This window comes from Dipteris shenzhenensis, chromosome 3 (genome assembly GCF_047967505.1).
Source record: "Dipteris shenzhenensis isolate YYH24624 ecotype China chromosome 3, Dip_SZ_1.0, whole genome shotgun sequence".
Classification (NCBI taxonomy): Eukaryota; Viridiplantae; Streptophyta; class Polypodiopsida; order Gleicheniales; family Dipteridaceae; genus Dipteris; species Dipteris shenzhenensis.
Genome location: NC_141598.1, coordinates 54,130,152 through 54,259,849, shown reverse-complemented (window position 1 = coordinate 54,259,849; position 129,698 = coordinate 54,130,152). Strand labels below are relative to the sequence as shown.

Sequence of the window (129,698 nt, the reverse complement as noted above, 5' to 3'; positions counted from 1 at the left end):
GATTAGGCTTGCGAACTAGATATGCTAATACATACTGAGAGGTAAGGAAAAAAAATGGCCGAGGTGATAAATAGGAGCGAAATTTTCTGACTGAAAACACCAAAGAGAGAGCTTGCTGCTCCATTTCTTCATACCTTGTTTCCACCTCTATAAGCTGTTGGCTGGCATAATAGATGGGTTGTATTCTACCTACCTCTCCTTTTTGTAGCAATATAGCACCAACTGAATGCAAAGATACACTTGGATTTACATAAAAGTCTTGAGACCAATCAAGGGGCTTCAATATTGGGCCCTTACTCATGGCCTCCTTAAGTTGTTGAGAAGAGTCCTGTTGCTCCACACCCCATTGGAAAGAAACTCCTTTTCTTGTTAACAAATTCATGGGATGCACTATCTCTGTGAAATCATCACAAAAGCATTGATAATACTTGCTTTTTCCTAGAATTCTGTGAACACCAGTGACACTCTCAGGACTTGGCAATGCCATGATTGCTTGAACCTTGTAGGATCCATTCGCAAGCCTTCTTTAGATACAATATGCCCCAACAAGACTACTTTTGTTTGAGTCAAATGACACTTGCTAGGATTTAGACACCCTTTCGCTTCATCAGTCCTAGCTAAGCCCATTTTAACTTCTCCATGTGATCTATACGTCGAGAATAAATGCAAAAATCATCCAAAAACACTCTTATGAAGTTTCCCAAGTAAGGCTCAAGCACTTGACTCATGAACCTTTGAAATATAACTGGTGCATTGGTCAACACAAAAGGCATCACTCTGTAAGCAAAACTCCCCAAGGTGTGACAAATGATCTTTTCTTTTGATCTTCCTCCCGAATACGAATTTGAAAGTACCTAGAATACCCATCACATACAAAATACATCTCATGCCATGCTACTTGGTCTAGTATTTCATCTTGGAATGGCAAAGGAAAATGATCCCTCAGTGCATGCATTCAAAGGACGAAAGTGACACAAACCCGTCACTTATTTCCTTTCTTTGGTGTGACAACTATAGGAGATATCCATTCTGAATCATCAACAGGAAAGATGAATCCTGCCTCAAGTAGTTGTGTTACCTCTTTCTTTAGTGCCTCTGCTTAGATCACTCCCAATCGCCTTAAGCATTGCACAACTAGCTTGCTTTCTGGCTTCAACTCAATCTTGTGCTCCACAAGAGAGATTGGTCAAACCTGTGAATAGCTTGTTGCAAAGAGACATGGAAAGTCATCTAACATATCCAAATACTATAGCTTCTCACTACTTGATATAGAATCACCAAGAAGCTCTTCATTGCATTGGCATCGTTTAGTGTGCTCCACATCCTCCACATGAAGTGTCTCTACAGGATCTTATTGTACCACCACCTTGTTCCCTTCTGACTCATTCCGATCAGCACAAGGACAAAGACCAAAGACCACTCCTTCCACCTCACCCTCTGAGCTGGACTCCTCGGAGCTACACCCTGTCTCTTCTTCTTCATCAGTTAAGTCAGAGCTCAAACTCTCTGATGTTGAAGACTCCTCCTTGACAACTTCCTTTTTGCGACTTTTGATGTTGTAGCACACCTTTTGATCATTTCCCTGCAAAATCAATTCTCCCGTATCCCACTTTTGAACAACCTTCACTTTGCATAGCCAAGGCCGTCGTAGCCAAAGCCTTCCCAAAATCAATGGATAGGCATGTGCATCTAGCTTGGTAGGGATCACCTAAAAAGTAGTCGGCATAGAAATTCCACATACATCCACATCTAGATTCTTCACAACTCCCAAGGTCTTTACACTAGTGTTGTCAGCCAATTTGATGCGATAAGGAGAGGTAGTACTAGAGTATTTTAAATCAGCATCTATCATGGTCTTCTCACTCATGACATTAATCGATGCACCTCCATCAATGTACACATTAGAAATCACTTGACCATCAATGATCACATCAACCATAGGTACATCATCCCCAACATCTATATCTACCTTTTGAGCAACAGGAATGGCACTTTTCTTCTTTGACACTCTTGTGCTTGCCAGCTTTTTCCATTCCTTCCGTCGTTTTGGAGACAAAGCAAGTAATTGACCAAAGGTGATATGAGCTTCCTTTTCTTTAAGGTCAGACAACAAGTCATAGCTTCCAATGCCTTGTCCTAAAGGAAAATTTGACTAGCTAATTCTCCTTCTAGATGCCTTCTTTTTCTTACTACAACGTTCCTCATCTACTTCTTCCTTGCTTTCTTCTTCTTCTTTTGCTTTACCATGTCCCTGTTTAGCCATCATTACCTCTCTTTCCTCATCCCTTGAAGAAGCTTTTAACAAGGATACTTGTTTTTCTTCTTTCTTTCTCAATCTAGGACACTCGGGGCAATACTGACCTTTTTCATTACATTCATAACAAGTGACCCCACTCTTATCTCGAGGCCTATCTTCACTCTTTGGTGCTCTAGGTTGTCGTGCATTAACCAAATGCAATTTCAAATCAGCAAACTCTGCCATCGATTGGGAGATATTATGATGTAACTCAGAGGACTTTGGTACCTGAGGAGTGCCCATTACCTCCACCTTAGAAGTTGAAGCTATTGAAGACACAAAAGAGGATTCAATCTTTAGAGAAGCTTCTTTCTTGGTCGCAATACGAAGTGCCTCCACGTATGTTGTTGGATCGTTACTCATTACTTTTAAGTGAAGACGAGGCTCCAAAGCCATAACAAATTTGCTCATCTTTAAGTGCTCCATTGCTACGAGACTTTGAGGGGCTAATGATGTAGATGCCATAGCTCACAAAGCTACCCTTTCATACTTTGTCCATAAAGTTTCATATCTGATTGCCAATCTCACCTTCTATTTGATAGAACCGATCCAACTGCTACATCAAAGCATTTGGTGACTCCACTACCCTAAATCTCTACTTCGTTTCAGCCACCACTTGGTCCTAGTCCTCCTTGGTAGAGTTCGGCAAGGCCTCATGCCAACTCAAGGCTACACTTTCAAGAAAATCAAGCAAAATCTCCACCCGATCCTTCATGGACCCTCCAGAAAGCTGGCATCCTCAAACAAAATCTCAAAGATAAGACTTTGGTTCCTCCCCTTAGGTCCCTTGGAACACTGGAATCTTCATCATGATGAAACACAAAAGGGAAACACCAAGATCCAAATAATATCCCAAACAAGATCCCACAGAGCCTTAGTATACCAAGACCAACTTATTATGCATAACCACTTGTTGAAAACCCTCCACAATATGATCCTTAATAAAATCTTCAAAAATAAGTGACCAACCAGCACCATGAAAACATTGTGTATAGATGCATTCAAGAATCACCCTTTCACAATTGGAAGTGCACATAACAGTTTCAAGATATTGTACTCTTCATCATTTTCATAGCAAAAGAAGTTGAAAGCATTGAGAATCACCACTCCACTGCTTTAGTCAAAAACTACCCAAAGACTCAACTCTTCTTCACACCAAGTTGCTAGTGCATGAAACAATCCCCAATCTATCATTGTGCATGTTGCCAGCATTGTCGATTCACCAACATATTCAAGAGTGCAAACATAAAGGATATGATCATGATGACCGTGCAAATAGCTTGAGCATCACCTTCACAATCTTCTAGTTCTCTTAAATGGGCTACAATCTCTTCTAACAGAGTTCTTCCAGGCATCTTCTTTATCACATCAAAAAACACATGCCTATACTAGGCATAATGTGCAATCAAGTACACCTGAGACCATTTAGTAAGGTGGGATGAATCCAATACCAAACATATCCGGCGTCTCCACCAAAATATGTGACATGAAGTTGGGGGTAATAAACCTCACGCACCTCTTCACTTCTTGCTGCTTTTGAACTGAGTGATAGAGATATTTATCATTGGGAAAGGGACATTAAAAAGAAGCTTTTATACTAAGAGACCACACCATACTATCCTCCCTTATATGAGAATGAAGATGGTAACATCCCAAGTGATGTTGTACTCAAGCAAGGGAGAAGGAAAGTACTCAAGCATAAGGAGAAGGAAAGGATCAGTGAAGGCCATAATCTCAGCAAGCCGATCTCCACCAAAGGGAAGAGCGATACATTGTTAAAAGAAGACCTTGTAGCTCAACATGACATGAAGTGATATATATTGAGGAGTTTGAAGGGCCCGATTGGGTCGGATGGGTAGGTTCCAAGGAAACATTGCACCTCCTTCATAGACACCTTTATACTTAGCTCAAAACACTCTCCAAACTATCATAAGACACAAAGACCCATAACTTTTAGTAGACACGATATAAAATATTCAAACACATATCTAGATGCACCTTAAAATGGGCTCCGCTTTGACATAAGTTTCATAAGAAACAGAGAAGTGGTCGGCAAGATATGGGCAGTTTACTGGACGGGGGTGAAATCTATCTGAAAAAGAAACAGTCACACACAGAGAGTCATAGATTTTTGGTCCAAAATCTAATACAATAACTGAAGATATATAATGATGCTTCTTGAAGAGAGCTTTGCTCTGATATAAGTTGGTTTAAATCGGACCATCGAGCAAAAAGTTATGAGCAAAATACTTACATGGGGTCAAACTATCATGAAAAACACCTACTCCTACTGGTGCCGACTTGGGAGAATACTACCTCCATGATTAGACTTCATCAATGATCCAAGTCCCATAGAGGTCACCTAGGAGGAAATGAAGAGCTCCCTTTGTGACATGGGAAATAGATAAACCATGTATGCGCAATGAGCAGCCGAATAGACAACACTTTCGAGCACTTTGGAAGAGAAAACAATGGAAAAAGGGAAGAGACACTCAAGAGAGAGAACCTGAAGTGACCTTCATTACCAATAGAGTGAGACTCCACTCTAATGCAACTCAAAATACTACAAACACAAGGGAGAAGAAGAGGTTTCATACGTACAAGAGGGAGCGGAAGCTCCAAGACTACTCATAGAGAGAGATGACTCAAGAGTCTACATAAATGAATCTCTCTACAAGAGGGAGAGAAGGCTCATGGAAGAGGCTTGAGGAGACTAGAGCTATAGCAACATGAGGCTTAATGGTGGAAGAGATGATGAACAAGGGAGAGGAGGGCTCCTTTTATAGAGATTTTGTCACCCTCCTTCACCCATTTACAATTGCTACCTGTAGATTGCTTTCCCCATCAATCACATAAGCCCGTATGTCACCATCCATGTCCTTTTTGGCTACTCTTACCATGCGTCCCATCAAAAGATGCTCAAGACCCATTGCTTTGTTTGAGCACAAATGGTTAGGAGACACCTCAAGGCAGGAGGAGATTATTTAAATATATTCCCACAAGCTCTCATAGGAGAACCATTTGATTGGTACCTCAAAATGGATGTGGAAATACAAAGCTCATGGCCCATGCTATGACAATATTATATACTATAATTTGCAATCATTGATGGAGCAATGATGGATCTCAAGCAGATGTGGAATCCGTAGATTTTGGTAATCATGAAAGATCAGACAAAGGGATTAAGAAAGTAGCATTGGCAAGGGTAGTTCAAAATAATCAAGATACTATGATAGGATTATTTCAACGAGTTACAAAGAATTATCATAGAGGAAAATATGTTACTAACAGAGAATCGGCTAATCAAATGGTTTGTCAAAATATTGCATGAAGAAATTCATGAGCTAATGTGTCATTATAGCTACAAAACTATAACAAAGGTATATGATGTTGCACTAGTGATTGAAGAATCAATCTAGGGATATTGAGCAATGATTGAAGCAAAATGTGAATGATAGGCTGTAAGAAAACAATACAACATCTGTGCTTAATAGATAATAGGATCTCGTACGCAAGAGAGAAAAGCAAATAGTATGGAGAATCAAAAATTTGATTACTATATAACGGATACAATAGATGGTGTTGCCTCCTAGCCGCACGCTCCTATGAGAGAAGCTTTGATGGCATGCTGAAAACAGTAGAGGACGGAGGCTGGATGCTAAGGAACCAGGGTTGTTGTAGCCAGTGATGAAATGGGCTTCACGGGCTTGCTCTTATATAGCCACCACTAGTAGTCAGTTAGACCTAATTGGGTGACTGTCGACCCAATCTACCCAAAACGGCTAACTGTGGGTCGTAGGCCACCAACCACACGATAGAACTGGTGCACAAAATAGAGCAACTAACCTACAGTCTCCGTTTGGCCCACAGCCATCCAGGATCATCTGGGGCTCCAAACGGGCCCCGCAACCTGAGAGTGGGCTGCCCCGAGAAATGCTCTGTCTACCCTCAGTGCGGTCAATCATGGGATGCCTTCCCACACTTGCATGTAGCCTAGTTGGCAGTGTGCCAACTCTATCTCAAGCCGTCCATGTTGGAGGTGCAAATCTCTCATGGACAAAGGGGATAAGAAGAAGGAGAAAGGGTTGAATTATCCCACATACAAAGGTGTGTGGAAGATGAAGGGACATAAATAGTCCAAGTTGCCCCTCCTATCTTCAATTCCCCCAAGCTTGCCTTTTGTGGAGGTTGGAGGGCTGGCTAGGCAAGGGTGCCTTATGGCAGGGGTGGGGACCTGCCATACACACATGCCAGAGCCTCCGTAGTGGCCATGAAGGTTGTGCACTTCCGTGAGGTGCTAGCGGTCTTGGCGGGGGGGCACGCTAGGCACATGCTCTTGGATTCTAACATGGTATCAGAGCCCGGGTCTGATCCCCGGCCACCTCTCTCCATGATCGATTGGAGGGGGGTGTTGGAGGTGCAAATCTCTCATGGACAAAGGGGATAAGAAGAAGGAGAAAGGGTTGAATTATCCCACATACAAAGGTGTGTGGAAGATGAAGGGACATAAATAGTCCAAGTTGTCCCTCCTATCTTCAATTCCCCCAAGCTTGCCTTTTGTGGAGGTTGGAGGGCTGGCTAGGCAAGGGTGCCTTATGGCAGGGGTGGGGACCTGCCATACACACATGCCAGAGCCTCCGTAGTGGCCATGAAGGTTGTGCACTTCCGTGAGGTGCTAGCGGTCTTGGCGGGGGGGCACGCTAGGCACATGCTCTTGGATTCTAACAGTCCAGCCATCAGGTCACACATGGCCCCCATCTGGTGTCCAAACCAAGACCTACTAGATAAACGAGCTACTCAAATGCCTTCTCCTCATATGGGGGGCTTACAAGTAGAGTTAGCTGGTTCCCACATAGTTACACGAGAGTGGAGCATTGATATCTAACACCCCCCCTCAATGTCCACCCGCAAGTGAACTTACTTTTCGGCCCAATGCCAAGTCGATCGATGAAGATGCCTCTCCAGCAATTCTCTTCCAAGAGCCTTTGTGAAGATGTCCGTAGCATTCTCTGTAGTCGAATAGTACACCAATTCGACCTCTCCATCCATGATGAGCTCGCGTACAAAGTGCTATTAAATCTCAATGTGTTTTGTGCGAGCGTGGAACATAGGGTTCTTTGCAATCGCCATGCAACTCTGATTGTCACATGATAACTGCATAGGCTTGTTATGCACTGCACCCATGTCCCCTAAAATCCTCCTCAACCACACTGTCTCACAAGAAGCAAAACATGCTGATTTGTACTCAACCTCAGTAGAAGAAAGAGCAACTGTGGGTTAATTCTTGCTGACCCATGACACAGCTCTAGATCCAAGTGAGAAACAGTAACCTATCACTGATCTCCTGCTGTCCATGTCTCCTGCCCAATCTGAGTCATGTTGCCTTTGGTATAGGTGATGCCATAATCAAGTGTGCCTTTGATGTATTTCAGCACCCACATCCTTGCCCTCCAATGGTTCTCCCAAGGCTTATTGGAAAACCTACTTAGTACACCAGTTGCAAAATTGATGTTCGGCCCCGTGTTGCACAAGTAAATCAAACTTCCCACAAGCCTTCTGTACTTCGCTTTGTCCACCAGTGGTGATGAATCCTTGTTTGAGATCTTCACATCAACCTCCATAGGGGTGCTAACTGTCTTGCACTCAACCATGCCAAATGCCTTCAGTACCTCTCTAGCATACCTCAGCTATGAGATGAAGATCTATTTTGGCTCTTGCCAAACTTCAATCCCCAAACAGAAATGCATCAGTTCGAGGTCTATCATTTCAAACTCTCTTCCTAGCAAATGCTTTGTCTGCGAGATCTTCTCTTCATTTCTGGGCTGAAGCATGTAACACTGCAGTTTACATCCTCAATCGTAGCTACACGAAGGCTGTGAACGGGATGACTCCACTGCAAGCCTTTTCTGGTAAGAAACCTTCAGCTGCACATTTCAGAGTTTTTGGATGTGACTTTTTTGTGCATGTCCCTGATGCTACCAGGACCAAATGGGAACCGAAGAGCTAGAAGTGTATGTTCTTGGGCTACAATGAAGAGGCGAAGGGTTACTGTCTCTATAACCCTATTACCAAGAAGGTAATTGTAAGTCGCGATGTGGTCTTCTCAGAACAACCGCATCAATTGGAGGAGGATGCTTCCTTCCCAGACAACCAAGACCAAGATATCCGTCCAGTACCGCCACCAACAGACCAAACTCCCCCAATGGTGCTTGGGAGGATTCAAGACAGAGAAGATGAAGAAGAGCTTGCAAAAACAAAGGCAACGGCCATTCCCGAAGTGGGTAAAGTAGGTTTTGGATGGCAAAGAACCTCCAGCAATTGAGGAGGAACCATCTGAACACCGCCGGTCCAAGAGATTAGAGGAGCAAAGAAGGGCGCAGGAACACTTGGTCAACTATGCTTTGATGACAAAAGTGATCTGTGCTGATGAACCCAAGTGTCTTGAAGAGGCATAAGGCGATGATAGGTGGATGGTGGAGGCTATGCAGTCAGAGTATGGCTCCATAATGAAGAACAACACTTGGGACCTTGTGGATCGACCACCAAAACGCAAGGTAATCGGAACCAAGTGGGTGTACAAGATCAAGTACAAGTCCGACGGCACGTTGGATAAGTACAAGGCTCGACTTGTGGCAAAAGGATTTGCATAGGTACATGGTTTTGATTATTAAGATACTTTTGCTCCCACAGCTCGACTAACCACAATTCGCAGTGTTTTGTCTTTAGTTGCCTAGGGAAGTTGGCCCGTGTTTCAGATGGATGTGAAATCCGCCTTTTTGAATGGAGATCTCAAGGAGGAGGTATACGTGGAACAACCACCAGGTTTTGAGATCCCCGGTTCAGAAGGTAAAGTCTGCAAACTAAAGAAGGCACTTTCCGGGCTGAAACAGGCCCCACGAGCGTGGTACCAGTGAATTGATGACTACTTTCTGCAAAATGGGTTCAAGAGGAGCCCATCTAATGCAAATTTGTATATCTTCAGAGAAGGAGGCAGGTGTATGATCGTGGTCCTTTATGTGGACGACCTTGTCATAACAGGGAACCATGAAGAGAAGATCTCGCAGACGAAGCATTTGCTAGGAAGAGAGTTTGAAATGACAGACCTCGGATTGATGCATTTTTGTTTGGGGATTGAAGTTTGGCAGGAGCCAAAACAGATCTTCATTTCACAGCTGAAATATGTTGGAGAGATACTGAAAGCATTTGGCATGGCTGAGTGCAAAATAGTTGGTATCCCTATGGAGGTTGACACGAAGCTCTCAAATGAGGATTCATCATCACTGGTGGACGAAGCGAAGTACAGAAGGCTTGTGGGCAGCTTGATCTACCTGTGCAACATACGGTCGGACATCAGCTTTGCGACTGGTGTACTAAGCAGGTTTTCCAATAAGCCCCGGGAGAACCATTGGAGGGCAGGGATGTGGGTGCTGAAATACATCAAAGGCACACTTGATTATGGCATCACCTATACCAAGGGCAACATCTTGACCGGATTCCGTGACTCGGATTGGGCAGGAGACGTGGATAGCAGGAGATCAGTGATAGGGTACTGTTTCTCACTTGGATCTGGAGTTGTGTCATGGGCCAGCAAGAAGCAACCCACAGTTGCTCTTTTTTCTACCGAGGCCGAGTACAAATCTGCATGCTTTGCTTCTTGCGAGGCAGTGTGGTTGAGGAGGATTTTAGGGAACATGGGTGCAGTGCAGAACAAGCCTACGCAGTTATCATGTGACAATCAGAGTTGCATGGCGATTGCAAAGAACCCGGTGTTCCATGCTCGCACAAAACACATTGAGATTCAATATCACTTTGTACGCGAGTTGATCATGGATGGAGAGGTCGACTTGGTGTACTATCTGACTACAGAGAATGCTGCGGACATCTTCACGAAGGCTCTTGGAAGACTTGCTGGAGAGGCATCTTCATCGACTTGGCATTGGGCAAAAAAAGTAAGTTCACTTGTGGGTGGACATTGAGGGGGGGTGTTAGATATCAATGCTCCACTCTCGTGTAACTACGCGAGAATCAGCTAACTCTACTTGTAAGCCCCCCCATATGAGGAGAAGGCATTTGAGTAGCTCGGTTATCCGGTAGGTCCTGGTTTGGACACGAGATGGGGGCCATGTGTGGCCTGATGGATGGACGGCTTCAGATAGAGTTGGCACACCGCCAACTAGGCTACATGCAAGTGCGGGAAGGCATCCCTTGACTGACCGCACTGAGGGTAGACGGAGCATTTCCTGGGGCAGCCCACTCTCGAGTTGCGGGGCCCGTTTGGAGCCTCAGATGATCCTGGATGGCTGTGGGCCGAATGGTGACTGTAGGTCAGTTGCTTTGTTTTGCGCACCGTCTCTATCGTATGGTCGATGGCCTATTTCGGGACCGACCCACAATCAACCGTTTTGGGTGGACTGGGTTGGCCACCCAATTGAGCCTAACCGACTACGACTGGTGGCTATATAAGAGCAAGCCCGTGAAGCCCATTTCATCACTGGCTATAGCAACCTTGATTCTTTAGCATTCAGCCTCCAAGTTCTACTGTTTCCAGCATGCCATCGAAGCTTCTTTCACAGGAGCGCACGGCTAGGAGGCAGCGCCATCTATTGTATCAATTCTACAGTAATCAAATTTTTGATTCTCCATACTATCTTGTTTTCTCTCTTGCGTACGAGATCCTATTATTTGTTGAGCACAGACGTTGTATTATTTTCTTACAGCGATGACCTTATGCTCTAATCTCACAAGTGTAAAAGATCGACTTACTACAATGATCAAACTCCCATTTTCCCGAGGTTGGAGAGGCATGTAACGCTGGCTAAGTGGAGAGTGATGAGAATATTGCGTGCTCTACTTTGGACTTCCTCTAATGATATTTTCTTTTTGTGCTGTCCAGAGTCTATTGAACGATTTGAAAATGTTGGAATCATCCCGCTCAAGGACACACACAGATCCTCTTAGGGTCACATTGGCAAGTTTTTCGAATATTGTTCTCGGCGTTCGACTATGATTATGACTATTGACATTCATGTAATATGCCAGTTCTTATCTATTCACACGAGACTTATCCTCGACGCTAATATTCTTGGCATTATCTCGGCGCCCAAGAAAGGGCTTGTTCCCTTGGATTATAACTCTTTGGGGAAGGAAGTGCGCCGCCTCCCCACCACACACTATGTGATTATAATAATTATATATTATATATTATAATATAAATATTTTCAATTACTAGTCCATTCAAAATTTCATGTTTTTTTAATGAATTCTTACAACATTCCTCTCGTTTAATACATGTTGTCAATGTCCATGTGACAAAATTGTAAAAACTACAACGAGGATCAATTATTGTATCGTCTTATTCATGTATTTGTTGGACTTCAGCTTCCAAAATATATACATCACAAAATCAATAATAAATCACCACCCCCGACATTTGCAAGGAGGATTAGGTCCTAAAGGACCTTGTGTCGCATGTCATGTTCCATATTGTACTCAACAATTGATAAAATAGAAGGATTGAGCTTCAATTTCAAGTCAATAGTTACTTGCTCATGGAAAGACTACTTGCTGCAAATCTAGTTTCATATATCATTTACTTGCTCCACGACGGAAAGACTACTTGCTGCAAATCTAGTTTCATATATCTCGTACATCACGGGAACGATGATGGGAATGAAGGATTGATATATCTTGTCCCCACTACTGCTTTAAACTTTGCTTTGATACTATCCTCGATTCAGACAAGGGACCATCCTCATCGGAAACAAATTGCACAATATGTCCAGATTGCTGGCTTTCAAAGCACGATTGCAACTTTGCTTCTTTGTGAGAGGTAGCCATTTGTTATCTCTTATACTGTTATTTGAAGTCTTGCCAAATCATTTCCATAGGTAGAACTTTGTCTCCCTATCATTTCTCTCTAAAGGGTTGCACGCTAGTGATCCCAATGCCATCGTTTTGGACTGTCCATTTTGTCTCTGTTGATCTTTACAGGTTTCACAAGTAAGACACACAGTGCTTTGCAAGGAACGTCCTCAAATGGATCTCAGAGAGTTTCTAGAGTTTTGAGCTTTGGTGACGGTAGCCACGGAGCTCTAGGTCAAAAGCAAGATTATCCTGGAGATGCTTACGAGCCCGTTCCAGTGGAAGGGCTTCCCGGGGATGTTGTCAGAGTAGCAGCAGGGCATTACCACTCTTTGGCAGTCACCGGAACTGGGGAGCTTTGGGCATGGGGAAGAAATGTTGAAGGCCAGCTTGGTATTGGCGCTGGACAGCCTAGGTGAGCGTGTGCGCTTGGTCAGAGATATATTAGCCTATGGTATGAGCGACTGCAAATTTGGGGTCTTTGCTATTATTGGGAAAAGAGACGAGCATGCCACAAATTAGTCTTCAAGTCTTGATTTGTGAGATTTGTTTTTGCTTTTTTAAAACTCTTTTTTTCCATTGTTTCATATAGCTGTCTGTATGCAAGCCAAGATGAAAAAGCCCCTTACAGCTTCCACAAGCAGTTTCTCCAAGCAATAAGCCATTTGATGAATCCACCCAAAGATGGCATGCCACATTGGGACACTACCAGAATAAATGTCTTGCTGACACATGAGAGCACACAATTCGTAGTTTCCTCTACGGCCGCTCCTCCTCCCTTTTCCAAAAAGAAAGGTACCTTCTACATTATGCTTTGAAAGTGAATAAAAGATAAGCTATCTTGTGAAGATGCTCACAAGAAAAGAGAGAGGAGCTGCTTTGCAGCCTGCTTCTCAGGCTTTTAGCTCATTGGCCAAGCTAACCATGGAGCAGGTGTCAACAGCTAGTGTGGTGGACTATACAATGAGCGGATTTTGCAATCTTGGAGAATGTAGAAAGTATCTGCAGACCAAGCCTTGCAGAAACTGTGACTACGCTATGGGGTCTTCCTAGAGCTCTTGTTACCTTGCTAATGGATCTAGTGCACGGTACAGATAATATAAAAAAATTTGATGAGGGTGGCTTCAGGTTGATTTTGTTGTGCCTGCCCCCTCTCTCCCCACCCTCCAATCACAAGGCTGCATCATGCAACCGAGATATACGCCATGCTGTGATTTTGGCTGCTGTCACCAAGATGTGGTCCTCCAGAAGACGAGAAACTTTGCCTGGGGACAATGTGCGACTTTGTTGATCCCTTGGCGCTAGCTTGCCTCCCTACTTACCAAGTAAGCATGGGATATTGCCTCAATATGGAAGTTGTGCCATTACTATCCCCCAAGCGAACACTCGTTTGAGTGTGTTGTAAACATGAGATGATCTCGGGACCTGAGTGAAAATTGCTAGTATCGGGAGGTGACAAAATATGAAGAGGGGAGAGGAGAAGAGTGGAGATGAGGAGAGAGGGCACAGCTAGAGAGCACACCACAAATGACTAACTGTACACTAGAATTAGTTGAAAAAATAGAATATATACAAACCCTTTTAGGGTTAGGGTTAGGGGATCTAACCCTTTCCTTTATAGCACTCTATAAGGTTAGTGCTATGCACATATGATCACATGATGGTGCTATGCACACATGATCACATGATGTTGAGCGTGAACTCTCAATGACTAACTGTACACTAGAATTAGTTGAAAAAATAGAATATATACAAACCCTTTTAGGGTTAGGGTTAGGGGATCTAACCCTTTCCTTTATAGCACTCTATAAGGTTAGTGCTATGCACATATGATCACATGATGGTGCTATGCACACATGATCACATGATGTTGAGCGTGAACTCTCAACACCTTCCCTCAAGATCAACATCATGAAGTAGGCCTTCCCTCAAGATGATGATTCTGGGGAATCGAAGAAGGACTGAGCATTACATTCCATCACACCCCTTTAATGGGAATGTCCTTCCTCTGCATCAAACCAAGAGCTAGTCGGTGTTTCTCGAATAGCTCTTTACCGAGTGGTTTGGTAAAGATGTCTGCAACATTTTCTTTGCTATCACAATGCTGCAATGTGATGTCACCAAGTAACACTCTTTCTCTGATGAAGTGCTCTCTGACATCAATGTGCTTTGTTCTGGAGTGATATACTGGATTTTTGGCCAATGCTTGAGCCGATTGATTATCACAGTATATTGTTGTTGGCTTTGACTCATCAAAGTAATCTGTTTCTGACAATAGTCTTCTGAGCCATATAGCTTCACATGCACCTGTAGTGAGTGCTCTATATTCTGCTTCAGTCGAAGACAAAGAAACAGTTGGCTGTTTGTTTGACAACCATGATATAGCACCTTGACCAAGGAAAAATGCATATCCCTGTGTCGATCTCCTGGTCTCATGATCTCCAGCATAGTCACTATCACAGTATCCATGCAACCGTGGATGACTTCCTCTGTATTCTATCCCAAATTGTCTTGTACCTCTGATGTATCTCAAGACTCTTTTGGCTGCAATCCAGTGAGACTGTTTTGGATTTGCCATAAACTGTGCTAGTGAGCTTACTGCATAACAAATATCTGGCCGTGTGATTGTCAGATATATAAGAGATCCAATGAGTTGCCTGTAGTATCTGTCATTGACTGTAGGCTTTTCTGAATCTTTAGTAAGTTTCAAACTCTGTTCCATGGGAGTGGCTGCAATCTTGCAATCTGCCATATGAAACTTCTTCAGGAGACTGTCAACATATTTGAGCTGACTCATGAATGTGCTATCTGAATCTCTCCAGAACTCAATTCCAAGACAATAGTGCATAAGTCCAAGATCTTTCATGTCGAACTCTGCAGATAAGTCTTGTTTTAGCTTTCTGATGAAGCTATCCTTGCTTCCTGTCACAATCAGATCATCTACGTACAAAAGTGCAATAGTAATATCTTCCCCTTGAACTTTGTAGTAGAGAGTATGATCTGCATTGGACTTCATGTATCCCAGATCAGCAAAATACTTGTCAATTCTGCTGTACCAACTTCTGGGTTCTTGCTTTAAGCCATAGAGACTTTTCTTGAGATGGCAAACCTTGTTCTCTTTTCCTGGTTCAACATAACCGGCTGGTTGTTGCATGTAGACATCCTCGTCTAGATAACCATTGAGAAATGCATTCTTGACATCGAGCTGATACACATTCCATTTACTGAGTGTCGCTAGTGATATCAAGAACCGTATGGAATCCATCTTTGCTACTGGAGCATAAGTCTCATCATAATCTTGGCCATATTGTTGTGCAAATCCTTTTGCAACTAATCTGGCTTTGTATCTCTGAATACTGCCATCTGGATTGTACTTCACTTTGTATACCCATTTGTTGGCTATGGCCTTCTTTCCTGGTGGAAGGTCGCATAATTCCCAAGTGTTGTTTTTATACAAAGCATCCATTTCTTCATTCATTGCAGTTTGCCATTCTGGCTTATCTACTGCGTCTTCGAAGTACACTGGCTCTTCTGTAGCCATGATGGTAGTCATAAGAGCATAGTTGGTGGTTTCTACCTGAATTGCTTTGCCTTTCTGAGCATATGTCAATCTGGCTGGTGGTCTGCTTTCCCTAGTAGACCGTCTGAGCTGCTGTGACGCTGATTGGGGTGTTGCTGGCAATTCTTGCTCTTCTTCATCAACCTGTTCTGTAGATGACTGGGAAGTCGATGTTTCTATCTCCTGTGTAGGTGAGGTTTTCCATTCTGATTCCTCATCGAAGATTACATCTCTGGAGATAATGACTTTGCGGTTGATGGGATCATACAATTTGTATGCTTTACTTTCTTCACTGTAGCCAACCATGATGCATTTGCGTGACTTCGCATCCAATTTCCTGCGATGATCATCATGTATGTGAGCATATGCTATGCAACCGAATATGCGGAGATGCCCAATGCGTGGCTTGTGTCCAGTGAATGCTTCATAAGGAGTCATACCTTGTATCGGTTCGGTAGGAAGCCGATTAAGCAAGTAGTTAGCTGTAGCTATTGCTTCTGCCCAATACTGATTCGGAAGATGCTTTTCACTAAGCATTGCTCTAGCACTGTCTGCTAAAGTCCCATTCTTCCTTTCAGCTATTGCATTTTGCTGAGGAGTATCTGCACATGTGAATTGTCTTCGAATACCGTGATTTTTGCAAAAGTTCATGAAGGCTGAAGACATGTATTCACCTCCTCTGTCTGATCTCATGACCTTGATCTTTCTGCCTGTTTGGTTTTCTACCATGGCTTTAAATTCTTGAAATCTGGCAAACACTTCAGATTTCTCTTTCAAAAAGTAGACCCAACAATATCTGCTGTAGTCGTCGATGAAGGTCAAGTAATAAAGTGAACCATTGATGCTGCGGGTCTGGGCATAACCCCATACATCTGTATGAATTAAATCAAGAATACCTCGTGCACGAGAGGTACTTCTGACAAAGTTGGTTCGCTTTTGTTTGCCGAAGCAGCATGCTTCACAAACCTTTCCAAGAAACTGTAGCTTCGGAATCCCAATTGCCATATTTTGATTCCTGAGATCTAACAAGTACTTGAAGTTGACATGACCATATCTTTTGTGCCATTTTGCAGATAGTGGCATCTGTTGCATTTGAGCTGACATGGCATGCTTATCTGGTACTGTAGCTAGCATCCTGTATAAGCGTCCTTCTTTGACACCTTTTGCTACTAGCTGACCTCTTTTGGATTTGTCTCTGATAGTGCATTCATCACCGTCGAAGATGACTTTGTAGTTGTGTTCCGTCATTTGACCTACTGACAAAAGGTTCTTGCTGAGCTTCGGAACATAGAGCACATCTTTGACTAATCCTTTTGTACCAGTGAAATTGTTCATAGGGATAACACCTGTCCCTTGAACCGGAGTCGGTGTATTGTCTGCTGTGTAGATGACATTCTTTTGACCTTCTAATGGCTTCATTTCTGTGAACCATTCCTGATGATTTGTCATATGAGATGATGCACCGCTGTCGATGTACCAAGGATCCTGTTCCACTTGGTCGACTTGATAACTGAAATCTTCTTTGGGATTGAAATCAGTGTCTAGGTGCATTGTATCAGTCTGATGCAATTCCTCACTTGCAAGAAACATATTTCCATGTTCATTTGCAAAATGACTGTGACTAGAATGTCCACCACGATGATTTCCTCTTCCTCGGGAATTCCCTCTATTACTGTTGGATTGACCGCCTTGGTCATACTGCTTCTTGCGGCAATCTCTTTCATAGTGTCCAAACTTGTGACAATAGTTGCATTGAATGTTTGACACATTGGTGGATGCATTTCCTCGTCCTTGGAATCTTCCTCGGTTGGAATGATTTCCTCTTTGCTGATTTTGATGTTGCTGAGGATGCTGCTGATGCTGATGCTGATGCTGATTTTGACTTTGATTTTGACCACTTTTCTGATATGATCTACCTCTGTTTCTGCCTTTGCCTCTGCTTCTGTCTGAAGCGGTGAATGCCTGATCATTAGAATGACCTTTACGTGCTTGAATGGCTTGAGTCCTGAGTTCTTCACCAAGTAGAACTGACTGAAGTTCTTCCAGTGTTGGAATTTGCCGTTGGATGGCAATACTCTGGACCAGATTCTCATATCCTTCTCCTAGTCCATTCAGGATTACTTGAACCATTTCTGCGGGATTCATAGTCTCTCCTGCTGCTGCAAGTTGATTGTTGTAGTCTTTGATGCGGAGTACATAAGCATGACCGGTTTCACTGCTGTTGCGGAAACTCTGGTTGATCTGGTTTCTCAAGGTGAGAATCCTGGATGTGTTCTTGGACTCGTAGAGAGCTGCGAACATATCCCATGCTTCTTTTGATGTCTTGACTGTGTTGAGCTGTCCTAGCATGACATCTTGCACATTCTGCTTGATCAGGTGATAGGCATACTTGTCTTTCTTATCCCATTCTGCTTGAGCTCGGGCAATGGCAGGATCTGCTACTGATGCGGAAACTGTTTGTGTAGATGTAGATCCTGATGTAGATCCCGTTGCTGGTGCTGTGACAACAGATGGAGTAGAGCTACTGGTGGCTGGATCGGCCAATGGTCTAGGTATGGATCCATCAACATACTCCCATTTGTCCTGAAGCACAAGAATGGTCTCCATTCGGTATTTCCATGTACCGTAATTGGAGTTGTCTAACTTAGCAGATGCCTCCAGATTGAGGTTGCTAGTCGACATGGTGCAAACAATGTACTCAAAAAGTGTCCTGGAAAACTCTGTATGAATCAACTGCAAATACACTGAAGATGCCAAGTGAAATCTCTGTACCGTCGGTGAAGATAGAACTACAGTAAATAAGATCTGACCTGTGTTACAAGGCTTGTGGCAATGATGCCGGGAATAGCCAAGAGGCTTTACAAGGCTGAAAATGATGTGCACGATGCCGTGAGATAGCCAAATAGGCTTTACAATGGTGGCATGTGTGTGTGAAATCAAGTGCTATCTGCCCACTGAATCAATCTGCAATGCCTCTGAACTCTGAAGTCTGCTCACTGAACTGATGAACGTAAGGTTTCAGGTAATGTAATGATGTGAAATCGGATGTGAGCGTATGGACTGACTCCGAGTAGATACTAGTCGGGAATTTCGGGCATGGCTTAGATTGGCAACTTGGGGAATTCAAAGCGTCCCCTCTATGGCGATCTAGTCTACTCTGATCTAGATCTAAACCAACCGTCGATCGATGAAAGAGCAGCAAATAATTCCTTTTCCTTTGTTCTTTTTAAGTGCTGGGTCAGATGCGTCGATGTAGAGGCAAATGTGCGTGAAGGAAGTGGTTTTGTCGGCGAGGCTCAAATGTGAGTGTAACTTGCGCCGAAATGTGCACGTGATGTAACGAGCGCGTAGAGCACGAAAAATCGAGCGACTTTCCTTTTTGGAGCACCCTCAAATTCTTCCTGGATCAAGAGATATGACTTGATCTAGGTGGAGGGGCAAAAGGAGTGCAAATGGTGCTCAATGATGATGTGTCACTGTGAGTCACATGCAGTGATGATGTGGCACTGTGCTTAGCAAGAGGTGTGCCAGTGAAGCTCTGTGCTGAGGTGGCAGGAGTGTGCACATGCAGTGTGTGCACAGTGTGCCTGGCAAGGGACTGTGCCTGCAGAGGGTCAGTGCTGACTGGACTGCTGAGGTGGCAGTGCTGAGGTGTCACTGATGACGTGGCCAGATAACGTGGCAGATGACGTGGCACAGATGACGTGGCCTGATGACGTGGCAGATGACGTGGCACAAGTGACGTGGCAGATGACGTGGCACAGATGACGTGGCCAGATGACGTGGCAGATGACGTGGCCAGATGACGTGGCAGGTGACGTGGCTGATGACGTGGCAGATGATAAGACACGTGGCAGATAAGATGACGTGGCAGATAGGATTAGCTGACGTGGCGCACGGGCCACGTGTCACGCTGTGGGAAGCCGGAATCTAGAAAGATTCGGACGGAATCTTCTAGATTCCGTCGTCTTCTCCGTCGATGGAGCTTTGCTGTCGGTTGTTCGGTGGAGGTCGTCCGGGTGCGAGCTATGGCGGCCGATCGTCGAAGATGGCGCAGGAGCCTGGAAGGAGCTGAGCGTGTGGATCGCTGGAGCGCGGCTTTGAGAAGCCAGGAGGTAGGAGCTTGGAGTCGGCTTTGGAGGTTCGTCTCGTTGGAGAGGCCGGTCGTCTGGAGCTGGCTGGAATAGCAGTCGTTGGCGCTGGAGCTAGTCTCGAGAGGCCGTCGGGAATACGCTGGTGGCTAGAAGAGGCCTTGGTTACAGGAACGACTGAAGGTTGGAGGCGGTGAAGCTTATGCGGTAGAAGGCCCGTAGCCTTCGTTGTAGGAGATGGAGCAACCGCGTTACGTGCTTGGCCATCGGCTGGTTGGAAGGCTACGGTTAACACCACAGACCTCTCAACATGGCCGATCTTGCCAAGCTCAACAATGGAGCTATCGGATCCGGTGGCACGACTGAATGGAGGCTGCACTGAATAGAGCCTCTCTGTGGAGGTCCGATTGGAGGCTGTTGGGAGCTTTGCAAGGCTCGTTGTCGGCCGTTTCTTAGCTACAGATCTTACTCCTCTCTCTTACACTCCCTAAAAACTCTTAAAGATAGATTTCCTCTCGGAAATCTCAGGAGCTCTCCCTCTCTCGCAAGAAGCTCTCAAAGAACTCACTAAGTCTCTCAACAAATCTATTGCAAAACAAAGAAGAATCTCAATGAACGGAAATTTCTATCATCAACGGAATGAAAGAATGCTCACTCAACGGAAGTTTCTCTCAAATGGACGGAAATTTCTCTCAACGGAAGTGAAGGGAAGGATCTCACAATCACTCAAGAGAACTCTCAATCTCACAATCTCTCTCACACTCTCAAGAAACTCAATGTCTCAACGGAAGACAAGGGAGCTCTGATACCATGACAAAATATGAAGAGGGGAGAGGAGAAGAGTGGAGATGAGGAGAGAGGGCACAGCTAGAGAGCACACCACAAATGACTAACTGTACACTAGAATTAGTTGAAAAAATAGAATATATACAAACCCTTTTAGGGTTAGGGTTAGGGGATCTAACCCTTTCCTTTATAGCACTCTATAAGGTTAGTGCTATGCACATATGATCACATGATGGTGCTATGCACACATGATCACATGATGTTGAGGGTGAACTCTCAACAGGAGGCCCTAGCTAGCTTCTGGAATCTGAATGTAGAGTCAACGTAGAGTCTCAACGTAGAGTCCACAGTCAATGCTTCAGCCTTCTCCTCAATGCCAAGAAGCCTCAACGCCAAGTTCTAATTGGTCGTTGAGCACAACAGTCTATTGCCAACAGTTCGTAGAAGCTAGTGTAGCTGCCAAGGCCCAGCCTCTAGCGACAAGCTAGAACTCTTCTTTTGTGTAGCCTTCACGTGTGTATGCAGTCGGAAGATGGGCGTTAGGGTGGCTGTCTGTCTTGTGCCATCGCCTGTGTGTGTTGGAACGCTTGCATGCAGTAGGCTAGCTATGCGTAGGCTAGCTTTGCGTAGGCTAGCTGTAGCATAGGCTGCGCGATGGTAGCGTAGGCTAGACTAGCTTGATAGGCTATAGCGTTAGCAAGCTGCTAGGCATAGGCTAGGCGTTGCATGCAGCCTTGCAGGTCGAAGCAAGGTTGCAAGCGGCCAACACGCAAAGCATGGAGGTCGACTGCAAGCGGGGAACACACAGAGCAGCGAATTGCGTCGATTAGATTAGGATTAGATAATTTGCCCCAAATCTTTACCTGCATGAAGGGAACGGCTTAGGGAACGTTCCCTAGACGTTCCACAAGGGATATGGAACGTTCCATAGCCGTTCCAGAGGCCAGACGTTCCACAGACGTTCTCTTCAAGCTGAGTGAAGAGAATGGCATTCCAATGTCTCATAGCTATAGAACGGCGTTCCCTGGCAACTATGGCTGATGTGGCAGCAGGTGCAGCTGATGATGTGGTGGCAGTTGGATGCTGATGTGGCAGTCTGCATACCATGGGGCAGCTGGGCCAGGTTGGCTGAGGGTAAAACGCTTTGCCCATTGCATTGGCTATATAAGTGGAGGTTGGACCTCCACTCCATCACATTCACAAGTGTTCTCCTCACCCCTGACTTGGTAACTTGTGTAAGAGTTTTCAAGCGATGACTTGGTAACTTGTGTAAGAGTTTTCAAGCGATGGTGCATTCCAGCACATTGTCCCTTCACCTCGCGTCTTAGGAGTTGTGCAAAGAAGGCTACTGACATCTAGTAGAGAGACCGTGGTTTCCCCCTATTGTACTTGTGGTAGAGCTTCATTTCAGCCTGATTGGGCTGTGTTTACAGATCTACATTGTCTCTTCTATCTCGTGTGTGAATTATTCTTGTATAAAGATTGCTTCCACTGTTGTGCATTATATGCATGGTGACTTCTCTCACAGGGCAAGCTTGGGATGAATCTAATATTCACAGCTTGAGATATGTGTTTAGAAGCTGTCAAAATGTACTAGGACCCGTAATGTTATCTAAATTAAATATTGTGCATGGTTCGAGGGGTCATGGCAGAGTTTTAAAGTCAATTAATTGCTTTGTTCGACACACGAGCCATGTATACCCGACATTGAAGAATTGAACCCTAAAATCTTACCATATTTTTGAAATGTTGCTTTTGCTCTATCAATTGCCTACCAGTTCTCCACTGTGCTGTGCAGATCGTAAATGACATAGTCATATCTTGCTCGCGAGTTCTAGAGCTGTTTATTTTTAATCCTTTTGCTCTTGCATGCTTTTTGTGTCTAGATCTACCTCTCGCTAGAAAAATTGCTACATGCCTGCACCCTTTACTGAAATTTTTGACCTGGAACAACCCCTAGCTTGCTATGCTCCTCTGAGCTGTGCACATCTAGCTTGAGGACTTGCCCTGCATACACACTCCTTTAGATCCCAGTTGCTGCCCATTTTCTACAGCCTTCTTGGACTCCAGATCTGAAATCTTGATTCCTATTCAGCACTTGTTACAAATAGCAATTTTTATGAGTGGGCATCTGGGCGGAGCAGGTTGGAACTGTAGTAGACGATTAGTTCTCATGAGATTCTGATCTTAAAGTCGCTTTTGGCAGAAAGCTTGTGGATGGAGGACTTTACATGAGAAGATTATAGATTAGAGATACATTGATGTTCTGTCTTGGAGATTTGATCACACGTTTTTCTTAAAGCATTAGTTTAGTGAGAATATAGTATTATATATTCTCTATTGGAACGTGCCTTGAGAACCTAAGGTCTTAGTCTGTTCCATTCTAAAGCCTACACACTAAATAATGAAGGATGTACACTAGATATCCAGCCCTAGTGGGGGATGTGGCCTCATTCGCACCCATGCGGTATGTCCACTCTCAACCCTATGTCCTATGTTTTATGTTTTTATGTAATTGAATTTGCCTTGGATATTTAGAATTTCCAAATCTCAGTTTTAATTGATGTAGTTAAGTGTGTGATAATGTGGGTCCTAAGCTTCTTCTCAAACGCTTGGACTATGGAAAAGGACATAAGGATGTGGTATATTTGTGTCAAAACTTAAGAAACACATGTGTGCTTTTGTGTGAGAAAATAATGTTGGAGCTTGTTGCTTGAAAAGAGGAAATCATTACTGTAGATCATCAGTGTGCTTTTGTGTGAGAAAATAATGTTCGAGCTTGTGGTTTGAAAAGAGGAATCAGATGCAAAGTTCATGTCAAAGAGCTGTCAAAATCCCCCAAGAAATGGCCATTAGCAATGAGACAAACTCCAAATAAGATTTCATTTTTCCTCAGCTTGTGTTGGCTCAAGTGTAAGCACATGATTGAATAGGTTGTGCCATTTGAATTGTGACTTCGTTTGTCAATCATTCTGGCTTGGTTTTCCCTCAGACGAGAATGGAGTCATCCAAAGAAGGTGCAAGGTCTAGAAAGTGTAAAGGTGAGAGAAGCAGCAGGTTCTGGTGTTGTCTCCCTGGCAATTGATACATATGGGTCTTTGTGGGCGTGGGGCAAATCCAAAAGAGGGCAGCTTGGTCTTGGGGAACAAGTAACAGAAGCTCCGTTTCCACAGAGGATACAAGCGTTGGTTGGGGAACAGGTTGTACAGGTGCTGATATAGAATATCTTCCTTTAGCATTTTTTTGGTCTGTAGAGTATGGTCAATTCTTTTATCAAGGCTTCATTTGAGATTGCATGTTTTTGTTAAGATAAAATGTAACCGGTTAAATAGTGCATCTTTTTGAAAGCAGCATTTAAGATTGATAGTTTTATGCTTTTTTGGCATTTTGCACATTAGGAAGTTATCCCATTCCTTTCAAGAAGATATGGATGGTTTAGCTTTTCATAGCAGTCATAGATGGATGTTTTTGTCTTTTTGTATAATTATATGCAGTATGCTTTATGGAAAACCTTTCTGTGTTGCATGTTATGAACATGATTATTTGGTTTTTAAAACCTTATGTTTATTAATGTCTAATCTAATCTCCTGATGTTAGAGTCCAAATAGATCATCTACAAATGACAGTATTAGTCAGTAAAATGTATCATTATTATGCAATATGCTCTATGGAAAACCTTTCTTTGTTGCATGTTATGAACATGATTATTTGGCTTTTAAAACCTTATGTTTATTAATGTATAATCTATTTTCCTGATGTTAGAGCCCAATAAGATCCTTTACAACTGACAGTATTAGTGAGTAAAATATGCTGCAGTGCGTTTGCTTGAACAGGGTCAAACGAAAGCTCTCAATTGCTACAGATATAAGAGCATGTTCAATGCAATGCTGAAGTTAAGGCTCTCAAGATGGGGGGTTACAATTTTTTTCTTGCTATTTGAGTTCAGTGGGTTGCATCCAAGAAGATAGTGCATGTGTTTAGCTTTTTGTATCTGCCATATAGGGATGTTGTCACCTTTTGTAGCATTAGTATGCAATATGCGTCATGGAAACCATTCCTTGTTGCATTCACGTTGCAAACACGATCATTTGATTTTGTAAATCTCATGTTTATTACTGTTTACTGTAAGCCACTGATGTCAGAATCCAATAATATCATGTACAACTGATAGTCTTACGAGTTAAAGACATTGTGGTGTCTTTTGCTGAAGCTGAATTGAATGAAAGCTCTCTCAATTGCTACAGATGTAAGATAGCGGAGGGGGAGCGAGGGCAGTGCGCAGAGAGGGGAAAGAAGGCGGAGGGAGAGGGAGGGCATCATGTAGGGAGATGGAAAGGCAAGGAAGGGGGAGTGAGAGAATCGCTGGTGGGGGGAAACTTGTTGGGAAAAGAAGGGGGTGGGAGGAGGGAGAATGGAAGAAAGAAAGAAAGAAAGAAAGGGACTCTATTAATGTCCATGGGAGACCAACAACTCTATGGGACAGCAAAAAAACCATCTAGTACATCTGCTTTAGGGAGGGTCCTTCCTAGCAGCCCTGACTTTAGCTAATTCCATTGCCTTATTCTTCAATTGAGCTCGTGTAAGTTCCTCAGCTATCCATATCTTGGTCCCTTTCATCTGTTAATTTCGCGACTTAAGTGTTGTGAAGAATCAGCCCTCTCAAGTATGCAAATGTGTGCAATGCATGCAAAATTTGAATGCCGATTGGCCCTCCAATGGGGAAGAGCGCCCTCGTGAGAGTACTTGTTTCTATTTTCGACCTACATGCAAGGTGTGTGTGAGATGGCGGATGAATGCAATGTGAATGAAGAATGGTACGTGAGATTCACAATGAAAGGGTGATACCCTTTCATTAATGTCCCTTGAGATCACTCAAGTTCCATCTTTCCATTTACACCTACCCTTAGCCTATGACCCATGCATCTACCATGCAATGCATCTTAATGCACCCTTCCCTTCCTATTGCCCCTAGGACCTAGACATGTGTGTGCACATTTTTATTAATAGAGTAAGTATCACATGTCCAAATTCAATGCCGTTTGAAGCAGTGGCTCCAGCTCGACTAGTCCTATCTACTGAGGTGATCCACCGCCATAACAAATCGGTCGGTATCATAAATACAAATACATGTTACACCATTGGCGTATAATATATAATAATGTCTTAATGTCTACTAATCACAGATTAGTGATTTCTCTTGTCATGACACTCCCTCCTGCTTGAATGGGCAAAAGTCCTCTTCTGCGTACGCTTTTCTTTTACTTCTGCATTTGCATCTCCTCTTCATAATCTGCAAACAATCTTCTCTTGGTAGTACACGATCTCTTCTGAATCAAAACTTAAATCTCATCTTCAAGTTCTGGTTCCTCTTGATGCTGAATATTCAAAATGCAGAAGTACCATTGCAGTTCCTCTTCAGTATCTGTTCATGCTCATAATTCTCTTCTGAATACCAAGCTGCTGAAATCTCTTTACAGTAACTTGCTCAATAAGCTGAAACACATATTCTCAACAAACTGGTCAGTATTCAAAAGATGTTCTCTCACCCAAATGTGTTATTGAACTAGATAGACCTTGGCTATAGATGATTTTGCGATGGAGAGCTACTTAGTCTATAGAAACTATAGACCTTCAATCTCTTTTTCCAACTCTTCTATTTCAGCCCTATTTCTCCTATCAAACGCTCTACAATTTGGACCATTGAAGAATAGGCTCTTTTCCCGTTTATGATAAGGACCACCACATTAAAGCATCCTTTTGTAGATGCAGTGTGGCAAGAGCAAGCTTCTCATGGTCGGTCTTATCTTGATGGGAAAAATATAGCTCAAAATGGCGAATCCAATTGAGGATTTTATCCGCCTCTCTAGCTCCATTATACTTTGGGAATTCTATTCTCTCTCGGGATTGGAATTTAGCTCTCTTTGAGGGGGTACTTAAATCGTCATCCCCAAAATTCAGCATTCTCTTAGTCCCTAATTTTGTCATAATGGACTGCTCAATCATATTGCTAAGCTGGAAAATCAGCTTATCAATAAGAGTCTCCTCTCTTCCTCTTGCACTTGGATTATAATCCATGTGTGCTGGGTTTTGAGTTGAAGGTGTAAACTCATCACCTTGTTCTTGGCTGGTCTCATTTCTTCTTTCATTTTTGAAGGAAAAATCCCTATCAAGAGATTCTTGAAGGAGAGATGAAGGCAATTCTATACGTGGGTTATCATACTCAATATGTGTAAAACTCTCATCTACATCATCCTCTTCAGGAGGAGGTGATGGTGTTCTCTCCCTATCTCCTTCTGGTAGTGGAGGAAAAAGGACAAGTTCATTATTAAATATCCCTTTCCCTTCCATTCTCTTCTTTTAGTAATATAAGAGAGAAAATGACTTGCTGTAATTTCAAAAAAGAGGTTTACTTTGCAGCAAAAGTCAAGTGTTGTAGAGTTGGTGGTACTTATTCGACTCCCGCTTGGCTTGTGTCAAAAAACTACTTCATTTGACCTCTTCTTCATTCTCTTTTAGCCTTTCTTCCTTGTTTTTATGCTGTAAACTGGTATACTCCGTTTGGGCTACTTGTTTTGAGCGGATTGCTGCTCTAGATACGGTTATAGGGGGCACTTAATGGGTGGATCACCCCCTTCCGTTAGGGAGAACGGGGGGTCTCTTTTTTCCACGGTTTAAGGGTTTTAAGGGTCTATTCGCACGGGGGGAGTCACCCCGTTAGGACACCCTGTTCCCCGTCCAAAGACCCAAAAAATCAGAGAAAGCCCTTGCCCTCAGAGGCTCTGTATTTCAGAGATTGCGTTTCTGAAAAATTAGCCCTGCCACGTGGAAACATGATGTCGGACAGACTTGCGTCGTAGATTGTTGTTCCGGGCCTTGCTGCCCGTACCTTGGCTTCCGCACCGCCCTTGTCAAAGTTCCTTCCGTCTGCCCCTTGCACTTTCTTGCACGTGGTCTGCGAGTACAGGGCTTCGACGCTTGCTGTCATGCATCCTTTCCATACGGGACGCTTCTCTGCGCGCTGCAGTCCGTGCATGCCTCGCTGCTCTCTTCCCTGTGTGCCACCTTCTTCTGCGGCTCCCTTCCGCGTTGGCTGTTGTCCCGCGCGCTTGCGCCTTGTCTCGTGCTCGCTGCTTCTCCTTCTCTTTCCTTCCCGATAGTGGAACGTTGAAGCTCTGATACCAAATGTGAAGAATCAGCCCTCTCCAAGTATGCAAATGTGTGCAATGCATGTATAATTTGAATGCCGATTGGCCCTCCAATGGGGAAGAGCGCCCTCGTGAGAGTACTTGTTTCTATTTTCGACCTACATGCAAGGTGTGTGCGAGATGGCGGATGAATGCAATGTGAATGAAGAATGGTACGTGAGATTCACAATGAAAGGGTGATACCCTTTCATTAATGTCCCTTGAGATCACTCAAGTTCCATCTTCCCATTTACACCTACTCTTAGCCTATGACCCATGCATCTACCATTCAATGCATCTTAATGCACCCTTCCCTTCCTATTGCCCCTAGGACCTAGACACATGTGTGCACATTTTTATTAATAGAATAAGTATCACATGTCCAAATTCAATGCCTTCTGAAGCAGTGGCTCCAGCTCGACTAGTCCTATCTACTGAGATGATCCACCGCCATAATAAATCGGTGGGTGTCCATAAATACGAACACATGTTACACCATTGGCGTTTTATATATAATAATGTTTTAATGTCTACTAATCACAGATCAGTGATTTCTCTTGTCATGACAAGTGTAAGAATAGCATGTCCTTTGGAGTGCCGGATATTAGTTGCTCCGTCATCATCATCATCATCATCAACCTTCCATTCAATATTAGGCATGGCTGCTTTGACATGTGCTTAAGTCTCATTGAAAGAGAGAGGGAAGAAGGAGGTTGGTTTGAGAGAGGAGCAAAAAGGAGAGAGGAGTCAAAAAATGAAAATAAGGAGGAAAATGAAGGAAGGGGAGTGAAGATGGTGTAGGGGATAGATATGATGATGGTGAAGCAGGAGGACGAGGAAATGGAGGAAAGAGTGGAGTAGTAGTAGAATGTGGTGGGTATGAAAGAAGGTAGAGTTGGAAGATGAACAATGAGGAGGAGTGGTGGAGGAAAGGGGGAGGAGGAAATGGAGGTAGAAGTGGAGGAGGGGATTGGGTGTGCAAAAAATGAATGGAAAAGAAGATAGGAGTGGGGGGAGAGGTTTTATAGCTTGCAGGAAATTAATAAGGATTGCCAAGGAATACTAGGTCTCAAGGATTTTTGGCATGCAATAAATCTGCTCCAACTTTTGTTACTTATGTCAGAATGTCTTAGAATAAAAGGAGACCATAACCGCGTCCAAAACTTGGAACGGACATCCGAGGGCACTCTCTAGGCCACCCAATGCCTCTCCCTAGAAGGGTCCACATCGAAGAGTCCATCTGAGCTGTCCCGGATCCCATTGGACCTCCCTCAAGGGCCTGCCCTCCCAAAGCCAGAGGCGCCATCTTGGGGCATCTTGCTCTGAGATACTGGGAGGGTCAATGTGCCACTTCTTCCCAAACGTCCCACCACTCGGATCATCTGCCAGTGAATCCCATCAAGACTCCCATCCATCTTTGGGCCTCTCTCAGTGAGTGCCTGGAGTAGGCCTCCAAGTCCTACACGAAAAAAACTGGGCTGCGTGTTGCCTCGCTGCATCATCATCCTCAAGGGGACGCCAGTCCGAGAAAATTGGCCCAACCATCTACTGTCCATCCACACGCGAAGTCCCTCCCACCAGGACTCAGGGATGGCTAGGTCAATCTCTCTTATCCGCTGCCTTGCCCCTTGCAGATGTGCTACGGTGCCAAGCCTCGCCTCTGCCTCCATGGGTAATTTGCTCCATCTGCCAAAGGACCCGGCCGGTCCACTGTCCCACTGTGCCCAACCAATGTGAGTCCGCTTTCTGAGCATATGCTCCTCTTGATCTCGGATCTCTAGGTGCCAAACAAGGGGCTGGCGCTCAAACTCCTCTTTGCATCTGGCTAAGCATGAATGAGGCCCCCTGCTAGGCTCTGCTAGACCCTATGGAGGCTCCTCACCAAGCGGGAACCCTTCCCCGTAAGGGGGGCCTCTGAGAAGATCCATTTGTGTGAAAGCTGCCATTGCCCTCCAGTGCGTGGGGTGTTCTTGAGAAGCCCTCGTTGTAAGAGGAGCTTCCAAGGCTCTGCACTTGGGGTGAGGCTGCGAACAACCAACTTGCCCAAGAGGGTTATGCTCTGCATCTCCGGATCAATGATACCCAAGCCTCCTAGTGTCTGCGGCACAATCACTGTCTGCCAAGTGACCCGGGCTCTAGTATTCCTTGTGCCATCTGAACCTACCCAAAGGAAGTTCTGAACCAACCGTCGGAGCTGCCCAATGCTGTCACGATGTGTGACATATTCCTTTCTCTATACCTTAGACTTATGGATGGTTTGATGAATGGACACTTGTGGAAGGGTATGCCTTTTCGACGAGACACTTCCTATAAGGCACAACCCTTCACAAGAGACATTCTATTGAAGAGACACTCCTATTGTAATGTACCCTCTCATCAAGGGTCACACCCTTCACAAGGGGTACACACCTCTTCATGCACATATACTTTGGAGTACACACCTTTTCATGTGTGACTTTTCACTCTCTATATAAGAGAGGCCCAATTGTATGGATGACACACTACAGATACACTACAGACACTCAAGCAATACAAATATTCCTTGTTCTCTGCTATTTCAGTCTCCTTTCTGTTCCTTAGCACATTTCTAAATATAGTAAATCTAGGATTCCTTACAGTGGTATCAAAGCAAATTTCGCTCCTGCCTGCAGGAAATGCCCCCCACCTTCTAGCGCCTATTTGATACATCTCTTTCCGCTAGAAGGATATGCGCGCACATTGTGCATGGAAGAGATGGAGAGAATGAGCGTAAAAATTTTTAGCGCCAACCCCACCTAAAGTCATCAATGGCCTCTTTGTCTCCCTCACATCACGAGTTGATGTGAATGGACATGACAAAAATCGTGTCTTTTGATGTGCTTGGGCTGTCCCAAAACCAAGGGACGCACCTTTTCTACCATCGGACACACCTTTTGATGAAGAGTTTTGACTCCTCACCCAAGGGACACACCCCATCGTGGAAGAAAGGACACACCTTTTAGTGTGGGGACACCCCTTTTTAAAACAAGGTCACACCCCTTCATGAAAAGGTACACCTATTCCAAGGGTCACACCCCTTAAGATAGGCACACCCTTTGGCACCAAGCATCACCCTACAAAAGGGTACCTAGAGGGCCTAAAAAGGGCAACCAGCCCTAAACCTAAGGCCCAACTCAAGACTAACCTTACGTTCAAGTAACCCAGCCTTTAATTTTTGGGAAAAGCAATGCCTACTAGTTATTGCAACCTTCGTAAATCGGTTTTTGGCATCTTATAAGTCGTGCCTTCTTCTCGAAAGTCGCGCCTGCTGTTCCGTACAGTCTATTCATGTCAATTCTGCCCCTCCCTTGCTGATTTCTTCTGGCCAGCCCATGCCAAGCCCACTTCAAGCTTGCCGTTTTCTGTTTGCAGCCTTGTGCTCAGCCTTTGGCGGCCTTCCATAGTTACGCCAATTATGCCCTCAGCCTTCTATCTGTTCGCCAGCCTCTGCTCAGCCATGGATGCATTCCATCGCCCTGAAGAGTGACAGCCTGACGCCTCTGCACAGCCTGCTAGATCTCTTCACCTCGCCATCTCAGCCTGCGAACAGAGGCCTTGTTGTTCAGCAATTTCCCTCAGCCAGCCCCTCTTGTACAAGAAAACCTCGCCTCTACACAACAGATCGAGATTCTGTGTGGTTTGTGGTTTTGTTGGCAACATCTTTCTGCCCACAACCGGACAACCTACCCCTGTACTCTCACGAGCAGTAACACCCATTTTGGCATCACCAGTGTTACCTCAGATAGGACCTCCTTTACGAGATTTCCACGGCTGGTTCCATCTTGCTTCTCCTGCCCCCTCCAACATGAGCAACCTCAGGGAGCAGCCCGAATCTTCTTCCATGAATGGTACAAACTAGAGCGCAGGCTCGTGCTTTTCTCACAGGGATCTCAGATATGTCACAACGCTCACGTGCAGCCTCTCCGGAGATAAGCGACTTAAGTCCAAAAAAGACCCTTGAAGTTAACTTACAAGGCGAAGCACTACTTCAACTTCAAATTTCCCAGCTTCAGGAAAGCATCTCCGACTTGGTCTAGAAAGTCCAACAACTCCAAGATTCTCGCAGTACCACACATACAGAGGATGACGTGACGCAACCTGACGACTATGCGGACTCATTCCCACCAGAGGTAGAAAATACTGAACTCCGTGCCCTCTACCGTTTACTCCAAGCTTCCAAAACAAAAGACTTGACATTAAACTTCCGGAAGCCTACACTAGTCAACGAAATCGCTGAACAGTTGACCAATGGCTCGCAAAATTGCGCATGTACTTTGATACTGTTGACCTCACTGAAGGCAAAAAGATTGCCTTGGCAGCCTCCCTCCTTAAGGATACAGCTTTCCTATGGTGGCAACGATGCTTAAAGGACGGCAAAAGTGTGTTAACTTGGGAACGTTTTGAACACGTGCTCCGTAAGCAGTTCATATCTGCCAATGCGGACTTCCAAGCACGTTCAAAACTCCGACAATTGAAGCAAACAGGCTCCTTGTCTTCCTACATCTCTCAGTTCACCACATTGGTGCTGGAGATTGATGGTTTAACTGATGATGATCGCCTTCATGCTTTCATCTCAGGCCTAAATCCCTCGTTACGCATTGATGTTCTCAAAGCAAACATCACCACCACATCGGGCGCTATTGCTTATGCAGAGCGCATAACAGATTTCCAAAACACAGGGAAGCAGAGTGCTAATAGAACACAGAACTCTACTATGGCCAAAGGTGCTCGCCCTCAAGATAATCCCAGGTTTAGAAAAAACTCGGGTAATCAAGGTCAGCGATAGTCTCAAGATCCCCACAAGTCTCAGAAATCGTATGCTGGATTCCAACAGAAGCACTCCTCCAAGGATCGTGCCTCTTCTTCACAAAGTCATCACCGTCATCCCCAACATAAAGGTGCGGCCACTGATAAGAAAAACAACTCCAGCACAAAAGGACTTTGTACCATCTGTATAGGCAACCATAGATGGTTCGATTGTCCCAAGCGACCAAAGCAAAATTCCAATAGGGAACCTAGCACTTCCCAAAAAAAAGATGCTACCCCAGCACAAGAGAAGAAAGGCAAAGCTGTTCGAATGGCAAATACCATCCACATGAGCCTTGCCAGCAACCCCGAACCTTCCCTGGCCACTCAAGTACTTTGTGTTCAAGGATCGATTCGTGGAACAATTTACTATCCTCATCGACAGTGGTTGCTCTCAAAACTTCCTAGCTAGTTCTATGGTCGACAAACTTCGGTTGACCACCAGTCCTACTCCCATGGACTATCAGATTGAACTCGCAAATGGGTGCAACACCAGGATTAAAAACTTGTCTTTTCGCATCTAACATTATACGGACAAGTTAAACTTCGACATCATGTCTCTTTCTCGGTATGATGTCATACTCGGACAATAGTGGCTCTACGACTATGATCCATCAATCAGTTTTCGCAGCCATACTATCCAGTTTGTCCACCAGGGAAGACTTATTGAGCTAACTGGTTCTAGGGACTCTCCTTCAACCCCAGTTGCCTCTGTCCTACAAGTAAAGAAGTGGGTTCGTAAACGTCAAGTAAAGACTTCACTTTTGTTGGTTACGGCAGTAGAGGAGACATCAACAAAGGATCCTCCTGAATACCTCAACCAACCTTTTGTTGGGGTAAAGGCACATTGCCACCCCTTTATTAAAGATAGGACACCTATGACTGTCTTAAGACAGTCATAGGGTAAACCTAATCCTAATAAAACTAATGAGTTTGTGGTGTGGCTCATCACTTCACACCCGCACATTTGAGTCTCTCTCTCTCTCACACTCTCTCCCTCTTGCTCTTCTTCCCCCTTCCTAACTCTTCAACTGGTATCAGAGCCTTCATCTCTCCCTCTCCACTCCTGTCTACCTCTTCTCCCTCTACCCTTGCCTACCCATCCCCTCGACCTCTACCTAGCCTCTGCAAGGGCAGTAGCGCAGCAAGGGCCAGCGGGACAGCAACGGCAGCGCAGCGCGGGGCACAGCGGCGCAGCGCGAGCAAGGGCGGAGGCGAGCGGGGCAGCGCGAGCAAGGGCGGCGGCGAGCGGGGCAGCGCGAGCAGCGCAGCTGCTCACGCAGCTAAAGCTACAGCAGCAGCTAGCTGCTGCTAGCTGCGCAGGGGCAGCCAGTGCGTGCATCGCACAGCACCGGGCCGCGCATAGCCAGAGCACGCAGCGCGCCCATCGACCACCTCAGCGACAGGTACGGCCATCCGTACCGGTTGTACGGACGCCGTACAGGAGCCGTACCGTACGGACGTCGCGACGAGCAGGAGAAGGACAGAAATTTTTTTGGGGGATTCGTGCACTGCGCAGGTACAGGACGTACAGCAGGACTGCGCAGGTACAGGACGTACAGCAGGACTGCGCAGGTACAGGAAGTACAGCAGGCACATAATTTTTTTTTGGAAGAAAGAGAAGGAGAAAGAGCACTCTGCTCTTCATTCAGGATCATCTTTCAGTTCTCAAAACTGTGTTTTCTTGAAAGTACAGCAAGTACCTTCATCTACCTCGTGCTTGAGGTGAACAGAATCACAGTGTGTGGTTGATTGCACAGTTATCTGTTTTCGTGAAGGAAATGCCTTGATTTTGCAGATGACTCTTATACTTCTACTGGGTTTGAATCTCAGTTTACGGGTGAGCAGATCATAGGGCTTTTGCCTGGCAGTTGATGCTTTGTATGCCTTGAGGTAGTGTGGTGCCAGAGAGCACACATTTGCCTCGCTTTCCGCAGTGTGGAGGTGACATTTTCATACAGGTCACATTTCTTGTGCAACACTCAGAGAATCTCAGTTGAGCCACGCTTGGCCAGGGCGCATCGAGTTTACTCGGTCCCTAACTGTCCATCGTTGACAGTGCTCAAAAGGTTCCTCATTGAGTGTTTGTACGTTGGGATCTGTGTATGTCTTTTCTACACAGGGCAGTATTTGCATTACACTGTTAGTTGATTTTGTCAGAGAGATTTGCACATTGTATGCCTTATCCCTCATTGTTGAGGTTGTTTTCACTTGGTACAAGTGTCAGATCAAGGGGCTTTTGCCCAGATTTTGCTTGAGAACACTTGGGTCACTGTTAGAGATCTTCAGATGCCTTTTATCCCCTTGGCAGAAGGGTGATTGCTTGGGATTTATCCCATTTTCTGTTGCAGGTTTGTGACAGGCTGAAGTGTCTGATTTTTTTTTTTGGTGAACAAAACAGTGTATGCCAAGTGGTTTATGCATATTAATTCAGTGCAATACCTCGTCTGAGGTGGGAGAAGGGATGGCAGTTTGGTGCTACTCATTCTATATGTGGATGACATGCTTATTGCCAGTAAATCTCAGCATGAGATTAGTGCTTTGAAGAAACAACTGCATAAGTCTTTTGACATGAAAGACTTGGGTGATGCAAATCATATTCTTGGCATGCGGATTACTCGTGACAGGTCCAAGGGACTTTTGTTTCTGTCACAGAAGGAGTACATTGACAAAGTACTGCAGCGGTTTAAAATGGAGGGGGGGAAGTCTATTAGTACCCCGTTGCCTCCACATTTAAAACTCAGCAGTAAGGACAGCCCCAGATCAGATGATGATAAGGCTGAAATGGCCAAGATTCCGTATGCATCTGCAGTTGGTTCTTTGATGTATGTTGCCACTCGTCCGGATATTGCTTTTGCGGTGGGAGTCATCAGCAGGTATATGGCAAATCCAGGCAAGAGGCACTGGGAAGCAGTGAAAGGTGTCTTGAGGTATCTCAAGGGTACCAAAGACTTGTGCATATGCTATGGTAGGCAAGATGCATTGGTGCATGGTTTTACAGATTCAGACTATGCAGGGAATGCAGATAACCGGAAGTCTACTACCGGTTACATTTTCACATTTGCAGGAGGTGCTATATCATGGGTGTCTCGGTTGCAGAAATGCATTGCACTGTCAACCACTGAAGCTGAATATGTTGCAGCCACTGAGGCTTGCAAGGAAGCAATATGGCTTACTCGGCTGGTGGGAGATTTGGGCATTACAGGAGATATGCCAATTTTGCATTGTGATAGTCAGAGTGCTATCATGTTGGCAAAGAATCCGGTCTTTCATCAGAAGACCAAGCACATAGATGTGAAATATCATTTCATCAGGGAGGTACTGGAAGACAAGCAACTTGAGCTTGTGAAGGTGCATACTGATGATAACCCTGCAGATTTGCTCACTAAGAGCTTGCCTACAGAGCGGTTTGCACATTGCCACCACATCATGGGATTAGGATGAGACCATTCTTATTTTATGGTCTTGTATACAGTAACTGTATATTGCTGTAATTTTTATTCTTTTCTCCCCTTTAGGCACATTGGCCTTTAGGTGGGAGGTTGTTGGGGTAAAGGCACATTGCCACCCCTTTATTAAAGATAGGACACCTATGACTGTCTTAAGACAGTCATAGGGTAAACGTAATCCTAATAAAACTAATGAGTTTGTGGTGTGGCTCATCACTTCACACCCGCACATTTGAGTCTCTCTCTCTCTCACACTCTCTCCCTCTTGCTCTTCTTCCCCCTTCCTAACTCTTCACCTTTTTTTCAGCCCTACCTGGATATTTTTCCACAGGAATTGCCAAAGCAGTTACCACCTCGACGACCAGTGGATCACCCAATCGAACTTATTCCCGGCAGTCATCCACCGTCGAAACCTCCTTATCGGGTTTCTTACACTCAAAATGAAGAAATCCAAAGACAGGTGAAAGAACTACTCGACAAAGGTCACATTCGGCCCAGTCGCAATCCTTTCGGATCTCCTGTACTACTTGTGGAAAGAAAGAATAAGTCAATGCGCCTCTGCATCGACTACCGAGCCCTTAACAAGCTCACTATCAAAAACAAGTATCCATTGCCTTGCATCGATGACCTCTTCGATCAACTTCTATATGCAACACAATTCTCAAAGATTGATCTTCGTTCAGGTTATCATCAAATTCGCATACGAGAAGGTGATGAGTACAAGATAACTTTTGGAACAAAGTATGGACACTATGAATGTTTGGTCATGCCTTTTGGATTAAACAATGCCTCGGCCACATTCATGACACTAATGAATGACATCTTCAGGGTTTTCTCGATAAGTTCGTCATCGTTTACCTCGATGACATCCTCGTTTTTAGCAGATCCCTACATGAGCACAAACAACATCTTCACCAAGTTTTTGAAGTTCTCCGCGCAAATTCTCTCTACATCAACATTGAGAAGAGTGAGTTCTTCAAGACCCAACTCGAATATTTGGGACATGTTATTTCAGCTCAAGGCATCTCTGTGGATCCTAAGAAGGTCGAGGTAATCCGAAACAGGCCTACTCCTAAGAATGTTCATGATGTCCGCTCTTTTCTCGGATTGGCAAACTTCTACCATACAAAGGTTTATCAGTTTTCCGAAATCGCAGCTCCTATGTCGGAATTATTGAAAAGCACAACAGTTTTTCAGTGGCTTCCCGAAACAAAGTATAGTTTCCAACAACTCAAGCAAGCACTCACTACCACACCAGTTATGGCTATTGCTGACCCAAACTTTTCATTTGAGGTCATTACCGACGCTTCCGACATTGCTATAGGAGCAGTCTCGATGCAAGAAGGCAGAGTTATTGCTTTTGACAGCCATAAACATTCCGATATCCAAACCCGATACCCGGTTTATGATAAGGAGTTTCTTGCCGTTGTACATGCTTAACGCTCTTGGAAACATTATCTCATGGGAGCCGACTCGGTGGTCAAGACAGACCATCACTCTTTAAAGTATATCTTCACTCAGCCAGTCATGAACGCTCGACAAGCACGTTGGGTTGAGTTTCTGGCCAACTTTCACATGACCATTGAGTACATTTTAGGACTACGCAATGTAGTTGCATATGCTCTCAGCAGGTTAACTCTAGCATCAGCTATGGTAATCTCTACATTTTCTCTGCTATTTCAGTCTCCTTTTTATTCCTTAGCACATATAAAATATAGTAAATCTAGGATTTCTTACAAATGCACCCTCTGTGAAACACTAGCAGGAGGTGATATACCAGACCGTGGCAAGAAGGACCTGGTTTGCCACTAAGGCACGACCTGCTAGGGAGAGTTTGGCCCTCCAGTAGAGAAGCTTGTGCCGAACACTCTCAAGGACCGGGGCGATCTGCTGCTCTGCTGTAATGTCAATACCAACCTGGCATCCAAGGTATCTCGCTATTTGGCCCCACGGTATCCATCTGAAGCCAAAGTCGCTCCCCCACTCACGAATCTCGTATGTCTTCTCAGAGCCTGTGAAGAAACCTATGGACTTTGTCTAGTTGATCCGCGCACTGGAGGCCTCACAATAGATAGCCAGGGCTCCCTTGACTGTCTCCAAACTTGCTAGGTGGAGAGGGGGGGCGGAGGGGAAGGGAGGAGGGAGGGGGGCGGGTGGTGAGGATGATCATAGTAGGAAGGACGAGGGGGAGGGAGGGGGCGGGGGGAATCTAGGAGGAAGGTAGGGAAGTGGAGAGGGTTCTAGAGGGGGAGGGAGGCATGGGCGACAACAGGCCCCCCCTACTGATCAGGCTCGCCGGGGCTCTAGATCCGCTCCTCAGTCACTACTGGGCTAACATCCATAGCTTCTGCCATTGGAGCATCAGGAGCTCCTGGGGCTCGCTGTTGATGCAAGGGTGAATGCGGACGCTGAACCTCCAACACGGGAGGATCATCTAGCTAGGCAGAGGCCCCTATGCTGGGCGAGGTGGCTCTCCATGTAAAGGCTCCTGCTGCTCCTCCTCCTCAAGTGCCTCTCTGCGTCTAGCCCTTTGTCTGCGGCCCTTGCGGGCTTGTTTGCTTGGTTTCTTTTTCTTTTTAACCTGGGTCCCCTCGTTGCTGATGCAAGGGTGAATGCGATGCTGTACCTTCAACCTTGGAGGCTCATCTACCTGGGCAGAGGCCCCTTCCGTTGGGGGAGGTGGGTCTTCATGTATGGGCTCTTGCTGCTGCTCCTCTTGAGGTGTCTCTTTTGAGAAACCCTGTCTCTCTTTTTGCGTCTAGCCCTCTGCCTGCGGCGCTTGCGGGCGTGTTTGCTTGGTTTCTTTTTCTTTTTAACCTAGGTCCAATCCCCTTCTGAGGGGGTCTGAGACTCCTGCTGCTCCTATCCGGGGGGGGGGGGTGCTGGGCTCTGGCTTGCTGACTTTGCCTGCTCTGCGGGGGTTGGGGAGGAGGCGCTCGGCCTTGGCCTCGGGGGCAATCTTTGGCTAGGTGACCCATCTGTCTGCAACGAAGACATTGGCCTGGTAACCCAAAAATCTCCACTTGCTAGCAAAGTGTACCCCCTTCAAGGGTCTCTAGGAGAATCAACTCTGGGAGGGACTCTAGGGCCTAGGCTCTCAACCACCAGTCTGATCCGAGGGACCGCGTCATCTGCTACCACTAATGCGGCCGAATCTAGAGGAGACTCGAGCACGGTGCCAAATGTCCGACCAATGGAGGGGAGGATGGCTCTATAGTCTTTTGGGAGCCCTGGGAAGCGAAGCATAATTGGAAAACGGGGAACTTGGTGTGTCATCATGTCCATGTCTTCCATTGTAAAGCCATGGTACCAAGGAAAGAGGTACACCAAATGCGGGCCAAGGAGGATGGGGCTCTGCTCCACAAGTGCTGAGGCAGTAGTTGGATGAGGAAGACGTCTCTTCCATAGATAGTGACCTCTTGAATGTGGTCACCCTCTAGTGCCAAGCTCGCCTGTATCCACTCTCGCACCTGTCGCCTTGTGGGTGTGAGGCCCACAATTTTGCCCACAATCGCCTTGTCATGGAGGGACTGAACTGCTTGCTGCACCTGTTGTTTGTCGGCGGCTGGAGAAAGAAGCACCTTAATGGCTGTGGGATTCGAGGGTGCTGCCATAGAGCCCCTCTGGCCTAGACCACCACCAAGATATTCTTCCTCCTAACAAACACAAATGCTCCTACTGCGAATGAAGGAGAGCAAGGAAGGAGAAAAAGAGGCGGAGAGGAGGCGGCGGCGAGGCGAGGGGGGATGGAAAAGGCGGGAGGGAGGAGGTGGAGAAGAGAGGCGAAAAAGGAAGAGGCGGGGGGGCAGCGTGAAGATGCGAGGTGGAAAAAGCAACGGGGAGGGTCGGGAAAGGGGGCGCAAAGAGTGCGGGAAGAGGGGAAGGGGGAGGCGCAGAGGGGGGCGGGGAGGAGGCGGAAAGGGGCAGAGATGGGGGTGGGGGTTGAGACAGAGATGGACACGGAGAGGGGGCCCGGGGGTGAAAGCGGGAAGGAGGCGGGAAGGTGGTGAAGTGAAGGCGGGAGGGAGAAGGAGGTGGTGTTGGGTGGGGGGGGAGGCGGAATGAAGGCGGAGAGGAGGTGGATGCAAGGGAGAGGATGGCAGAAGGGTGGAGAGGAGGCGGAGGCGAGGGATGGCAGAAGGGTGGAGAAGAGGCGAAGAGGAGCGGGGGCAGAGGCAGGGGCGGAAGGGCGGAGAGGAGGCGGAGACGCGGAGTAGAGGCGGAAGGGCGGAGGGAGAAGGCGGAGAGGAGGCGGAGAGAAGGACAAAGGCGGAGAGGAGGCGGAGGCAAAAGGGCGGAGGGAGAAGGTGGGCAAGGCGGGCAGCGGGAGCAGCCAGGGAGTGGGAGCTCAGTCCTCAGGCTTCCCAGTACTTCAGTACCTTGATTTATTTCTGAGGTCTGTGCATGTGGCTGACTCATATTGTGCAGGGGCAGCAGGGGATCAAACACACCCTATCGACAGACCTCTAGGCTGGACCGGGTTTCAACAAATAGAACATCTGTACTCACTAAAATCTGTGTGGTCTCTGGATGATAGAGTTTGTACCCTGTGCTTTCTGTACCGCAACCGCCGTGGGTACAAATGTACTGTCAGCATAAGCTTCATCCACGCTGGCTAACTATTACCTGAGATCCTTAATCTTTGTAAGGAACTCATCCATAGAGTCTTCTTCCTGCATGTATTAAAATTCCCATGCCGCCTTTGCAGTTGGCATGACCAAATGTGCAGGATAATACCCCTCTTCACTAACATTGCAATCAACGCATCTGCATTTTCACCTCGGCCATCCGAACGAGCTTGCTCTTGTGTAGGAGTTGTGGGAGGAGCTGCTATTATTCCAAAAGCCCTGGGCAACACGAATATGTCGCATCATGTATGATTATAATGAATAGTTGGTGCCGTGCAACTTATCCTCAGCTGTAAGCATCTCAAAAACATTATTGCCTGTCATCGTATCTGCAAAGAAATGCAACTAACCCCAAACAGTTGACTGATGAAACTAATTGCACCAAACTCTTGAGTGCAAAATGTGTGGTCAGACATTAAATTTGACCACCAATGCCTGCAAAGAACAATCCCTGGCTACAAATGTCTGCAGAGAGGAAATTCTAATGCAAATGGCCCAAATAGCGGGGAATCCAACTCAGAATTGAGTGAATCTCCAACTCTAGCACTGAATGCTTGCATGACAGTGTACATTGGGTGGCAAAGGGGCTTCATACGTGCAAAAACCCTAAATGGGCTGTTGCAGACGAAGAAGATTTTGAATAGAGTGATGGAGCCCAGATTTGCAAAAATCAACTATAACTGCGTGCAGACATTGAGATGACGCACGAATGGGTTGTGTAGTGATCAGATTGTTTGGAAAATGAATCGTTTGCAAGGTTGTACAAATGGCGACAGCTAAGGTTGGCAACACATGAATAGAGAGCAAAATGTAGGAGCAGTGCACTCTAGGCTAGAATGTCGAGCTGTCTGTAGATCATCGTAGGAGCGACAACTGGTGGTGCACAAACAACACGATTGCAGCATGAACAACAGAGGCTGAGATTGTCATCGCATGTACAAAGAGCAAACTAAAGGAGTTATGCACTTTCGGTTGGGATGTTGAACTGTCAGCAAGAACGGCACATGAACAACTAGTGGAAAATGAATTGCTGAAGGCGGCACATGAACAACAGAGTGGAAGGCTGATCTGCAGGGGCAATGGATGACAGTCTACAAGCTGCTACAGTGTAGGAGCACTGATACCATTTGTTGGGTCTATGCATAGTCTGATAGCTGTTACAGTGTAGGAGCACTGATACCATTTGTTGGGTCTATGCATGAGCGTTGAGTGGGAAGGAGAAAACCAACAGGTGATATTATGTACAATGTGTTCAGGACACACACATAGATAAGGGGTATTCCACTAGGGTACAGTCACACACCTTAAAGGTGGTTCACAAAATGCATTGGGGGAAACTAGTGAGGGAAAAAGTGCCTAAGCTACTAACTAGAGTTGGGTTCACTAGCACCATGACTGTACGTCTATAATGTATTTTAGAAAAGTAAATGTATTTCCACTTTTATCGAGCTTGTCAATGTTGTTTTTCTTTGTTAAAAATTTAGTGAATATGTAGTAAAGGTATTTTATCTAGGATTCATTATGTGCATTTCTTTTGCTGTCAATATGATTTTATAAATCCAATACATTGCTTGCCTCATGTATCACTTTTCAGGTTTCTTTGGGATGGGGCCATGCCCTTGCTTGCACATTGGATGGGAGTCTTTATTCATGGGGATATCCTACTGATGGACGACTAGGATTTTACCCAAAATCTATTACTTGCCAGGAAGTAGCACAATTCTCGCTGAATAAAGATAAAGGGGGACTGATGGAGCTTGCAAACGTCCAGCTTCAAGAAGATCTAAATAAAGAGTCTGAGCTTGTTCACCGGTGGGAACCATATCGTGTTGATTTGGGAGGGCTTAAAGCAATTGAAGTCACTTGTGGTTTTGATCATTCGTTGGTGCTTTGTGGTGAGATTATTATATCCACACCTTTGAAGTGTTCAAGTAGCCTTTTCTACATATTAGCAATGCCTTGGTACAAACGTATGGTTCTATGAGGTCATTGTGTGCCCTTGTTGACGATTAGTTTAGGCCAATCTTATAATTTTTGCAATTCTAAAAGGCCACTGCCGTTTTTGTAGACGTGTATCAAATATATTTACGTATGTGCTTTTAATAGCGCTGAAATATTTCTGTTGGACCAAAGTGCACTTTTTCAAGCTGAATTCGAATGAAAAAGATAGTTGCTGGACAAAAGTAAAAAAAATAAAGCTATAAAACCTAGAGAGATTTGTGTCGAACTAGTAGTTTGACTGCTTGTTGGTGGCAGTCGTAGGGACCAGATGAAATCAGCTGTGTCAACTAGTTGCCAGCTTGGTTTATTCAAGTTGGATAACACTGCAGTTATTGTGTTAAAGGGCACGTTATTGTGGGAGGTGGTCAATTCTTAAAATGAAAAGACAAAGTTGCCTATAGATTGGAATTGCCATAAGGTTGCAAGGTGCATCTAGTATTTCTTGTTTCATTGTTAAAGATAATTTTACAACGTATTGATTCATTGAATGATGGTATGGTTATGTTACAGGAGATACAGGAGAACGGTGAGTGCAAAGCAGCAAGAATCTTGGACCAGGATGAAACACGAACTTTCTTTGTTTAGCTTAAGGTCGATGCTGACTTGTATGTTAAAAAATTGTAACGCTAATCACCATTGCAACGCTAATCACATCTCCATACAAATGTCTCTCAACAACAACATGATCGACAACTCATGTAGATAGGGACGAGGCGACACCCCAATACCCTAGATAGTTCTCATCCAAATATCCACGTGTTATGCATATGCGCATCCACCCTTTTCATGTCCTCTAGAGTATCACAAATAAATACAAAAATTGTTTGTTTGGCCCTAAGCTCATGACTTGTCAAATAACCCTAGACATAAATATGCATATTGGCCTATCAAACTCACTAGTCGTCCCAGCACCCAACACTGGCGACCTTGATAGCTAGGTACTTGGCTGTAGTTAAATTAACCACACACATACAACAAACACATGTTTACATATGTACGCATTTCTTTGGTCTCTCTAAGGAATTAACGTGCACTGATGCATCCAAGGCCATATTACATTCTAATTGGAATGTAACATTCCTTTTCTCCTCAGGAATTAGCGTCCTCGATGATAATATCTGGGAATGCTTGATGTATTTGGTAAGTGGATTCCCAAGTAGCCTTTGATAAAGGAAGTCCATGCCATGCAACCGACACTGTAAATATATTCCAATTATCACTTGACTAGATCCAATACTCTTTGTACTCCTAGGGTGGCTAGCATTGAGATTGTACCCCTAGGGTGTCTAACACTGGGATTGCGATGACGCTAAAATAAGATCCGATGTCTTGTATCCCTCACCCATAGTACGTAGATGATTAGATCTTACCCTTTCAAAAAACAAGACCATTCCTAATGGATTACTCTCTTACTTTGCTACCAAGAGAGGCATTCCTAGCTTGTACTTCATCCCACACATATTTGAAGAAATTATCTTTAGGATAAAGACCCATAATAGAGTCATATAGGCTAGATTGGATCTTTGTGAAGCAAAGTTGCTTCACACTACCAATTTGCTCAAGGAGTTATCTTCCTTGTTGATTGGTTCTTTTTGATTATAGATCTCAAAGTCAGATTCTTGCATAAGCTTTGACCATTAGGCCTTCCTCCCCTTAGGTCATAAGTATTGCAAAAATACTTCAAAAGAGTTATCCATGTAGATTACAAAAGTAGATCCATATAGATAATGTCTCCACTCATTGAATGCGTGAATAATAGCATATAGCTTGCGATGGCCACTTATAGTGTGGCTTGGCTAGCTCTTTACTCTAAAAAACTACGAGTCTAGCGTCTTGGAACAATGTCCCACCAATAGCATAGTCATTGGCATCCATTTCAAGAATCCATTTCAAGAATGCTTTGATAGGATCCATGATTTGCAGCATAGGAGCTGATGTAACCTCATGTTTCAATTAATTGAAACACACATCAAGCTCTTGATTCCACACAATGGGATGCTACTTGTACTTTCTTTTTTCCATCCCTTTAGACAAGTCTTACAAGGGTTTCCTATCTTAGCATAATTCTGAGAGTGCAGCTTTAATGTGAACAACAAACTGAGAGTGAAGCAACACACTCTCAAGGTGAAAGAAATTCGATGGAGATGGAGAGATCGACACCAAATCTCAGAGTAAAAGCCTCAACTGTTGGGCAAAAACCTCAAGAACAAGATGTGAAAAGAGGCTAGAGGGGGGGCCTGTATATTGTTACGCTCTAGCCGAGGTAGCATGACCTCGGAAGAATCAGTCGACATTTCCCTTATAGGATCTATCTTTGTAATATATGTGTTTGCGCTTTATGTAAATGATCGGGAGGGATTAATGTCAAGGTCCTAGGTGAGGGCTGATAGCACCAGACTAGATAGATCTGAGACCAAGGGCCTAGTGCAAAGATTGTGCCTAGGGGCAAGGAATTAAATGCATCCCAAGAGAGGGGTGAAATGTTGCATTAGGAAGGCCCTATATGGATGACATGTGGCATCTAGATCTATCTAGGGATTTGGGGTCTGTCAAGGCTAGTGAGAGAAGATAAGGATTGGGATTTTTACGTGATTTTGGGTACAGCTCTATCTCTCTCTCTTTGAAGTCTTGGGAGAATTGGCTGGGTGGAAAAGAAAGGTGCTACTCCCGTGATCTGTGAAGAGAGAATAGCTGAAGAAGGTGACAATTGGTATCAGAGCCCAAGGTTGTGTAGGGGAAGGCTTGGGTTCGGTAGGCTCCTTGGTTTGATCGTCCTCATGATCATTGGCTTCTTTTTCGTCCAACGAATTTGGAGAGCTGAGTCGGACTTGAGAGATGCACGAAGCAACGCGTTTCAATTGCAAAAGTATTACGACGACGCACTGAACGAAGAAGCTGATTGGCGGAACAAGTACGATGCGGATATAAAGAAGTGTGCTGAGCTACGAACGAGCCTACGCAAGCAAGTATTGAATGACAGGAAGGTCCTTCGACGTGGGCAGTCTGTGATTGACTGCGGATCAACGGAAGGTCTGGCACGGAAATGTGACGTGCGTGGAACGGGACACGCAGGTGACTCGACGAAACGATGGATGAAGAGCGCAGGAGGGTTCCGTTATTTATGACCTCCATGCGATGGACTACGACAACGTGACGACGATGTGTCTGAGCGTAGCCCTCCCGCACTTGGCATAGCTTGATCGGACCTGACGGAGGTTCGTTGACGAAGGTCTTCGACTGCTGGTTGTGTTCGGTGGTCGTTGGTAGAAGGCATCGTTAGTTGTTGAGGTGACCTTGCGGGAGGCTAATCGGTGCATAGGGAAACCCGTGGAGAGCTGTTGGTAACAGCAGTTGACTGCTTCTCTGGCGCGTATACAGTCAGAGTACGGATGATTTGTGAGAGCTGATAGCAGGCCGTACGTGCAGGCTGCAAGCAGCAGGATTCGAATTCCAGGGAGCCTTTTATCTATTTTCCCTTTTGGTTTTCGTTATTCCTGTTTTGTCAGAAGCAGTTAGACTTTTATGGTTAGCGATTGGTATAGCAAGAACAAATTATGCTTGAACAGATTATGCCTGTGTGTTTCAGTCGGAGTCAGATTGCAGGAATTTCCCTAGTATAGGGAAAAGCGCCATCTGTGAGATATGCCTGTATTAAATGCTTGATCAGTGTGAACGTGGGATTGCAGGAATTCCCTAGTATAGGGAATTGTGTTCAGAGTGTCAGTACCCTGAATTGTGTCAGCTTGTGATTACAGTGTTCTAGGGGTGTTTAAAAAAAAAAAAAAAAAAAAAAAGCCCCAAAACAAAACACCTACTGAACTAAATGGAAGCAGAAGAAGGAGCTTCCAGAAGGGACCCTGGTGAATCAGGATTCCGGCCGACCCAGCAGGGATCGCGCCCAGTAGCTCACACTTTATCTGGCAGGATTGCATTGCTGGAAGATGCCTTGCAACAGTTGTTAGCGCAGCAATTACAAGCCAACACAGGGCAATCTGAACTTAGGAGAGTGCTACAGAGTATGTCTGCCAGACCTTCTCGAGAGGAGAAGGGAAAGGCTCCAATGGAACTGGAGTCTAGTGTCCATACGGTCGAGCCTAGGAAGGCTAAAGTGCCAAATATTGCTAATTACAGACCGGAAAAGTATTCTGGTCGGATGAACGACCGTAGCTCCGATGTCATTGAGACCTGGCTACACAAATGGGACGAGGCGTTCGCCATTTGTGAGATCAGAAATGACATCAAAAAGATCCGCGAGGCCACCCATATGTTTAGTGAGGCTGCGGATTCGGTGGTGGATTAAACAACAAAAAGATGGCATAGCATCCACTACCTGGGAGGGGTTTAAAAGAGAGTTCAGGAAACACTTCTTACCTCCTGACGAGGCATCCCGAGCTTGGGATCAATATAGGAACCTGCGTCAGAGAAATTTATCAGTGGCAGAATACACTGATAAGTTTCGAGAGAGTGTAATGAAGGTTGACGAACCCCTGCCTCAATCAATCCAAGTGAAAGATTTCATATTTGGATTGAATGATCGAATAAAAATGGAAGTTCGGGCTAAGTACGCGAACACGCTAGATGATGCAATAGCTATAGCCCTGAACTACGAGGATGCCAAGGGCAGCAAGCCAAGTGGGTTTGCACAGGTCGGAACCCAGTATGGTACCGAAGAAATCTGGGTTTAAGAAGAAGTGGACTAGTAGAGGGAGTGGTTCGCAGCCGAGTGGTCAAGCCAAGCAGGCGAGACCGGCTGAAACTCCTAAACCAAGTACCACCATTGGAGTGAAGAGAAAAGTAACTCCAATGGCAGCCCGGGCTTGGTCTAAGTCTCCCTTGAACCCGGAACAAAGGGAAAAAGCGAGGAGAGAAGGCTTATGCTTTGGTTGCCTTCAACCTCATCAGTGGAGAGATTGTCCACGTAATAAAGATCGTTGGATGGCTGAGATGGTGATCTCAGAGTGCGACGTGGAGATGCAGGGAAGTCCCAGAGCGGAAGAGATGCAGATTCCGCTAGCGGGATCTTCTCAGAGGTTAGTACCTTGTTTGTTCTGTGTGTCTGTTACTAAGTTAGTGACGAGTGCACCTGATAACATCCTATCTAAGCCCGCAGCAACGGGGTATACAGCCTTCAATGATACGGAGTTAATCAAAATGAAAGGGCAAGTGGCCAGTCATGATGTCATTGTGTTGTTTGACTCAGCGTCAACTCACAATGTGATTAACTCCAAGGTCGTGAAGAGGCTGAAATTAAAGATAAGTCCATCTGACTATGCGTATACAGTCAGGATGGCTGATGGAAGTTCAACTGAAGTATGGGACCAAAGGGTTACCCAGTTGGAGCTTCGGATTCAGGACTATACTGAGAAGCTTGATTTTGAAATAACCAAGCTTGCTCATGCGGATATAGCCCTGGGAATGGCGTGGCATTCTAGGAAGAATCCAGCCATTGATTGGAAAAAGCACGTATATCAATTCAAGATGAATGATGTGCTTTATGTCTTGCGAGGTGAAAGAGATATACCTCAGGGACCGTTGGTTTCCGTGATGGAAATCAGAAAGGCTCAAGTAGAGTCTTTATACCTTTGCATAGCATCGGTAGAGTCGGTAGATGAGTCTTCGGCTAGCACTGATGTTACGCAAAGTGATGAGATGGCCAAGCTGGCTAATCTTATAACAGAGGAGTTCTCTGAATGTTTTAGGGATGAACTACCTTATGGGTTACCTCCAGAGTGGAAAGTTCAGCATAAGATTGAACTGATCCCGGGGGCAGAACCTGTAAATAGACCTCCCTATAGAATGAGTTTTACTGAAGAAGCGGAGGTGCGTAGGCAACTGGAAGAATACCTCAAGTTGGGGCAGATTCAACCAAGTTTCTCACCTTTTGCTTCACCAGTGATATTAAAGAGGAAAAAGGATGATACGTTTCGCCTCTGTATAGATTACAGAGCATTGAATAATATTACTGTTAAGCACAGGTATCCGATGGCTCGGATTGATGATTTGCTAGATGCATTACATGGAGCCGTGATTTTCAGCAAGATAGATCTTAAGTGCGGCTATCATCAGATCCGGATTAGAGCCGAGGATGTGCATAAAACCGCTTTTAGAAGCAGGTTTGGTCATTATGAGTTTTTGGTAATGCCCTTCGGACTTACCAATGCTCCAGTGACCTTCGTCATGCTTATGAATGATTTACTACGTCCGTATATCGGAAAGTTCGTAGTACATTTCATTGACGATATCTTGATATTCAGTAAAAGTGTTACTGAGCATTGTGAACACTTAAGGATAGTGTTCAGTACTTTGAGGAAAGCCAGTCTTTACGTGAATAAAAAGAAAACTATAGTGTGTATGGTTAGGCTTGAGTACTTAGGGTTCATAATTACTCCATAGGGGGTAGAAATGGATCCGAAGAAGGTGGCTGCGATACTAACTTGGCCAATCCCTCAGAGTCTGACCGCGTTGCGATCATTCTTGGGATTTGTCCAGTTTTATAGAAGGCATATCAAAGGATATTCTGAAATAGTATCGCCATTGAGTGATCTGACCTCAGATAAAGTACCTTTTATTTGGGGACAGAATCAACAAGAAAGTTTTAACACCATAAAACAAGCTGTGGTCTCATGACCGGTGTTAAAGATAGTTGATTCCCAGAAACCGTTGTTCCTAGAAACCGATGCAAGTGGCATTGCGGTAGGAGCAGTCCTCCTTCAAGAGGGAAGGCCAGTCGCCTTCGAAAGCAAGAAGCTTTCTCCCTCTCAAAGGAATTGGCCAACTCATGAATTGGAGTTGTATGCTGTTATACATGCTTTGAAAACATGGAGGCATTATCTGTATGGTTCAGAGTTTTATGTGGATGTGGATCATGATACTCTGAAACATTTCTGTAAACAGCCTGACTTGAGGGGCCGCCAAGCTAGGTGGGCAGAGCTCATGCAGGAGTTTAATCTAACGATTCGGTACCGAAGAGGAAAAGACAATAAGGTAGCTGATGCGTTGTCTCGCATTATGCACAACCTGAGTTTCACGGTATTAGAGAGTGCTCTAATGACCGAGATCAGAGAAACTCAAAAGGTGGACGAGTTTGTCCAGAGCTTATGGCCTAAGGCTCATGTGTTAAAACCCGGGGAAAATGAAAAGGATGACCTGGCATCCAGAAAAGGCCAAACTTATGCAAGATATACCATAAGGGATGGTATGCTAGTTAGAAATGGCAAGGTTGTAGTACCTGGTCAGAATGATCTCAGGCAGAGAGTCATTCGACAATGCCATGATAGCCCGTGTGCGGGACACCCAGGTGTCGAGAAGACATATGATCTCGTGAAGCGAGATTTCTTTTGGCCAAAGATGAAAAAGCATATTCATGAATATGTGACACGGTGTTTCTCGTGTCAGGTAAGTAAGGCCGAGCGGGTGAAGCCACCCGGACTTTTACAGCCCTTGGAAATACCACTAAGTAAGTGGGAGAGCATTTCCATGGATTTTATTGTAGGACTACCTGCAACGCAAGGAGGGTATAACTCTATCCTTGTGGTGGTTGATCGTCTAACCAAGATGGCTCACTTCATTCCGACTAGAGAGTCTATTAGTGCCCCGCAAGTAGCGGAGTTGTTTATTAGACATATATTTCGTCTGCATGGATTGCCTAGATCCATAGTGTCAGACAGAGATGTCAGGTTTACCGGTCACTTTTGGACAGCGGTATTTGAGACACTAAGGACTGAGTTGGGAATGAGTAGTGGGGATCATCCTGAGACGGATGGTCAGACGGAGAGAGTCAACCAGACTTTAGAGGATATGCTGAGAGCATATGTGTCATTGAGGCAACATACATGGGACAAGTGGTTGCCATTGTTGGAGTTTGCCTACAATGATCGAAAACATTCGTCTACTGGGTTCAGTCCGTTTGAACTGAACTATGGTTATAGGCCAGCCAATCCAACTATAGTTGGAGTACCTCAGAAAGTGCCTAGTGCCGCGAACTTTGTAGTTCAGATGCGGGAGATGCTAGCACTTGCGAGAGCTAATATCCGTCAGGCTATGGATAGAGCCAAGGTGTATGCGGATGAAAATCGGTCTATAAGAGTATTTGAAGAAGGAGAAAAAGTTTTTCTCAGAATTCCTTCGCACTCGAAGTCGTTGACTTCAGGAGAGTGTGCTAAGTTATCACCTCGATACTGTGGGCCGTGGTTAATTCTAAAGAGAATAGGCAGTGTAGCCTATAAATTAGAATTGCCACAGGGGTGTAAGGTGCACCCGGTTTTTCATGTTTCACGTTTAAAGAAATTTTTACATACTGGTGACTCACTAATCGAAGGTGTGGTTTTGTTTCAGGAGATAGAGGATATTGCAAGGCGCAAACCAACAAGAATCCTGGACCGAGGAACAATGCAAATACGAAATCGGAAGATACCCACGGTGTTGGTTGCATGGCATGGTCAGCCTCTATCCGAAGCTACCTGGGAATCCGTATATCAGTTGCGGAGAGTGTTCCCAGACTTTATCATCGAGGACGCTGATGTCTGAAGAGGGAAGGAATGTTACGCTCTAGCCGAGGTAGCATGACCTCGGAAGAATCAGTCGACATTTCCCTTATAGGATCTATCTTTGTAATATATGTGTTTGCGCTTTATGTAAATGATCGGGAGGGATTAATGTCAAGGTCCTAGGTGAGGGCTGATAGCACCAGACTAGATAGATCTGAGACCAAGGGCCTAGTGCAAAGATTGTGCCTAGGGGCAAGGAATTAAATGCATCCCAAGAGAGGGGTGAAATGTTGCATTAGGAAGGCCCTATATGGATGACATGTGGCATCTAGATCTATCTAGGGATTTGGGGTCTGTCAAGGCTAGTGAGAGAAGATAAGGATTGGGATTTTTACGTGATTTTGGGTACAGCTCTATCTCTCTCTCTTTGAAGTCTTGGCAGAATTGGCTGGGTGGAAAAGAAAGGTGCTACTCCCGTGATTTGTGAAGAGAGAATAGCTGAAGAAGGTGACATATATTGCCCCCACACCTCTACACTTGGCTTGCTTACATAGTCCAACCTGGGTGGACTGTTGGGTCCGTTTGACCCCACCCATGGGGTGGGGTTTGGGCCTGGTCACCCGATTAAGTGACGACATTCGGATGTGTCTGCAAAACCGCGTTTGAGTCAATAAGCTGTGAAACTCTCTCTCTACTATGTCTAGGGCCAAGAGTAGAGAAGTGTTTATTGACCCTATCTCCCATGTGAGTCGAGAATGCCTCATGGGCATGAAAGGCATACTTTGCTATCTGATCAAGCAATATTAGCTATTGAGCCCTTGCTATAGCAAGGTGCTCCTGAATTCAAGCATCTGCAGGCCATTTTCGCTCTTTCCTTTGCAGGGCTGCCAACTGCTGGTGAATACCAATCTCACGTCTGAGGATCTCCCGAGTCCTGTTGGAAATGAGCAAGCTGAGCAAAAATGGAGACAAGAAGATGGACACAAATGAAGAACTGTCTCATAGAATGAAGAGAAATGAGGGCCATATGTAGGCTACCTCTACATCCACACTGACATCATAGATGACCTCATACCAAAGGCCACCAAGCACCTAGAATCTCTCCCCTAGCATCTAGCTCCACTTAACACACCTAATTGCCCCTCTAGCACACACATAGGATCACAAGTGTGCCTATGGAGAGGCAGGACATTGACAAACCCCAACAAACACCCCCTCAAGGGACTGCCTCAAGCTATGTCAAGGATACAGCTAGCACAAGGTGTCACATGCCATCTCATGGTGGTCATGGATCTATCAATGGCTAGGATCTCAAGCTAGCAAGGGTTCCCATGGGTGTAAGGTATACAGAGTGGGGAACACAACGCCCCTAATGGTTATCTCCCTTGCATGTATAAACAAAATGTCTGCAAGAGGTACCATGAGGGCAAAAAACAAAACCCCCCCTAATGGTTATCTCCCCTGCATGTACAAACACAAGTCTGCAGGAGGTACCAAGGGGACAACACATACTCACATGGTCTACATCATAGGTGACCAGAGGTGAGGACAAAGAACTCACAGTTTATTACAATCATTTTGGAGGACTATCTAGGCAGAGTACCTTGACAACTAGGGGAGATACAACTGGAGCTCAAAAACATACTCATCCTCTTGTGGATGATGTGGGCTTGACAAGAAGCCTCTTCTTTTAGCAAAGCAAAATATCCATGTCAAGGCAAGGTCTTACCACATGGGCAATGTCTAGTGCCTTATAAGATGATACCATGATAAAAGAAGTAAAACAAGTGGATCTGAAAATCATATCCTTCGAGAGAACAATTAGCTTGTCATCTCCATAGTTGTGTAGAGAAGCATATCTTAGGTATCTGACCTTCATCTTTTTCTTGTACTTGGAGTCAAATGAAAGTGCCATGAGAGGGTAAATTTCTGTCAAACTTTGACCACAAATTTTTTATGCATATGCTTGTAATTTAGCGCGGCTTTAACTCGCGGGGACCTAGGCCGGGCTACAAATATTGATAAGGAATGGATTTCTTCCAGCAACCTGCTGTCGAGGGCGGAACGGATCACGAGCTCCCAAGGCTGCTGAAGAGGGCCAAAGAATCACAAGGTGTGGTTACGGTGCAGCATGCCTTTTTTTTTTCCTTTCGACAATGGTAGAACGAATCAACCAATGACTTCAACAAGCGGAAGGAGCAATACTGAATCGGCTGTGATATTTCAGAAGGATGAGATGGAACAGCTGATCAAAATCCAGGGTGAGATTCGCCTGTCTACTTCACCGTTAGCGTCTCCCGGAGTGAAAGAACGCTTGCAGCTTGCTGAAGTCGATCTTATGGACTACTGTAGTCTGTCGGAGATGTTCGCAGGCTGTGACGGAATTTTTTACGTGCCCTCTCCGAACTATGACATAAATGGGAACCGAGACTACCCGGGTGAAATTATTGATAACGAGGTCAGGGGCGTGCTTAACCTTGTGGAGGCTTGTGCCAATACATCATCCGTGAAGAAATCGTCCTCACCTCGTGCTTATCATCTGTTATGTGGAACAAGCAATACTATTCTACTGGTGCTGTCCTTGACGAGAGAAATTGGAGCGATTTAGACTTCTGCAGAAAGGAGAAGATGTGGTCTGCGTTATGCAAGACACTGGCGGAGAAGGTTGCTTGGGCTTGTGGTTGCTGCTGCTGCTTTTCACTGAAGAGGCCTCCGAAAAGGCAAGGAGGAGGAGGAGGAAGAGAAGGGGGGAGACACCATAGCTGAGGGTCGCGAGGTGTGATGAGCAAAAGACGATGCAAAGAGTGAGAGTGAGCAACAGGAGAGAGGAGAAGATGATGATGAGGTGGTGGGATCAGGCTCAAGGAGGCTGGTACTGCTCTGATACCATGTTGGAAACGAGCAAGCTGAGTAAAAATGGAGACAAGAAGATGGACACAAATGAAGAACTGTGTCATAGAATGAAGAGAAATGAGGGCCATATATAGGCTACCTCTACATCCACACTGACATCATAGATGACCTCATACCAAAGGCCACCAAGCTCCTAGAATCTCTCCCCTAGCATCTAGCTCCACTTAACACACCTAACTGCCCCTCTAGCACACACATATGAAGATGTCTGCAACATTGTCATGCGTTGACACATAGATCATACTGATCTCTCCTGCATGCAACTTTTCTCTGACATAGTGATAGTGAACCTCAATGTGCTTTGTGCGAGCATGAAACACAGGATTCTTTGCCACTGCTATAGCACTTTGACTATCAGTGAGAATCAGAGAAGGACCCTCCAATGAAAGATGAAGATCAGCAAATAAACGATGCAACCAAACACATTCAACTGTCGCTGTGAAAGCTGCCGTGTACTGAGCTTCACATGAGGAGGTAGCCACTGTAGACTGTTTCTTGCTCAACCAAGAAATGCAAGCATGTCCTAGAAAGAAACAATTCCCACTGGTGGACTGCCTAGTATCATAGTCTCCAGCCCAATCTGAGTCACTGTAAGCATGCATCTGCAAGTCACCCCCCCTGGGAAACATCAAGCCAAAAGACTTTGTACCTTGCAAGTAACGGAAGATGCGTTTTACAGCCTGCCAATGCATAATCGTTGGGCTGTGCATATACTTGCTCACCTGAGAAACTGAAAACTGAATATCAGGTTGTGTATTGCAGAGATAAATGAGGCATCCAACAGCCTGACTATAGAGTGTGACATCAATTGATTCACCCGCATCATGCATTGTAAGCTTCAGCCCCGGCTTTATGGGAGTGGACATAGGCTTGCAATCATGCATGTTGAATTTGTCCAAGAGCTTTTGAACATACTTGGACTGAGACATAACAATGCCATGTTTCTCTTGAATAAACTGGGCCCAAGTCTGACATATCAAATGGAGGGGCTGAAGGGAGAGCCAGGAGCTAAGGGGATAGCTAGGGAGGGAGCAGTAGAGAGAGTGTTGGGGAGGTGCAGCAGCTCCTGCAGTGCCTCTCACGTCAGGAATTTTTGGCTCTAAGGTACGCCAGATTCTAGGAGTTTAAAATTGTATCAGGTATTTTTGTCTTAGGAGGGAAAATGTAAGGTGGAGGTTTAATCCCATAAACCCCTTTTATATAAAACCTAGCACTAAGCTCTTTGGTCCAAGCTGGATCTCCTCTGTTTCTCTCACATTTTTCTTTAAGCTTGCTTCCTTGCTTGCTGTTCACACGAGCATTTGCTTGCTACTTCACTTGAATCTGGACTTGTTGTAGTCTTGTGTTAGAGCATTTAGCTTGATTATGTTCTTCCATTCAGGGCTGTAGGTATCCTCCACCCTCCCGCCTTGCCTTGGGTTTGAAATGTTGTGAGGGAGCCGGTGAGCTCCATACGGTTCTTCCACCTTCAGGAGAGGAGGGAAAGGTGTCAATATCGTGCAAGAGTGGGGGAAATTGACCTTAGAATGCTTGAGATGAAACTCACAATGCAAGATGCAGCAACAATAGGAGTAGATGCAGTCACAAAGTTGAAGGCCTTTGCAGCTTCGCTGGTTCTTTCTTCAAGAACTTTTTTGAGTTTTAACAAACCTGTGAGATGCCTGACCGCAAATTCAGTAAATAGGTGCTTGCCTTGCTTGTTTGTGCAATGGTTGAACAATTATTCGTTAAAGATGGGCCTTTCTGGAACTTTTTTAAAGCACCAAAAGCCTGCTGCAAGCACAACTGAGATTTACATGAAGAAGCAGCAGGAACAAACAGAGCAACTGGAGACTTTGAAGAGAAATATGCATGAAACAAGCTCGTGGGCCTAGTAGTTAGAAGGCAAACTAACTTCGCAATTGCAAAGTAGATAAGGCCAAGCAATAGATGAGGCATTAAGGAGGAGCATTAGAGGGAACTCAGGATCAACATGATACATCTATGGGGCATTTAAAGAAAATCCATGGAAAGGAACAAGTTATGTAGCTAAGTAGGCACACTAGAGTTTCCAGAAACAGGAGATTAGTTAAGAGGAATGGCAAGGTTGGAAGAGCTAGGAAGCAATGAAGGATAGTTTTAGCTTTTACGAGCAATGGTACAAAGGAAAGTCCTCAAGCCACAGATAAAAATCTTGAAGGAATAGATGCCTCTGTTAGAATTATAGATATAATTCAGCAGTGACCAATGTAATTTAATAAGCTAGTTAGGGGCACTTTTCCCTCTTTAAGAGGTTTTTTCCCCTAACCGCAGTTAGTTCACTAACTATGGTTAGTGACTACTAAGGTTTTGTCACTAGGACAAAACCTTATCTCTCACACTTTCAGTTGTACTCTTTACACTCTTCTATTGCAACTCAGCTCTCAAGCTTTCAGCTCTCTAGCTCTCACTCTCTTGCTCTCACTCTCTCCACAATCTCTCACATTTGGTATCAGAGCAATTGATCCCGCTCCCTGCTTCTTCCCCGTTCAGCTCCAGCCTATAGCCCACGCTCCTGCTGCTACACCTCGCCCGTACAGTCCGTACGACTGTACGGAATCCGTACTTGGTACCTGCCGTACTGCTCATGCGTTGTCCGTATAAGCGAAGCAATCAACGTCCGTACAGTTCTTGCGCCGTACAGATCTGCCACACGCATGGTCGTCGTACAGATCGTCGTCCGTACAAGTGCCATACAGTCCGTCGCCAGACTGTACGGTTCGTCGTACAGTTCTGTACCTGCGCGTACGGTTGGCTGCCACCAGCCGTACAGTTCGCTGTCACCGTCCGTACCTGCACTTCCGTACAGCCCCTGCTTCCGTACAGGTCTACATAAGCTTTTGCACCGTACAAATGTACTTGCTGATCCGTACTTTGTTCGTCCGTACAACTGTACCCGCCGGTCCGTACTTTGTTGTACCTCCGTACATTCTAATCAGTACTCTGTCGTACAATCACCATACCAGTAGATTTGGTGGTATTTGTGCGGACATTTGCAGATCTTTGCAGTCATTTGGGTATTTTCGGTTCATTGTTGCTTGTGCAGCAGACATTGCAGGCAGATTCAGAGGTTTAGCCAAAATTTGGGGCTTTCTGCTGAAATTGCAAAATTTGGGGCTTTCTGTACTTTTGCCCCTTTCTGGTTGCAATTCAAGCTCGAAATTTGGGGCTTTTAGTCTTGCAGTACAATTTCTTGAAGAAATTTGGGGATTTTGTAATAACACTGCACTTTGGCAGTGAAATTTGGGGCTTTTGTAGACAGAGCTCAATTCTTGCAACATTGGGGGCTTTTGATCAATTTGCCCCTTTCCGGTTGCAATTTCAGGCCTATTTTGGGGCTTTTGTGTTGGGAGAGCAATTTCTGGAGTTTTCAGTTCATACTGCCTTTCTTGAAGTGTTTTGCAGCACTTTTGGCAGATTCTGGAGAGTTTTTGATGCTTGGACAGATTTCTGACAGTGCAAGTACAGAAATCTGAGTTGCATTTACAGACAGTGCTTGGCTGTGTTTTTTGGGAGTTGTGCATTTCATTCCGAGTAAGGGAATTCAGTTTTGTATCTGCTTAAATCTCTTTCTCAGATATGGCCCAGCAAAATCAGAATGACTTCTAGTTCGGTGGTCTTTCACAGGAAGACAAGTGGGATGGTACCAACTACTCCCTCTGGAGTTTTATGGTACGCAACATTCTGATTTCTCGCAATTTATGGGATTATGTGAATGGGGGTGAGATCTGACCAGCAGGTATGGCACCTAATACCCCTCCTGAGCAAGGAGGTGGAAGAGGTCGTGCTCAAGGTGCAGCTGCAGAACAAGTTGTTGGTGCAGCTATAGCCACTACTCCAGAGCAGAAGAGATGGGATTCACGAGATGCCTTAGCTTTGTCATGCATCTCTCTTTCAGTGAAAAGATTTATCATTCCGCATATCCAGTCGTGTAAGACCTCGAAGGCAGCGTGGGATATTTTAGAAAGCATGTATGCAGCCCGGAATGATGCAAGGGTATCTTTCTTGAAAAGAGAGTTAAGTAATACACATATGGAAGAGGGTGACTCCATGTCAGTCCACCTCACAAAGCTACAGGATCTCAGAGAGCAATTGTTAAACATAAATGAAATTATTCTTGATTCAGAGATGATTACAACCACTCTGAATTCTCTTCCTGAGTCTTATCTCAGCTTTCATACCTCGCTGAACTTATCATTGAGGGGGGGTGCAAATCCTCTCACTTTTCATGAGTTGATAGGACTTCTGCTTCAGGAAGAGCAGACCAGGAAAAACTTGGCTTCACGTGCAGGTGAACAAGCTATGCTCTCAAAGTTTAAATTAAAAACAAAGGGACAGGCAAAGACATCAGTAAATCAGCCTTCCAGTGGGTCAAGACAGCCTTCACAAAAGGCTAAAAATGATGCAAGTAAGCCCAAGAAGAAGGGTTTTTGTCACTACTGCAAAAAGCCAGGTCATCACATTGCAGAATGCAGGAAAAGGCTTGCAAAAGAGAAGAAAAACAGCTCTGGTATGGCTGTTTCAGATTCAGCTCCTCATGCATCTGACAGTGGGGATGCTGCAGCCAACTTTGTTGGACAGGATTATCAGTTTGATGCAATTCCTCACTTGCAAGAAACATATTCCCATGTTCATTTTATCTTGCATTTCAGATTCTAGGCTGGCTGCTCCAGGCTGGTGCAGCACCACACCTGGCTTTCATCAGTTGTTCGAGGCAGGCCCGCAGGACCCCATGTTCCTTATCACACAGGGGACTTGGGGGCCGCTTGAGGGCATCCCGCCGCACCTGGCAGAGGCGGACACAGGATCTCAGGAGAGGCATCCAATCTGGGAGATTATTAGCAGCATCGCTGGATGGCACATTTGGACCTCGCGCTGCGCGCAGATCCTCGGTGGTACCTCTCTTTCGACTGCCCAGGTCATGGCCGACATCTGGAGTGAGATTATACACACACTCAGAGGCCAGTGGGACCAGATACAGGGAGATTCCCGGGCTGGCCGGGAGAAGCGGAGATGTTTCCTCCGAGATTGGGATACGCAGGGCCTCTTCTTCGAGCATACTTCTCAGGGCCTTCAGTGGCGCTATTCACCACCTCTCTGGCTGTTTATTCACACCCGCCTGATCCCTCCGTGAGAGTGAGCTTTTTGTTTCCATTTAGGGCTGCGTCCGATTTGTCAACGCAGCCCCGTCAGCTGCAAAACTGACCTCATGTATCTTGTTTTTTCGAAGTAATATAATCAGCACTGTTTTTTCGGCCAAAAAAAAAGGGCTGGCTGCTCCAGATGCTCGGGATAGTACAGCCACTTGTAGTGATGATACATATGCATTTTTGACTTGCAGTTATGACTCTTCTACGGATGCATCTGCTTTCAGTGTCAATGAAACACTGAACACTTGGTATTTTGACAGCGGTGCATCCAAGCACATCACTTCTAAGAAGTGTCTTTTTACTTCCTTGCATCCACCTCCCGTTGGTAAGAAAGTCACTTGTGCCAATAACTCATCATATTCAGTACGTGGCACAGGAGATGTTGAGCTCACTGCCATTGATGGCTCAATTTTCAGACTTTCAGATGTCTTATATGTGCCTGGTATCACCAAAAATCTTCTTTCAGTGTCCACTCTTAACAGAGCTGGATTTCAGGTCATCTTTGAGGATGACAAATGTGCTGTTCGAGACAGGGAAGATGATTATGCCTTAAGATTATCTGGTACTCTGCTGCGTGGGCTTTTTCAGCTTGATTTTTTTGAGAAAAGAGTAGCCCATGCTCTTGCAGTTTCTACCCCTACAGCTGCCATGCAGAATGCAGAATTATGGCATGCCTGATATGGCCACATGCATTACAACAGCTTGATGACACTTCAGAAGCATTCCATGGTTGATGCATTGCCACTGCTTGAGATACCTCCTCCACATGCGTGTGAAGGGTGCATTTTAGGCAAGATGCATAGATTCCCCTTCAAGAAGGATGGTTCAGTTAAAGCTGTTCGCAAATTACAGCTTATACACAGTGATGTCTGTGGTCCCATGAGGACTCCATCATTGGGTGGTCATCTCTACTTCGTTACATTTATTGATGATTACTCCAATTTCACTTGGGTCTTTGGGCTGAAGCGCAAATCAGAAGTGTTCATGGTGTTTAAACACTTTTCAGCCATGGTTGAAAATGAAACTGGACTCAAGATACAGACATTGCGCATAGATAGAGGTGAGGAATACTTGTCTGCAGATTTTGATGCTTTTCTGAAAGGCAAGGGTATTATGCATCAGCTCACAGTCAGGCTGACCCCTCAGCAAAATGGCAAAGCTGAGAGGAAAAATAGAACTCTCATGGAGATGGACAGATGTATGCTGAAAAGCAAACACATGCCTCACAAATTCTGGCTTGAGGGTCTGATGTGTGCCAATTACATTTTGAATCGGGCTCCCACTAAGGCTTTAAAAACGAAAACTCCCTATGAGGTCTGGAATGGGAGAAAGCCTTCAGTGGATCATTTCCGAGTCTTTGGATGCCTTGCTTATGCTCATGTGCCATTTGAATTTAGGCACAAGTTGTCAGATAAAGCCATTAAGTGCATATTTGTTGGGTACAGTGCAGAAAGCAAGGGGTACCGTCTTTACAATCCTGCTACACGCAAGATCATAGTCAGTAGAGATGTGATATTTGCTGAAAATTCAGCTCACACTCAGGCTGAATTTCAAATGCCTTCTTCTTCAGAGGATGTCTTTGAGGGGTTGCTACCCATTGCCTTGGGTTCCCCTGCTGATATTTTTGATGTAAATCAGAATTTACAGCCACCTCCAGATGCTTTAGTTCCGCCCCAGGATGTCTTGCCCCCTCCACAGGCAGTGGAACAGGTGGTGTAGCAAGAAATTGCAGACATACATGCAGCAAAAACAGTCCCAAACTGGCTGTTAGAGACTCTCAGGGAGAGTAAAATTGATGCTCCGTTACCTGGCAGGACTCGCAATGCAGCAAGGCACATGGAAGGTGCTAATTCAGTGGAATCAGCATATGCAGGTACTCTTCTTGATGAGGAGGAGCGTGCCACATTCGAAGAGGCAAAGGACAATGTGCATTGGATGAATGCCATCCACGATGAGTCGCAGTCCATTGAAAAAAATCAGACTTGGGATGTTGTAGACTTGCCACCAGGTAAACATGCCATTCGCACACGATGGGTTTTCAAGGTCAAACGGAAGCTAGATGGCTCCATTGACAGATACAAGGCAAGGCTGGTTGCTAAAGGCTATGCTCAGAAAAAGGGCATAGATTATGAGGAGACATTCGCTCCTACATCCCGGATGACCACCATCCGATAAGTTATTGCAATGGCTGCACATTTTGAGTGGAATGTTTATCAGTTGACATAAAAACAGCCTTCTTAAATGGGGACTTGCTGGAAGAGGTGTATGTCAAACAACCTCCGGGCTTTGAAATTACAGCAAATGCACTTCAAGTATGCAAGCTAAACAAAGCTTTATATGGGCTGAAACAGGCCCCTCGTGCATGGCATGCCAAGATTCATGCCTTTTTGACCAGCAAGGGGCTGCACAATAGTCCTACTGAGAGCACCCTCTACATCAAGATGGATGGGGGGGAAATTTTAGTCATCCTTCTTTATGTCGATGACTTACTGCTCACAGGGTCCAATGAAGACAAAATTGCAGATTTCAAAGCTGATTTGCAGACCAACTTTGACATGTCAGATTTGGGGCTGCTTCACTTTTATTTGGGGATCCAGTTCTCTCATGAGACACGTGGCACTGTTATGTCTCAGTCCAAGTATGTGCAAAAACTCTTGGACAGATTTAACATGCATGATTGTAAGCCCATAGCCACTCCCATGGAGCCGGGGCTGAAACTCACAATGCATGATGCAGGAGAATTAGTTGATGCCACACTTTACAGTCAGGCTGTTGGATGCCTCATATATCTCTGCAACACTAGACCTGATATTCAGTTTGCAGTATCTCAGGTGAGCAGGTACATGCATAGCCCAAAAACTATGCATTGGTAGGCAGTTAAGCGCATCTTCCGTTATTTGCAAGGCACTAAGTCTTTCGGCTTGCTATTTCCCAGGGGGGGTGACTTGCAGATGCATGCCTACAGTGATTCAGATTGGGCTGGTGATTATGACACTAGGCAGTCCACTAGTGGCAATTGTTTCTTTTTGGGTAAATCTTGCATTTCCTGGCTGAGCAAGAAACAATCTACAGTGGCTACCTCATCATGTGAAGCTGAGTACAGGGCAGCTTTCATAGCAACAGCTGAATGTGTCTGGCTGCGACGTCTATTTGCTGATCTTCATCTGTCTTTGGAGGGTCCTTCTCCAATTCTCACTAGTCAGAGTGCCATTGCAGTGGCAAAGAATCCAGTGTTTCATGCTCGCACGAAGCACATTGAGGTTCACTATCACTACGTCAGAGAGAAGTTGCATGCAGGAGAGATCAGTATGATGTTTGTGTCCACACATGACAATGTTGCAGATATTTTCACCAAAGCACTACCACGTGAAAAGTTTGAGGCATTTCGCAGTGCCCTGAACTTATATCCGTTTGGTGATTGATCAGCCTTGTACATGACATTGGCACTGCAGGGGGGTGTTAGAATTATAGATATAATTCAGCAGTGACCGATGTAATTTAATAAGCTAGTTAGGGGCGCTTTTCCCTCTTTAAGAGGTTTTTTCCCCTAACCGCAGTTCGTTCACTAACTATGGTTAGTGACTACTAAGGTTTTGTCACTAGGACAAAACCTTATCTCTCACACTTTCAGTTGTACTCTTTACACTCTTCTATTGCAACTCAGCTCTCAAGCTTTCAGCTCTCCAGCTCTCACTCTCTTGCTCTCTCTCTCTCCACAATCTCTCACAGCCTCACCTTTTGCACCACAAGGAGGAAGGAGAATTTATGAGCAAATGCTGAGCAGAACCTGTTTCCAAATGAGAAAGTTTTGATTACCTGATCATGTTGCTTTTGTGTGTGTGTGTGTGTACGCGCGCGCATGAGAGGAGACATTCCTTAGGACCAGTTGGAAGTTTTTTATTACTGTTTTTAGTTGTGAGTAGTAGCTGTCCCACTCTGGGACAGCTATGAATGTAAACGCTTTCTTAATGCAAAATTTGTTCTACAAAAAAAATAGAGTGTATTTGCATGAGAGAGAAGCTTTCTTTCATTGTTTTTAGTTCCGAGTAGAAGTTGCTCCTCTTTGGTGCAGTTTTGAATGTACATTCTCCTTGGTCTTTTTTTGTCTTCATCTAATTTATGAGAAGTAGCTGTCTTGCTTTGGGGAAGCTATGAATGTATATTCTTCTTAATGAAATTTTTCTTCTTCACAAAAAAAAGAGTGTGCATGAGAGAGAAAGAAAGAAAGCAAGAAAGTTTATTAGCGTCTATAAAAGACCAAAGGGTCTATGAGACTGAAAAAAACCAGATACAATGAAAGAAAGTCTATTATTGTGCATGGGAGACCAGCAGGTATGGGACAGCAAAACACCCAGTTAATGCTTCGGTTCAGGGAGGGCACAAGGCAGCTCCCAAGGCGTGCACATACACATGTGTATGTATGCATGTCTGTATGGGCTCCGATCTCTTAGAGTGCAGGATGGTAGTGTCAGGACAGATCCAGACGAGGTCCGGGACTTGGCGACAGATTTCTAGAGATCCCTGTTCTAGCAGAAGCCCCTAGACCCTCGTGCCCGCCGATGCAGGGAGGAGGTGTGGAGGTATACACCGTCGCTCGTGCAACCTAGCATGAGTGAAACCCTTCTCGCCCCTTTCACCGTGGCAGAGATGCAGGATGCGGTGAGCGCTATTGATGGGCAGAAATGCCCAGGTGAGGATGGGCTCTCTAGAGCTTTCTTCACCACCTTCTGGGAGCAGGTCCACCAGCCCTTGCTCGTAGCCTTCCAGCATATCTTCTCTAGCGGACAGATGCCAGAGAGCCTTGCGACAGGCTTGATTTGCCTCATCCCCAAAGGGGGGGACCATCAGGAGATTAGACAGTGGCGCCCTATCACCCTCCTTCCGACTGCCTATAAAATCCTCGCTAAGATGATCAGTAGCCGCATCCGCCCCTTGCTACATGACTTGATCCATGACACCCAGACTGGTTTTGTCCAAGATCGCAGCATTTTGGACAACATTTTCACATTCTCAGAGGCGACGGAGTGGGCCCAGCACAATGGCCAGCACCTTGCCATACTCCTTCTTGACTTTGAGAAGGCGTATGACAGGGTAGACTGGTCCTTCTTGGAAGGTACACTCTCTCGGTTTGGTTTCCCGGACGAGTGGATCAGAGGTATTGCTAGTCTCTACAGATTGACCTCCAGCCGGGTTATCATCAGCGGCAGGATGGGGGAGAGATTCACCCTCGAGCGCTCGCTGCGCAGGGCTGCCCGCTTGCGCCCTACCTCTTCCTATTTTTTGCGGAGGCCATGACTCACTTCCTACGAGCCCGTACTACTGGTCTTCGAGGGATGCGCCTCCCTATTCGGGACGATGCAGAACTTCTGGACTTCGAGTATGCAGACGACACGGCCCTGTATGTGCAACATGATATCGAGTCACTGGAGCGAGTGAGACTGTCTTTAGAGGTTTTTTGCCTAGCCGTTGGGGCGAAAATCAACTGGCATAAGTCAGTTGGTTTTCTTATGGATCCGGGAGCCAGCTCACAGTGGGGTATTTTCCTGGGGTTTCGCTGGATCCCTAGAGGACAGACGACACGTTACTTGGGATTCTAGGTAGGTCTGGATATCACGCCGGCTCAGCAGTTCTTACCGGTCCTAGTCTCCATATGACGGAAGCTAGCCTTCTGGAGCACGGCTCGGCTATCTTTGGCAGGCAGGGCCCTTGTGGTCAATCAGGTCCTTCTTGCCACCGCTTGGTACGTGGCATCTTGCTGGTGTTTCTCGAGATCGTGTGTAGCCCAGCTGAGGAGACTGGTGTGGAACTTTCTTTGGTTTGGCTCAGATGGTTCCGGCACCACCAGAGCCCGGGTCGCCTGAGAGACGGTCATTCTCCCCCAGAGAGAGGGTGGTCTTGGCATCATAGATCAAGAATTGCAGAGTCAGGCATTACTTGGCAAGTTAGTCATCCGCGGTCTGACCCTAGGAGGGCAGACGTGGAAACTCTTGCTTCAGCATGGTCTCAGCGCGTGTATCCCCTAGAGAGGGGGTGATTGGCAGCCGTCTATCCGGTGGATTTTCACTTTAGCCCCACTGACTCAGCCCTGTTCCCCCTTCCTCCGTGGCCTCGTCTCGGTTTGGAGGAAGTTGCGGCACAGCCTCTCTTAGGTTGCCCCCAGCTGCCGAGAGGAGATAGACAGACAGCCCCTGATCTGGAACAACCAAGTGACAGATGATATAGGTTGCCAGCTTGGAGAGAGATCCCATATCCCATGGGTGCTCTGGGCACGTGGGCCTGCGCGCTCGCTCCAGGTTTGGAGGGACGTCTATAGCCAGCTGAGCCCAGGCGAGCTGGCAGCAGCAGTAGGTATGGCACGTGGGATCCAGGCTCGGCGAGCGGAGATCGATGCTGCCATTCCTACAGGTCGGAGGATTCCCATGATCACCAGACAGCTTCTCCCGGGAGATGAGAGGTGGCTAGGGCAGTTCACACCCCGTGGCATTCCTTTGGTTGCAGGACTTTTCTTGGACTCGATTCACTTCTTCTCCGTCGCCGATGGTAGCCGTCTCCAGAACAGAGAGGCCGTGATCGACCCCCAGCTTCCCTGGCAGCGCCTTCGCATCATAGGGCTGCAAGGGAAAACGTGCCATATAGACCGCCTGATTATGCAGGACCAGGATTGGAGACTCTGGATAGGGCCGCTCCTTGACAGAGGTGGAGTGGGACCCAGGGGAGTGGCGTTGGCCACCACTGGAGACCTCAGAGAACCCTACCCCTTTCTTCTCATACAGTGTGCGTACTGGTAGGCGTGCTCTTGGGGCTCTCCAGCGCAGGCTACCCACACAGGCACATAGTTGGTATGCTCAAGGGATATCTCTGGTTTTTCTTCGCACATTCTGGAAGACTCTTTGGGCAAGCTGGCAGCCGAGGAAGATCTCTTACTTTCTTTGGATGGTGGCCCACAAGGGGCCACCGGTTGGCAGATGGCTGAGGCAGATGGGGCACTGCCAGATGTGTTTTCAGGAGGAGTCGTCCCTGAAGCACTGCCTTTGGAGCTGCTCGCATGCTCAGACAGTGTGGAAGGGAGTCATGGGGATCTTAGCGAGGGTTGCACGCGAGCTAGGACCGGTCACTTGGGGAGCCGTTTGCTGATGCAGCACCGAGATGGGACATCACTTGGCTTATGAGTTCTCTAGGCAGGATCCCGTTTTCTTCATCACGCAGGCCACTTGGGCATACATGGACAGCTTCCCTTGGCATCTGACAGAGACAGATGCAGGGGCGACGATTCGGCACCCAGTTTGGGAGATCATAGGGAGTATTGCAGGCTGGCATATCTGGACTTCCAGATGCGCGCAGACCTTAGGAGATCAGGCTGCTTCTGCTACCCAGACCCTAGCGGACATTTGGAGCACGATCATTCACACGCTCAAGGGTCAGTGGGATCAGATTCAGGGGGAGTCGCGGGCAGGGAAGGAGAAGAGACGGCGCTTCCTTCGTGACTGGGACCATCAAGAGCTGTTCTTCCAGCACTCTGCTCAGAGTCTTCAGTGGCATTCCTCCCCCCACCGTGGCTGTTTGTCCACACTCCGATGATTATGCCCTAAGAGGCTTGTAATTTTTATTTTGTTACCACGGGCTGTATCCGTTTTGTGATTACAGCCCGTTGGCCTTTAGGCCCTCTTGTACTCTTGTTTTCAAGCAATATAACTAGCACTACTTTTTGCGGAAAAAAAAAAAGCATGTCTGTATGGAGAGAGAAAGAAAGAAAGAAGAAAGAAATTTATTAGAGTCTTCGGAGACCGATGGGTCTATGAGATTGAAAGAAAACCTGATACAAATCACAGTAAGGGTGGAGCTTCTGAAACGAGCATCATCACCCATGCTGAATCCTAAGTCTGATCATACATAATCAAATCAAGTACATCTGGATGTAACAATGAAAAGAAAAGGACTGGAACGGAGCGGAATTCTCCGTATGTCATGTCGCCCTAGCTGGTGCATAGTTGGTGATGGGATGCTGGTGCTCGTCAAGGGGTGCTGTATGTCTCGGTCTCTTGGACGAGGCTCGACGCAAGACCACAGCCACCGTGACTCCCGTGGGACGTATCCCGGGTCTAAACAATCACGGGAGGTCCCCCAGAGTGATCTGTGTCCCCTCGATGTCTCGTGTGTCGTGCTGCGATCGTCGGGTCGGGGTGTCTGTCACGTCTGCGGCTAGAGACTGGACGATCAATGTCTCTTGATGAGAAGAACTTGGTCCTGTCGCATGAGTAAGTACTCTTTGTGTCGGACCCCCTCGTGAATGAAGGCCGCGAGGCATCTCTAATCTGGGTAGGCGAGGAATTTGGAAAGGAGCCCGGAGTTGTCTCTGAAGAGACAGTGGTAGCGACCTCGGATTTCGTAGTACACTAGGCACTTGAAAATAAAATGCTGCTCCGACTGGACCTCCTGATAGTTGCACAATATGCATAAGCGATGCTCCCTAGGAATCCCCTCTGCTCTGCTGCTTTCTATGCGGAGGCTGTGTGATGATACCCGAAACTGTCCGATGGAGATCCGTAGTGAGTGAGGCATATGAAGCTCAGTGTACCCCGGTGGTGTGATGAATCCCTCCTCCGAAATATGAAGATAGTAATCTCTCTAGAAACTCAGCTTCATTCACGAATGACCTAGTTGGTGTGTGGCCCGATCGGGATAGTGGGTGGGAGTACCGGAGGGGCATCTAACTTGTACTGAAAAGGAGGTATCCTATCGATGTGGAACCCTAGTCTCACAAACCATCTGTGAGTCCGTGCATACCAGCATCGCTCGTCTTCCTCTGCTGCCAACCTCGTGGAGGCCATGAGGAATCGCGAGCCAACCATGGCAACCTCTGTCTCCCTGATGTGCAGTCCCCATATGATCTAAGCCGGTGTAGATATATAATGGTTTGAAAGGCTGCATCTAGCTGGAGTGGAGAAGCAGCAAACTCGGCCTGAATGATGTGTTGTGGTACGAACGGTTTCTTCCGGATTATCCGTGAGAGCATGAGGATCTGCAGGCGCCCCACCAGTGTCCACTCTATCTCTGACATGTCAGGCCCCCAACAAGGGCTGCCATACATACCGGCTGGTCGGACCAAGGAGTCGAAGAGAAGAGCCTTGGTCCGAGGGTCCTCGAAGTGGGAGTGGAAGCATTGTCTCTCTAGCCGAGCCAGTGAGGCGTATCCCCTGCTCAGTCTGGCCTACATCGCTGGTCTCATCGTGAAGATCGGGCCGGAGAAGATGACCCCCAAGTAAGTGTATGAGGATACGATCTCAATTGGTGACCCACCGAAAGTAAAAGTAAACTGCTTCCGTTGCATGTTTACTCGAGAGGTGTTAAAGATCATGACCTTGTTCTTGCCAAGGTTGACCTCCAAATCATGGGATAAACAAAAAGTCTGCAGTGCATCCAGGTGTTGTTGGAGCCCCTCGGGTGTGGACGACAAGAGTGCCACGTGATCTGCATAAAGAAGAATCTTGATGATGATGCTGGCAAGTGAGCAACCAGTCCCTCTGAACGCCCCCATGAAAGTCTCAAGCTCATCGATGTAGAGGCCAAACAGGGTCGGCGATAAGGGACAATCGTGTTTGACTCCTACGGTACTCAAGATCTCATCTGTCCAACCTGCGCCTATCCGAACTCGGCTTGAGACTCTCTCATACAGTGCCATGACTGCCCAGATGATCTCCTGATCAAATCCTAGTGTCTGTAGGCGTGTGATGAGATAATGTTATGCTCTAGCCGAGATAGCATGACCTCGGAAAGATCGGTGGGCATTTTCTCTTTGATGACCGACTTCTGTAATATTTTATGTGCGTAAATAAAATGGTCAAGGGAAGTAACTGCCAAGGTCCTAGGTGAGGGTGTATTGGCATCGACTAGGTGGTTCTGAGTGCTCAGGCCTAGGTGCACCTAAATGTGTAAAAATGCCAAGGGGCAAATGTTTTAATTGTGCCCTAAGAGAGGGGTAAATGGTGTACCAAGCTAAAGGTCTAAAATGATGACATGTGGCAGGGGGAACCATCTAGGGAACTGAGGGCTTGTGGATAGGCATGAAGAAATAGAAATTACGTATCTTTGTGTGCATGCCATCCATGAGATAGGTTGGGAGGCAAAATATGATGCCAGCGCCTATGAATTGACGAAAGAAGAAAGAGAACGTTTCAGACGAGCTCGAGGTACTGTGTCAAAGGCTTTGCGAAAATCCACAAAGCAGCAATATACCCTCTCCTTCCGTGATCTGGCCTCCTCAATGACACTCTTGAGTGTGAGTATGTGATCTATAGTCCCATGGTCTCGCCTGAAATCGGCTTGACCCTCTACTCTGAGCCCTCTCATCTCTGCGAACAGGCTGACCGACACATCCAATACAGCTGCATAGATGTTGGACATCACATGTCCAATCATGATAGTCCTGTAGTTACTCGGGTCCATGGGATCGCCTGCCTTGTGGATGGGGGTGATGGTGTTGAGTGTCTTGGTGCTGGGGAAGCCAAGGCAAACATCGTCATTGAATAGCTTTGCTAGGATCGGAGCTAACGTGTCGATGGCATATGTGATAAACTCAGTGCATAGCCCCTCGTGATCCTTAGCTCTCGGCCATTGTGCAGTTTCAATGTCGCGTCCTTGACTCCCCCTCTGGTGAACAACGTGCAAGTGGTGGGGCGACGTGTGTGTATGAGATCTGGAGTGGGATGGTGTGGGACATCATAAAGATGGTGTGCATACGTGTGCTAGACTCTCGTGTCGGTGAGGGGTGATGGAGACCTACGCTCAAGAAATCTTCGCCAAAAATCCTTAGAGTTGTTGCTGTACAAGATGTGCAGCAGCTCCTCCTCATTTCGACGAAGAAATGCCTGCTTCTTCCGACGTACGAGACGTCGGTACTTGTGTACCGTGTCTGGTGTGTTCGGGAGGTGACATTTGGTTTCAAGTCGGAGCTGTTGACGATAAACCTTGCACTCTGCATCGTACCAATTGTCGCAGGGTACAGAACCAAGAGGTGGTGGTCTAGTGGACCGTGTGGTGTGGGGAAAGATTTGGAGGGCAGCCTCGTGGAGTGTGTGACGAATTAGGGCAGCATGGTCCTCTATGAGTGGTATGTGATCGATGTAGGTTAGGAGTCTATTTAGGCGTCCAGAGTAGGTCGGTGAGAGGTTGTGATCAAAGTGTATGTCGTGGTAGGTGTCGTGCTTCCTATGTGGTGTGTGTGGTGTGGCTAAGCGTGGGGTGGCGATAGTGAAGAATAGGTATGTGTGATCAGCTCCTGGAGGGAGTGGTGCTACGGTGAAGCTGGTGATACATGAAGTGAAGGTAGGGGATCCCATGATGTAATCTACTACACTAGTGCCCCTCTCTTGTGGGAAGCAAGTAAAGCCACCTGAGGAGGGCCATAGCATAGTTACTAGGGAACGTGAACGGCAAAGGAACGTCGATCCCCTGGGGAACGGGAATACCCAAATCCTAGGAAAAGTGAACGGGAAGGGAACCCCACATCACCATACCCATAAACAAACATACTATTCTATACATTAGAAAGCTTAAACTTAGAATCCAAGACTTAAAAACATTGCAATTGCTTTTGGAGTAAGCCTTAAGGACTCAAGACTCAGGACAGCAGTTCACGAATAATCATTGATAATATAGATTAATCATTATAGCTTGCCAATGGCATACAAAAGCAAAGTCAATCAGAGACAAGGCACAATCCATCAGAGACAAGGCACAAACATATGAGATTATATTGAGTGTTGGAATCTTGAATCTAGATACAAGAAAAGGAGAGTGACACCTCCTACTATTGAGGCTTCTAGAACTTAAAAAACTAGCTGCTACACGCATGATCCACTCAACACTGTCAACATCAATGATCAATCTAAATCTGCAGCATTGTGGTTGCTGCCCTCTTCCTCCTCTTCATCATCATCTGGATGATCTCCATCTTCTTGGTCATCTCCAACATCATCCATGGATGCACCCACCACAAGAACGATTTGCTGGCATGTTGCCTTACCATTCTTCTCCTGCCATCCAATGAATTCCTCACGGCTGTACCCAGCATTCATCTTCTGAAGCAAACGTAAGTTTTCATGCACAAACACAAGGTCACTTGCCTTTTGTGTCCCAAGTCTGTTCCTCTTCTTTGATGCAATGTGCCCAAAGCTACTCCACAAGCGCTCACAAGGAGAGGAACTTGCTCCTTGACTCAAAATGCGGATAGCCAGTTTCTGCAACAAAGGTGTATGAGCCCCATAATCCTCCCACCATAGAGCAGACCCCACAATATACCTGTCCCTTTGTGCATCCTCAGAGCCACACATTCCATATTTCTTCCTATAAAAAGCCAACTCATCCTTTACTTGCCTTCGCTTTCGTGCATCTGGTACCATTTGCTTCAGTATCTTCTCCCATCCTTGCATCACCTCCTTATCCGACTCTTGCTTGTTACCGTGAAATTCAGGATCCAAGACATAAGCTGCAGCATGCAAGGGTGAATGATAGGAGTTCCACCGCTCCACTGCCAAGTCTACTAATTCTTGCTTCCTATCAGGATTAGTCACCACCTCCTTCACATTTTTAATCATTTTGTCCATCCCCTCATAAACTTTGCCAATGCATGGCTCATCACTATCCATAAGCCTCATTAAAAGGATGATGGGCTTCACTATTTTCACCATATGATTGACATCCTCTCAATAGGCATCAAATAAGCATAAAGACTTGCATTCCAAGGCATTTGCACTCTTTGATTCCTTCCACGCCTCCCATTCATTACACACAACAAGCTGCTTCAGAGCATTTTTTACCTCTAGAAGACGCTCCAACATGATGAAGTTGTATGCAAAACGTGTCTCTGAATACTTAAAGAGGTCTTTGGAGGCAAGCTTACAATACACTGCAAGAATGTAGTGGTGTCGTGTGATAAAACCAATAATATCCTTTGCAAAATCAATTATTGGATGAACCCAAGCAAGCTTCCCTATGTCCTTCAGCAAGTTATTCAAGCAATGTGCCCTGCAAGCACTAAAAGTGAGCTTAGGATAACGTGCCTCCAAAATGCGACCTGCTGCCCTGTTGGAATTCTCCCCATCTGCTATGAATTGAATGACATAATCAACCCCCACCTCATTAATAGATTCACTCCACAAATCAGCCAACCTCTCTGCTGTCTTTCCGCCCTCTGAGTTATCAATGGACTTCAAGAAGCATGACTTACCCCTGCAATATGCAACTATGCCCTGAATTGATCGACTACGTGTATCACTCCATCCATCACCCATCAAGGTAGCACCAAATGTCTTCCATTCCTCTTTAACAAGCTTCAAAGCCCACTCTATGCTGTGCTTCTCTCCTTCTAAAATCTTGGTTCTCAAGGCTTCATAAGATGGCGGTGTGTAAGAGGGACCAAAAGCTGCAATAGCCCTCACCATATCCACAAAATAAGGATTGCGGGCTTGATTCAAGGCAATGTCACCACTATTAAGAAAACGCCCCACTGCATCATCTACCTCTGCCTTCCTGCCAGGGTGCCAAGTGGCAGCTAAGGAAGCTTGTTTCTTGCCCTTCCCAAGACTGGAATTTGCAACTGAAATAGAAGGCATTGCTGAGACTGGAATACTTGTAGACACTGCACTTCCAACATGCATAAAAGCTCGAGCACCATGCTTAGATGCATTTGCCAATGCTTTTAAGCGTAAAAGAACATATTCTGGCACTGAAGGACATATGCTAATGCCTTTATTCTGCTCTCCTAACAAGTGAGCTTTCACTCTCACTGAATTGGGCTGGCCACAATAGCGGCATGTCCATTTTTGTGAACCTCCTGCAAGCACCTCCTCGGGATTTAGAAGGTCCACTTCCTTCCACCAAGGGGATTGGGCATCAGGGCGTGGAGGAGCCATGAGAATTCAAACTTCAAAGTTGATTGTTGTAACTTGTTTGCTGCTCTCACAGTTCACTGTTAAAGCAACAAATTGAAGTCCCATCAATATCAACTTGGTACATTGCACAATAGGCAAATATATGATGCATTGACACATTATACATGCAATTCATTATGACCAAACTGTGCAACTTGCACATAGCATTGGCACTGTGCATATGTATATAATTTTTGTAGCAATGTACCTGCAGGCTGCTTCACTGAGGCTTGAGCACCTCCTGAGTCTTAACTCGTCACTCCTCTGCTCAGCTTCTAGAATCTGAATGTAGAGTCAACGTAGAGTCGAGAGTCAATGCTTCAGCCTTCTCTAGCTCAAGCCTCAACGCTAAGTTCTAATTGGTCGTTGAGCACAACAGTCTATTGCCAACAGTTCGTAGAAGCTAGTGTAGCTGCCAAGGCCCAGCCTCTAGCGACAAGCTATAACTCTTCTTTTGTGTAGCCTTCACCTGTGTATGCAGTCGGAAGATGGGCGTTAGCGTAGCTGTCTGTCTTGTGCCGTCGCCTGTGTGTGTTGGAATGCTTGCATGCAATAGGCTAGCTATGCGTAGGCTAGATGTGCGTAGGCTAGCTGTAGCATAGGCTGTAGCGTAGGGTGCGCGATGTAGCGTAGGCTACGCAATGGTAGCGTAGGCTAGCGTAGCTTGATAGGCTATAGCACTAGCAAGCTGCTAGGCATAGGCTAGGCGTTGCATGCAGCCTTGTAGGTCGAAGCAAGGTTGCAAGCGGCAAACACGCAAAGCATGGAGGTCGACTGCAAGTGGGGAACACATAGAGCAACGAATCGCGCCGATTAGATTAGGATTAGATAATTTGCCCCAAATCTTTACCTGCATGAAGGGAACGGCTTAGGGAACGTTCCCTAGACGTTCCACAAGGGATATGGAACGTTCCATAGCCGTTCCAGAGGCCAGATGTTCCACATACGTTCTCTTCATGCTGAGTGAAGAGAACGCCGTTCCAATGTTCCATAGCTATGGAACAGCGTTCCCTGGCAACTATGGGCCATAGGTCAAGCCCGTTGTAGATGGTGAGATCATGCATCTTGCCCAAATCAAGGAGCGCGTGTCCATATGGTGTAACAGGCCCGTGTCGGTCCGATGAGGTCCTGGTCATACCTGCTCCGTCTAGGTCCATGTCTGGTAGCATGATAGAGTCATCTCGGAAGTCCACGAGTGGTGCTTGGCGCGTGCTCGTCCTGGCGTTAAAGTCTCCAACAAGGAGAACTTCCTCGCGGGCTGAAATTGTAAGAAAATAATACAACGTCTGTGCTCAACAGATAACAGGATCTTGTAGGCAAGAGAGAAAACAAGATAGTATGGAGAATAAAAAATTTGATTATTGTAGGCGATGTCTCACCCTCCTCTCGTGCCACTCTGGCGAAGTGGGATGTGTCTGGCGGGAAGTAGCATATTGCTATCAAAAGGTCACAGGTGTCTGTGCGTCGGATCCGGATCCACATGAATCGGAAGTGTGCGTCCTTCCTCTCAATGGAGATGGTCTAGGGAGGGAAGACCTGTACAATACTGCGACCCCGCCTGATCCTTGGACTCCTCTTGTATCCCTCGTCTCATCCCTGAAGGCTGACTCCCATGTGTAGCCATTGACTATTGGTAGTGGACGCTCTGGGCTCTGGTGTGTCTCCGTGTAAAAGACTATGTCTTGTCCTGTATAAGACTCCGAGAAGTTCCCTGGGTCTGACCATAAGGTACCATTACAGTTCCAAATGGTGCAATCTAGAGTCTTAGAAACCTGAGTCTCATAGGCCCCGTTCCCCTAGGGGGTACGGGTGGGAGCCCAACGGGTGCCGGTCAACAACCTACCATCTCGGACCGCGGCCCATCTTTCCTCCTTGCGGGCAACATCCCGCTGTTGCAGAAGAACTCGTCGCTCCTCAATCTGTAGTGGTGTCAAATCCTCGTCCATGGACATGGTGGGATGCTCTCGTAGAGCGGCTCAACGTTGGAGTGTCGCTAGTCAAGCATGTGAATCTCTGAAGCGAATGACTAGGGGCTACTCTCGGTTGGGATCTCTCCCAACACGCCATGCTCCCTCTATGCCATGGTCGGGGACCCCCATGGTAGTGGTCACAAAGGTGATCGCCTCCTCCATGGGCGTCGTAGTGGTGCTGGTGCTGTCTTGCGTGATCCCTCGTATCCGGATGTTGAGGGCCTTCGAAGCCCTCTGCTGCTGCTCCTGTATGGCAGCTGAAACGGTTGCCTTTGTAGGCTCCCGTTTTGCCACGTCCACCCATCTAGTCGTCTCTGCCATAGCCGACTATATCGTGGCTATCTGTGCCTTCATCTCTGTGACTGGGGTCCCTCCAGGTGCTGCTCTGAGGGTCCCGAGCTCCTCTCGAAGCTGTGTGATGTCGTGCCTGAGTCCTTGGATATGGGTACCCTGCTCGTGTATAATGCGGGCTTGCTCCTGGGTGTATCGGGCCTGCTCCTGGGTGTAATGTGTCAGCTCTGCGTGATGGGCCCGGATGCTGTGTATCTCAGCCAATAGGGAGTCCCAAGCATCTGGTGGGGGCCTAAGATGTCCTGGTCCAGGTGGGAACTGGATCTTGAGAGGGGTTGGAATGAAGGTGGGCTGCTGAGGTTGTACTGAGGGTGGGGACAGCATGATTTGGGCGGGGGAGTGGTATGTAGGAGTAGCGAGGCCGGACGAGGTGATGAAGGGTGGCTGATTGAGAGGTAGAGGTGATATGAGGGGAAAGTACGGTGGGGCCAGTGGTGAGGCTACTGGAGAGGAGACCTGTGATGATGATGCAAGAGAGGGGGAGGAGAGAGGTGGCGTAGATGATGAGGCGGATGAGAGAGAGAGAGAGAGAGAGAGAGAGAGAGAGAGAGAGAGAGCATACTTAGTCCGTATTTTGCAGAGAAGGGCCAGCTGTTGAGCTTTGGGGATAATACCTATGGTCAATTGGGGAGAACCTTAGGAAACAGCTCAGCACCAGTAGGGGATGTAGCTCTCAATGGACTGGTGGTTTCTATTAGTGCTGGACTAGGGCATTCCCTGGCAGTTGCTATTGGTTCAACAGATGATGCTGACCAGAATGTGAAAAGTACACCTGCAGGAACTGCCTACTCATGGGGTTGGAATTCGTCTTTTCAATTGGGCAGGCTGACATGCAGTAATAAGCCTATGACAATTCTTGGGTTGGTTGAAAATCAGGTAATAAGATTGGATGGGGGACGTGTACATTCTCTTGCAGTAAACGCCCAAGGGGAGCTCTGGACATGGGGAAGTGGGAAGAATGGTAGACTTGGTCTTGGCAGCTTCTCAGATGAGCAACAACCTTGCCTTGTGGAAAGCATTCAGGATTGGGAAGTTCAGCAAGCTGTCTGTGGAATGGATCACACATTGGTGCTAGTCAGTGAGAGGCATGCTTGACTTAAAACCAAGTACTCTAAAAGGGTATGTCAAACTTCTCTGCAAAATTTATGACCAGCATTTACGAATGTTAATTTCTTACTGCATGAAATGGTGAACTTCATGTTCTCATGGATGTAAAGTGCATGGATTGATCTAGCAAATAATGAATGCATGCTAAAATCATGTTAGTAAATTGAGCTGACGCCTAGTATGGGTAAGGCATATCTTTTCACTTGAGCACCCTCCGATTAATGGAGTTTTAGTGTGCTGAGATAAGGGCATGGGGTCTTGAGGTGATCCATGCATGCTTGGGTCTTTCAGGGTCCCGGTATCTTCTCCTCTCCTTACATAATAGCGATGGGAGTCAACACTTGAGGATGCACTGAATACGTAAGGTGGGTAGAAAGAGTTCCCCATCAATGTGTGGTGGGTGTAAGTGCCTACAGAGAAAGACGGATCTCAAAATAAAACAAAACATTGATAAGGCCTGATCTAGTACCGTCCCTTGAAAGCCAACCCACCTAACGCATCGGATGACATTGACTTTTCATTTGTCCTATTGAGGTAGTTCTTGTGGCTAGGTGAGAGTTTTCTAGTGTATGCAGTAGTATTCATGACATAGGTATTATGGACTGTCTGCTAGTGAGCAAACAAAGAGCATTTTGGTAAGTGACCATGCCGAGGTAAGAAATCTGTCTACTCTTTGATGAAATTGTGTGTTTTTTTGGTTGCACAGAAGTACAAAAAGGACCAACATGGTGATGAAACCAAGATATACTTGTGCGTGTAGATGATACCCATGGCTTTTCACATGCAGTGGAGACCCCAAGGAGAGACTGATTATACCATAGTCCACACTGCAGGCATATCACAGTCCTCAATTCAATGAATTGGAGACTCATTCATCAGGTGCAATGTACATGTTACGCATTAATGTGGACTTGTGCATAGAAGATGCTTAATATAATTTGAGTGTCATATAATTATTGTCCCTCTCTTTCCACTCAGTTCTACTCGAGGTCTCGCTTCATGGACCTTCACACCATGGACTACTTAGCCTTTGTGTTTATTTAGATTTTTGTATCTATGTACTCCATTCAGAAAGGCATATTGACATCTATTTGATAAATGAAAAGATTGCAATGTGTAGCAATTGCAATGCCATTTTGCTACTGCAGCAAGGGTGGATTTGTATTTGCAATGACATATTTCATCCCATACTCTTGTGCATATTCCCTTGCGAGAAGTGTGGATTTGTATTTGCCATCATGGCCATATAGTGTGCAGGTTTGCATTTTTCCATGACTTCTGCAATGATTTCCTGCTTGCCCTTACCCTCCTCTCCATCTCCTTCACCTTTCTTCCAAGAGCTGTGACTAGAAGCTTGGTGTTGTAGATAATATATTTGTTCTTGTGGGTCTGATCCAATCCTTCATTTGTATGTCAATGCATAGGGGCTTGGTGTTGCTGTAACAGTGGGATGTGAGGGGTTGCTGGCTAGGGTCGATGCAAACAGTTTCGTTTTGGGAAACTCCATGTTGACCTCCATAGATTTGAGGACCCTCTTGCTAGAGCTAAGCCCCCAAGATGGGCTAGGGGTTGAGCCCAGCATGGAGTGACCCGAAGCTAAAAGAGAGCTGGTGAAGTTTGGTAGCGCAAATTGCAGAGGAGTGACACGAACCTAATAGAGAGCTGGTGAAGTCTGGTAGCGCAAATCGCAGAGGATTCGAGGAAAACAAATGTTTTGTCCTGCCCGTGACTTGCACCTGAGGCTAAGAAGGCTGCTCGGGACCCGATCTGTGGCCTAAGACTCTGGCTCCTGCAGTTACGGACTGGGCCTTGAGGACGACGATCGATGGACATGAGGGTGACGGCTTGAGGCGCGAGAGAAAAGAGAGAGAGAGAGAGAGAGAGAGAGAGAAAGAAAGAAAGAAATTTTATTAAAGTCTTCGGAAGACCGTGAAGGTCTATGAGACTAAAGATAACTAGTACAATGAGCATAACTGTGGCGGTCTCAAAACGGTCCGGCCAACCGTTTCTTCAAAAAAGTTATGAAGGACGGTGTGTCTAGTCCTGGTGCAAAAAATGTGTATCTATCTCCAGATGATACAAAAAAATGGCACAAAAAAAATGGAGCAGAAGGAGGGAGATACAAATATATATATATATGCCTGTGGTGATCGTCAGAGGTGAATCATAGAGGGCCCGTCAAATGGGAGGTCGAAAGAAATTTTATTAGAGTCTTCGAGAGAGAGAGAGAAATTTTATTAGAGTCTTCGGAAGACCGATGGGTCTATGAGACTGAAAGAAAACCTGATACAAATCACAGTAAGGGTGGAGCTACTGAAACGAGCATTATCAGCCGTGTTGAATCCTAAGTTTGATCATACATAATCAAATACATCTGGATGTAACAATGAAAAGAAAAGGACTAGAGCGGAGCGAAATTCTCTGTATGTCATGCTACCCTGGCTGGTGCATAGCCAGTGATGGGATGCTGGCGCCCGTCAAGGGGTGCCGTGCGTCTCGGTCTCCTGGACGAGGCTCGATGCAAGACCAGAGCCATCGTGACTCTTGTGGGACGTATCCCGGGTCTAAACAATGACGGGAGGTCCCCCAAAGTGATCTGTGTGTCCCCTCGATGTCTCATGTGTCGTGCTGCGGTCGTCCGATCGAGGTCTCTGTCACGTCTGTGGCTAGAGACTGGACGATCAATGTCACTTGATGGAAAGAACTCTGTGATCCTGCTTTGAGAGGTGTCTGATGATGTGGCCAAGCCCCGTCACCTGAGTAAGTACTCTTTGTGTCGGACCCCCTCGTGAATGAAGGCCGCGAGGCATCTCTGATCTGGGTAGGTGAGGAATCTGGAAAGAAAATAAAATGCTTCTCCGACTCAATCTCCTGACAGTCGCACAATATGCATAAGCGATGCTCCCTAGGAATCCCCTCTGCTCTGCCGCTCTCTATGCGGAGGTGGTGTGATGATACCCGAAACTGTCCAATGGAGATCCGTAGTGAGTGAGGCATATGAAGCTCAGTGTACCTTGGTGGTGTGATGAATCCCTCCTTCGAAATACAAAGACAGTAATTTCTCTAGAAACTCAGCTCACTGGAATCTCCCTCGGCTCCAACCAGGTCCTAAAGGTGTGTAGCTGCAGGAGATCCTCTCGAATGACCTGGTTGGTGTGGGGCCCGATCGGGATGGTGGGTGGGAGTACCGGAGGGGCATCTAAACTGTACTGAAAAGGAGATATCCTATCGATGTGGAACCCGTCTCACAAACCATCTGTGAGTCCGTGCATACCAACATCGCTCATCTCATGGAGGAATCGAGAGCCAACCATGGCAATCTATGTCTCCCTGATGTGCAATCCCCATATGATCTAACCTGGTGTAGATATGTGATGGTCTGAAAGGCTGTATCTAGCTGGATTGGAGAAGCACCAAACTCGGCCTGAATGATGTGATGTGGTATAGTTGGTTTCCCTCGGATCATCCGTGAGAGCATGAGGATCTGCAGGCGCTCCACCCGTGTCCACTCTATCTCTGACATGTCAGGCCCCCAACAAGGGCTGCCATACATACCGGCTGGTTGGACTAAGGAGTCGAAGAGAAGAGCCTTGGTTCGAGGGTCCTAGAAGCATTGTCTCTCTAGCCGAGCCAGTGAGGCATATCCCTTGCTCAGTCTGGCCTGCATCGCTGGTCTCATCGTGAAGATCGGGCCGGAGAAGATGACCCCCAAGTAAGTGTATGAGGATACGATCTCAACTGGTGACCCACCGAAAGTAAAAGTAAATTGCTTCCGTTGCATGGTTGCTCGAGAGGTGTTAAAGATCATGACCTTGGTCTTGCCAAGGTTGACCTCCAAATCATGGGATAAACAAAAAGCCTGTAGTGCATCTAGGTGTCGCTGGAGCTCCTCGGGTGTGGACGACAAGAGTGCCACGTGATCAGCATAAAGAAGAATCCTGATGATGATCCCGGCAAGTGAGCAACCGGTCCCTCCGAACGCCTCCATGAAAGTCTCAAGCTCATCGATGTAGAGGCCAAACAGGGTCGGTGATAAGGGACAACCCTGTTTGATCCCTATGGTGCTGAAGATCTCATTTGTCCAACATGCGCCTGTCCAAACTCGGCCTGAGACTCTCTCATACAGTGCCATGACTGCCCAGATGATCTCTTGATCAAATCCCAGTGTCTGTAGGCGTGTGATGAGACGAGCTCGAGGTACTGTGTCAAAGGTTTTGCGGAAAGCCACAAAGCAGCAATATACGCTCGCCTTCCGTGATCTGGCCTCCTCAATGATACTCCTGAGTGTGAGTATGTGATCCATAGTCCCATGGTGTCGCCTGAAACCAGCCTGACCCTCTACTCTGAGTCCTCTCATCTCTGCGAATAGGTTGACCGACGCATCCAATACAGCTGCATAGATGTTGGACATCGCATGTCCAATCATGATAGTCCTGTAGTTACTCGGGTCCATGGGATCCCCTGCCTTGTGGATGGGGGTGATGGTGTTGAGTGTCCAAGTGCGGGGGAAGCCAAGGCAAACATCGTTATTGAATAGCTTTGCTAGGATCGGGGCTAACGTGTCGATCCCATATGCGATAAACTCAGTGCATAGCCCCTTGTGATCCTTAGCTCGGCCATTGTGCAGTTTCAATGTCGCATCCTTGACTCCCCCTCTGGTGAACAACGTGCAAGTGGTGGGGCGAGGTGTGTATGAGATCCGGAGTGGGTTGGTGTGGGACATCATAAAGATGGTGTGGATACGTGTGCCAAACTCTCATGTCGGTGATGGGTAATTGAGACCTACGCTCAAGGAATCACCGCAAAAAATCCTTGTCATTGTTGTATAAGATGTGCAGCAGCTCCTCCTCATTTTGATGAAGAAATGCTTGCTTGCTTCTTTCGACATACGAGACGTCCGTACTTGCGTGTCTGGTGTGTTACAGGAGGTGACATCTGGTTTCAAGTCGGAGCCGTCGGTGATTTTACCAAGGTTGACCTTTAGATCATGCGACTCACATAAAGAGTGTAGTGCATCTAAGTGTCTCTGGAGCCCCTCTGCTGAGGACGATAGGAGTACCACATCATCTGCATAAAGTAATATCTGAATCATAGTGCCATCAAGAGAGCATCCAGTCCCCCTAGTGTCTGTATGGTTGCCTCAAGCTCATCGATGTAGAGGCCAAACAGGCTGATTGATAAAGGACATCCTTGTTTGACCCCAATCGTACTACAAATCTCATCTGTCCATCCAGCTCCTGTTCGAACTCTGCTTGAGACTCTCCTAGAGTGCCATAACTGCCAACGTAACCTCCTAATCATAACCCAAGTCCTGTAAACGCCTGGTGAGGCGGGCACTAAGAATTGTGTGAAAGGCTTTGCAAAATTCCACAAAGCAACAATAAACCCTCTTCCTCCGTGATTGCTGGAAAAACTGAAAGTGAAATATTTATGACAATAAAAGGATCACCGAAAGACTTTCTTGATATAGAGAGTCAACTACTTCGCTTCTATGGGAACTTAGAGGATATGGTGATGGCGCGGCTCACGCTTAAGAATTCTGAAGATTTATCCAAGCTACAAGAAATAGGAAGTTAATATTCAGGTTGTGATTGGACACACAGCGACCTCAATATCTATCATTTGGTGCAGAAGAGTTTCAAATCCTAAGATATCGAGGAAAAGAGGTTAGTAATAAAGTTATAATGGCTGCCCTTAGGTTTGATACAAACTTTATCTTGGCTTAGTATTTATATATTGATTAAATCTAATGAGCTAATGTTTGGTTTTTTTCTTTCTTGGCTTAGTATTTATATATTGATTAAATCTTGTCTCCTCAATTATACATTTGAGCGTGAGAATGTGATCCATGGTTCCATGATCATGTCGAACCCGGCTTGTCCATATGCTCTTAGGCCTTGCATCTTTGCGAATCAACAGACCTTAGAATCAAGCATTGTTGCATAAATCTTGACATGATAGGCCTAATCATAATGGCCATGTAGTTCCTCGGGTTCATGGGATCCCTTGCCTTGTGGATAGGTGAGATAGTGTTAAGAGTCCAAGTGCGTGGGAAGCCAAGGCAAACTGCTTCATTAAATAGCTTTGCTAGGATCGGGGCGACGATGTTAGTCCCATATGCAATGATTTCATGCTGCATAGACCTCATCCTCCTTCGCTCGGCCGTTATGAAGCTCATCACCGTGTCAAGAACTTAGAAATCATCAGCTTTTTGCGAATAGCAAGAAAAGTGAATTCTTTTTGGAAGAGATCCATTATTTGGGGCATATAATATCCAAGAATGGGATATAGATGGATCCTGCAAAGATCCGAGCCATCCAAGAATGGCCTGAGCTGAAAACTGTGCATGAAGTCTGGAGTTTTTTGGGACTTTGCTCCTATTACAGGAGATTCATCAGGCATTTTGCTGATATAGCAGCTCCACTACATGACCTTACTAAGAAAAATGCAGCATGTCACAGAAGAAAGCATTCAATACACTCAAGGAGAAGTTGACTAGAGAGCCTATTCTTGTAGTCCCGGATCTTTATCAACCTTTTGATGTTGATTGGCGATGCTTGTGGAGAGTGTGTTAGGGCTCCATTACATCAGAATGGACATCTAGTAGCATATGAGAGCCGAAGATTGCGTGATGTTGAAAGATATCTGGGAATTTATAAAAAAGAATTGTTGGCTATAGTTCATGCTGTGAACACATGGAAGCATTATCTTTTGGGTGCAGATTTTACTGTTAAAACAGATCACCAAAGTCTGAGATATTTTCTAACTCAGACAAAACTTTTAGAGAAGCGTATGAAATGAGCAAATATGCTATCACTCTCCCTCTCTCCCTCTCTCAACAGAGACACTAGGGCCCAGGACAATCGTCGGGCTGGACCCCCCGAAGGTTTTTATTACTTGAGAGAAAACTGAGTACAAGAGTTCAGTGTGAAAGCTGTTCATACAAAAATCCAAACGTGAATAAATATTACATGAGCTCTAAGGCTTCCCTTCTTGGCAACAAGCCACTTGTCAATTTCTACATTACTTTCCTAATTACATGCCACTAAGGGCAACTCTGGAGTCTTCGAAGCACTTGGTCATGCAAACCGCCTCCTAGACTCTTCTTAGGCTCCCATAGCGCTTAGGATAATAACTCTTCCTAGTACCTACAACAATTAATTAAAGCGTACCACCATGGTACCCATTATGTGTTAGCGCTTCGCATGCAAATAGCACACTGTGGACTAATTCTAGTCACGGTGGGCATCCCCACTAAACACGTGCAGACATAACAAATATAAAAACATTTATTTATTTTTTGGTTGACCAAAGTCAACGTTCTTGATCATAATTAAGGGGCTTTGACCAAGAGTCGAGGCGCCTTAATTATAGTCAAGTCTCTCCAACCGAAGTTGGCACGACTCTCCAACTGAAGTTGGCACATATTGGTTAACCGTAGTTAACCCTCTTGGCACATGCCAAGTCTCGTTGATCGAAGTCAACACTCTCTGACCGTAGTCAGCTCTGTGGTTCTCTGGTTAACCCGCAGTTAACCCTCTTGGTAATAAACCAAGTCTTCCCGACCGAAGTCACGTTTACTTGACCAGAGTCAAGTATCTTTGACCGTAGTCAATTCTTTGACCATTAAAAGTACTCTTTGACCATAATGAACATAGATAAAAACTCTTTAATTATGATCAGATAAATGGTCAAATGTACTTTTAACTTAGGATCCATCCACTTGGCCACTTGGCATCTAATGCTGTATAATTCTTGAATTTTATGAGATACCTGTAAAACTCCTTGCCCTGAGGGCCTTCGCGTATAGTATGGTACACAATCTCCTCTGGCTGAAGGACCTCCTCCAGCTCATCCACTTTTGGTGGATCCTCTGATATTGGCTCTGTAGGTTCTGGCCCCTGGAATTTCTTTAGAAGACTCACATGGAATGCATTGTGAATCCTCCAATGCTCTAGCAATGCTAACCTGTATGAAACTTCGTTTATTCTTTCTGTAACCCTGAAAGGGCCATAGTATCTAAGAGATAACTTTGCATACACTTTCTGTTTGCCTTTGAACTTACGGAGCCTAGTTTTCTCGAGCTTTAAAAGTACCCAATCCCCTTCCTTGAGATCTAACTGTCTCCTATGCTTATCTGCAGCTCTTTAATGTTTTTCTTGAGACCTTTCGATTGCTGTCCGGACTTGGCTATAAGCTGTCTAGAGGTCTCTCACAAACTGATCAGCTGTGCAAATATTTCGTCCTTGGTTGGCAGAATCACCTTTCCATAGATGACCTCAAAGGGGGCTTTCTCTGTAGAGCTGTGTACTGTATTATTATAAGCAAACTCTACCAATGATAGGTACTTTTCCCAGTCTGAACCTTGGTCACCCACGTAGCATTTCAGCATATCCAATACTGTAGAATTTGCTACTTCACTTTGACCATCTATTTGGGAATGGAAAGAAGAAGAAAAATTCAGATTCGTCCCCATATTATCAAATAAAGCTCTCCAGAATAGACTGGTCATTATGGGATCTCGATCACTGACAATGGACTTAGGCATACCATGGTGCTTAAAGATCTGTGCCATGAAAAGCTTAGCCATATGATCTGCCTTTATGGTTTTGCGAACCGGAATGAAATGAGCTTGCTTGCTGAATCTATCAATGATAGTCCAAATCCCATCATTCCCTGACTTTGATCTTGGCAAATCTAAAATGAAGTCCATTGTAATACTTTCCCACGGTGCCTGAGGCACGGGAAGAGGCATAAGTAGGCCAGGTGCCTTCCGTCTATCATACTTCACTTTCTGACACGTAAGGCATTCAGTAACAAACTGATGTATATCTTTTCGCATTCCTGGCCAAAAGAAATACCTCTCTAGTGCTAGAGTTGTTGTAATTCCTCTATGTCCAGCATAGGGAGGTGCATGGCATTCCTCCAAATTCTTTTTCCTCATCTCCTCGTGATGCATAGGCAGTCATCTTTCATTAGATACCCATCTTTCAGGGAATAGTGAGTGGTGGACTGCCCCTCTAGCATTTGCTGTAAAATTTCGATAAAATCTGCATCATTAGCATATTGCTCCCTCATGCCTTCCAGGTTCTGATGATAAGCAATAGTCACATTGTTGACTTGGGGTCTTCAGAACAAGGCATCTGCCACTCTGTTCCGAATTCTTGGGGTATGGACAATCTGAAAATGATACATTGATAGCATATTTGCCCATTTCATATGCTTCTCTAAAAGTTTTGTCTGAGTTAGAAAATATCTCAGACTTCGGTAAAATCTGCACCCAAAAGATAATGCTTCCATGTGTTCACAGCATGAACTACAGCCAACAATTCTTTTCCATAAATTCCTAGATATCTTTCAACATCACGCAATCTTCGGCTCTCATATGCTACTACATGTCCATTCTGATGTAATGCAGCCCTAACACTCTGTTCCAAATTCCTGGGGTATGGACAATCTGAAAATGAGTCATATGTACATCTGAGTCCCACTTCGAAAAGAAAGATCATTGTAATAGTCCTATATTTGAGTCTTGGTCTAGAACTATGAATTGCCTAGAGGGGGTTTTGTCCAAAAATTTGTACCACCATTGGAGTGAGGCTAAGCATCATTGAATGTATAAAAACTACAACTGGGTTTACCCAGTTGGGGGGAGCGGTCTCATTCTCATCCAGTCGAGTCCCAATGTACTTGTCTCTATCTCTTTTGTTTATGTGGTGTGAATGCATTTAAAATTATGTTATTTCATGTGGAATTTATAAAAGTTCTAAAATTCTAAGCTTATTAAGTTATTTGACTGAAATCACGCTTCTGTGTAAGCACGACTTTGATATCTCATCCTCTACTTTGATGTGCCCCGGGGTTGACTCGAAGGCATAAAAGTCAATAACGTATCGTTGTGCCCAATTAGTACCTTGTGGTGCTGTCCCCTCCTACTGTCTGATGTGATGTAACAGAGTCTCCTTGTGTCACTGCATCTCCATTAGAAAGAGGCCAACACTTACATGGTCGTAGAAGTGGATCAGATTGGAGAGTGGATTGAATTCGTGTCCCCCTTGAAAGAAGCAGTGATAGCGCCCTCGGATCTCATAATAAGCAGGGCAAGCACATAGGAAGTGCTCCTCTATCTTCACTGCTGCCAGTGTGCATAGTCTGCAAGTCCACTGTTCTCTAGGTGTACCTACAGCTCTCCTTGCCTCTATCCTCAAATGGTGTGACGAGACCCGCATTTTTCTTATGGCAATCCTCAGCGCATGGGTACCCCCTCTGTCCTCTAGATATTGGTGCTTGATGATCAGTCCATACCCTGATGCTCTCAAGAAGTGATCTCGGTAAAACTGGATCCTAGTGGGGAACTCTTGCCCCCTCCCCAATCCCATGATGTGTATAACTGGAGTAGATCTAACCATGATGTGTATAAGTGGAGTAGGTCCAACCGTATGATACGGTTGATCTCATCGTGCGGGATCTGAAGGGATGGGGAGTCCAAACTGTACTGGAAGGGGGGGAGGCGATCTATCTGAATGCCTTGAGACTGAAATTATTTGGAGATGCATGCATACTAGGCTTTGCTGTCCCTGCGCTCAACTGGCCATCGGGACGACTCTAGTGCCAATCTAGATGGTGTCATAGCGAACTCAGCTTGTATGATTTGGTGAGGAAGGAACAACTTACTTCTAGTCATCTAGGTAACCTATAGCCTCTTAAACCCCTGCCACTTAGCTATCGAAAGGTCACATCCCTTGAAGGTGCTGCGTACATGGCCATCAGTCTCACTAGTGTATTAAAAAGCCACCCCTTTGTTAGGGGATCGTGAAACTGTGCTTGGAAGCACTCTCTCTCTCTAGTCGCACTAGAGCCTCCTTCCCTCTTGAGTCAAGCCTGAGCTACATGTGTCATCATGAAGATAGGCACCACAAAAGCTGCTCCAAGATAGGTATATGACTGTACTATCTCCATTGGCTCCCCTCGGTATGTGATACTATGTCGTTGAAGTACCGCTCGTGATGTGTTGAAGATCATAACTTTGATTTTACCAAGGTTGACCGTCAAGTCTCTCTCCCTACAAGATGCATCAAGAGCCTTAACATGTTGTTGTAGACCCACCACAAAGGAGATGAGAACTATGCCATCTGCATATAGTAATATATGTATCATCAAATCTGCAAGCAAGGATCCCTCCACTTAGGCGGTCAATGAATGGCGTAATTTCATCAATGTAGAGCCAAAGAGTGTCGAATAGAGGGGGCATCCTTGCTTCACTCCGATCATGCTGTCAATCCAATTTGAGAGACCACCAACGCTCCCTCTAGCAGACTAGTATAAGCTATCATGCTTGGATATTTTCCAATGTTTACCATAGCTTCTTAGGCTTTCTTGACGTCTACAAAGTAGTAAAAGATGGCTTCTTTCTTATGTTTGGATTCCTTCGAGGCAGTCCTTATGGCAACCAGATGGTCTATTATCGATGTTTGGGACAAAACCTTGCTTGGGATGGTGCCCTAACCCCTTGTGTCTCTGGCCATTTGTTGATTTTTTGCTCAATGATAGTGCCAAACAGCTTGGTGATTAGGCTCACTATGATTGTATGGTAGTTTTTGACTCTCCTATTGTCTTCCCCCTGTGGATCGGTACAATTCTACTAAGCTGCCATTTTGAGGAAAATCCTTTCTCTAGATTCATACTCAGAAGCCCCGTGAGCATTTTCTTTGTCTTCTCCCCTCCATATGTTAGCATCTCCAACACTAGCCCTTTTGCGTTTGGAGCCTTTCCATTTGCTAGTTTTTCCAGCCCTTTTCCGATGTCGTCTTCTATTATAAAATCATTTGCTGCTTTGATGGAAAATGCATGATTTACTTTCTCTTCCCCCTCTCTTGCGTACAGGTCCTTGGTGTTGACGAACTGTATCATGTCTTCCCACGATGCTTTCCTCTCTTGAGATTTATTGCCATGTAACTTTTGAAAAAACTTTCTGGGATTTTGTTTGAGCTCTTTGAAGCTTTCAAGTTGCTTGCTCTTAAGAAATAATCTCCTTGTGTTCCTTACCACTTGTTTGTTTAATGGATCTTTGCCCTCTTTCTCAATTGTATTTGTTGTTATCTAGGCCCTATTTGCATTTTAACATTCTTGATCAAACCAATTGTTGCATGTAATTCCAATGCTCCTTCCCTTGCTTTTAGTAAAGCACTTTTGGGTTGGTACTTGCTACAATTCTGCTATACGTTTGTTCATTGCATGACAAGTAGAAGGCATCTAACTTTGTGATAGTGCTATGTCTATTTTCCTCTCATACATAGCTTGGGATGTGCAGTAATTTTCTATTTTTGTATAACATTCTTTGTCCCTATGATGCCTAGAGACATTGCTCTATGGTAAGACTCAAGAGTATCCCCTTCAATCTTGACGTATTCAAGTATGTGCCTTGTAGGTGGGCTTATGATAAGAGTCAATGACACTTGACCCATGAGGAGTTTTGCATGTGTAACCTTCCGTGTCTTTGAAATACAGAGTACCATTATAAATTTGTAGTTTAAGGGTGAGGAGTTGCCCCCCCACCATTTGGGTCGAATAATTGAAATTCATTGCCAATCTCCTACGCCTCATTGAGAAAATGATGTCCATCACCCTCATCTAGTCTCGTTCAATGTGGATACATCTCATGGAAGTCTACTGGTGGTGGACCAATATAGTAATGGATGGAGGGACACAAACAGGTGCAACTCAAGGCCGCACACAAAGACATCATCCAATCAGGCATGGTACATGCTATAGAGCAATGGAAATAGGAATTACGTGGCTATACTTGGAGGTGCCAGTCGGACATGGTCTACCTTTGCAATCCGATGTCAGCTCTAATGAAGCCGACCCCATTGACTCCGTCATCCTATTCAATCCAAACTTGGCCGTGGCAGGCTCAATAATCAATCCTTCCCAATAAAGCATAACAAGAGTTGTGGCATGCACGTGAACTTGGTGCCAACATGGTCCAAAAGCGACAGTTACCAAGAGACAACGGCTCTGTCCGCTGGTAGATCTATTGACCCCAATCTTTGTGTCATAGCTAGTCCTTGCTAGTCTCACACTTCAGATTTAGACTGCAAGGTTTGGATGCAAGCAAAGTCCAGGCAAAATGTTGGCACTGAAAACCACACATGTTGACTAGTAAGGACCATAGATAAGGTGGCAAGCATGAAGCATGGGAGGTGTGGCTGTAAGACTCATTAAGCACCTCGTGATGATCAAGAAGCGGGTGTGAAGTTGGTTTGACCCAAGTTGACCTTCAAATCATGAGACTCACAAAAGGACTGTAGTGCGTCAAGGTGTCTCTGGAGCCCCTTTGCTGAGGAGGACAAGAGAGCCAGGTCATTTGCATAGAGTAGTATCTGGATCAGCGTGCCTGCGAGGGAGCAACCTACCCCACCCTGTGCCTGCATCACTGTCTTGAGCTTGTCGATGTAGAGGCCAAACAAGGTAGGTGAGAGAGAGAGAGAGAGAGAGAGAGAGAAAGAAAGAAAGAAATTTTATTAAAGGTCCACGGAAGGCCATACATGGCCTATGGGACACAAAATCATCCGAAAGGAAAATACATCATCAACGATGCGCCAACTAGGTGGCCTCATCGTAATACCGCTAAGATGCCAAAAATGGCTACAAAAATCCTAGATACAAAATGAAATGAAATAGAGTACCAAAAATGCCTAGATACAAAATGTAAAATATGAAATATGAGGAACATCGTCTTCCCTAAGGGGTCTGTGATCCAAAGAAATGATGGAAGTCATGGCCATCGACCATGCCTCCTGCCATGAGTGTGAAGATCTGGGCAAGTGTCAAATGGGCTGCTGGCGGTGCCAAGTCTCCATGGAGCAATTTCCTCTGAAAATCTGCCATCATCCTCCGTCGTCTAGAAATAAAGCGACGGGTACGGCCTCTGTGTAAGATCATCCTGCGGTGCTGCTGGATCATGTCATATGTACATCCTCGGGGTGGAACCATCGGTGCTCTCTGGCAAGATGTGCTATCTTTGTGCTCATGGTCCTGCGCCTCGTCCTGCTCCTCATGAATAACCAGGTCTCTGGCAGGGATGCGACGGTGCTCTCTGAGGAATCTCTCTCTGTATCTGGTGATCTCCCTGATGAACAACGCTAAGCAATACTGATCCTCATACTCCATAATCCGAGAGAGAGGTCCAAATCCGTGCCGTGCCATTAATTTTTTCATGCGACAACATTTTGCAAAATTCCTCCTGTAGACTCCACCATTTGCAAAACCCTCTTAGTCATAGTTGGGCGACTTATTATCTACTTGATGTCCAAATTTGAGGTCATTTGGTCCATAGATGGAGGAGAAATCAGAGAAAAACCAGTCGACTTTAAAGCTTCTGCCGCAGACGATCTGGTCCAACATTGCATGATTCATTTTTGTAGTATCTTCTTTGTTGTTCAAGGCTCCTTTTTCCACCAAAATCCCCTTCATAGCCTCTATAATCAAGGCAAATTTCACCCTCGAGCCAATCTCTATCTTTGTAGGAAGATTTCTTCATATTATGGTCAAAGGGTTGACCAAGTCAACCCAAGAATTAGGGCTTTTGATATAAAAGTCAAGTTCTTATAGTCTTTCAACTTATTGGTTTGAAAGTTGACTAAGTTGACATGTTTTGGTCCACATTGCATGAAGAATAGTCAAAGTCACTTCATAGTCAAAGTTTACCATTTCGATGTACATTGCTATTGTTTTGAAGGAATATACTCATTATCTATCTTATTATCGTTCTTTTTGTGAAAGAGTAGACACTGCCCTTGCGATGACAAGTGGTAAGAACTTGTTGTGCATGATTATTTTCTTTGGGTTACATGATGAAGAGGCATTCTACAAGAATGTTTCAAAGAGCTACATAAAGAAGAAGAATTATAATATGCTTAAGCTCTCGGAAAGTATGAGTGTGAAGAAGCCAAGGGAAGTACAATGGATAGTCCAATATGAAAACTCCTTTGCTATCATAGCATTGGTACTTAGTGACTCATACATTCATAACATTGATGGTTGTGAGAGTTCACATGAAGTTTGGGTGCAACTTGAAACGGTATTTGGTGCACAAGTTTTTAGCAACACTTTTACATCCAACTTGGTGGATATTGAAGCTTCTCTTTTGGAAGAGAGAAATGGCTCCTACTACAACTCCAAGGAAAGTGAAGCATGGCAAATCTGGTTGAAGAGACAACTCCATCAATATATGAAGTCACAAACTTTGTGGTAGAAGAAAATAAAGACTTTATATTTCAAAGCTTTTTTATCATCACTTGGTCAATTTTGAGGTTCTTGGCTTGGAGTAGTAATGCTAAAAGAATGTTATGGTTATATGTTTTGTCATTATAGTCTTCGTAAATCACCTTTGGTCACCATATGATGTAGGCCATGTGATATGTGTGTGCCTGCATGGTACCATGAGAAACTAGGTCCACACAAAGGCCTAAGATTTATCCTTCTACATGCAAGGGAGATAACCATTTGGGGGGGTGTCTACTCTATCTTGTGAACCTTGACCCTTGGGCACCTTTGCTAGCATGAGATCCTAGCCATATATTTATCCTTGACCACCATGAGATGGCTTGTGAAACTGTGCCTAGATGAATCCTTGACATAGCAAGAGGCAACCCTTAAGGGGGGGTATGTTGGGAATCGTGTGATCAAGGGCTTGTCCTATGATCGTGTGTGTGTGTGTGTGTGTGTGTAGGACATCGATAGGATGCATTACCAAATTACCATAATGATCGTGTGTGTGTGTGTGTGTGTGTGTGTGATCCTATCGATGTCCTAGCCATGTCCAAGAAAGTGTTCCGCTTGTCTGTCTACAGATACATAGTTGCCACATCTAGATTTATATTTGATAGTAAAATCAAAACATCTCAAAAATCAATATTGATTTCATAGAGAGAGAAAAAGAAAAGAAAGAAATGTGTATTAACATCTGAGAGAGGCCTCATGAGACTATGGAACAACATACAAAATACACCAAAAGGGAAAACTCATACTAGCCTCAATGGGTTGGAGAAAAGGGCATGCTAGGGCCCTTCCTGAGTACTATGCTGATCTAGAGAGAGAAAGTTATGACAAACGCACAAATGTGTTGATTTGAGTATCAAACTTGGGGATCTTCCTTCCATGCTCACTAGACTAGAGGCCTATATGGACTATCTCTTGTCTCTCATCTGCCACCCACTGATACTCCTCATAGTCTTCTTGTTATGTCAGATAGGGTTGTTGTTGGTGAGATACTTCTAAGTTAGCTTGTTGTTGCAACTCTTTTCCTCTACCAGTCAGCTTTCCAATTGTGCAAGGCGGGCTTGCATTTCCTCCATTTGCTTCTTGTATTTTTTTGCTCCTAGAATATTGACTTCTCTGACTCTGCAGTGGCTATGTTGTGCCTTTCATTGACTAGCTATTGTTGTAGCTTGTTATTGTGGAGATTGGCCGTGATTACATGTGTGACGGTGGTTGGCAGCTTGTGCTTTATGGTGCGGTAGCTTGTGCTTCATGGTGCCTTTGAAAAACATTGAGGGCTATCTGCTGGTATTGGATCATGGACATCATCACCTTTTTTTCCATCTGAGCCACTTGGTGGGAATCCTAGAAATCCATGTAACTATACACTTGGCGGTGGAGATGGTGTGTGAGTGATTCCCTGACCCGACTTGTGCCTTTGTACCATATTCACCTACTCATCTAGGATCACCTTCATGTGGTAGAACGAAGAGTATTTGGGTGGACTCAAATTATGCAAGGACCTTGTGAGTGGTTACTTATCCTATGGACTCAAGTAGACCTAATGATCCATGCAACTGAGTGTCTAGAGGCGGCAGTTCATTCAAGAGTATAGCAGAGCTGCATACCTCATTTTTAACCAATATGTAAAGGCGTTGGTCAGAAAGACCACTGCCTCTCATGGGAAGGATATTGTTGTAGACTCCTCAAGGGTTTTCAAGTCCATGTTTGTTGGTAATCTATGTTGTTCTATAGGTAGCATCTGTCCAATGGTTAAAGACTATTTTCCTTAGTAGTTTTTGTGATGCTTTACCCTCGTGGTGGTAGGGACAAGTTCTTGTGGGACTACTGAGGTTGAAGTGGGGGGAGTCTTGTTTTGTTTCCCCTCACTTGAAGCCCTTTGGTGTGGATTGAAATGATTAGAGTGCTTAAGGGGTGTCAATGAGCCATTCTTATAGTAGGCTCTTGTGGGACTACTATCCTATTCTGGGTTGGAGTGTCAGAGTTTGTCGATGGTCCCCTTTTTAGATGAAGCACTGGCGCAAGTTCTTGTTTTACTGCTCCATTGTTAGAAGCAGGTTCTTGTGATACATACCACTTGGTTACTACTTGATTGACCTTAGAGGATGCAATACTATTGGAATCATCTTGATTGACCTTGATTGGTTACCACTTGGTTACTACTTGATTGACCTTAGAGGATGCAATATTATTGGAAGCATCTTGTGGTTTTCTTTGGGAGTCCTAGTAGCGGGTGCTTGTGGTTTCAACGTTCCTTGCAAGGTCTGTCTTGGATCAGCTAGTGCTAATACCTTTATATTTTCAAGAACTACTATATCCTTTGCCTTAAGCTTATCCTTTTGTAGATGTGGCGATATTGCTTCATTTTTGGAAAATGGGTAGCTTGGACAAGAGAGGGGATTAGGTTGGTGGGTCTTAGGAATGCAAATACAAGCATTCCCCTCATAGTGCTCTTGGGCCCTTTGAAGTAATGCTGGGATTAAAGTATTTCATTCTGTACCCATGTATTATGACTTCTCTATCGTCGTCTTCTCATTCTTGTCATAGCTATAGCTTTTGACCCCTTAGGAGGGAGCTGGCAGGTGGGCTAGTATGATCAAAAGATCTTGCCTTTGTGGATGTTGGCATGTTTTCTATAGTTTGACACTTGGAGTGCATTGTCTGAGTCACGGCATACTCCGTGTCCCCATCCGGTTCTCTTCTATGTCTTTTCCCCTTCTTCTCTTGCCTCCAAGAATCGATTGATGGACTTTTGGATTGGCCTCGTGCTTGAGCTCTTCCTTTTGGACTTAGGATGGCGTGACAATGGAGGCACGGTGTGATGCAGAAGTGTTAGTGGATTGTGTAGTGGCTAGAAGAGCAATAGGGACCAGCGTGGGAATATCCTTCTTGAAGTCAAAAGCAAGTCCTAAATTCATGGGCAATCGGTGGTGGAGGCTTTCAATGGGAGAGTTAGTGGATATATAGAAAGGCTGGGGACTGCTGCTTCGAAGTTGTAAGGGGGGAGTGTAAGGGGGATGGCAGGATTTTTGGAAAGATTTTGGCAGCACCTGGACCCAACTATTAATATGCCATGTTAGGTTCCCAGGCTTGTTTGATAGGAAACCATAATGCGGCGGTGATGGGGTGTTATTATAACGTGATGGTGCAACATTATCACAATGCAATGTGGTCATGTGTTACTGGTGGTGCATTAAGGATAGTGTAGTGTGACGATGTGTTAGCATTAATGCGATGTGGCAATGCATTACTGGATGGGGCATTAGTCTTATGGCAGCGTGTGTGGTGTTAAGTATATTGTGGCAATGTAGCATTATTGAAATTTGATATCACAATGTGTGTAGCATTATTGGCATTGCATTAGTGTTAATGCAATGTCCTAACTCTGGTTGAACAGTTTGGCCATTTTAGGGGGCTTAATTTGCACCCCTCCCCTCTGGTGACCTATGCACTTAATTGGTGAGGCTTAGCTCAAAAATTGACTTGATGGAGGACTCGTGTGCTGGTGTACATCCTACACCCTATCCCTATGACTACACACTTGATGATGAAGATGGTGTGTGGGTGATTCCCTGTCCTAACTTGTTCTTTTGTACCCTATTCACCTACTCATCTAGCATTAGCTTCACGTGGTAGAGCCATTAGTATTTTGGCATACTTGACTTGTGTAGGGACCTTGTGAGTGGTTGTCTATCCTATGGACTCAACTAGACCTATCCAATGATCCATGAAAGTGAGTGTTTAGAGGCGACAATTCATTCAAGAGTATAGCAGAGTAGCATACCTCATTTTTAACCAAAATGTAAAATCCAACCATTTCTACTCCATCGAGTGTTGTGATTATACATGCTCCTTGGGGGGTTATCTCTACCACCCGGTAGGGACCCATGCCTCTGTATGTATTTAAGATTTTTCTTCATGTTTCTCACACTATAGAAGTGCATCATCACCCTCTTTTAGGTCCTTGTTCCTAAGGTTGCGATAAAAAAATTTCATTTTTTGTGCCTTCTCAACCTTAAGGGAGAACATGGCTTGAAGCCTAGTGTCATAAAGCTTTTCCATCTTGATAAGCTTTTTAGGAATGGCTTCCTCAGGTAATGTCTCTTGTACCACAATGCTCAGGTTGGGCACTATGAACTGCATGGGTATGACAACCTCTACCGCAAAGGCTAAGCTAAAGGGGTACAATTAGTGGCCACTTTGTAAGTGGTGTGATAAGCCCATGTAACCGTGAGTTCGTGTTCCCAATCGGCTCGACTCGCTTCGACAGTTTGGGTCATGATCAAGTAGAACATCTGGTTTGAGCTCTTGGCTTGGCTGTTGGCTCTAGGATAATAGGCCATGGATTTTCGATAAACAATCTTGGCTTGCCATTGGCTCTAGGGTAATAGACTATGGATTTTTGATGGACAATCATAAATTCACTTGTTAGGCTGGCAATGGTTTTATTGAGAAAATGGGTTCCTCTATCACTAACTACCTCTAATGGGCACCCAAACCTCATGATCATCGAACAATTCTTATACAAGTGGTCCACTTCACACCCTAAACTACTGCTATAGGTTGGCTGTCCTTATAGGGATTATCCCTAAGGAACTGAGGTCCTTGGCACTTATAGCACACAACCGGCTGGTCAACAGTTGTTGTCTTGAATGGGCACTCACTGGCCCTATGGGCCTTTGGTACTTATAGCATTACATGGGAGGCTTCTTGATTGTGTTGTTCATATCCCTAGCCTTTTGCAAAATTGAGGCCATCTAATAGACCCTTATGTACTAGCTCTCGTGCAGCACATAATGACTTATGAATCCGGCTTTTGGTCCTCATATGGAGAGTAATCCTATAGTCTTGGTCGTGTACCTCCCAATCACATGGCACATCCTCTACAGGCACCTAGTTTACCAGAATGATTTGTAGAGGTGATGGTTGTACAGGTGGAGGTAACAGGATAGTTTGGCTCCTATATTTGCTTGAGTTATTAAGCATGGAACCTTGTGCTACCATTTGGGTAAAATTGAGTGTATTAGGTGAGGTGGGTAAGGCAATTTGCAGCCTTCTTTGATAAGCTGGTTGGGGAAACGTTTTAGGATATCTCTGATGGATAGTGTTGTGATTTCCCTAGTGAGCACAGTAGAGTGATGACATTGCCCTTTGGTGTGGGCATCGTTATTGGGATGATTCCCATTGCATACCCCACACCGTACATTATCTCTCCATATTGAATAGATGGGGGTTGCTAGGAGCCTCCTTTGACACTCCTACCTTCCATTCCTAGCCTAGCTGGTTTAGAAGGCTAGTGGCCATCTCTTCCATATTCATACCCTTGGAAGGCATGCTTGACTCCTTGGTTGTCTCTGAGGTTGAAGTCTTAACCATTTGGGACACATCAGAGGAAGCAAAGGATTTAATCGTGTGTGCTTTCTCCATCATGTTATCACCTAGGCATATCTCCATCTTATTGCATAACTCCATGACATAGGATTCACGGCAAATAGGTGGTCATGGAGCTTAGGATCCCATAGCCCAATAAGGGAGTGTGGAAGAATTTGTGCATTGCTCATTTGTATGGAGGGAGCAATGACATGCCATAGATTGGAATTATATGGTGGCTAGTAAAAGTCAGGGTGGAGAAGGTATGGTCCAAAAGTGCAAGAAAACGATTGCTAAATGGCTCCCTAAACTTTATTGCAGTTAACCATGGGTAAAAATGCTAGGGATTTGATTGAGCTGAATGGTCCTAGTAAAAGTCAAAGTGAGCTGCTAAGTCAAGCATCCCCTTGTAACAACTAACTAGCCCGAGCCCAACCAAGTGACATCCTTATAAACGAACTTCCACTTGACAATCATCTTACAGAGTTGTTCAGACTGAATTTTGACTTCATAATTAGAGAAAATTATGTCTTGCTAAAGGAGCCTTGACCCGAGTGGGCTTATAGAGCCTTATTTAATCTAATAGTAATTGCTTCTTAGTAGTTCAAGAGGATGTGTGCAAAAGTATTGGTTAACTTTAGGAGCATATGGGACCCACACAATTGTAACTGGTTGGGAGAGGATTTGATTGCCAAGCGGTATAGCTTGTCAAGTTCTAAAGAAATTATTGGGCAGAGGGGACTTGAGAATATTTGTAAACCACACTGGCAAAGAGATAAGCAAATGCTCTTTAAATGATAGCACTTTTGGGGAATAAGGGAAGGATGAACGAAGACCTATGGAAGGTGTGGCAAGTTATTAGGGCAACAATAATTAATTCCATATGGAAGGAGAAATAAGATGATTTTTTATTGCAAGTGCAGTCATGGGTGTTATTTTTAAGAAGTGCAATTTTATTTGAGATTGGCTCTTGCGGTGATAAGTCGTAATGTTGATGATACAGATCTTCATTGTAACTGTGTCTTATGAGATTGATTTTTGTTTTTTTTGGCAAAAAACCTCATTGATTCATGAAGGAAGGGAGGGATCTAATTGATTGAATTTCCATTGTTATTATGTCGATACAAGAAAGCTCAGATTAATACGTCCCCCTAGAGAAATTAAAATCAAAATTCCTATTATAAAGAAAGGTCAACTCATATATTAAAGCTGTTACAAAAAACTCATCTTATATACAAAAAGCTCAACTCAGGTGGTGGCCAAGTGTTTTATCAAAACAAGAAAGCATAGCTTAGCTAGTGAGCTAGGTACCCAAAAATGCTTACTTGAGACTCTTTTTAGCTGGTGAGCTACCCAACTTTTTTAAAAATGATCTTCATCTCATTCTGATTGTGCCTAATGTCATAAAAAACTCGCGCAAGATCAATTATGGAGCATGGTCAACTTGATTATATGGCCCATATAGAATCCACAAATAAATATCAATGATGTAGGACTCAAAAGTAGTTATCAGGCGGACTAAATTAGGCAGATTGCTTATCCATTTAAGGTCCATTAGCATCTCAATCATTGTTGTCTCTGTGCCAACATGGACTTAGGTAGTATAGAATGTGTGTAGAGAATGTGTGTAGAGTAGCGGCAAAGCTCCGCTTGTACTTGTATATAGGGCTAGGAATAATCTCTCTTAGGAATCCTCAACATGCAAGTTCTACTTGCGATTCCTACATGTGAGTTCTACATGTAACTCCTACATGCAAGTCCTATATGCAATTCCTACATGCATGTTCTACTTGCAACTTCTACATGCAACTCCTACATGCATGTTTTACGTGCGAGTTCTACATGCGAGTTCTACATGCAACTTCTATATGCAAGTTTTACATGTAGAGAGAGAATGTCTTATAATTCCTACATGCAGAGAGAGAAGCTCTCCAACTTGTATAAATACTCCATAATGGAATGAAGCCCATACTCTTTGGGGTGTTGAGTTCTACTTTGGTATTCCAAGAAATTGTCTCAAGTGTCCATGCTTCCTTTGTTAGATATCAATGCTCCACTCTCATGTAACTACGCGGGAACCAGCTAACTCTACTTGTAAGCCCCCCATATGAGGAGAAGGCATTTGAGTAGCTCGGTTATCCAATAGGTCCTAGTTTGGACACTAGATGGGGGCCATGTGTGGCCTGATGGCTAGACGGCTTCAGATAGAGTTGACACACCGCCAACTAGGCTTCAGATAGAGTTGCCACCACGAATAACATGCGGATTCAGAATTTGGAGACTCAATTCACGAACGAGAAGTTGTCTGAGTCTGAAGCGGCAGAGAAGTTCATCACCAGGGTGAAGAATCTGCGTGATTAGATGACTGCGATTCTCATCACCATTACCAGCGAGAATCTAGCACGAAGGTGCATACGAATTCTCCCACCAAAGTACGACGGTCTTGTTACGATGCTGAATACGTAGAACAGAAATCTGCCCAACTTTGAGGGTTTCAGCGCGATGCTTCTGGAGGAGGAGATGCATCAAAAGACGAGGACTGGAGAAGATTCGGCTTTCTAGACCGAATCGGCCGAATCAAAGAAAGGTAAGGATAAGGACTCTGGTAACCCATCTTCTTCTGATGATAAAAAGAGAAAGAAGAAGATCAAGTGCTTCTATTGCAACAAGGCAGGGCACAAGTAGAATGAGTGCCGAAAGAAGATTGCAGATGAGAAGAACATAGTAAAGAAATAGTCCAGCAATAGCATGCAAGGAGTACCAGTAGAGCTGTTCGTCGCAATTGAGGAGATTTGCACGGAGGCAGTTCATGTACCTATAGATGAACCGTGGATCACTGACAGTGGTGCATCGCGCCACATGACCAGTCGGAAGGATTGGTATATCTCTCTACAGCCAGTAGGGAATGACATCCTGGCAATACTCGGCAATGATGCAGAATGTCCAGCAAAAGAAAAAGGTACGATTGCTCTTAAGTTAGATGGAGTTGTAAAATAGTTGTCCGATGTCCTTGTTGTCCATTTCTGCGATCACGGATCGGGACCTCAAAGTTCACATCGATAAGAATGGTGCATAGATATTGGATCTTCAAGGAAAGGTCGTTGGTAAAGATACACGGCACAACAACATTTACGAACTCTCAGCATTCAGTGCTCAAGCGGATGTGAAGAACACTAAGCTGTGGCATGAGAGGTTTGGTCATCTAAACCTTAGTTCTTTGAAGGAGATGCATAAAAGTGGAATGATTGTAGACCTACCAGAAATTTTAGATCTGCCCGATGTATGTGAAGCTTGCATGATGGGCAAGCAGCATCGACAGCCCTTTCCTAAAGAGGCCAGTAGGGCAAAGGATCCTCTAGAGATCGTTCACACGGACCTCTGCGGAAAGATGGAGACAGAAGCTTTGGGTGGTTCCTACTACTTCATGACGCTGATCGACGACTACAGTAGAAGGATATGGATATAATTCTTGAAGACAAAAGACGAGGCTTTCAATAGGTTCAAGGAATGGCATGTAATGGTCGAGAAAGAAATAGGGAGGAACGTGAAGAACCCCCGCCACATACATCACAACAAAATCGAGTAGCAGAATGCAAGATGCGCATCATCTGCGAAATGGGTCAGAGTATGATGAAAGGGAAAGATTTGCCAAAGACTTTCTGGGCTGAAGCATGTAACACTTCAGTTTACATCTTGAATAGTAGCTACACAAAGGCTGTGAATGGGATGACTCTACTGCAAGCCTTTTCTAGTAAGAAACCTTCAGCTGCACATTTCAGAGTTTTTGGATGTGACTGTTTTGTGCATGTCCCTGATGCTAATAGGACCAAATGGGAACCGAAGAGCCGGAAGTGTATTTTCTTGGGCTACAGTGAAGAGGCAAAGGGTTACCGTCTTTATAACCCTGTTACCAAGAAGATAATTGTAAGTCATGATGTGGTCTTCTCAGAACAGCCGCATCAATTGGAGGAGGATGCTTCCTTCCCAGACAACCAAGACCAGGATATCCATCTAGTATCGCCACCAACAGCAGACGAAACTCCCCCAACGATGCTTGGGAGGATTCAATATAAAGAAGATGAAGAAGAGCCTACAGAACAACGGCAACGGCCATTTCCGAACTGGGTAAAGTAGCTTTTGGACAGCAGAGAACCTCCAGCCATTGAGGAGGAACCATCTGAACACCGCCGGTCCAAGAGATTAGAGGAGCAAAGAAGGGTGCAAGAACACTTGGTCAACTATGCTTTGATGACAAAAGTGATCCGTGCTGATGAACCCAAGTGTCTTGAAGAGGCACAGGGTGATGATAGGTGGATGGAGACTATGCAGTCGGAGTATGGCTCCATAATGAAGAACAACACTTGGGACTTTGTGAATCGACCACCAAAACGCAAGGTAATCTGAACCAAGTGCGTGTACAAGACCAAGTACAAGTCCGACGGCACATTGGATAAGTACAAGGCTCGGCTCATGGCAAAAGGATTTGCACAGGTACATGGTTTTGATTATCAAGATACTTTTGCTCCCACAGCTCGACTAACCACAATTCGCAGTGTTTTGGCTTTAGCTGCCAAGGGAAGTTGGCCCGTGTTGGATGGCTCTGGGCCGAACGGAGTAGGTTAGTTGCTCTATTTTGCACATCGGTTCTATCGTATGGTCGGTGGCCTATTTTGGGACCAACCCCCAGTCGACCGTTTTGGGCGGACTGGGTCGGTCACCCAATTGAGCCTAATCGACTACGACTGGTGGCTATATAAGAGCAAGCTCGTGAAGCCCATTTCATCATTGGCTATAGCAACCCTGATTCCTTAGCATCCAGCCTCAGAGGTCTTCTACTATTTCTAGCACGCCATTGAAGCTTCTTTCACAGGAGCGCATGGTTGGGAGGCAGCGCCATCTTTTGTATCAGTTCTACAGTAATCAAATTTTTGATTCTCCATACTATCTTGTTTTCTCTCTTGCGTACGAGATCTTGTTATCTGTTGAGCACAGACATTGTATTATTTTCTTACATCCTTGCACTCCACGTCCAAAAGCATGTCCTAACCTTGCAACTCCTCCCCCCCTCTTCTCCAACCTTGCAACCCATCCTCTCCCTCTCCTCCTCCCTTCTCCTCCTCCCTTCTCCTCCTCCTCCTTCCTCCTCCTCTTCCTCCCTCCTCCTCCCTTCTCCTCGTCCCTCCTCCTTCTTCTCCTCCTCCTCCTTCTCCCTCCTCCTCGTCATCGTCGTCCTCCTCCCTCCTCTCTCTTCTTTCCCCCATGCTCTTACACCTTCTTCCTCTGCCACTCCTATGCTCCCCCTAAACCCTAGGTTCCTTAACCCTTAACCTCCATGATCTACGAGGGAGATGAGTTCTCCACCACATGTACTCTACCCTGAACCTTGGATCCTCATGGAACCTTTTCTAAACTCTGGGACCTCTTCTAAACTTTGGAACCTCCTAAACTCTGGAACCTCTCTTTAAACCTTGGAACCTCCTTCTAAACCCTGAACTTCCCTCTAACCCTTAAACTCCTCCTAAACCTCTCAACCCCCAATGAAGGCGAAAGTCTTTATTACCTTAACCATGATGATACACGTTCCTTTTACACATGCATGCATTATGTTTGCTTACCACACTTAAGCCTATGTCTCTGATTGGAATATGACTCGAGGTCCTAAGTTACACATATACTACAAATGACAACCCCAATATATTTGTAGGTGACAAAAAGCCTCGGAACCTTGCATACTGAGAAAACCCAACTCTTCTTTCAGAAGCCATGGGAAAGAGCAAAAAATCATTCTACGATCAAGGAGCTGCCACGACTTTGGAGACAGCTAGGAATAAGAATAAAATCAACTGACATAGCTAGAGGGTGGAGACAAGGGTTAAGCAGCAAGAGGGTGGAGTAAGAAACGAGGGTGGACTACATGAAGTTGACAAAGGTGGTACAGAGGAGGGTAGAGTAGTGTGAAGTCAACAAAGGTGGTGGAGATGAGGGTGGGAGATGATGGAGCAGGATACAAGGGTGGGAGATGAGAGTGGAGTTGTGGGAAGTCAAGAAGGGTGGTAGAGAGGATGATAGACTAGCGTGAAGTCAACAAAGGTGGTGGAGATGAGCATGGGAGATGAGGGTGGAGCAATGTGAAGTTGACAAGGCTACATGTCACTTAAAATGTCACTTAAATAAGAACAAAATGCCAGAGGGTGGAGACAAGGGTCAAGCAGCAGGAGGGTGGAGTAAGAAATGAGGGTGGACTACATGAAGTTGACAAAGGTGGTAGAGAGGAGGGTGAAGTAGTATGAAGTCAACAAAGGTGTTGGAGATGAGGATGGGAGATGATGGAGGATACAAGGGTGGGAGATGAGAGTGGAGTTGTGGGAAGTCAAGAAGGGTGGTAGAGAGGATGATAGACTAGCGTGAAGTCAACAAAAGTGGTGGAGATGAGCATGGGAGATGAGGGTGGAGCAATGTGAAGTTGACAAGGCTACATGTCACTTAAATAGCTAATACCCATTGAGCCACCTTTAAGATATTTTGATCAAATCGCCAGCAAAATTAGGTGTCTGATCACTTCAGAAGGGGCATCATAAGAAATTTTTCCAACATGGCACTTCATTTTGACGAGGGGAAAGCACAAAATTCATAATCCCTTTGATCAGGTGGCCAAGCATGTGATTAATTAGCAGCTTAATTTGACTAATTGGAGATGGCTCATTATTATTTGGATGGCACCACCGGGCCTCTAGTCACAATGCTAGCTCAAATTTTGATTAATTTAAGGATGGCTCATGATTATGCAGATAGTAACCTCTAGTCACCATGCTAGCTCAAATTTTGATTACTTTAAGGTGGCTTATTAAAATGTCCCATGATTATATGGATGGCACCATCGGGCCTTAGCTTAATTTTGGGGCTATTTACTAGTACTTAAATTAGTCTAATAGTTTAGTTTTTGGGGCTGGCTTGGATTGTGATCATCCAAAACTAGCTTGGTGGTTTTAAAAAACAATATATAATTCAGCTAGTTATTGTCTAACTATAGAAATTGAAAACAAAAATATATTTTACAACCGAAATAATTGATGGCTAGCTCGGTGATTGATATTGATGTGTTTCCCAGTAGTTAAATCAGTTTAGTTTAATTTCTAGGCTGGTTTTGGTGTGAAAGAAATACATTTTCCTTGGTTTAGGATTAACTTATCTACCAAAATCTACAAAACATAACTTGTCCGCCAAACTGTATTTGTGAACAACATGAGAAAGAGGCAATTTCATGATCAACCTAGCAATGTAGTTGAGAGGTTATCACTTTTGGAGAGTGTTTTTCACCTTCAGTTTAAATAAATCTGTAGAGCTAGCTGTAGTTTGACGTTCGGAATTATCCTCTTGTAAAGTCTTCTCATTGTCCATAATATGCCTCACTTGTCCTATCCCATGGTGTCTCTTGCACCTTCCAAATAGGTGCATAGACATTATTATGTGGCTAGAAACTAGGCATAGAACTACAAACACAACAATTGATGATAACAAGCATTACAAGAGAAGGCATGATACAAAGAGGCATAGGAAAAATAGATGTCTAGAAGCAAGGTTCCTCCTCTCATAAAAACAAACCTCTATGTATGTTATTTGGAAAGTGCAAGAGATATTATGCAATAAGAAAAAAGGTGGTACATTTATCGAGAGGGAAACATCTTCACATGAGGATAATTTTGAAGGTCAAGCTACAGTTGAATCTATATATTCCTTCAAACCGAAGGTGAAAGGCACATTCCACCAAAAGAGATAATCTCTCAAATGCATTGCTATCTTGATCCTGATTAAGGAAATATATTTTCTTTGGTTTCAAGAACCAATGTGGTGGTTGCACAAGGACATACATATGTGGCATGACATTGGACCGATGTATGTTTATATGGACCATGCCCCCAAAGGAAACCCCTCAAGGGACATATTGGCATGAAAGCAAACTCCAGTCAATGAAGGTAAATGCATTTTCTTTGATTTAATTAAGAGTAGCTACCTAAAATAACTCCAAGGACCACCAAGCCAACGTCAGTGCAGTGGTCGCAAATCTAGATAGCATGGAAAAGGTGCACATAGATGATAGCTCGTGAGCTATGGGTAGATGATAGGATAGACTGTGGGTATTGTGATGCACAAAGATACAACACAGAGATAGTATGAAGATTTTTTTTAAACTTCGTGCAACCACCACACTAAAATAGAACCAACACCATGGTTGCACAAGGAAATGCATTTAGGATTAGTTTTTAGCCACTTGTTTTAAACTTGATGCAAATATTTGATCAATTGTGGGACTCCAAAGTGGGTCTTAAGCCAACTAACATGAATACATTTTCTTTGGTTTAGTTAAGAATAGGTATATCCACCTCCAAGAACCAGTGTAATGGGGTCACACAAAGACAATGTCAACACGGTGGTCGTGAATCTAGATCAGTGCAGGAAAGCTGCATGTAGATGACAAGTAGTGAGTTGTGGTTAGATGATAGGATAGACTGTGGACACTCTGATGCACAAAGACATAGCACATATACTATTTAAAGGAGGACATAGCTGCTCGTGTAGTGACATGTATCGAGCACTACGATGTTCAAAACATCAAGTTTTGACAGATTGCATCTCAATATTATGCCAGTAAGGCACTCATTATGCTAGGGACAATTCTATCGAGAGGGTGATTCCACATGAAATTCAAAATATCACCCACCATTGTGTTGCATTGCACCCTATAACTACCCCTAAAGTAGTTTCACAATTGGCTATAGTCAATCGTGTATTGACCTATTGGTTTCAAGGGGGTACGGCTTGCACAACAAGAATCATTTCTCAATCATTTGTACGATTTTAGGGACAACAATATTCTCAATTGCTCAAATCTAAAGAGGTGCATCACTCACATCATCTTCAAGATCCACAAGAAGCACCTCACTAACCTATGTATCCATTACAAGGACGATGATTAGGAAAAGGCCAGGTATATATTTTTTCTTACACTGAAGTGATCCCAAATCTATGCAGTATTCCAACAATCAAACAATATTGTGATGATGTCCACTTCCTTTATACATTGATCTACCTCTTTCTTTACGTCAATTGGAGGCTACAAAAGCTTGTTCACTTGTTCTTTCTTTTTTGGCTTGAATTATTGGTATCCCTAATTCCCTCCTAATTCTTCACCTAGTAAAACTCATTGAAGTTATTCCAATGTTGGCACTTGCTTTTGGATTTCTATGATTTGTACTAGAAGTTCAAGGGTTTAGGAAGGAGTCACTATGTTTAGAAGGAGGATAGAGTTGAGAAAGCTAACTAGGGTTCTAGGGTTTAGATAGAGTTCAGGTTTGAGAAAGAGTTGCAGGGTTTAGGAGAAGTTCAAGGTTGAGGATTGGAGAGTGAGTCTTCTTTATGGATTCAAGTGATTTAGGATTGATGAAAAAGGGTGAAGAGGATGAGGAGGGAGGAGGGAGAGGGAGGAGAAAGAGAGAGGAGGAGGAGGGAGGAGGAGGTCATGCTGGGGGGGGGGGAGATGGGGGAAAGAGGTAAGGGAGGAGGAGGAGAGAGGAGGAAGAGGATGGGAGATTGCAAAGTTAGAACATGCTGTCACACAATAGTGTTGAGGAAGCATGGAACCAAGGAGAACAAGCATATGAACACCAAACTGAGATGAACACTGAACCCCAAAGAGTGGGAGCTTCTTTGCATTGACGATATTCAAACATATTCCAAAGTTTTCATCCCTTAAAAATAGTGTAAGTACTTTCTCTCTCTTTCTAAGGATTTTTGTGTCTTGTAAGGACTTCTTATACAAAAATGTAAAGACATCTCTCTCTAAAAGGACCTCTTACATGAAAGTGTAAGGATTTTTTAGCTCCTTTTTTCTTCTTTAACTTTTTTCTTTATTGATCGACCTTCCATTGAGAACATGTTAGGGATAGGTTATTCTTTTCAACACATCAATAGAGTATCCACATTACTATTCAATACCCCTAATGATTCTATAGGCTTTAACCTATGTGTGTTATTGGATTTAGAATTGGCTCCACTTGTATCACACCCTATTGTGGAAACCTATCATTCACATTTTGCTTCAATGTTGTTGGATTTAGAATTGGCTCCACTTGTATCACACCCTGTTGTGGAAACCTATGTTAGATATCAATGCTCCACTCTCATGTAACTACGTGGGAATGAGCTAACTCTACTTGTAAGCCCCCCATATGAGGAGAAGGCATTTGAGTAGCTCGGTTATCCGGTAGGTCCTGGTTTGGACACTAGATGGGGGCCATGTGTGGCCTGATGGATGGACGGTTTCAGATAGAGTTGGCACACTGCTAACTAGGCTACATGCAAGTGCGGGAAGGCATTCCATGACTGATCGCACTGAGGGTAGATGGAGCATTTCTCGAGGCAACCCACTCTCGAGTTGTGGGGCCCGTTTGGAGCCCCAGATGATCTCGGATGGTTGTGGGCCGAACGGACTCCGTAGGTTAGTTGCTCTATTTTGTGCACCGGTTCTATCATGTGGTCCGTGGCCTATTTTGGGACCGACCCCCAGTCGGCCGTTTTGGGTGGACTGGGTCGGTCACCCAATTGGGTCTAACTGACTACTAGTGGTGCCTATATAAGAGCAAGCTCGTGAAACCCATTTCATCACTGGCTACAGCAACCCTAATTCCTTAGCATCCAGCCTCCGTCCTCTACTGTTTCTAGCATGCCATCGAAGCTTCTCTCATAGGAGCGCATGGCTGGGAGGCAGCGCCATCTATTGTATCAGTTTTACAGTAATCAAATTTTTGATTCTCCATACTATCTGCTTTTCTCTCTTGCGTACGAGATCCTGTTATCTGTTGAGCACATACGTTGTATTGTTTTCTTACATGGTATCAGAGCTTGGGCTCTAGCAAGAAGATTTGGTAGTGTGTTTTTGTTTGCAAGTAGATTGTGAGAGATGGCCCAGCCTGCAAGACTGCGAATTCCACCGTTTGGCGCAAGCGAAAAGTTGGACAGCACTAACTATCCACTTTGGAAGTTCAAGATGAAGATACGAGCTTTGGGATACTGCTACTAGGGTGGATGTGAAGCTAGTTGCGAGATCGGATCCAGCCAATGCAGGACAACAGAAAGTACCAACTGCGGATGAGATTCTCACATGGACAAGAAGAAATGCAGATGCACTATGTTCTATTGTCTGCAGTGTAAGTGATTCTATCATGGCGTTAATTCAACATGTCACCACAGCGGAGGAGGCATGGACGGTCTTGAAAAATCAATACGAGACCACGAATCAGACGCAGATTCAGAATCTGGAGACTCAACTCGTGAACGAGATACTGTCTGAGTCTGAAGCGGCAGAGAATTTCATCACCAGGGTGAAGAATCTACACGATCAGATGACTACGATTGACATCACCATCACCAGTGAGAATCTAGCATGAAGGTGCATACAGATTCTCCCACCAAAGTACGACAGTTTTATTACAGTATTGAATACATAGAAAAGAAATCCGCCCAACTTTGAGGATTTCAGCATAATGCTTCTAGAGGAGGAGATGCATCAAAAGATGAGGACTGGAGAAGATTTGGCTTTCTATGCTGGATTAAAGAAAGGTAAGGGTAAGGACTTTGGTAACCCATCTTCTTCTGATGATAAAAAGAGAAAGAAGAAGATCAAGTGCTTCTATTGCAACAAGGCAGGGCACAAGTAGAATGAGTGCCGAAAGAAGATTATAGATGAGAAGAACGGAGTAAAGAAAGAGATGCATCAAAAGACGAGGACTGGAGAAGATTTGGCTTTCTATGCTAGATTAAAGAAAGGTAAGGATAAGGACTCTGGTAACCCATCTTCTTCTGATGATAAAAAGAGAAAGAAGAAGATCAAGTGCTTCTATTGCAACAAGGCAGGGCACAAGTAGAATGAGTGCCGAAAGAAGATTATAGATGAGAAGAACGGAGTAAAGAAAGAGTCTAGCAATAGCGCGTAGGCAGTACGAGTAGAGCTGTTCGTAGCAATTGAGGAGATTTGCACAGAGGCAGTTCATGTACCTACAGATGAACCTTGGATCATTGACAGTGGTGCATCGTGCCACATGACCAGTCGGAAGGATTGGTATACCTCTCTACATCCAGTAGGGAATGACATCCTGGTAGCAGTCGGTAATGATGCAAAATGTCCAGCAAAAAGAAAAGGTACGATTGCTCTGAAGTCAGATGGGATTGTAAAACAATTGTCCTATGTTCTTTATGTTCTAGATATCGAGAGGAACTTGTTGTCCATTTCTGTGATCACCGTTCACGAACTCAAAGTTCAATTCGATAAGAATGGTGCACAGATTTTGGATCTTCAAGGGAAGATCATTGGTAAAGTTACACAGCACAACAACATCTACGAACTCTCATCTTTCAGTGCTCGAGCCGATCTGAAGAACACTAAGTTGTGGCATGAGAGGTTTGGTCATCTAAACCTTAGTTCTTTAAAGGAGATGCATAAAACTGGAATGATTGCAGACCTACTAGAAATTACAGATCTGCCCGATGTATGTGAAGCTTGTATGATAAGCAAGCAGCATCGGTAGCCCTTTCCTAAAGAGGCCAGTAGGGCAAAGGCTCCTCTAGAGCTCATTCACATAGACCTCTGCGGAAAGATGGAGATGGAAGCTTTGGGTGATTCCTACTACTTCATGACACTGATCGATGACTACAGTAGAAGGATATGGATATACTTCCTAAAGACTAAAGATCAGCTTTTAGTAAGTTCAAAGAATGGCATGTAATGGTCGAGAAAGAAACGGGGAGGAAGGTGAAGAAGTTAAGATCAGACAGAGGTGGAGAGTTCACATCAAGTGAATTCGAAAGTTACTGCAAAGTTCACAGGATCAAGAGGCAAAACCCCCCACCACATACATCACAGCAAAATGGAGTAGCAGAACACAAGATGCACGTCATCTGCGAAATGGGCAGGAGTATGATGAAAGGGAAAGATTTGCCAAAGACTTTCTAGACTGAAGCATGTAACACAACAGTTAACATTCTGAATCGTAGCTACACGAAGGCTGTGAACGAGATGACTCCACTGCAGGCCTTTTCTGGTAAGAAACCTTCAGCTGCACTTTTCAGAGTTTTTGGATGTGACTGTTTTGTGCATGTCCATGATGCTAACAGGACCAAATGGGAACCGAAGAGCCGGAAGTGTATTTTCTTGGGCTACAGTGAAGAGGTGAATGGTTACCGTCTCTATAATTTTGTTACCAAGAAGGTAATAGTAAGTCGTGATGTGGTCTTCTCAGAACAGCCGCATCAATTGGAGGAGGATGCTTCCTTCCCAGACAACTAGGACTAGGATATCCATCCAGTACAACCACCAACAGCAGATCGAACTTCCCCAATAGTGCTTGGGAGGATTCAAGATAAAGAAGAGAAAGAAGAGCCTATGGAACCACAATGGCAACGGCCATTCTCAAAGTGGGTAAAGCAACTTTTGGACGGTAGAGAACCTCCCACCATTGAGGAGGAACCATCCGAGCACCGCCGGTCTTAGAGATTAGAGGACCAAAGAAGTCACAGGAACACTTGGTCAACTAGCTTTGATGACAGAGGTGATCCGTGCTGAAGAACCCAAGTGTCTTGAAGAGGCACATGGTGATGATAGGTGGATGGAGGCTATGTAGTCAGAGTATGGCTCCATAATGAAAAACAACACTTGGGACCTTGTGGATCGTCCACCAAAACGCAAGGTAATCGGCACCAAGTGGGTGTACAAGACCAAGTACAAATCCGACGGCATGTTGGATAAGTACAAGGCTCGGCTCATGGCCAAAGGATTCGCACAGGTACATGGTTTTGATTATCAGGATACTTTTGCTCCCATAGCTCGACTAACCACAATTCGCAGTGTTTTGGCTTTAGTAGCCCAGGGAAGTTGGCCCATATTTCAGATGGGTGTAAAATCTGCCTTTCTGAATGGAGATCTTGAGGAGGTATACGTGGAACAACCACCAGGTTTTGTGATCCCCAGTTCAGAAGGTAAAGTCTGTAAACTGAAGAAGGCACTTTACGGGCTGAAACAGGTCCCATGAGCATGGTACCAGTGGATTGATGCCTACTTTCTACAAAACGGGTTCAGGAGGAGCCCATCTGATGCAAATTTGTATATCTTCAGAGAAGGAGACAGGTGTATGATCGTGGTCCTTTATGTGGATGACCTTGTCATAAATGCTTCACCTTCCTCCCCGATTCTTTCTCGACCATTACATGCCATTCCTTGAACCTACTAAAAGCCTCGTCTTTTGTCTTCAGGAAGTATATCCATATCCTTCTACTGTAGTCGTCATGAAGTAGAAGGAACCACCCAAAGCTTGCGTCTCCATCTTTTCATAGAGGTCCGTGTGAACGAGCTCTAGAGGAGCCTTTGCTCTGCTGGCCTCTTTAGGAAAGGGCTGCTGATGCTGCTTGCCCATCTGGTAGGTCTGTAATCATTCCACTTTTATGCATCTCCTTCAAAGAACTAAGGTTTAGATGACCAAACCTCTCATGCCACATCTTAGTGTTCTTCACATCCACTCGAGCACTGAAAGCTGAGAGTTCGTAAATGTTATTACACCGTGTACCTTTACCAACGACCTTTCCTTGAAGATCCAAGATCTGTGCACCATTCTTATCGAATTGAACTTTGAGGTCCCGATCCGTGATCGTAGAAATGGACAACGAGTTCCTCTTGATATCTGGTACATAAAGAACATCGGACAACTGTTTTACAACTCCATCTGACTTGAGAGCAATCATACCTTTTCCTTTTGCTGAACATTTTGCATCATTGCCGACTGTTACCATGATGTCATTCCCTATCGGCTATAGAGAGGTATACCAATCCTTCCGACTGGTTATGTGGCGTGATGCACCACTGTCAATGATCCAAGGTTCATCCACAGGTACATGAACTGCCTCCATGCAAATCTCCTAAATTGCGATGAACAGCTCTATTGGTACTGCCTGCGTGCTGTTGTTGGACTCTTTCTTCACTCCGTTCTTGTCATCTGCAATCTTCTTTCGGCACTCATTCTGTTTGTGCCCTGCCTTGTTGCATTAGAAGCACTTGATCTTCTTCTTTCTCTTTTTATCATCAGAAGAAGATGGGTTACCAGAGTCCTTACCCTTACCTTTCTTTGATCCGGTCCAGAAAGTCGAATCTTCTCCAGTCCTCGTCTTTTGATGCATCTCCTCCTCCAGAAGCATCGCGCTAAAATCCTCAAAGTTGAGGGGCAGATTTTTGTTTTGCATATTCAGCGCCGTAACAAGACCGTCATACTTTGGTGGGAGAATCCGTATGCACCTTCGTGCTAGATTCTCGTTGGTGATGGTGATGCCAATCGCAGTCATCTGATCGCGCAGATTCTTCACCCTGGTAATGAACTTCTCTGCCGCTTTAGACTCAGACAACTTTTCATTCACGAGTTGAGTCTCTTGATTCTAAATACGGGTTTGATTCGTGGTCTCGTACTGATTTTTCAAGACTGTCCATGCCTCCTCCGCTGTGGTGACATGTTGAATTAACGCCATGACGGAATCATTAACACTGTAGACAATAGAACACAGCGCATCTACATTTCTTCTTGTCCACGCGAGAATCTCATCCGCAGTTGGTACTATCTGTTGTCCTGCATTGGCTGGATTTCGGTCTCACAACCGGCCTCACATCCACCCCAGTAGCAGTGTCCCAAAGCTCATATGCGCTTAGGATTGGTCTTCATCTTGAACTTCCAGAGAGGATAGTTAGAGCCGTCCAACTTTTTGCTTTCGCCGAACAGTGGGATTCGCAGTCTTGCGGGCTGGGCCATCTCTGACAATCTGCTCGCAAATAGAAACACACTACCAAATCTTCTTGCTAAAGTCCAGGCTCTGATACCATGTAAGAAAATAATACGTCTATGCTCAACAGATAACAGGATCTCATACGCAAGAGAGAAAACAAGATAGTGTGGAGAATAAAAAATTTGACTAGTGTAGAATTGATACAATAGATGGCGCTGCCTCCTAGCCGTGCGCTCCTATGAAAGAAGCTTTGATGGCGTGCTGGAAACAGTAGAAGACGGAGGCTAAATGCTAAGGAATCAAGGTTGCTGTAGCCAGTGATGAAATGGGCTTCACAGGCTTGCTCTTATATAGCCACCAGTCATAGTCGATTAGGCTCAATTGGGTGGCCAACCCAGTCCACCCAAAATGGTCGACTCGGTTCCAAAATAGGCCACCGACCATATGATAGAACCGGTGCGCAAAATAGAGCAACTCACCTACAGTCATCGTTCGGCCCACAGCCATCCGGGATCATCTGAGGCTCCAAACAGGCCCCACAACTCGAGAGTGGGTTGCCTCGGGAAATGCTCCGTCTACCCTCAGTGCGGTCAGTCAAGGGATGCCTTCCCGCACTTGCATGTAGCCTAGTTGGCGATGTGCCAACTCTATCTGAAGCTGTCTAGCCATCAGGCCACACATGGCCCCCATCTGGTGTCCAAACTAGGACCTACCGGATAACCGAGCTACTCAAATGCCTTCTTCTCATATGGGGGGGCTTACAAGTAGAGTTAGTTGGTTCTCATGTAGTTACACGAGAGTGGAGCATTGATATCTAACAATCACGAGGCTCTCCAAAGCTTCACGTGCTAATAAGCCCAAACTTGCAAATCAAGTAGATCATATATGCTTTTAGTGCTTTAGTCAAAAGCTTAGCTTTCAAATCAAACTAAATCAAGGGCATAAGATGGAACCAGATCAAGGGCTTAGATTCATGGCACGTGGCTCAAGGGGGTGTAAGAAAACCCAAACATCTCCCTGGCTGCCTGCCATAATAAGGAGCCACATGATTATGCATCATTCCCATCATGTTTCATGTCCTAATGGCTACCAGATTGAAACTTTTTTGTGATGTAATTTTAAATACTAAGTTGTGTGTTTAAAAAAAAAATGCCTTTTAATAGCCCAACTCTCTTTTACAAATCTTGTTCTTTTGCATCCAAAAGCGCTTTCTTTACTACTATACTAGGAGGCTATACTTGTGCACTCTTGTTTATTTTATTTGCAGATCCACTTGCATCAAAGCTAAAGTCAATGAAAGGAAGTCCTCTTAACAAAGAGTTTAGGCATAGTTGCCAATTGTACAAGAGCATCTACTAAGCTTCTCTCTATGGCACATATTAATACCACAATAGAGATATGTTGCTAGAACTAACATTCCAAACAAAAAGTTAATAAGGAGTGTTAAAAGCTTTGCAATAAAATTATGTCACTAAATCCATGATGAGAAAAACATTTTCTTTACATGGTAGAAAGGACTGAAGCTCCTTGATATATATGTGTAATCAAGGAACAAATTATGTCGTATTTTGTGTGCATCTCCGTTCATTCGTCTTAATGCAATATCGTGATTCTTCTTCTGATATGGCAATATACTATGTGCATCCTCATTCATTTGTCTTTTCATAGTACTAATCAATATAGTACTAGAGAGAGGATTCAAATTCAAGCCTCTAAAAAATTGTTTTCGCTATGTAATTTGGTGTATTAAAGCTGAAAGCTCTCACAGTCTACTTTAACGCTGAATCAAAGGAGTTCGTATTGGATTAAGGAAGCTCACTGTTCAATTAAGTACCACAGGCTAAAGACAATTCATATTGATAAAAGTTTACATCCATAGAATTCAATCATGGCACATGCCGTGTTCCTAATGTAGTGTACGCAAGGTCACGCACATCGAGTTACTAAAGTCGTGCATGTTGGCTTGCTAATGCAATGTCTGTCAGGGTAGCTAATGTAGCATGCGCCAAGTTAATTTTCTTTAAAAACAAGACCCCTAGGCAAAAATCCAATACGTTGATATTTGTAACCAAACTCTTACAAAACATTTCCAAAATTTTATTAGTTGCTACCAAATCTGCCTTCCCAGCCATCCCACCTACCTTCCAGCCCCCCCAAGCTCTCACTTTCCGCATGAGTTCCTCCTCACAAAGCTTTGATGATTCCTTGTGTTGTCTTTTTGCAATCTATCATTCCTTTGACCCCATGGAGTGTAGACAAACTCATGTCCACACCCCTAGCCTATCTATCCCATCCATCACTCCTTCCAATGCCACTATCAATCCATCCTTCCCCTAGCCTATCTAGCCCATCCACCACTCCTTCCACTACTACTTTCAATCCATCCTCTTGTTTCTCTACCCCCATCATCCACTCTTCCCATCTCTCTGCCTGAAAACTAATCTTCAAGTCAAAGAAACTATGAAAGGTAATGACAGTCATTTTTTTCATGTGGTAATATTCTACTGGCTACAGTCTGTAGATATCTCAATAACAAAGTCACTATAGCAATGATCCTTATTCGATTGGTTGTGCTTTGCCATGTATTCCAATGTCTTGTTTTCTAAATTTATTGATTTTTTGCAAAATAGATCCTTGCCTTTTATTCCCCTTTTAGTAGTTGTGCCACCTCCTTTCACACTTACTATTGTAAATTCTTGGAAACTTATACTCAAAATCAACATGTGCTAATGTGAATTTCCACTTGCATTGAAGCTATGTATTTTTTATGTTCAAGCTTTTAAGATCATGTACTTGTCACATGCACTCGCATTGGGCCATGGTAGAGTAATTAGGTTTCTAAATTCATAACATTGACGAGGTTTACTAGGTATTAAAATGAAACTTAGTTTACAGATTAGTATGAAACTACTTCCATATAGTTGATATGACTTTCTAAAAAAATGCTTTCGTAGCATAGTAATTAAAGATACTAGTTCCACCAAACAAGCCACAGAGGTCTAGGATCATTTGAGCTTGTGTAGCTTTGCTTGATATTGACTTGCAAAATGCTTTGAAAGTTGCCTAAAGATGAAATATTTTGGTGCTATATTGACTTGAGCCAATGATTTCAAGTTTGGAAAATCAGCCCATGGGTGGCCCTAGTGGATGTGGGTCTTAGACTTCACTTATATATGTGAGGCTTTGTGTAGTGGGGGGTTGATAAAGCCAATCAATTCTCAATCGGCAATGTCAAGTATTGTCTCCTCATGGAACTTCCAACCTTCTTGGGCTTGGAAGACCTAGCCTCTTTTTGCCATGCCTTTAACAAGCTCACGGTATTTGTCAACTCCTTATTTGACATCTTCTAATATGAAAGGTTGAGTAATGATGTCAAAATGCCTTCTAATCACACCCCCAAAATGAGTGATACTGATAGGGAGGAAATGAGGTAGGAAAGTTCTTGCCATTTTAACACTACATATTAGTGCTTGTACCTATGGGCTATCACTCAAACAACCTCATCATTGTTCTAAGGGTAGAAGTAAACCAATGTTTGTTTCTTAGAGGCCCCCCTTAACCTAGGTCCTCCATGCACAAATGCAAAAAAGAATGAGGCTCTTTGAGGCCATTAGCTTATCATCAATCAACAAGGCAAAATCATTGCTTGGCAAGAGGACTTGAGAAGTGTCATCTAAATCAAGGATCAACAGAAGGAAGGTAGAATGCAAAGGTAGGTTGGCATGGCAAAACTTGAGAAATAATTAGACTCCCTCATGCAGCATGACTTCCTATTATTGGTATTGCCCAAATCAAGGAGTTAAGACAATCATGAGGGATGTAGCTAGTGACATCATCTAGTATTGTGTCTTCCAACATGGTGTGCTTGTAGGAGAGAGCTAAAATTCAGGGAGCTAGCTTGATGAGAAGCTAAACCATAGGAGAGTGCACTAACATGACACTTGTGAGATTGAAGAGAAGTCTCTGATTATTCTTTTTTACATAAAAGGCAATGGTGGAGTGGATAAATTGAATGAATGCTTGATGATGTTTGGTGCATAGCTAATCTTTTTAAAGATGATTAGTCCCATCATGCCTTTTTTTAATCCACTTATTGAGCATGGGTAGGTGTAAAAATGGTGGATAAATTAGTTTAAGAGAACATGCTTAAATTCCAATATAGCCAAGTAGTATGTGTGACAATAAGTGCATTACTTTATAGTCCTTGTTTTTCATGAGTATCCTATTTGCCTCTTTAGTCATAAGAGTTCTTTATGCATCTCTTGACTCAAGTAATCAATGCCACAAATTCCCAAATGATAAGGGGAGATAATCAATGTCTTTAGACAACTATAGATTCCAATAGCTAGGCGTCTCCTTCTTAAATTGATTGATGATAGCCATGGAGGCTTGCACTGGCTTGAGACACTATTTTGGTTCCTTGTTAGGGATCTATGGAATAGTGTTTGGATAAAGGTAGTGGAGGGGTGATTCCTTAGGAGGAGACCCTACAAATACTTCATAAGGAACTATACGCTAGGAGTTTGGTTTGGAATAAAACACCCAAAATCGTAGTGTTTCTAGCAAATGGAAATGAAGCCTCCTCTCACTTTGGCATTGTTCCCTCTACCTGATGCTATGAAGCATCATCTTATCTAGAGGCTACTTCCTTCATCCATGTGGAACATCAAGTCTAAGGTTTGAGAAACATGGAGGGAGGGAAGAGAAATATAAGGGTCAAGAATTTGTTGAGGGATATTTAATGATCCAAATAAGGTATAGAACTAGGGCATTGAGGTTGAGGAGCAAGAGCAGTTTTTCAAATTCTAAGAGTCCCTTACCTTCCTTTAGGTTTGTCCTCCTGTGTAGTTTTTTTTTCTTCGAGTTGTTTTTGCATTTCCTACAGCTGCTTGTCTTTTTTGCCCAACTGCCATGAAGTTTCTTCAAGCTAGGCTAGGAGGAGTTTATTATGTTCCATGAGCCTCATCCTCCTCTAGAGGATCATCCTCAAGATCATCTTGCTCGAACTGTGGTGGTGGTGCACATGCTCCCTCATTGCTCTCCTCATCTTGTATAACGATGCAAGGTTAGTGTGTGCAACAAAGACAAGTAATATAAATATCCATGAATCATTCAAATATCATTGGTTTATCGATGATGCATTAGCATGACGAGCAATATTCTCTTCTAATGGTGCCTCTCCATCCAACCATGGCTTCCATTTAAAGTTGGCCTTGTCCCAGGCCTTGTCCCACAAATCTCCCTAAGTAGTTAGACCTTTCTTTGATAGTTGTCATGCTTTTAGGAACTCATCATCACTTAGCTATTGTTTAGTAAAGAAAAAAGATACCCAAATTGAATCCAAAGCCGTGAAACTTCCTTTACTAGAGATGACTATGTGGTTCTTGATTTGTTCAAAAGCCCCCCATAAAGTTTTCTAGAGTTGACTCCCCTTAGTCATACAGGGCTCAGGTTGCCAATAGCAGAGAGGAGAGGATAATATTTCCATCTAGAAGCCCTATAAGGTTTGACAAATTTAAAATTTCTAAGCAAAAGGTTGGCCCAATCACTGTTAGGAGAGGTGATAGCTTTTATAATCCAAGTGGTAGCAAGTTTGTAAGCAGCCAATTAGATATTGAGTACTCCCAGTCCTCCTTCCTTTCTAGGTCTGATGCAAAAGGACCATTTAACCTTGAGATTCTCCTTTTTGTATCACTTCCCCCCCATAGGAAAGATCTACAGATTCTAATGAATTTTTCTAAGCATGTTTGAGAGGGGAACCTAGAAGAGAGATTAAAAATAGCAATTGGGTAAATGCAATGGTTTAAGAAAACTCTTCTCCCTATAAGATTGGCCTGTTACCCTCTCAGTCTGTCTATTTTTTTTCTGAATCTATCCACTCCCATCTGTCCTTCATTTTAACCTTAAAACCTATAAGAATACCCAACAACCTGAAAATTTGTCCATGTGGTATTTTTGTGCATCCCATCTGGTCCAGAAGCATTTGAGAGCCAGAGCATAACTTGTTTTAGTATGATTTATCTTAGACCCTGATGCCACACAAAATATATCCATACATTCCATTGCAAAAGAAGATCCCAGTTAAGTCTGTCATAAGTTTTATCAAAGCTAATCTTTATAAAGCATACCTCTTGTTTAGTTTCCTCAGCATGAGTGCATCCTTCCCATAGATTTATGATTGCCTCCAAAAGGTTTCTGCATTTGATAAATCATTTCAATTTTCGAAGGATCCAATTATCCATCTTGTTTCTCATTCTCAATGCAAGGGATTTGGCAAATATCTTATAAGAGCAGTTTAACATAGTTAGAGGTCTCCAACTTTTTAACATTGTCTTGTCCCCATCTTTTGGAATGAGTTTAATAACTCCTCCATTTAGGTGATTGGGTAAGAATCCATGTTCTACACACTCTCTCCAAACTGCCATTAAAGAAGGGCCAACTGTGTCCCAGGAAAACCTGTAAAATTCTACTGGAAGACCATCCTCCCCTAGACTTTTGCCATCAGCCATAGAGAAGGTAGCCTCTTTAAGCTCTTGCAAAAATAGATCATTCTCTGCCTGCATTATATCCAAGCTAGAGACTTTACACTGTCTGACTAGTTGGCATCTATTCCTAGCCTCCAGAACCTATTGATCACTTGGGTCAACTGTGCTGAGTAAATCCTTGAAATGATTAACAATGCATATTTTCTTCCTTTGATCTAACAATAGAACCATCCTCCTTTTGCAAAAGAGGAATTTCCTCCTAGTTTCTCTTTTTTCAGATTCTCATAAAGTTTCCTTTGGTTGGTTTGTCAACTTTTCTTGCCCATCAATCCCTGAAATATATTTTAGCATTTTGGACCTTGATTTGTTCTTGGATTCTGATTTCCTTTCTTTTTTCTAACAATTGTTCCTAACCATTGATGTCCTTTAGTCTTGCCCTCTGTTCAAGTTGTTCCACCTCATCCTTCAACTTATCCATTCTCCTAGCCCTGATAGCAGCTCTACTTTTTTTAGCTTCTTTTAATATTGCTTGCACACTTGAAACAACATTTTGCCATCCCTAGGAGCAAGAGTCTGCCCAAAAAAAAAACATATTCCATCTCTCAATGACCTGTTTCTGCACAGTCTAAAGTTTGAATAAGGAGGGGTCTACTTTAAGCCATGAGTTGCCTTTTGTACCATTTCCCAAGTCTATCCAAGCTAAGACAAGCTTATGATCTAAAAGAGTGAGAGAGGAAAAAGTTACTTGCTTGAATCCCAAGCATAAACTCTGCCAGTCTTGCCTCTCTTCTTAGCTCACCTATCTATTTGTTGCACCAAGTATATATGCTAATTGAATATATGTCCACATCTTGAAGGTTTTCCTTGAGGTCTTCCCGGAGTTAAAGCTTAGGGCCTCTAAGCATAGACCCTTTTTGTAACGAGCTATCTCTTGGGCTCTCAACCATATTGAAGTCCCCTAGTATCACACAATCACTGCCCAAGTTCATCATTGAATCCCAAGTGGCTCTTCTATCCATTGTTCTAGTTGGGGCATAAACTGAGACCATAGTAAAAGATATTCTCTTCAACTTGCATTCTAGAGAAAGCCATCTGTGATTTACATCTTGTTGGTAGTCGAGAACACAATATTTGTAGTAAAATAGGATTCCTATTGCAGTTTCCCCTCTACCTTCTTCATGAACAGTATAAAACCAGACTCTTCTGCTGTCAATACTTTTGAGTCTGTTTAACAATACATCAGTAATGACTTTAACTTTTTGCAAAGCACGAAAAGTTGGGGAAAGAGAATTTCCTCTCAGCTCTTGACCTCTCCATGGGTCAGTCAAACCACACACATTTAATGTGAGGAATGAGTAAGGGCTACTTACCATTCTTACTTTTCCCCTTTTTTGCCTTGGGGGCAAGGCTTTTGGGAGGGGCATTCTGGCCTTTGACCTGAGAGATTCTTCTCTTATTTTGAACTATGGCTTGAGGCTTCATAGGAGCTTCAATATTCTTTTCTTGAACCAAAGGGAGTTCCTCCTCTGAGACTCCTAACTCAGAGTCACTCATGCTAGCATCCTACTGATTGACATCATCTTCAAATTCCTTAGACCATTCACGCTTAACCTCATCCTCTTCCATTTTGGCATCTTGTATCCATTGCTCAGTTTCTTGATCTATCCGTGCTCTGTAGGCATTGTTGGTGGCCAGGGGAAGAGTGACTCTGTCCTCCCCTAAGTGTAGTTTAGAATTCTTCACCTCCTCTGCCACCTTGTCTGGGACATTACTAATTTCTTTTTCTGCACTCTTATCCTATGTTTGAATTTTCTGCTTGTCTTTTATAGTCCACTTGGACTTGGGAGCTTGATTAGCTTGTTGTTGCTCGAGTTGTTCTTGAGGTGGCTTAGGCTTGTTTCTTTTCAAGGGATAGCTTTTTACTATATGGGTAGACAACCCACACAAAAAACAAGAGTTAGGTAGGTTCTTGTACACCAATGGCTGCTCCATGAAAATACTCCCATTCCTATTGACAATTACCAAGGTGTCTGGAAGATCCACACCAACATCCATCTTGACACACATTGAAGATGTCCTCTAGTATTGATAAACTGCTCTTTTTCTACATCAATGACCTGTCCTAAACTTCTAAAAAGATTTGGAGCTTGATTGACAAGAGAAAAAGGGAGCTCAAGGAGTTTAACTCACATTGGCACAAAGGTAGATCTAGGCTTGTCTGGGTTGAAATCTTGGGTCCAAAATTCTAAGTAAAGTGGATAGTGTCTAATGGTCTAGAGAGCATGGTGTAAAGCTTTCCAAGCCATGTCTTTAGTCTCAAATAAGAAGAAAAAAAAACCTCTTCTTAGGAACCTCACACTAGTGACAACTAAACCTTTTCTGATTCCAGTTATTTCTCAACTAACCCTCAAGAAACATAGTAGGAGGTCTAGGTCCACGGAGATAGCCTATCAATGCATGGGAAGAAAGCCATTCTATAGACTGCTCTAGTCTATCCTCATCCAAAAAAGCAGCCACTTACCTTTAGTAAATGACTTCTCCTCATCTTCAAATTGAGGAACCTCTTGCTGATGTGATTGTGTATTTGCTTGTGCATTGCCTTGAGCTTCGAGTCTAGTGCTTGTTGGCTTGGACCCTCCATCGGTACCATCATTGGTAATTCTTGCATTGGAGGTTGTTGTGCTCTTGAACGGGGGGTGAACAATCCTCCTCTGAACTCTTACACCACCCGTGCATATAAGGGCCTTGCTATCTTCTGGGAGGATCTACTACTAGTGTTTGATGACTGGGAGAGGTTGTTTCTATTGCTTGGTAACCCATTCTTCTGTAGGGAATCATCGTTAGCATTGAGCAGGGGAGGAAAATGGATGGAAGTGACCCATGCAATGTCAGCATCCATCTTTGGATTCCAAAAGTCATTTTCATGATGATCATCCATAGCGAATCCATGCATGAAGGAAAGGGGTGTCACTTCATGTGTCAGTTCCATGAAGCTTGGGGTTGGCTTTGGAGGAGGATCCTTTCCTCCCGTATCAGTCCCCATCCTTAGTTGACTTAGTCTTGATGCATTAGAATTTTAAATATTGCATTCTTATAAAGACATGTGTACTCTTGATGGTGCTGACTCACGTATCGTGGGGATGTTACTAATACATTAGTGAGCTCTACTTCACTCTACTCCTAGTTGGAAATAATGCAAGTGCTTGAAGATTGCTAGTGGCACCACTCTAGCAACTTCCAAAAAATAAAGGGGATAGGGAGAGAGAGGGGAAAGGGGTGAGAGGGAGGGGGAAAGAGATTGGCAATCACAAAGGCACTACAAGAAATAGGAGAACACTCCAGAAAACTCATTGAGAGAAAAGAGAGCTTGCATTTGAACTTGGGCAACCACCAAGTGAAGACCAAAGTCAAACTTTAGGTCTTAAATACATCTCACATTTTTAAAGGAGGGCCGACCCTAGTCTCTTCCTTTCAGTTTCTCTCATCTCTCTTCCTTCCACTCTCTCTCATCTCTCTTTTAACAATTCACTTGGTCCCTATCTGGTTCCAAGGCATGATCACCTAGACATTCTACTTCATGATCCTTATAAGATCCACATTGAGCTCAATTACTGACAGAAGTGAACTCTCCCCCGTTGTCGGTACGGAAGGCTTTGATTACCTCCCCTCCCTTCTTCTCTACTTGGGCCTTCGAGTCTTTCAATTTCTTGAAAGCCTAAGATTTATTGGCTAGGCAGAATACCCACTTCATGCGACTGAAATCATCCACTAATAAGAGAGAATACCGTGAACCTGCGAATGAATTTGTTGACATTGGGCCACAGATGTCAGCGTGAACTAACTCGAGTGGCTTCTTGGCCCATGATGAGGCCTCCTGTGGGAACTTGTTCCTATGTTGCTTGCCTTCCATGCAAGCTCTCTAGACACGATCATTGCTTACAATTGGTGGAAGTCCATCCACCATATTTGTCTTCTGAATGATGAGTCGTCTTCCTCATCTGTGTCTGTCTCTGAATCTGAATGGCATCTTTTTTTGTCTTCTTGGATTTTGATGCAGTACCAAGTCTTCTCTCTGCTCTCTGGGTAGCTTCCACCATATTGTTGAAATCATTTACTCCTCCAAGCTGGTCCCTACCAGCTACTACAGTTCTCAACTCCTTATTTAATCCTTTGCAGAAATAGTCTCCCAGTTGCTCTTGGGTAGGTCTTTAATTTGGTATTAGCCTTCTGTTGAGGTTTCTAAACATCTGTGAATAGTCCTCAACCATCAGATCTTTTTGTTTCATTGTTCTCAGTTTTTTCAAAATGTCCTTTGGTGTTTTCTCTTTTCTAAAATGACTTAAGAAAGCAATCTTTAATTCATCATAAGTGTTAAAATGTGTAATACCATACTGCATAAAACAATTCATTACTTTTTAATTAAATGTCGTAGCAAATTTCTCCTTCTTGGTCTCATCTAGCAGTTGTCCAAATACACTAGCTGTCCACCTTGTCTCAAATTGCCCAACATGGTTGTCAGGATCTTGACCTTTCTTGCCAGTAAACTTTGCAGCTTTGTCCAATGGGTTTTGCAATTTGTGCTGAGCGTGAACTTGAAGTTTGATAGGCTTCTTTTTCTTCTTCTAATCTAAGTTGACAACATAGAGTCCTATGGACATGATTGTACCAACTAGTGTAGGATACCATTCCAAGAGTCCACGGGAGGGTGGAGTAGGTGGTGTGTTTCAAGGTGTGTAGGGTGGCCTCATGAAGGGGTGATCAAGAGCGGATTCATCTTCTAGGAGGGGAATGGCCTTGAGATCTATGAGTAGCATGGAGAGGCATGTAGAGTACTTAGGGGAGAGGCTATGATCAAAGTGTATGTCATGATATTGTGTGTGTGTGTGTGTGTGTGGTGTCAGGGTGGGCGTTGAGAGGTGAGGAATGAAAATACTAAAGAAGTGGTAGGTGTGATCATCTCTTGAAGTGGTGGCAAGATAGAGAAGCAGTTATATGTGAAGGCAAGGGATTCCAACCATGTTAGAGCCCACCCCCTGTGAAAGACAAGTGAATCCACCCAAGGAGGGCCATCATCCAGATGATTATAAATGAACCCATGTCCAAGGATGCATGCCAGTTGGATGTGACTACGTCTCCCTTGTCTGTAAAAACTCGAGAGATCCTTGCCTCATGCAGATCAACATCTAGCAATAAGATAGTCATCATGAAAATCCAAAAGTGATACTATCTGGGTGCACATCTTTACATTGAAATATGCATTCAATGGAGAATTATCTTGTCGAGAGGGGCATTGGGTTGGAATCCACATAAATTTAGAATGCCTTTCATGTGTGTCAACAAAGATCGTCCAGATGAGATATGATCTATAGCATATTACCAATCCTCTCAATCCACACACTCCACCTATCGCTTGGTTCTCATCTCAGTAAGCTACCTCCAATGTGTATCCACCACTGACGATGGGCAAAGCATGCTCTAGGCTATGATGGTCTATGTGTAGAAAGCTATGTCTCATCCTATGTATGACTCGAAGAAATTTCTTGGGTGTGTAAGGTACCATTATAATTCCAAACACTATAGGTCAAGGTCTTGGTACTTTGAATCACCTACACCCCATCCCCCTATCTAAAGGGACCATTACATGCCTGTCGAGGGCTTATCAAAAGTCATCCATCTCGAACCATTGCCCAATTACCCTCCTTGCAAGCTATGCCCTGTTGTTTATAGTAAGAGGGTGCATCTCTCCTCTGCTTGCAAAGGTGTGAGGTCCTCATCCAAATACATGTCATGGTGATCCCATAGAATTGTATGCCTGTAAAGTGCTGCAAGGTGAGCTTGATTATCCCTAAATCAAATTATAAGAGGCTACTCTTGGGGGGCATCCCATCCTATGTGCCAAGCATCCTCGATCTAAGGCTATGGAACTCCTAGGGTGGAAACCATGAAGCTGGTCACATCATTGTTGGGAGTGTTGGACATGCACGCATAGCTATTTGTATGCTATATTGTGTTGAACATAAACATGAATATATACATGTTGTATTGAGCATGAACTTGAATATATACATGAAAATATATATTGATCCTCGTAAGGTGCCTGAAGGTTTGCTCCCGTATGAGGTGGGATCTCATCTCTTGACACTAATCATCAAAATATATGTGAGAGAGAGAGAGAGAGAGAGAGAGAGAGAGAGAGAGAGAGAGAGAGAGAGGGGGGGGGGGGGGGAGGGGGGGAGAGAGGCCTATGAGACCATGAAGAAATTGAAACCATGTTGAGACAAACTCCCCATGGGGTAATCTCCATCAACAAGCATTTTGACCTATAGGAGGCAAGTGGCCATCAAAAGAATACTGAGAGTGGTGTGTTGACAATGCAACATAGCCTATGTGATAGAGATATGATGTGATATGATTGTATTAAAGACCACAAGAGGCCTTCAATATCGATGGGATTGGCAATCACTATCAACTAATATTGATCCCTTACATTTAGTGTGAGAAAATATTACAAACTTGTCATATATGTAGTAGAGAGAGAGAAAGAGAGAGAGAGAGAGAGAGAGAGAGAGAGAGAGAGAGAGAGAGAGAGAGAGAGAGAGAGAGAGGATCCTATGAGACCACCACGAAATTGAAACCATGTTGAAACACACTCCCCATGAGGGAATCTCCATCAACACGCATGCTGATCTATAGGAGATAAGTGGCCATCAAAAGAGTATTGAGAGTGGTGTGTTGATAAAGGAATGTAACTTATGCAGTAGAGAGAGAGAGAGAGAGAGAGAGAGAGAGAGAGAGAGAGATGTATTAATGTCCTGCGGGAGGCCTTGTGGGCCTATGGGACAAAGTACACCAAAGGAAAAACTCATACAAGCCTCAATGCAATGGAGCAAAGGGTGTGCTAGGGCCTTTGTTGAGTACTATGTTGATATGAAGAGCTCAAGGGCTCGAGCAAAAAACAAATACAAGATGAAACCAACTAAGAGCTGGGACTCATGTACACGGGTAAGCCTCTTGGACAGAGTACTAGACCTCCTCCAACATGGAGCTCTTCACATCAATCAGTTGATGATACACTAGTCATGATTCCGGATGAGATCCTATGAAGGTAGTGGGAGAGAAGGAAGGAGTCTCACTTGCGGCTTTCTCACATACACAATGGGGGAATACACACAAAGGTGGAGGCTGAAAACAGTTTTCCTCTTCTTAGTTGTGAAAGCCAAAAGAACTCTAGTACAAAGAAATAGAAGAACCCTATATGTGGGTCTCAAACCAAACTCAACTAACTAAGGTGGCATACTAACTAAGCCACGAACTAGAGTACATAAGGATAGCTGTCATCTAGCTATTATTCATGGGTGGTGTACCAACCGCATCTGCAGCTAACAAGTCAATGACATAAATGCACAATGGTCACCCTGGCATATCACGAGTGAAGCTCGATATCTCAATAGATCCACGAGGGGAAAGAGAACCTTCTTCAACCATTCATTGCCACAGGGTATGTATGAGTTTATGATGCAAACTCAAGCCTCGTTGGCCTTGAGATAGCATACATAGATGCTTCAGATCTTTGCATGGATCAGCCCACACTTCCTAATCATGCGCATTTCTTGGTAAGCCCTTAGCATGAGGTACATTCGATGGTCAACCCTCAACACAAGGCATATTTGACGATAAGCCCTCTGTTGGAGGTGCAAATCTCTCATGGACAAAGGGGATAAGAAGAAGGAGAAAGGGTTGAATTATCCCACATACAAAGGTGTGTGGAAGATGAAGGGACATAAATAGTCCAAGTTACCCCTCCTATCTTCAATTCCCCCAAGCTTGCCTTTTGTGGAGGTTGGAGGGCTGGCTAGGCAAGGGTGCCTTATGGCAGGGGTGGGGACCTGCCATACACACATGCCAGAGCCTCCGTAGTGGCCATGAAGGTTGTGCACTTCCGTGAGGTGCTAGCGGTCTTGGCGGGGGGCACGCTAGGCACATGCTCTTGGATTCTAACATGGTATCAGAGCTCAGGCTATCTGAGTAACGACTTTATTGCAAGTTCAACGAGCTTTGTTAGCAAAGGCTACTAGGAGTGATGGCTGCACCAACCCCGTTGCGAATTCGTCCACCTGCCTTCAATGAAGGCAAGCTCGATGGGACGAATTATACTTTGTGGAAATTCAAGATCAGCGCGATCTTGGATTCATATGAGCTTCTGGATACTGTTCTGGGATTGGATCCAGAACCGGTTGGATCACCGAATCCAAACAACCCCAACGTCATAACGCCATCGAATGCAGATCTTCTTCGGGCATGGAAACGAAGGAACGCAGATGCACTCTGCGCTCTTGTTACCAGTTCAAGTGATTCTGTTTTGACTCTGATTCAGCATACAGACAAGGCAAGTGAGGCTTGGAACATACTGAAAGGTCAGTATGAAACGCGGAATCAGACCAGAATTCAAAATCTGGAGAATATGCTTGCTGCAGAGAGGTGCTCTGATGGAGAATCAGCTGAGACATTCATCACACGGATCAAGAATCTACGTGATCAGATGGCGGCGGTTGGGATTACAAAGACCAGCGAAGAGTTGGCCAGAAGGTGCATTCGGATCCTTCCACAAAAGTACGATGCGTTGGTCACGACACTCAACACGCAGGTAAGAAATCCACCCCTCACTTTTGAAGAGTTCAGCGCGATGCTTCTAGAGGAGGAGATGCGAATGAAGACCCGCGATGGCGGAAGTGATGCAGCATTCTCAACCACATCCAAAGGGAAGGGTGGAGAGAAGAAGAATGGTAAGAAGAAGAAGTTTTCAGGTAAGTGCCACTACTGCAACAAAAGCGGTCACATGATCAAGGATTGCAGAAAGAAGCAGCAGGACGAAAAGAATGGCACTACACAGTCTTCTTCGAAAGGCAAGGAATCTGCCAACACAGTTGAAACTGAGTTGGAGCTATGGGTTGCAATTGAAGAAATATGCTCCTCAACAGAAGTTTCAACAACGAATGATTCGTGGCTCCTTGATAGTGGAGCGTCTCGTCACATGACCAGAAAGAAGGACTGGTATAGCTCTTTCAAGCCTCTACAAGAGCCCATGAACGTGACGGTCGGTAATAATGCAAAATGCCCTGTGGAAGGTACAGGTACTATCTCTCTTTCCATTCAAGAGGGTGAAACTAAAGAGCTTTCTGATGTATTACTAGTTCCTCAGCTAAAGAAGAACTTGCTTTCGGTTGCTGCGATAACTGATCGCAACTTGGAGGTACGTTTCAAGAGGACCGGAGCAGAAATCCTTAATGCAGCGGGCAAGGTGGTCGGCAAGGCAGTAAGGAAGAACAATCTCTACGAGCTGACGGCACTAACAGTCTCTTCAGGAGTGGGCATCAGTAAGGTATGGCATGAAAGATTTGGTCATCTTAGTTATCCTATTCTTTTGGAAATGCAGAAAACAGGGATGGTTGCACACTTGCCTGCACTCTCAAAGGTGCAGGAACCTTGTGAAGCTTGTATGATGGGCAAGCAACAAAGGAAGGCTTTTCCACATGAGAGCGGCTATCGGGCAAAGGCTCCTCTACAATTGGTTCATGCTGATCTCAGTGGGAAAGCTCCGACTCAAGCTTTGGGGGGATGTAACTACTACATGCTTATCGTCGACGACTACAGTAGATACATGTGGGTGTATTTTTTACGAGATAAGGCTGAAGCTCTTGGAAAATTCAAACAGTGGCAAAAGATGGTGGAAAACGAAAGCGGGCTGAAGGTAAAGAAGCTTCGCACGGACATCGTCAATCGAAGCTTCACAAAGGCCTTGACGGGCAAAACACCTTTGGAGGCTTACTCAGGTAAAAAGCCTTCCGCTTCTCATTTCAGAACATTTGGATGTGAGTGCTTTGTTCATGTTCCAGATAGCACCAGAAAGAAATTAGATCCAAAGAGCAGAAAGTGTATCTTCATGGGCTATAGCCAGGAGTCAAAGGCGTACCGGCTATATGATCCAGAGGCAAAGAAGATCGTGGTCAGTCGTGATGTGGTGTTTTGGGAACAGCCACATACAGTGGAGGAGGAGGTATGCCCTTCCACTTTATCATCAGCCGTAAAAGTAACTCACCTTGTGCCCGTATCTAAAGCAGAGTTGCAGAATGAGGAGGAGTACTTCGA

At 44.8% G+C, this 129,698-nt stretch overlaps 2 protein-coding genes and 1 pseudogene across 6 annotated transcripts; 2 read left to right on the top strand and 1 right to left on the bottom strand.

Moving 5' to 3' along the window:
• The first annotated feature begins 11,979 nt into the window (after positions 1 to 11,979).
• On the top strand, positions 11,980 to 78,139 carry RUG2 (Regulator of chromosome condensation (RCC1) family protein). Of its 5 annotated transcripts, none has more exons than XR_015540470.1 (6): positions 11,980 to 12,125; positions 12,287 to 12,572; positions 23,586 to 23,802; positions 42,273 to 42,573; positions 43,193 to 43,288; positions 77,312 to 77,753. XR_015540470.1 is itself a non-coding variant. In XM_087369878.1 (6 exons), the coding sequence occupies exons 1-5, from the start codon at positions 12,071 to 12,073 to the stop codon at positions 76,588 to 76,590; spliced, it is 1,374 nt and encodes a 457-aa protein (XP_087226004.1). In that variant the 5' UTR covers positions 11,980 to 12,070; the 3' UTR covers positions 76,591 to 76,618; positions 77,312 to 77,753. The 5 variants fall into 5 exon arrangements, 3 of the variants coding, with proteins under 3 accessions (XP_087226004.1, XP_087226019.1, XP_087226012.1); XR_015540469.1 differs by having other exon boundaries at positions 43,190 to 43,288; XM_087369878.1 differs by lacking the exon at positions 43,193 to 43,288 and adding an exon at positions 76,076 to 76,618.
• On the top strand, positions 52,940 to 53,931 carry LOC147904010 (phenylacetaldehyde reductase-like; annotated as a pseudogene).
• Positions 70,660 to 71,863, bottom strand: LOC147904009 (uncharacterized). Its single transcript, XM_087369911.1, has 2 exons — positions 71,237 to 71,863; positions 70,660 to 70,779 (listed from the first exon to the last, which is right to left on the bottom strand). Exons 1-2 carry the CDS (start codon positions 71,846 to 71,848, stop codon positions 70,660 to 70,662), a joined length of 732 nt encoding a protein of 243 aa, XP_087226037.1. The 5' UTR covers positions 71,849 to 71,863.
• Positions 78,140 to 129,698: the final 51,559 nt, after the last annotated feature.

Excerpts from the sequence above, each read along its gene's own strand:
- RUG2 (XM_087369878.1), top strand. The coding sequence starts at position 12,071 with ATGTCCAGATTGCTGGCTTTCAAAGCACGATTGCAACTTTGCTTCTTT. Across the intron at positions 12,573-23,585 it reads ATTGGCGCTGGACAGCCTAG|ACGAGAATGGAGTCATCCAA; the intron begins GTGAGCGTGTGC and ends GTTTTCCCTCAG. Across the intron at positions 23,803-42,272 it reads TTGGGGAACAGGTTGTACAG|GTTTCTTTGGGATGGGGCCA; the intron begins GTGCTGATATAG and ends ATCACTTTTCAG.
- LOC147904009 (XM_087369911.1), bottom strand. The coding sequence starts at position 71,848 with ATGGACAAAATGATTAAAAATGTGAAGGAGGTGGTGACTAATCCTGAT. Across the intron at positions 70,780-71,236 it reads GCCAGCAAATCGTTCTTGTG|AATAGTATGTTTGTTTATGG; the intron begins GTGGGTGCATCC and ends TCTAATGTATAG.